This window comes from Primulina eburnea, chromosome 8, assembly GCF_022965805.1.
Source record: "Primulina eburnea isolate SZY01 chromosome 8, ASM2296580v1, whole genome shotgun sequence".
Taxonomy (NCBI): Eukaryota; Viridiplantae; Streptophyta; class Magnoliopsida; order Lamiales; family Gesneriaceae; genus Primulina; species Primulina eburnea.
In genome coordinates, this window is record NC_133108.1 from 42,623,093 (window position 1) to 42,740,303 (window position 117,211).

Below are 117,211 nucleotides of genomic sequence, written 5' to 3' on the forward strand. Positions count from 1 at the left end.
GTATACGAAACATTTCGTACCGCATTTTTTCGTAACCGACTTAATTTAAAAAATCATAAAAAAATTATTCGGTATTTCGTATCGAATACCGAAAAAAAAAATCACTACCGATACGATACGATATTCGTATGGTATCGTACCTACCGAAATTTTGGATACGTTTTTCGGTATTCGTATTTTTACGTACGGTTTTCGTATCGTATCAAATAACCTAAATTAAGTGTCAATCAATAAATTGATAATATATATTATATATATTATATATATATATATATATATATATATATATATAATATACTATTCAGGTTCTTAATTTATCTTTTTAACTCAAAATGAAATCTACAAACTATTATTTAATAAAATTAACAATCTTATTTACTTTTTCTTCTTCCTCGAAAAAACAGAAAAGCGAATTTAAATTTAAAGCAAACAAAGAGAAGAGTGGGGATAGTCTATGTGGGGGGTTCTTTGCTGTCTTCCTTTGTCCCCTCCACTTCTCACAGCTCTCTCTCTCTCTCTCTCTCTCTCACACGCACACACAGAGTCTTAAGTCCAAAAAGGGGCACCACCACGTTGGCTTCTTTTGCCTCTTGTTTCTGTGCTTCCTAAGCAATTGTCTATGTCTGCAGACACTGCTCCCTCCTCGCAGAACTGCAAATGGGGGGCGAGGGAGGAATCATACTTTGAATTTCTTGTTATTATTTGATACCCTTTTCTTCTTTTATTCTCAACTTTTATACGCGACTAATCTTCGTGCGTTACCTTCCAACATGCCTGTTATTTTCTGTTAAATTTCTTATCTTTGCTCTTCTTGCTTTAAAGGCGCCACCTTTATATTGCCCATGAGCACAATTTGACTTCTTTTTCGAACATCCCATCTTGATGTTTTGTGGGAACACCATTAGAACAGCTTGATTGTTCCACCCCATCTTCAATGTTTCTAGCCTCTTTCTTTAGTGGGTTTGTTGAGTTTTGGTTTGTTTCTTGTGTTAAATTATGCTGTGTGAGTGAATGATTTTGCGAGAGAAAGAAAGTAGTTAAATACAAATACCAAGGATAAACAAACTTCTTCTGGGTAATTTTATGGAGATTGATCTGAACCTTTCTTATTTGAGTGAGGTAGAAAATAATGCATGTGGCAAAGGAGGTGAACGTCATAAGGGTTGTGCTAATTGCTATTTGTCCACTTCTACCTCATCTTGCTCTTCAAATGCAGCCTCAAATTCCTCTTCTCCTTGTTCAGTATTTGCCCCATTATCAATCTACATGGAGCTCTGGCATGCGTGTGCAGGCCCTCTTAGCAGTTTACCCAAGAAAGGGGATGTGGTGGTGTATTTTGCTCAAGGACATATAGAACAGGCTGCTTCTGCCTCACCTTTTCCTCCCATGGAATCACCTGCTTTTGAACTTCCTCCACTGATCTTTTGTAGGGTTATGGATGTTCAGCTACTAGTGAGTAACTTTGACCAAGTTTTCCTGTCATTGGATAAGCCCTTTTCTTTTTTCATTAGATTGATATCTTGAGGGTGCATTATATTTTTTTAAACAGGCTAACAAGGAAAATGATGAGGTTTACTCGCAGCTAACTCTACTTCCTCTACCTGAGGTATTATTGGTGATTTTAACGCTTTAGCCTCTGCTCCCCTTCCCTCTTATCGCTATCTTGACCATACTTATGTGTAGTCAATGGAATTATGCGTTGATTAGTGAAAGGATTGAATATTTAACCTGTAGAGAAAGTTTCATCTTGGAGGCTTCATTTTTTTCTTGATTTTTGACTTCTACTATGTGACCTGGGGACCGGGGAAGAATTGGAGAGAATTTATGTTCCTTGTTATGTTTTTTTCTTCCCTCCTTTCAGTTCCTAGCATTTCAGATTCTCTATGCTGCTAATTATGTTTTAAAAGTTATTCATATAGTTTTTGATCTACTTTGATTTTGAACATAGTTCTTGATAATGTATTTAAACTCATGTAGCTGGTAGGCCTCGAATTAGAAGGGACAGAGAATGGAAACGAAGGAGTTGATGAGGATGGGAATGTAGCTGGGGCTGTAAAGTCTACTTCCCACATGTTCTGCAAAACTCTTACTGCTTCTGACACGAGTACTCATGGTGGATTTTCGGTCCCTCGTAGGGCGGCTGAAGATTGCTTTCCCCCTCTGGTTTGGCGCTATTTTGGCCTTGTGCTGTTGTACTCTGTCAATTTTTTTTTTATATCTCCACGGTAGAATTTCAACCGAATTTGTGTTCTGCTTTGTAGGATTATAAAGAACAAAGGCCATCTCAAGAACTCATAGCCAAGGATCTTCATGGAGTGGAATGGAAATTCAGGCACATTTACAGAGGTATAAGTTTGAACCCTACATATTGTGTTAGAACTCTTGACAGTGGAATTCTTACCTCGCAGGCCAACCTAGACGACATTTGCTCACTACAGGGTGGAGTATCTTTGTCAGCCAAAAAAATCTTGCATCAGGTGATGCAGTATTATTTCTGAGGTACATTTCATTTAACATTGGGATTCCAGAGCTAATAACTTCACAAGTTGAGCAGGAAATTATTTGATATCCTGGGTTCTATGTGGATCTTGAAGTTCACCAAGTATCATGACCGGTAAAATAAATCAAAGAAAACTGAATTGCAGCTCTGTTTCATTTGCCGTATATTCTCATTCTTTTGAATAGTCGATAGGCGCACGAAACAGAAGAAGATAATCATTAAATGCCTTGAGATGTAAAGAAGGTCCAGTTTATGAAGCACAAATTTTCAATATTAGTCTATGACCAATAGAAACGAAACATCATTTCTTTTGCCATATCTGTTTTGCTAGTGTTGCTTTCATATGTCAGTTAGCATTCTTAGTACATCTTGTGAGCCATTGTAGGGGAGAATCTGGAGACCTACGTTTGGGGATTAAAAGAGCAGCTCGACCAAGAACTGGATTGCCTGATTCAATCATTAAAAGCCAGAATTCTTATACCAATGTCCTCTCCCCTGTCGCGTACGCCTTAGCAACCAACACCACATTCAATGTCTTTTATAGCCCAAGGTACTTTAAAACACACTTACTTGAGAAGTATAATTTCACTGTTGAGCCAGTGACTTACATCAACTAACTTGTATCTTACACCAAATGATTTTCAGCTATGATAGTCTGAAACCTTTGGAGATAACTTGATACTTCTTTGTGTGGATTGTTTCTATTTATTTTTTTTAATTATATGTATTTGATATTACCCGATGACCCTACGAGTTGAAATATCATGTAAAATAACTTGGAATGAAAGAAAATAGGATTTGGGGCAACTATCCCAGATCGAAGAATGATATAAACTAGTCGACAACCTTAGAAGTCAATTCAAAATGCAGTTAGCCGTACAACTGAACCCATTGAGCCTCAAACATCTCTTGGCACAACCTTTGTATTTCATGTATAATATGTTGGAAACATGAGTGGTGAGTCTCACCTCTCAATTTGTGCATTGCATTTAGAGTTTATACTGTAGATTCTGTCTATCCCTTAGTGAATATGGATTCCTTCAGTAATAATATTTTTAACAATGTTATATGTGATGATCATCATATGAACTTTGTCCTTGCTGCACAAGAATTTTTTTTGGTTTTGCTCAAATGAAGTTCAAGAAATTATCATTAGAGAGGATGCACATAATTATTTACCCAAGCCGCAAAGTATCTGAGTTAATGATCTTGAGAAAAGCAACAGTGTTTACCAGATCAAATGAAAGGAAATTGTGATATAGATCCTTAAATGGTTACAAGAATACATGTCATGATCGCCATAAAATTTAACACCTCAAGTATTGTTTTCTCCAGATTTAGTTGATCAATGGTCATAGATGGCAAATTAATCCATAAAACCTGTGAAACTATTAGATATTTTTAACTATGATTCTAAAATGTAATTGCAGATGACTGTGCTCAATAGTCATGTTTTAGTGATCTTTTTACCAATTTTATTCATGACAAAGTGGCATATGTTTTTTTACCCTCTTCTTCTGTTCTGAAATCATACCAGCTCGTCTATATATCCATAATGTTCTCATACTTTTACACAAATGCAGGGCGAGTCACGCTGATTTTATTGTCCCATACCAAAAATACGTGAAATGTACTAGTAACCAAATACATGTTGGAACAAGATTCAAAATGAAATTTGACTTGGATGATTCTCCAGAAAGAAGGTCCAGTGGAATTTAAGTAAATACCATTGATATGTTTCTTAGCTCTTTGATGCTAAAGATTAAACAAATATCTTTAATCAGGTTTAGTGGAGTCGTGATTGGAGTTGGTGATATGGATCCTTATAGGTGGCCAAACTCGAAATGGAGAAGCTTGATGGTATGTTATTCAACGCTTAATTATCCACAAGCTTGATGGTATGTTGAAGTTTTACTAAATAATTCAACGCTTATAATTAATCCACCATGACCAAGTTAGTAATAAACAGTTTCATGATTGCATTTACAGAATCATTTTCCTCCAATATTCCTCAGCCATTTCATTTATATGATTTCTGCTGCCACATCTTTTATAGGTTCGCTGGGATGATGATATCGTAAGTAATCACCAAGATCGAGTTTCTCCATGGGACATTGATTTCTCGGGTAGTTTTGCACCCCTGAGCATCCAGTCCTCCCCAAGAATAAAGAAACTGAGATCCAGTCTGCAGGCAACTCCCCCGCTTGGCAGCCTAATTTTTGGTATGTGTAGATACTTCTTTCAATGTATTCTCCAATGGCATTATTTACTCGGATAATGATTAGCTTAACTAACGACTTAGGAAATTTCCTGTAATTTTGCTTTTAATCAGGAGGCAGCTCTCGTTTGGACTTTGAGGAGTCTGTAAAATCCTCTAAGGTCTTGCAAGGTCAAGAAAATGTAGCTTTAGTGTCACCTCTTTATAAAAATAGTAGGATTAGCCGCCAGCTTGATTTTGAAACTCGACCCCCAGCATCTAATCCTATACTGGACCAGATGGATAAAATTAATCACACCAATTTTTGGATAAATCCAGCTCCTACCACATTCACAGGCTTTCTGCAGTCCAATTGGCTTCCAGAGGTCTTGCAAGGTCAAGAAATATGCTCGCTGAGATCACTATCTGAGAAAACCGATGTAAATCTCAGTGTTGGATCAAAACCTGAACTTGGTTGCGATGTTCTTGATGCATATCAAAGGCATCAAATCAGCTTTTATCCTCTAGCTTCTGAAGGGGCCCGAAGCTTGTCGTTTTTAGAGAAAGGCAACTACAGAGCCAGACAAGGACCTCTAACGGTTTCCGATTTTTCCAATTTTCAAAGAGGAACTTCTGTTTTAAACCCAAACCCCATTTTAATGAGGAATATAGGAGATGTCGGAAGAATGCCATATCTTGGAAATGATCTGAGAGCCATAGAACAGACATCACCTACTCCAGCTTCTATGATGCATCTGAAAAATCTGAATGATGACAATTACTTGAAGGATAAAGTCCCTACATGTAAACTCTTTGGGTTTTCATTGACTGATGATCATGATGCAGTTAATTCACAGGGTCCAAGTAAGAGGAGCTGCACAAAGGTAAATTTGAAAAACGTGTGTACAACTAATTACTATGCACTTGTTGAGAACGTGTCATTATTTGTGTAAGTAGGTTCACAAGCAAGGCAGCTTGGTGGGCAGGGCAATTGATCTTTCAAAACTACTAGGTTATGAGGACCTGCTGACTGAACTGGAAAGGCTGTTCAGCATGGAAGGCCTTTTGCGTGATCCGAACAATGGATGGCATATATTGTATACTGACAGTGATAATGATATGATGGTCGTTGGTGACGATCCATGGAAGTAAGTCTCCTAAATGATGAGCATTTCTTTATCTTTTATGTTATTTATTTTATCCATAGATACGAATTGTTGAAGATGCTGCTACACATTTCTGGATTTTAGCACATGACCAAGAAATTTTGTGATGGTAACTCTCAGGATAACTGACTTTTCTCTCGTAGTATTGTGCTGGAATGTAGAAATGTGTTTGGTAAAATATAATTGACTAATATGCATATTCGAGTTTAAATCTTAACTCGTGAAAATCAAGTAAATGAATCAGATTCATTCATGTTCCTTTTTCCTTGATTTTCCATTGCAATAGACTTTTTTCCCTGGTATGTAATCCCAGCAAGCTCTCATCATATGTTACCACCTGCATACAACTTGATTCTTTTTTCCAGCTTCAGATGTCCTTGTACTGTCATTATCCCCTTGTATTGCATTGATCCCATACCTTAGTACGCAGTCCAAAAAGTTTCAGCACGCCCGTATTCCTCATATTACCGACACCTTCGTGTTTACCCTGGCCCCTGCTTTTCTACATAGCCTAATTGTCCTTTACTAAACACGCGATCTCAACATATTGCAACACATTTTCTTAATTTTGAATCTAACTCCAGATTGTGAAACAATGGCTCAATCCGAGTCCTTGAGACAAAAGAAACATCAATATAGTATTCTTTTTCGATATTTGAACTTCTTGACTTTTTTATATGAATTCAGTCAGTAACTTTGGTTGGCAGCGAGTTTGTGGAGGTTGTCACTAAGATCCACATATACACACAAGAGGAAGTGGAGAAGCTGTCCATTGGAATCAACAGTGATGACACCCAAAGCTGCTTGGAAGAACCACCGCACGTGACAGCCGTGTCAAAGGCTTCTTCTGCGGCCCGGCTTGATTCATCGCCAACTGTGGTCAGGATGTGAAAAACTCTGGTAATTTCTGTAATATCATGCGCTGCCAAATAAACTTCGGTGATGACTATGCCGAATATGTTCCCTGACTTTTTGAGTGGTGTTATGTTATTGCTGCACAACAATTGACACATTTTGTGTTAATGATTGTTGCTTAAGTGTTCCTGTAATACTATATTGTTGCACAAGTTACTACTACTAAACTTTTGAGTTAAGTATGCTGGAGAAATATTTTCCTTGTCATGAAATATTGTGGAAATTTGATTGTGAAATTTGGCTACCATTCTGTTTGATGAAGCACTTTTTATGCGCATATTATAGGTTGAGACACATCATTTATTTACCATATGAGTTTGTATCATATGAGCCAAATTTATGGGGAGATTGCATCAACACCCTCTGGGAAAATTGAAAGAAAAAAGTAAAACTCGTATATAAAATCAATCAAATCTAAGTGCTTTAAAAAATCGGGGCATAAAACCGGTTACAAATGAGATAAATGTATTTGAGTTTTAAAACAAATGTATTAAATGTGCTCGATTTTTAGTATAACTAATTTTTGATGTCATGGTCTGTGTTCATAATTATATATATTAATAAAGTGTTAAAATTTTAATGTAAGTTACATGTAGTTCAGTGGATATAGTTTATGTTTTTTAAACATCAAATTGTATGTTCAATTCTTACTTGGGTTTTTTTTATTTCTTTTTTTTTTATTATTTATTTTTTAGTTCATATATCCAAAATTGTAGTGTAGTCCTCACTAGTTCTTATAATTATATTTTGATCATCATTTAAATATAAATCAAATAAATTATAAAAAAATATTATAACGTGTGTCGTTGCACTATTTTTGTATAAGATTTTTATGATGTTTCTATTTACCCATTTTATTGAATTCAGGCCATCTCCATGTTAAAGGAACTCAACCCAATACATTTGTTAACATACGTCCATTGTGACTCATGACTGCTATCATTGAAGCGAAAAAGAGAATGAAAGTAATAGGAGCTGAACATGTGAGATAATATTTTTAAATTAATAAAACATTATAATAAATATTATACAAGAAATTTAGGAGTTTCCAAAAATCTATAAAAAAGTTGTAATAACAAAGTATTAATCAAAATTTGAAGAATTGTATCATCAAATGTATTACTTAATTGATTTGTACGAATCTTTTTCCATTTACACATAAATTGTTAGAGATATATCAATCAAAATATCATTGATTATTAGAAACTAATTTATACGCGTTCCGTGTGTAATTTTTTTAGTTAATATTATACATTTATTATGAAATTATAATAAGTTGTAAAAAAAATTTGTTGAATGTAAAACAAAAGAACTCGGTATTCACATGATGAGTATGTCTCTTATGAGACGCTCTCATGAATCATTATCTATGAGACATGTCAGCCCTACCGATATTCACATTTCATGGATGACCCAAATAAGAGATCCGTCTCACAAAATACGATATGTGAGACCGTCTCACACAAGTTTTTGCCTCAAATAATTTGAAAAGCTGAGATATTTGATTGGTAGTGTTTAACGTAGGAACATATGTAGAATGAGTTCATATGATGTTGTATAGAAGGGGTGTATTTGTAGTTTATTGTATGTTTGTGATGCATGTTCGGACTACAATGGATAAGCATATTAGGTTAAGGTATTTCACATAATAATTTGTTTATTAGCTCAAATGGTATGAAACCACTTCCATTCGAAATTCAAGGTTTACGTACACGACTTTTATGTTTGGAGTTTTGCCCAAATTCTTCTTGAAAAAGAGCTCAAATTGCCCCGAAATATGTCGTGCGTCTTGCGCTTTCCTGCACATAACTCATTGGTCCTATCTCCAAATTGATTGAGACCAATTGCAAATGAAAACGAAGACATAGAGCTAGTAACAACTTTCATTTTGCTCACTTTCACAAATTCGGGACTTAAATGTAAGGTTTCAAACAAACATTGGTGTTTGAACTTGGAATACGACCAGACCAGTGTCTCTCAATATGCAAAACACGTTTTTATCAGCTTTATAACCTGGAATACGAACCAATTCATAATTCTATCATTCCAAAATCGAGAATTGAGGGACAAGTGAGAGGAAGAAAAAAGGGTTCTTCGATTTTTTCACTAAAATCCATTTCTACACTTCTCTCTTCATCAAATTGAAGCAAGATTCAGATTTTCTTCAAGAAATCTTGTTCCTATGTATTTAAATGTTTAAGAAATTCATGTATAGAAATCTGTATAACGTGAATATTGTTTATTACCATAGATTTTATTTGTTTTAAATCCCATTGCATCAGGACGTTCATTACTACGATAATTACTACGCATATTGTTATTACGAAACCCCACTTGCTGAGTTTTAAACTCACATAGCTCATGTGTTGCAGGTCCAGATACAAAGAATGATTAGGTTGTCGAGCTTCCAATTGATATTTACAAAGTGTCTGACCTTACAATAACCTGGATATGAAAAGAAGGCTTCCGCTTATATGTATACATGTGCGCTAGTAAAGAATAGAAACATATTATGAAGTGAAATAAAAACGATGGTTTGTATGGTGTGGGATATGAAATATATTATGGCTCGAAGGGATTTGAGGTCAACTACTGATCTAATGTTTGAGCTTGGGGTCTTGTGAGCACCGATGAGGTGTCACTCACCTATTGGATGTGATGAAATATAGAAAAATTGTGCATTCAATGGGTGAGTGACACCTCATTGATGCTCACAAATGTGTACAGGATATCAAAACTGATATATATATATATATATATATATATATTTATATATTTATATATATATATATATATATATATATATATATATATATATATATTTGTGTGTGTGTGTGTGTGATATTCACTTGAAATAATATCGCTATTTAGTCTAACTGTTACTCGAGTTTATTTTTGGATAGATCCTGTTTACAAAGAAGTTATGTCGAAATTTTTGTAAACCGCTTCAAAGATTTTTTGTCACACTTTTCTTTTAGCCTCTGAAAGTATTTCTATGTAAGTCTAAGATCACTTTAAAATGTATAACTTGTTATAAGAAATGCTAAAGTCTAAAGTATGATTATGAGACTAAATACATGTTTGAAATAGTTTTAATTATGAACCATGTGTGCATGAATACGAAGTTACAAGTTCTTTTTACTTAAATTTAAAAAACATTATACGATCGTTTATTTTTTATAAGGGGTTTTATTTTTTTTTTAATAGGTGAGAAAATTTATATTTTCTCAAATTTTGATTTAATAATATTCAAAATATTTTATTTGAACATCTCTATGCCATCATATTTAACATGTTTAGCACTTTATTAAAATGTTAAGCATTTTATATTATTTCAAATTTACTCATTTTGTTATCCAAAATTACTTCATTAGTTCACAAACGATGGATTATATATTGAATACAGATAAACCATTATTCAAACTAGCTTGAAATATTGTTATGATCATAGTTCCTCCACTTTAACCATTCACCTTCTAAGCAACCACACAAAGTTAAAATTTAATTTGGCAATAGCGATTAAACCCACCAAATTATAGGTAGTAGCACTAGCACTGTACGAAACCAATAGACATACATTATATACTTACTAATAAATGAATGTCACTCCTCGTCCGATAAACAAACACCACTATTTGGCAACTCCAGGGCAGAAAGATCGACATTCAAAGTTGGCAAAACAATTTAGTGATCAGGTCTAACTTGAGATACAAGGCTTGCTTGCATCTGCTGCGCCAACGGTAGTGGTGGTTGAGGGTTTATAATTCTTGTGGGCGGAGGATGAGGAATTGGAGGAATGACAAGGGGCCCAGAGGAGGCTGCAGGAGGTCTGAAGAATTGCAGGTGCGGAGCCATTGCACGATTCTCCCCTCCAGTATGTGGATTACCTGAAGGGGTGATGGCACCAATGACGGGAGGTCTAGAGGGGGTACTTGAGGAAAGAGCTGGTGCACTTTGAACAGGTCGAACCATAGAATTTAGATTAGCGATAGGGGAAGGTCCCGTAGATTCCAGCAATGATAGCTGCCGCATGCCTTGCATAAATTGCGTAGCTGGAGTTGCAGAACACGATGTTGGAGCAGATCTAAGGTGCTGCTGAAGACTCTCTTGATTACCTGCAATTAAAATGTGTATCATGCCAAGTGTATGGGTATAAAACCACAGAAATGTAAAAGATCAGTAAGATTGGGTGAAAGTATATCATTTTCTGCAATAATTTCTCAAACTTATATGGTCTGTGAAGCGAAAGACGACTAACTGCAATGCAATCACATCGGTTCAACATTTTAGCCAGAGTTAATTTAACAATAGTGGTTAGTCAGGCCCGCAACGAATGGTAGCCAGTGGACAGAGTATTGGGAATACTTCTATATACGTAATTCACCCATAAGCTTTATTAAAAGAATCCATAAATTTATTTATTGCACAACAATTAGTTGCACAAAAACAAAACAAAAACAGTATTATAATCGAGGCGACAAATGTCAAGAACTTGCACTTCTCAAATGGTTAAAAAAATTTAATATACCTTGTTGAACTTCTAGGAGGCCAGAAGGCCTGTGATCCAGACACTTGGATCTGAAAGCCTCGGCCAACATTTTATTCATGAGAACCAAGGCCTGATTCTTGCCAAGTTCATTCTTTTTCAACATATATTCCGCTTCAGTGTTCTTAAGCTTCGTATCATAATCATTGCGTATTCTAGTAATAAATTCCTGTATCTCAATCTCACATTTAGATTTGAGCTGTGAAATCTGTTTAAACAAAGAAAGTGTAATACCATGAACATTAAACACCATGTGGAATATGAACAAGAAAAAAAATTTGGACACCAACCTCATCTTCGTGGCTTTTCCCCAATTTTTCAGATTCTTCCTGCATCCTTTCTAGTTCAATTTGAAGTGGTTCAGCGGACAAAGCTGGAGTTGAATTACAAGTAGTAACCTGATGAGTGCTATAGGTATGAAGGTGGCTAGGCCCGTTAAGATGGGGTGCATTAATTCCCAGATATAATGCAGCATGATTTGGAAGTTCTTGAACTCTAGCCCCAGGGCATGGATCACGGATATCACCATGTAATTGTGAACTTTCTCGACTTTCAGAAGGTTCATGTAAAAGCAATTCAGCCACCCCAGCCTCAGCAGTGGGAAAGGAGCTAGCTCCTCGGGCATGATTTCGATGTTCAACTTCGAAAGGAGGAACTTGGTTGCCACTGAGAGTTAAGTCAACAGATACGGCATGCAGCTGCTCATGGTTCTCAGTTTCTGGTGCTCCGTGATTGGACAGGAGTGGGTTCACAGCATGAACAAGTTGTGAGGTTGAAACCTCAACCTGCAAACTGCTTTGATTTTCTAGTTGTAGATCAGCAGACATCAAATTTTGAGGAATTTGTTCTCCTGGTACCTGATCACGACTATCCAAGTTATTTTTGCAGCGCAGTTAATTGACTTCTAAAGTATATCCCATGCAAACTTAATGATGAGAATAAACGGGGCATGGACATTGATGTTCAATTCATTTCAAACATTCATCAGTATCATTATAAGGGTGCATTGATTGATTAGCTTCTCAACCACAGCAATGATAATCTATCTAAAGACAATACCATCTTTACACTTGCCATATCAGAATCTGCTAAATCACTTACAGTTTCAATAGGAGCGCTACAGCATACTGCCTCAGATGGTTCACTAATAGATGTCACAGATGGTGCCACCTCATTCCCATCCTTACTTTCTATTCCACTTTCAGCAACTTTATACTCCATTGCCATTTTCTCTTGTATAGGGATCTGACATTCAGCGTGCTCTTCATCAACACGAGATGGTTCCATTCTAACGTCTTCTTCCACTAACAAGTTGCCAGATTCAACAAAGTTCTCAGAACAATGCAAATAGATCCTCTTTAGAGTTCGCAATCTCGAATAAACTGATGTCACTTGTTCTTCAGTACATTGATAATCTAGAAGCTGTTTTGCTGACATGAGAGAATCCTTCTTATCAACTTTTTGTTTCAAAATTGAGGCTGCAATCCAACACTAGCAGCATAAAAGTAGAATCAGATTTGATAGGGTGCGCAAGAGTAGCAGGTGATTGAGCAGCAAAGAAAAGTCTGCAAAACCTTACTTTTCAACATTTGGTTGCTTTCATACCAGCCCATGGCCATGGATTGTTATTTCAAAATTAAAATAATATTTTCTTTTATTAAAAACGACAACCGTGCAAGGTGTGCTTTCATTGATGATAACAAACAGCAATACATGAGAGAGGGGGACTAGGACAAAATTGTTCCAAAATCAGATTACGAGGAAATGAAACCGATGGCAGTCAAAATATGGAGCATTGTCGGTGGCCAGCAGCAACAGCAGGTGGTTGTAGAGAAGAGATATTTGATGGATATTTGAAATTGGGGAAATTGTAGTAAAAAAAATAGGAGAAGAAAAGGAAAGAATGAGAAATGCAAAAGAACAAAGAAAAAGGGGGAAATCGAGGGCAGCTTGAGAGGTGGCGCCTTCTGGCAGCAATGGTGGATGAGAGAAAGGTCAGGCAATTAAAATAGAACGAGACAGATAGAAACGAAAAGGAAAAAGGAAAAGTAAGGAAAACAGAAAAGAAGTGAGACGAGAAGAATTTATGCTAGATTACAAAAATTTTGAATTTTACCATGGGCCAAAGAAACAAGGATGATAATAATCCTGAGTATTATATCTCTCCTTTGAGTTCTAGTTCACTGACTTCTATAAACTAAATTATTTCTGCTTTGACCGATAGAACGCTCATGTCTTGAATGAACTTCAATGTCGAGCAATGACATTTCTTGATTAAATCAGATGTCTATATAAACTTCTCACTGTTCATTAACAGAAAATGTTATCCTAGCCAAGATTAGCGCACGAGAATAATGACATCAGAAGAATCCAACCAAACATGCCAGTAGCAAGAAAAAATCGTTTTTGTATAAATAGCACAAGTAAAAGAAATACATGCAAGGTTGATCGATGTTGTGATGCATGTATTTGTGTATTTAGTCTAAGAATTTGTCATGCGTGGAAAAGAAACTGACCAGAGATATTTGTAAAGCCTGGACATATGCTGGCGAGTCAGTGCTGACTTGATGATTCTTGATTACATATTTAAGAAATCTTCTCACCATATCCATGACAACTTCCTGCATTTGAAACCAAGTGGACTTGTTAGATATTAGGTGATCTCAGAAGCACGAGGTATCACTGAGGTTTGAAGGTTCAGTCAGACAATAGCTATCACTTCAAAATTCTACAATATGAAAAGGATGGATCCTCTTGTCATTTCTAGAATCACAAAACGGAGTCCTCGTGATAAAACTTCCTACGAGTTAAAAATAAAATAAAATGATGCAAACTTTTTTTTTATAAGAAACACTAATTTATTTATTATGTAGGAATAAGGTTTACATCAGTGGACTAGAAGTTCACTGTCCTACTAAAACCTAACTTACTAAGATAATTTAGTGATACACGAAATCCCAATGTCTGTATAAATCAAAAACAGAGACGTTCTTAAATTCTCTGTGAATTCCAATCCACATGGCAATGTTAATCCTTATCTTCTCCCAGCACATTTCAATGTTTGATTCTTTTCCTTCGAAGATTCTTTGGTTTCTCTCCAACCAAACCGTCCAACAAATGCACTGAACCACAACTTGCCAAAATATTCTTCCTCTGCTGCCCGTTGACTGACCCAAGTCCATGCTGAATAAATCGTTTGATGTCTTAGGCATCACCCAAAATAGCCGCAACTCTTGCAATGCTTTAACCCATAAAGAGAACGTGAAAGGGCAGTAGATGAGAAAATGGTCCTGAGTGTCGGCATCGTTTCTGCAAAGAACACAGCAGGTTGGAGACAAAGCAATCCCTGGACATCTTTTTTGAATCATCTCCGAGCTTGGTAGTTTACCCAAAGAGGCTGACCAGGAGAAAAACTGAATCTTACTCGGTACAGGGACTTTCCAAATTGCATTGAAAAGATTGAATTTAGGATAAAGATTTCTTGAGAATAAGCACTCACAGAAAGAGGACACTGAAAATATACCAGACGAATCTCCACTCCAATGAATAAAGTCATCTACCCCCTCAACTAATCTCACTGGTTGTAAAATTTCCAATAGTCCTATCAACTCGTCTATCTCCTCATCTCTCACCCCTCTCCTAAAGTGGAAATCCCAAGATTGGTCGAATGTTGCCGAATCAGATTGAACAAAATATGAAATAGGCAAGTTGTGAAAAGATGACAGTTGAAATAAAGAAGGAAAAGAAAGCTGGAAAGAACAGTTCCCCACCCAAGAATCCTCCCAGAATCTGATTTTGTTCCCTCCTCTCAGCTTAGCTATTGTGTTATTCCTAAAAGTCGGATAAATCCGGGAAATAAACTTCCAAGGACATCTAAATGTTACATTTGTAGCCAATCCCGCATCCCACCCGTTTTCTTGTAACCCATATTTACTAACAATAATTTTTTTCCACAATGTCCCTTCTTCCTTGAAGAATCTCCACCACCACTTCCCAAGCAAAGCTTTATTTTTGAATCTGATTTTTGCAATGCCCAAACCTCCTCTTTCCTTAGATTTGCAAACCTGATCCCATGCTGCCAGATGCATATGATTGTCTCCATCCGCTCCGTCCCATAAGAAATTCCGTGTTATCTTATCCATCGATACCTCAACGCTTTTTGGGACTTTGAATAATGACATGTAATATATCGGGATCGAATTCAATACCGAGAGAATCAATGTTAATCGACCACCTTTGGACAGAAACGCTTTCTTCCATGAAGCCAATTTTGCGGACATTTTTGCGACGACCGGCTGCCAGAATAACGCTTTCAACGGATTACCTCCCAATGGAACACCCAAATATGAAATGGGCCACGACTCTTTGGCACATCCCAATTGGCTTGCCAACATTTCAACTTGTTCAATCTCCCTGTTAATTCCCAACAAAGCACTCTTTTCCCAATTAATTTTCAACCCTGACATGTCACAGAAAGAACTCAACACTTTTGCCAAAAATTTTATATGATCATCATTCTTTGCAAAAAATAGAGTATCATCCGCAAATTGGATATGTGATATCTCGATTCTTTCTCTGCCAACTTCTATTCCCTTTATTAGATTCGAATCCTTTGCTTTGTCTAACAATCTTCCGAGCACATCGACGACCAAGTTGAAGAGGAAAGGAGACAGTGGATCTCCAACATCCTATTTGTGATTCAGTTTTAACTTGCCTCTAGGAACTTCAAAACGGAAGAATGAAGTCTTCCGGCTATATTTTTCAGTCCGTGATTTTTCACCACATCTTCATCTAAAGAAATTTCCTTTCTTATTAAGAAGAGCACAAACAACATCAATTAAAATGCCTGCCTGCCGGCTCAGTTGTCAGCTAAGGTACACTTTATAATCTTCAAACTTGAGATAGAAAAGTTTTAGCCCACAGGTGGTGAGAAAAAAATGTCTCAAACTTTCTCGAGCAGGGGGGCTCTAGAATGACAATCTGACTACCAAAGCTTGTGTAGTGATGGTTTTACAAATCGGACAACAGTCCGCAGTCCATTACTGAACCAATTAGTATCTTGTAAATAATAATAACATGAATTGCATTAAAAAGAAGCATGTCTGCTTAGCTCAGTAAGGGGACTGCAAACATGAGAATAGGGCAAAATAAATGAGATGATTTTGTTTAGTTCCACATGCATCTCTGTTTAGAGTTTCAACTGTATTTATCAGTTGAAACACAAGTTACAGCACTTTGAATCGGACAGTTTAATGCTCTACCAATATTTCTTTTTAAGCATGAAAAGAAAAATAAGGGATTGATACCGAGAGTTTAAGAATTTGGCACAGTTTTATAGTGTCTCCTTCCAGAAAACTATAAAGGTTCTTCTGCTCATCGATTAATACACTTCTGTCTTCTGAGTCGCCCACGTCAACCTCAAGACCATGAGAGCTCTGACCATACTTACAATTTGGATAACTGTCAGAAGCAACACTTTCTGTCCAAAAGGACTTGGATTTGTCACAGGTAAAGATAGTTGACGACCCTGCATCAGAATTGTCTACATATCAAAATTACACCAGAATTTTCCATGAAGACAAGGAATGTATCAAAGTAAAGACAGCTATGATAAACAAAATTCATCAGGCAATAACTGGGAATATATCTGGAGTTTAATACCTCCTCCAGCAGAACAGGTAGCTTGAGTGATTTGATGTTCTCCCAGTTCAGATTGAACTGAGGATGGATTCGAGTTTTCGTTGATAACCCTTTTTTGCCTCTTCGCAACATTATCATTCTCAGCTTCTGGTGATGCGTTTAGGTATTGTACTCTCTTCCGATTTCGTGAACACGAACCCCTGAAATGCCTCCAGGGTGGATTTTTTCTATCCAACAGGTTTTTCCAAAAAATGTATGGCTCCTCTCCATCTTTCAACTGATTTTTTGCCTCACCAAGCAGCGGAATATTCATGCTATAGTTTTCAGCACTCAACCGAACTTCCGAAATCACACTGAGACCAATATTTTTATAACTGTCAGAAAGTATGGCCTGAAACTCCTGGGTGACTTCATTCAAAACTGATTGCCCAGATGAAAGGATAAAATCAAAATTGTTACTGTAAGCATGATAATCATCTAATTGGTTGAACAGATATGAAGCACCCCACATGAGGAGAGAGTCACTAGTGGTACGACTGAAAGTTTGCAAATTATTATCAAGCTTCAGATTTTTCTTTGCAAGGACTAGGGCTCTTTCTTCAACAGTACAAGATGAATATAACCTGAAAACTTTCATCTGTTCAGCTTTTGAATCAATTGATATCTTCTGTAGCGCTCTAATATCATTTGCTGGATTCCAGTCGCTGTCGTACAAGACAATGATATCCACTGCTAAATGTTTGATGGTCGAAGAGCAAGCACGGTTTTCCAACAGAAAAGCAAATTGCCCAGTTTCCTTTTTATTGAATCGATTTACAGCAGCTTGCTTCTTAGGAACGGTAACCCTAGCATCAACACGTTCATAAGTATTTGGACCATATTTTTGGCGCAGAAAATCATCCAATATGTCTCCGATTGATGCCCCTCCAGAGCGACGTATTGACTGTCAAAATAGTAAATGAATTCAAGAAGAGCCATAGATCGCGAAAATAGATACATGAACTTGTTCAACAAAACAACATAGAATGCACAAAGCTAGGAATACAATCGAGTGAACAAGTAACACATGCATATAATCGAAAAGAATCTCTCGCTTGACCTGATAAAGTATCAGTGTTTTTAACCCTTGAGTCATGCTCTCTGTGAGCATTGCGTCAAGAAGTTGTAATTTTCCACTTGCTTTTATGCCGACGTCCAACAACTCTGCAGCAGGGCATTTCTCAGCCAGCATACGTTCTTGTAAAGAGGAGTCCACAAGGTAAGGGTGATCACAACACTGTTAAAAAAAACATGAATCATATTAAAACCAATTAGTTTAGAAGGGAAAATTATTTTCATGGCATATAGATGAGAGTTGATTATGCATTTCATATATACAAAATTTCAATAACTATTACACAGATCCAAAATAGGTATTGGCAGCCACAGCTGGTCAACGACTTCCAACTGACATGAAAATACACTCTCATTCAGGACACAGCATACAACTCATGAAAGATGCACTCGTTACAAAAACAAATATTTACTGTAGTGTAATTGGAGAGAATGTGTGAGCAAACCTTTCGAACATTTAGAAGAATATCTGGGAGGGCCCCAACAGAATCATTCCTCGAACAAGAGCGCAGAAGAATAGAGTTAGAAAGAAGGGTAGAACAATACAGCTCAAGTTGAAGGTTTGATATCTGGGAAGGAACCCAATACTCGAGGAACTTGGATGCTTCATAAGTGCTTTTGTTTGAGACAAAACGTGACAGTCTCTCCTGTAATTCAACAAGATTGTCATTTGTATCAGCTTAAAGCTCAGTTTCTCAAATCACCATGAGGATCAAGCCAAGTATAAGTAGCTTTTAGTATGACTGAATTAATAATAGTAGCCTAGGTATGTTAAATGTCCAAAGTCAAATTTTTTAAAACTGATGAAGTTCCCTAAATTTTGTTTTTCACAGACCATAATTCGATTTAAAGTCCAACCACCCCATGACATCACTGTGTGACATCCTTGTTTAGGTACATAATTGGTGAGTTTCTTATTCCTTCCTAGTTTTTCCCTAAAAAATGAGCCATCAGACTCACTTTCCATCTTATAAACCCTTTCCTATAAACCCAATCTTTCATCAACTCGTATTACCATCATAAAATAAAAGTCTTGAGTCCAAGTCAGTTAGACTCTGCTAAATCCTAAAAGCAAGTCTCGTATACATTGTGTTTTATTTCAAATAAAGCACTCAATTATTACAAAATATTTTTATTCAGGATAAAAATCTCTGTGCCAACTTTATTTTGGCCCTCCTCTTTTCATTTTGAGTAACACTCGAATCCAACCACACTTCCCCGAAGGTACATCAAACTGTCTACATTGAATCTACTAAACCATCTAAAGTTTCCTACTTATCAGTTACGATTTATTATTGAAGACAATCCGACATTTTTCTTTATATGTTCACCTCTAAATCGATCCATTCTTCTGTACTCATTCATCCACCATATCATTCTCTCAGATACCTAATAGAAAATTGGCCAAAGAACCAATCCATAGAACTTATTTTTTAATTTTAGAGGAATTTTACTGTCAAGTACAACTCCCATTGATTTAACAAATTTCCTTAAACTTGTAAACTAAACCATGATATCTAAAGTACGTACATCCAAGTGATTGCCCTCCATCTAAAATCAATCCTCCCCCAACTTTCCTACTGAAACAACTGAATCAAAATTAGCAATTCACATATTCTTCGCCCTACATAGCTCGACACCAATCTCCTGTATGCACCTTCATAAGTCCACCTCCTTATTGACTACACCTATAATATCATCATTTAATACCATGCCATTCTAAATGTTGAACACCATAAAATACAGTCTTGTATACCCTTGGTTAACTCATCTAGTCATCTAAATATTAACTCAATGAGACATGGGCTAAATGCAAAGCCTTGTTGTAGCCTAACATTGATACATGAATAATTTTTTCTGCCTCTAGCAGTCATTACACCATTTCCTACTCCATTTATCACATAAAAGATCGTGAAAATTCATTTCAGATGAGTCAGACAAAAAAATTAAATAAACACAAACACACACACACACACATATATATATATGTGTGTGTATGTAGCAAACAATGTATTCCTTCTCAATTTAACTGCACGGTAACATGTCAGTAACCACCATCAATTCATCCAAAAATTCCTACAACTAAAGATGTATTCAAAAATGATGATTTATTTGCCGTTCACACAGAAATAGTTGAGAAAAAATTCTTGTTACTTTTATGAATTGAAATATAAGTTTTCGGCATTTCTACGATAATGACCAAAATAGTGATTTTGGATAAGTCGACAAAGCATACTATAAAAATAAACTTGCAAAAAAAAAAAACAAAAAAAAAATACTATTACAGTTGAACAGATTAAAGGACTTGATAAATAATAAAATGTACATGTTATATAAATTGTAGCAATTGAAAGACCAACCTCATGAGTAGACAAGCTGCGGCCTATGTCCTCATTTACCACATCACTACAAGAGCACAGTTCCTGCTTTGGTGAATCGCAATTAATCCTGCAGGATAAATCATATAGTGTTCAGTTCAAGAAAGATGGATATTCTTTGCTCTCCTTGCATCATCATTTTTTTTGTTTTGTTTTGTGGTGTGAGGGTTGCATGAAGGAAATGCAATCTTATATACAGTTGTGCATGCAATGTAAGTCGAAAACTAAGCAAGCAAAAAAAACAGTGTCCCTGGAAACTAGAAGTAACAAAAACATGTCAAACAAGATCATAAAATAAGGCCCATCCTCAATGATTGTGTTGCATTAGCAAGTGGAGACATCATTAAAAAACATATAACAGCATCAACAACCGGGATTTTATATTTAAAAAGTATTAAAAAAAACTAATGGTTTATGGTTTTTTGTTTTCCAGTGTGGCCAAGAGAACTACTCCCAGGAAATAATAGATTTGAACTTTCTTTTCCATTTTCAGACAAGAAAATCCTCCATTTGATGACCTAAGGTTATGCATCCCATCCAGAGATCTAGATAAACTGACAATGAACCTAGTTAACATTTAGTTAACCAAGGGCAATCTATTTGCACTTCTTGACCAGAGATAAAACATGGTAAATCTGGCACCACAATGGATTCTTTAACTAGAGAACTTTTAGAGGTCCTCTACAATGTTCAAACATAAAAATGCATGAATGGTCCTTTCGCAAGAGGAATACAACTGTTATCAGCAAACATTTCCATTGGCATCTGTCACAGGTCATAACACCAGTTATAGCATTCCTAATGTTTTGTTGGGCTTCAAACTCTTGAAGAAGGATCCATAAAAGTGCTTAATAAATTACCAATAAGTAATTGGACGTTGCAATTAATAAATCTTCCCATTTAACAGAAACACCAAGAAATGGCACGTCTTAAGCATAAGTAAAACTTAGCAGGTTGCTTTTTGAATTATATTTAGCACAGTTGATATTTGTTATGGGCTCAATTGAAAACAACCCCCACCCCATAAAAAAGAAGAAAAGAAACAGAAAAGGCCTATTTGGACGTAGCATTCAAAAAACGCTAAGCAGCTTTATTGATTTCATGAGTCATAAAGCTGCATGTCAGTTCTCTGTCACTTGTTGTATCCCATTCCCACTCCCATTCCCCTAGGTGTGAGCTTTATGGTCTTTTAATGTCTATGAGCATTAAACATAACAAATTTACAAAGAACAATCTACCTGCTATTGCTAGTTAGATGATGAACAGTCGATGCAGCACATACAAAAGCAAAGATGTAACCACATGCTGGTCGCAACTCAATATTCATAAAACTTCTAAAACACGCGCCAGTAAAATTAGGCTTATCCAGATTGAATATGGAAATATACCTTTTTATTTTGGAGCATAGAAAACAAGTCCCCAGAAGACCTTGATTCTCACATTTCGTTGATGTTGATGGAATACTCACTACAACTGCCAGTATAAAAGTCTTAGTAGCACTGATTACCGTAAAATCCAAATGTATATATGTTGTGCACTTGTGCCCATCATACCTTTTGCGCCCATAAATTTTTCATCAGTTTCTGAATGTATTGCGCCAATTTGTGTTATTTCCAAGGAAGTTGAGCCTTCTGGCTCAGGAACATCTATATTAATAGACAAAAGATTTTCTGGTAGTTTTTCAGAAACCTTATTACTTTTCTCGGAATCTTTTACACCATATCTATCTGGGTCGTCAGCACAAACACGAGATGATATATTGGGTTTGTCCGGTGTCACATCAACATCTAACATAAGATATCATAAAAAATATTTACGACATCATTAAAACTCATTGTGTTAGGATTTAGGAATAATCGCATGCATCAGATCTCCAATCTAACTCCAGTTAGTTACCATAGTTAGAATCAACAAGCACGGTTCGAAGTGGAGCAGGAAAGCATTAACGCATAATTTTACAACTTTTTAATAATAAGAAAAGATAACAAAGATGATAGAACTAACAGGTTAGAAGATTAAATGTGAAAGAATTTTCCATTATTAAAAGGTATCAATGCAAGAGAAAGTGGCTCATTCGTATGGAATAATGTTTACCTACAGCAATTTTCATAACGCGCTGTCTTTTAAATAACCCCTTGAAAGTACGGGCATTCATTTTATTTTCATTCATAAAATGAGAATCCACGTCAAGTTTAGCTTTATTAGATTCCATCATTGCCTGCTCGCAGTTCTCTTTCTCCCTTTGACCCAAGAGTCCGAGTTCTTTTGCAGATTGCTGGGAACCAGAAGAACTTGATGATACATTTTTATTCGTCCTATTAGAAATTCTCATAAGACTCGGTGTACCCTGTTTTCAGATCCTTCAGATTTTCTTTTCACTGGAGGTGTCCAAGGTGGCATCCCCTTATCAAGGCACTAGGACTTCTGCGAACAGTGTAGCGACATATCTTTTCCATTACTTGGTGTTTTCTTCAAATCACTGCCATCCAACTCATCCTTGAAATGTTTGCCCGATCTGAGTTTCACTAATCATCCTCGACTTCAGCTGTAGCCATAAATTCGGAAGCCTAAAATTTTCAGACAACATCGATCTCGAAATAAACTCATTAAAAAAATTGCAAAAAAATACTACCAACTTATGTCTGAACTTGATGCTTTCTCTTGAAATCTTCAATGCCAATAGATAAATTAAAACCTCGTTCAAATCACCCAACCATCACTTTTCATTGTCATGACTCACATATATTTAACATTTCCACTCCAAAAATCCACAGTTACAACACAACACATCACAAAAAAAAAACTCCTAAAATCCAAACATTTTTTAGAAATCCAAACATCTTTTCTATACAAAGTAAAAAACCAGGTATGTACGAATAAATAAGAACATATAAACATTGTTCTAGTAAAACCCACCAGAACAAAACAAACAACAGTCCACAGCAACGCAAGCAGAAACTCAACAAGGAGAAATTAACAAAAAGCTCAAGCAAACAAAGTTCAAAAAATGTACCTTATAAGCGCAAACAAAAAACCCTAGATTGTAGCAAGAAAAGGGTTGTAAGTATAGAATTCCAAAGGTTTCAGAGGAGATAAATCAAGACCGGGAAGGAATTATATCCGTGATTGCACAACGTAAGCACAGTGATTATGAATATATATTATTATTATCTATCCTATTTATTAACCCCTTTCCCGATTAACTTTTCCCTTTCGCACTGTGATGCAATTTATATTTGTATATATTTCATGGATGATATTATTAAAAATAAGAAATTATTTTTTCGTTAATTTTTTCATATTTATCGAGGATAATTTAATGTATATTTGAAACTTTTTGAATATCTCTCTTTTAATTTTATCGGGCTATTTTATTTGAATTTTAAGAAGACAGAGATACAATATACATATGATTTTGAAAGAAATTTATGATTACTAAATGATAATTTAATGTTCATTAGAAAATATTCTTTAAGTTATAATTTTTAATGCTCAACTTCGTCAAAAAAAAAAAAATTTAATGCTCAACTAATTTTTTAAAGAAAAATTAAATAAACTAATTAAAAATTATATTTTCTTTTTTAGTAATTAATTTGGACAGAAAATTTCTTATTTTGTCAATAAATCTATTTATATATATATATATAGATGTAACACTAGGTCCAAAACAGTTTTTTTACATTCCAAAACTTTATAATAGAGTAAATATATATTTTTTATTATTTTAATTTTAAAATTAATAAAAAATTTAAAAATAAAAACAAGTTACTTTTTTTTAAAATTTTTATTTATGATCTCATGTCATATTATATATTCATAGACACACCGTGTATGTCATATTCCTATATTATATTGTATATCATGTGTATAGAAAAACTATCATTTGAAAAAGAATCGCAAAGGTTTCCAACTGGAACAATTAAGACAACCTAATCGTTGGATATGCAAATTACAATATTATATTTATAATCAAATTTCAGAATTAATGACATAATGTTATTTTCTCATCGTGTGTTTTTTTTTATTACGTGAAAATCCGAAGTCGTTGTTTTTTTTATGCGTATTAAATAAATCTCGAACTAACATAATTAGGAATGAGAAAAATCTCGATTAAACCGAAATAACCGATCGAACCGAGACAATTCGAAAATTCGGTTCGGTTATTTCGGAAATTCGGTTTTGAAAGTTTAAAAAAATCGGTTAATTCGGTTCAGTTTCAGTTTTCGTAAAAAAAAAATCGGTTAATCGAATTAACCGAACTAACCGAATAATAAATTAATTTTTAAAAAAATAGATTTATTATATAATTTATAATATTTTTAATGTTTTTATATTTAGTTTTATTTTTTCAAAAAAAAAATCGGTTAATTTCCGATTTTAATTCGATTAATTTATGATCGGTTATTAAAACTAATTCGATCAGTTCGGTTATCAAAATAAAATTCGGTTCGAACCGACCGAATGCACACCCCTAAACATAATGGTTAGTAAACTACGATAGTAAGATAAATTATATTGAACAAGTCGTGTGTGACAAACTCGACCGAAAAGTTATTGATAAGAGAAATCAAAATCATAATAATTTATCAAACTCTCCACAAATTGTTAACTCCACTCTAGTTTGTGTTGTTATATTTAAAATGGACAAATCTAACCTTCAAGATACTTTATTTCATCACAAAAAAATTATTTAAAAAAAATTATATAATTTCAAATCCTTAATAGTATATGTTTAAGGTAAAAACTTGTGTGAGACGGTTTTACAAGTCGTATTTGTGAGACAGATCTCTTGTTTGGGTCATCCATGAAAAAATATTATTTTTTATTGTGAATATGGGTAGGGTTGACCCGTCTCACAGATTAGTATCCGTGAGACGGTCTCACATGAAACTCACTCTATGTTTAAATACCAAATTTTCATATTTTATTTTTTTTTCTTTCTTTCAATGTTATATTATATTTTTTCATCTCTAAGAATCTTGAGATGAAATTTTTTTAGATAATTTTAAAAAATAATAATAATTCAAGCAATACATTATAGAGTGAGTCTCATGTGAGACCGTCTCACGGATCATAATTGTGAGACGCGTCAACTCTACCCATATTCACAATAAAAAGTAATACTCTTAGCATAAAAAGTAATATTTTTTCATGGGTGACCCAAATAAGAGATCCGTCTCACAAATACGACCCGTGAGACCGTCTCACATAAGTTTTTGCCTACATTCTATTAGTGAAAAAACTAAGGCAAAAACTTGTGTGAGACGGTCTCACGGGTCGTATTTTGTGAGACGAATTTTTATTTGAATAATCCATGAAAAAGTAATATTTTTTATGCTAAGAGTATTACTTTTTATTGTGAATATGGGTAAATTTGACCCGTCTCACAGATTGTGATCCGTAAGACGGTCTCACATGAGACCTACTCAAAAACTAATAAATTAAGTCTTTACTTAGCTAATAATATTGTTTAAAAAATGACATATTTGTGATTATTTAATTTTATATTTGAGTTATTAATTTTTATTGAATTAATTTTTTTAGAGAAGATTGAATTATTTGTTTAGTTGTGCATAACCTGTGTAATGTAAGTATCTGAGATACAGATAATAAAAGTATGGCTTTAATTGTTATTATTCTTTAATGATTAACATCAATTTTTTCTTGTCATTTAAAAATTATACTTATTTAGAAATATTACAATAAGATAAGTTTATTTAAATTATTCTAATAAATTATATTACTTTATTGAGATGGAGAAAATGGAAAGAATGGTATTTTAGGATTATTAAACTAAAAAAGGCTATAATGTATAATAGAAGGCTATAAACTATTTTTAAATATTCAGATGATATTAGTTTTACATTGTCATTACGTTATTTTTTAGTTTATTTGTGAAACTTCAATGATTTTACTTTCGGATTGCATAAGGCTTCGATCAGTCGAGACATCTAGTCGATCCTTGTTTGAAAGACGACTACTCTATGGGGGGAGCGTTATGCTTAACACTCTTAGCTAGATCATGTGTTGAAGAAGATCCTATGCTTAGCCATCAATGGATGATGTCCTCAATTCTTGCTAGAATGGTTTGATCAAAGAAATCATAGCAAATTTATTTCTAATATGATGAGCTATGTTCTGCACATGTTCTACATTCCTTGAAGAAAGGGTACTCAAATTTTACTTCATTTATGTGCATTTATGTATTTATCTAGTTGAAACGTAAAGTGATGCATAATTTAATTAGAATGGATTTTTTAATATTGAGTGAACTTGAAATATATTCTTATTAACATGAAATATTATGTAAATATATAAAAATATATTTAAATATTACTGTTTTACTTCTCTAAACAACAAAAATATATTTGAAATCTTTTAATCCAAACTCCATATCCAATTAGATCTTTGAGTAGTTCTTGTTTTATTAGTAGGAAAACAATGTCATTGATTTATCATTCTTAATTGAGTGTAGATATTAATGGACACTAAGAATTTATTTATATGATTTTTTTTTCTGAGAGCAATGTCCAAACAATATATGATAAATATGTTGCCCGACGCTTCCACATCACACGTATTCTGTACAATAGAGAATGTGATGTTATTGACAAGAGATGCCAAAATCGTTGTCCTCATTACTTTGGGACAACATATAATAATATTTATCCAATAGCGAAATATTATGATTCATTAAAAATATGTAGAAATGCGTTGAGAAATAGCTGTTTATATAGAATGTTGGTATAAAATTAGGAAAAAATCTGATCTGATAAGCCATACCAGAATATTTATGTCTCGACCTTAATAATATAAATTTTAGTAAGTATCTTGTGAGACGGTCTAACAAATCTTTATCTGTTCACAATAAAAAGTAATATTCTTAGCATAAAAAGTAATATTTTTTCATGGATGACCCAAATAAGATATATGTCTCACGAAATACGACCCGTAAGACTGTTTCACACTAATTTTTTCCTATCTATATATATATAAAAGCAGAGTTTTTGTCAAAAATAGTAATTTCCCGCCAAAATGTCATTTCTAAAAAAAGAAAATATTGATATACGTGTACTGCAATAAATTAACACTTTAATTATTGTTTGCATTGATTGTATCAATTCACTTAATTCAATTTTAATTTAATTAATTTTTATATTAATTCAAATTTAATTTATGTATTATATGTTTTTATTTTTTTACTCAAATATATATATATATATATATATATATATATATATATATATATATATATATATATATATATATATAAACATAGTTTTTGTCAAAAATAGTAATTTCCCGCAAAAATATCATTTTTAAAAAAGGAAAGATTTATCATGAATATTGACATGTATGTACTGCAATAAATGATCACTCCAATTATTGTTTACATTGATTATATCACTTCATTTAATTCAATTTTAAATTTAAATAATTTTTATATTACTTCAAATGATTTTATGTATGATATGTTTTTTTATTTTTTTACTCAAATTAAAACTAAACTTTATTGAAAATAAACTATATTAAAAATTTTGCATTGATTATATCAATCAGTTTAATTTAAAACTGCATAAATAAATTTAAAACAAATGGTTGCAATGTTCAGTATCACTCATGAGGTAAATCATTCAAAAATAATTTTTTCAATTTTAAGTAATTTTTCTGCCCAAGTTACTTACTGAAAAAGAAATACAATATCTAATTAGTTTATTTATTTTTTCTAAAATAAAATTGTTTGAGTGTTAAAAGTTATCACTACAACAAGGTTTTCCAATTAACATTAATTTATCATTTAGTAATCATAATTTTTTTTTATCCCAAAAACATATTATTTCAAAATTATCTTAATTTGAAAGAATTAATGCGTTGTAGTTTTCTTCCAAAACCATATGTATATTGTATAATTTAAATTCTCTTCCTCAAAATTCAAATAAGATAGCACAAAAAAACTAAAAGAGATAGATTCAAAATAGTTTCAAATTGACATTAAATTACTCTCAATAAATATATATATTACCCTCAATAATCAGAAATGTTTGACACTGAATGCATGCAATTCGAGATTTTCATAATTTAAAAGAGTTATGTATGGTATAATTCTGAGACCAGGGCTGTGGCCCAATGGTTCTCATCTGTATTGCCCATGCAAATGGCATGAGTTCGATCCCCCACCCCTTAGTTTAGGAATTCAAAAAAAAAAAAAATGTATGGTATAATTCTGTCAAGAGCATCCAATGTATAGTTTTTGTCCCTTGGGATGTCTTATTTGGATTTTAAATTATAAATAATGCAATATTTTATATTATATTAGAAATTATTTTTATTCTATTTATCTTACTAAATTTATCTAATCCAAAATTGAGTTGAATCTTTCCAAGATGTAATGTTAATTTAAATTTAGATTTGTTCGTTGTTATGAACTACCTGCATATGGAAACAACGAGAACAACTAGACATTAAGTTTGAAATATACCTTTCATGATCGAGAAGTAAAAAATATTATTCATCTATTTGTATAAAATTTTGATTATTACGTATTACTAATGTGATATTCTTCTATATGACAAAGTTCACAGATACATGATAATATAAAATTCCTGTAATGGAAATTATTAAACCAATTCTAAAGAATGTGAACATCTTATTAAAAAGCACCTCATAAAATATATTGACATTGTTTTGAAATACACATAATAAATTTTAATAAAATAACTTTTCTGTTTTATACATAATTAACTTATGATCACATGTTTCATTTTTCTTTCGAAATAATAGGCTGTTGTGTTTATTATGAAGAGATTTTGTAAATAAAATTGTTAGAATTAAAATTATTGTGGAGTTGCTAAGGAAAAACCAGTAGATGCTGGATTAGTACAAAACCAGTAGAACCAGTAGACGTTATAAAACAGAAGTACCTGTATCGCGCAAAATTGTTAGAATGAAGTTGCTAAGGAAAAACCAGTAGATGTTGGATTAGTACAAAACCAGTAGATATTGTAAAAACCAGAAGTACTGGTATCACACTAAAAACTTGCTCGAATAATTTCTTAGCTAAAACTAGAATTAGAATGATACAAAATTCGAAATATACACTAACAGAATCTTGCGTATCTCAAAATCTCTAAAATATTACCGTTGATTTATTAACATGATAGCAGCATTTATTGCTTCGTTAAATGCCATTAAATGCTATACAAGAACATTTAAGACGGTATACCATTTTTGGTATAAACTGCAACTGATTACTTTTGATGTATTCTGCAGGGTCCATTTTAATTAATAAAGCTGAACCACCAAAAGAAAAGAGCCGTTCAGTTTTTTAAACATTGAATAGAGCCTATATATGGAGATGAAGGATTTAGTGAAAGACTACCGTAGCATTGAGCAACTATCTGAATTGAAAAACATCATTTGAGCAATTGTTAGAACTTTCAGTTATTTAAAAGAGCTCAACACTGAAAAAGGCAGAACACGCTTCATTGCATACTGTTGATCATTGAGATCATATTGTGCTAGCTACTTCAGTCATATCTTCTTAAGCTATTCATTTCATCAATTCATTGATAGAAGAATTTGTAACTGGAAAAGAGTCTTTTCCAGAAGTTAAGATTATTCAAGAAGTTGAGTTGTAAAGCTAAGAGTTTCAATAGGCGAAGGGTAAGTCCTATTGAAGTGGGTGTGTACAATTGTTGTGTTGTATTCACCAAAATCTTTTAGTGATACCTTCTGGAAACAGAAGAAGGGGAGACGTAGAAGATACATCTTCGAACTTCCAGAAATAATCCTTGTGTTATCTACTGCTTTTCGGCTTTATCATTTTTCACCCACTAACCAAAAGATCGTTTTCCGCACATTATTTAGTGATCTGCTGGTTTTTATACTTGAACAAGAATCGTTAAAATCTCTAACAGGATTTTAGCACATCATTCGAAGAATTTAATAAGTTGGCTATTGAGCTTATTCAACCCCCCTTCTAAACTCAACCCGATCCTCAACAAAAATCACAACCCATTTGGATAAAGATATTGATGAAACAATTATTGTTATCATTCAAATGTGTCAAACATGTGTCATGTCACAAAATCGTTGGTGAATGTGGATTTAGACGAAATTACTGAATTTTTAAAAAAGTATTTTTCATTAATTTTAATGAATATGATTTAAAAATATTTTTTTGTCATATGTTAAACAATTATAATATGTAGCTTCTCGGAAATTAAAAAATTAAATTTGTATTAAGGTTGGTGGTCGATATCAATATATTAAACATGATAACAATCATGTCATTGCCTTAGGCTAACACAATCTAAAATTTTGATATATGATAGTGATTATTAGGCACAAAAATTAATCGACATGCGTTGTATTTAAGAAAGTTTTTTAAAATTAGCGAAAAAATAGTTTTATTTTTATTTTTTATAATTATATTATTTTGTTCAATTTAAATATCTAATCATTTTTCACCGATTTTTAAAAATATCAGCCCGTGCATCGCACGGGTTAAATACTAGTACAATTATAAACCAATAATATTATTGGATTTTTTTTTAAAAAAAATTGTCATGAAGCTACCTCTATCTGGGTGCCAATGAGACTGAAATCTCAGTGGGGACCTTAACCCGGTCGGCCCAAATTCTCGATGTCAAATAAAGCTTCGATATCTTACCCGAGACCCATTTCATTTCGGGTCTTTTATCCGGATCCTCTTGCACGCATTGCAACGCCACACGTGTCAGCCTCTCCGCTACCTCCACCGGGAAAGAATCCTTCAGCCTTCTATCTACCCACCGTCTCAATCTCCCCTCCACCCCCTCGTCGCCACCGCCATCCACTACCTCCCTGGCCGTATCGATCACCGATGTCCTACTGTAACTACCGTTTATCAACTTGTACTTCACCGGCTCCTCTCCGGTTAACAGTTCAAGAATCACAACCCCAAATGCGTAAACATCGGACTTCTGGGTCGCCACGCCGGTGGACTGGAACTCCGGCGACATGTACCCTCTAACGCCCTCGAATTTCCTATCCGCCGCGGCCGCATCTGGCCTCCCCTCCCCCATCGTCTCGCCGCAAAGCTCCGCCGCACCGAAATGGCAAATCTTGGCATTGAAAGAAGGCTCGGTAACAATAATTCCGCTGCTCTTTATGTGCTTGTGGATCATAGCAATGTTTAATCCCGCCGTATTATGTATATAATCAAGCCCATGAGCTATATCCGTGGAAATCTGAATACGCGACATCCAGGTCGAAAGAATTGTAAAATCCAGATTCATCTTGTTCCTCAGGCAGACACCCAAGTCCGATCCTTTCACGAATTCATACACGAGGTAAATATACTCGCCGGAAATGGAAACTCCGAGGAGCTTGACTATGCTTGTGAAGTGGCTTCTGCTTATCACCGACAGCTTCTGTTGTACATCCGAACTCGACATGGATTTAAGGAGCTTGCGCCGGAAAACAACGACGTCTTTCCCTTTCAGAACGCAGCGCCAGGACTGGGAAGAAGAGGAGGAGGAGGAGAACCTCTTGCCGAGAAAATTATTCGTGGCGGCGCGGATTTCGGAGAAGTCGTAAATTGTGGTGCTTTCAGGGAGGTTGTCCAGGAGGCTGGACAAGGAGGTGCGGCTGTCGGCAGAGGTAGTGGCAATGGACGTATCAAGCCTGTAGGTGGTGGAGGAAGACAGGGAGGTGGTGGTGTTGAAAGGATTCGACAGGCGACCCGCCGGGAAGCTCGAAGAAGACGTTGATGAGGGTTTGTCCGCATGTAATCTGGACGATGATTTTCTTCGGGCTGCCGGAGATGAACTGGTGCGTCGAGGAGTCGGACTCGGTCCCGGCTCGGATGCTTTGATCGCCATTTTCGTCTTACACATAACAAAGCAAGATCTTGAAATCCGCGATGCGTATCCGAAAAAGTGGGAAGAATTGGTGGGAATTTAGGGTTGATGGATTCATAGAGAGATCGAAGATTCAACCCAAAATTCAGCGTGGAAAGGAAGGATTCAATGAGATTTAAAATAGACTGGTCTAGTATTCCATTGGAAATATAGCTTTAAAAACTTAAAACAAGAGGGATGGCTCCGCGTTGTATTGGTTAGTCAGAGGTGAAAATAAATAAATATGTGATTTAGACAGCACTCGCCAAAAATTATTGTTCACAGCTTAATTATCATTAACATTTTAACTTTACTTGACTCGATTTAAATATTGTCTTAAATTTTCAGATTATTTTAATTTTCAACATATATTCAGAATAAATTTTTTTGTGAGACAATATCATTGATTTATTTACGACGATTTACCTCGATCTATTTCTGAAGAAGCCACGAGCGTTTGCACCAGAGGTAGAGATAGAGGAGGTAGAATTTGATATATGTATATAATATGAAAAGAGAACTTACGGGAATAAGACGAAGGAAAAGGGGGCCGGAACAGAGGACGTGAGTTCGCTGGAGAAATAGCAGGAGACGCCTGAATCTGGGAAGAGGAGAACGACAATGCAAGAATGCAAAAGTGTGAAATGAGGTAAGCCAGCTTTATTTAGTTAAATAGACCTTTTAATTTTTTTTCCACAACTCAAATCACTTATATTTAAATAAAACTGGAATCCAAAAATGTAGAACTTTAATTTTTTTTTTTGCATTATTTTCAAATTTTCTTGATATCAATTATTTCAACAAAAATCATCCGATGATTTTTTGTAAATAACTATAACAACAAGTCCTTAAAAAAAATCACTCAAATCTTGCACCCTAATATTTTGATTTAATGAATCAAATAAATTAACAGGAAATTATTTTATCAAAATTTACAAACCACTGGAAAATATGATAGAAAAAGTATATAATAAGAAAATAGAAGGAAAATTACCCCATATTTATTAAAGTATAAATAAAGTAATTTAAGGCAAAATAGCAGTCTTTGGAAGAGATATATGTCCACACGTGACTTTGGGAAGCTAAAGTAAATAGTTTCACGGACAAGTTGTTAGTTGATATTTAATAAGTTAATTTTGCTATTCTTATCATTCTCTCCGATACAAATTCAACTCAGAAGCTTCTACCAAAATCAATACATTGAATATTTACAATCAATCAAAAAATATTATTGACTTTTGACTTAAAAAGCTAATTATATATCTATAGATACGATTTTACTTATACAAAAGTGATTTTAATAACAAGTTAATGTTACAATCAATTATTTCAAACACTATTCGTTTCCTGAACATTCACTTCTAATTTTTTTTATTTCTTCGGAATCCTATAAATTTAATCACCTCTTCAAATCATAATATATTGCAAACACTCTAAAATAATGGGATGACTATATTTTCCTTTTATGATAATTAAAACTAATTATGTTGTAGACCAAATGCTTTTTTTTTAAAATAATGTAAATACTTTGTCAAACCCATGATATTAGAGTCTTGTTGGCACAAGTATGGTCAGAAGAATAAGATATTGATACAAATTATTGTTTCTAACATTGTTTAACTCAAAGTTGACAATAATTTTAGTTACAAATCACTACGTTAATCATAATTTTCAATTAGTATCCTACTTTTACACGTAATTAAATCGAATCGTGACATAGAGAATAATTATGGTTTGCAAGCGGCAATAAAAATATGGGTTTGGTCGTTTTTTATCTTCTCGGACTTCTTGTTTTTTTGGTTCGTGCAAAGAAGTTTTTTAATACGTTGTCCTTGTAGAGTTAACCATTCATTTGTTACCGGTTTATTTCATCCTACTATGTAGATATTGCCTTCATGATAGGATAGATGACCAAGATTTGCCCATGTATATATAGGATCCATTTTTTTTAGAAATTGTATGTGTAGTAAGATCTTACTTGTTGAAATGAAGCGAGGATAATGCTCACATAAGTAAGATCTCATCTATCATTCTTTACCCAAAAGTATGAACGGATTCTGGGAATGGTGAAGATTATTGTTTCTGATTTAGTCATTTATTGCGAATGATTAATACACGAGAGGAGTTTAATTTCACATGTTAGTTTATTGCTTAGCTTATCCATTATGCCCCAAATATGACAAAATATTCACATAGTGGAACAACTCACGGTGGAAAGTGGAAACAAGGAAAGTTTGGCTTAATGCAAACGTGTGCTTATTGACTAGTGGTTGCTTTTTCTGACTTGTATTTCCACCAAATTTGCAATCTTGAAATTTCCAATACTTATATGCTATCATTGTCCATACTTTTGAATTCATAAAAGCATTATACCTAGTTATAATCATGATTAATGATTATAAGAAAAAATATGAAGATAATTAATCAGGTTGAAATTGTGTAGGTTAGTTGTTGGAGAAGTTGGTGAAAAATCCTCAATGTGGAAACGTGGTACTAAAAAAGTACCCAGAGACTGAACACAAAAAAAAATCGACGGCTGAGAACTGAAGGCCAATTTCCCGTTAGTTTTAATTGGTTTGCCAGTGTTGAAATTAAGTAGCAAAATAAGACGTTAGCTTTAGTCAAACTCGTGCATGTTTTCATTTTCATTAATTATTTAACAAGAAATGTTATAAGTAAAACGAGATTACATATTATTTTTGAGATTATAAAACTATCCCAAATATATTTTTGAAATTAAACTGAATTTGAGATAGTTTGATATATACCGTAACTCTTAGATAAGAATTGTACAGAACATTGATTACGATAATGTAATATTTTCTCCATTTCCTACTGTTCTTAACAACCGGTATATGAAGTGGGAATGGCGGATAGAAATAATTTCGAAAAAATTATTTGATAAATTAATTTGCAGAACTAATTATCCATTTTCCTCAAAATCTGTTGTTGTTGTTATTGCTTCGTGATAAATTATTGGAACATGTTTCATCACAAACGTACAAATTCACTTAATGTCTTCATATAATCGGCAACAAGTATTGAAACTCAAAGTCATTAGGTATCTTCTCAACAATGGCGGATGCTTTGCCAATGCGTGCCATTGATTTCCTCACGGAACCAGAGTGGGCAACTGCTGGCAGATCCACTCCACGAGAGACTCTATGTCCTGCGCAAAATCATGCATGTTTCTTAGCAGAAGCTCCGGGATCGCTATCGCCCCAAGAATCCATCGTCCCCCCTCCACATGATGATTGTGTTCACTTAGTGAAAAATTATTTTCAGAAATATGCTTTAAAATATTATTTTTTTTCATATCGCATGTAAATTATTTTTTGTCATGTATGACAATTTTTTAGAGAAAACATTATGGATTATATTAAATTTTAGAATTTTAAAGATATTTTTCTAATGTATTTTTTATAATTAGTTAGAGATTATATAATAAATTTGTAAACATTTGGTCCAGGAAATCCTCCTATATTCTCATCTGATATTGAGAAAATTATATTTTTCTCATGTAATTTGCATATATTTTTTTATATTTTGGTTTGATTTTATTGTCAATTTACAATTTTTGATCTTCTATATTTCAATTTTTAATAAATATTAATTTATTTTTTTGCCAGAATGCTTACGTGGCTTAGGACATGACAACAATATCTGAATTCAGGCCAACAATATTATATATCGCATCATATTTTTATTGTTTTATATAATATCATTATTATTTTTTATGTCAGATCTGTGATAAATAACGATTAAATTGAAAAAAAAATTAACAGAATAACAAAAAATGAAAAGCGGATTTTTCTTACTGACGGCCCTATTCTGTTAATGTGGGCCTTGTAAACTTTTCACGGCCCATTTAGTTTGCCAATACTCTCTTCGACTTCGTGTTTCTTCTCCTCGCAAAAAAGCTGCTGTCTGCAGGATTTGCGGAAACATGAAAAATGACCATGTCTTCTCTTTTCAATCGCGTATCGAAATCCCAGTTCCGCACCTCTTCATCTGCTAAAATCAGTGAAACTTTTTTAAGCTACTTCGATTCTCATGTCTACCCAAAGCAGCTAACCCAGTTCCAAGGTTTACGCTTGAATACAAGTAAGCATCTTTTTGTGTGTGTACATTTTCGTGTTTGTTTCTCGTGGGTATATGACATATTTTCTTAATTCAATTTCGAGTTCTAGTGCCCGTTTCTGGCTTGTCTATTAAGTGTGTCTGTGGACGTGTTAATTCCAACGGGGATGAATGTGTTCACGATTGCTTTTAGTTTCTTTCCATTGTAGTGTCTATGGTTGTTGATGATATTGTGTTTTGGGGTAGAAAAGGAATGGATAATATGGTGTTGTGAGGTATAAATGTTATGTTTTTGACATTACAGATAGAATCGGTGCTGCCAATGCAATAAATTGATTATTATGGTAATCAATCCAATGCTGCCAATGCAATAAACTGATAATCATGGCAATGTTTTTTATGCTAATTAATTTGTTTCGGTGTTGCTAGAGGGGTGTGGTGCTTGGTATGTCATATCAACCTACCTTTGGTCTGACAAGATGTGGATTTCGAATGAGCCAGCGCCGGATAATTTCATAAATCTAGAGTACATTTTATTTTGCAGCGAGATCTTTTGTGACTACTGCTCTGGAAGAAGTTACTGGATTTGATGAGATGAATTTGGGGTGCAGAGGAAGTATTACATGTTAGGTGGGAAAGGAGGTGTTGGAAAAACAAGTTGTGCAGCGTCTCTGGATGTAAAATTTTCCAACCATGGCCATCCAACTATTGTTATTTCTACCGACCCTGCTCACTCATTAAGTGATTCTTTTGATCAAGTAATGACTTTCATTTCCTGTATTTTCTTGATGTTTTAGTCAGAAATTGTAACTCGTACAGACAGTGTCATATAATCCAATTGTGGTTTGCTCACAGCATTTAACTGGAGGGGTGCTTGTTTGAGGCAAGGCATGGAATCTCCTCTTTATGCCCTTCAGGTATCCATATTTGAATCAAAAAACGTGCTTTAGATCTCATGTTCCATTTACTTGTTTTAGCGGATATGACATGATGTAGTCTCATTACTGTCAAAGGTAAACCCAGTGAGAATGAGGGAAGAATTTCAATCTGCTAGTCAACATGGTGAAAGCATTGTTAAACATTTTATGGATTCTATGGGCCTTGGAGTGCTCGCAGAGCAGTTGAAAGAAAACACTGTTGATTTATCTTTATCTTCATAATCCTTGCACTTAACCCAGTCTTTTTTGTTATTGTTTGAAACCATATGTCTCTAAAGTTTGAGCATTTGTAGGTATCCTGTAAAAATTTTATACTTTATCATGTCCCATCTTTTGTAATTCAAAAAATTGAGGGTATATGTACCCGAAATTAATATTCATGGTGTACATATCCATGCTGGTCAAGTTTCAGGAAACATGTTTTAAAAAATAAACATCCAAGATCATATTTCCAGGGTGTACATATCCATGCTGGTCAAGTTTCAGGAAACATGTTTTAAAAAATAAACATCTAAGATCATATTAATGAATAGAGTTGGCCACTAGGAGTTTTGAACTCTTGACCTTCTGGCTCAGTTCAATGTTAAATATCACTGGTCTCAAAAGTCTGGTTTTGCAAATTGCTGTTGATGATATATTATTATCTTATTTGTGCAGACTCTAGATGTTATGTGTCATTGCTGTTGAAACTATGCAGTGATCTTGCAGGTTATGCAATTTGTGGAGTCACCAGAGTACTGTAGATTTAGTCGAAATGTTTTTTATATGGCTCCCACAGTAAGGAATTGTGTGTTTTCTTCTTTATTCCTTGTCTGGTGGCTGTGGAAGCATGGATAAACTGTTTGCTATAGGATCATACACTTCGATCGCTCTCGTTACCAGATTTCTTTGATGCATCCGTAGGCAAGATGACGAGGGTAAGTATACAGTTGTAGATGTGAAAATGTCAGTGACTCAGTGCATTGTAAGGCTTACTGTTTGATAATGATGTACCTACAAATTCTTGCATATTGGACACTTAGCATAAAAATTCGAGATTTTTCATTTTACTCCAATCAAATCTTCTTTACTTCCTACTAGTTGATAGATAATGAACATATGGTACCAAAACTTGAAATTCTTTTGCTTCTCCTCTGTCATACGCCAAGTTTTCTTTTACCGGTTCACAAAACCCAGGCTTCACGGTTTCTTTCTTCTTTGATTTTTGCCCCACATTTCTTCTAGTGTCAAAGCTACTTGATTACTGATACCATAAGTTTTGCCACTGGATTTTTTAAATATAATTTTGATCGAGGGTATTGAACTTCTTTTCTTCAGTCAGATCATTAGTGTACGTATGCCACTCACTTAGATGCTCATTATCCAAGTCAAAACTGTAACGTCCCAGATTTTACGACTATCCTCACTGTACCAAGCACGCACCCTAGAAAACTTCCCAAAAGGTTATTCATCCCAAAATTGCCCCAAGTCAAGCACGCTTAACTTTGAAGTTCTTATGTGATGAGCTACCGAAAAAAAGATCCACCTTCGTGATATGAGTAGTACAAATCAAATCTTTTAAGCCCTACAGTCCACTACATCGAACATTCTCGGAATCCCTCTCCTTCCGGTGTAAGAACGGTTCATTCATGTTCCCTCCACCTAGAAGCCTGCCAGGAGCCGCTCATTGTCCGTGCCACCTCATGGCACCGGCGATCACCCCCCGCCCTCTTCGGCCCCGGGCCTCACATGCCCACCAGCTTCCGCTTGGTTCGTCCCCGAATCACACCGTACTCGGAGAGGTCGGCTCTGATACCACTTGTAACGTCCCAGATTTGACGACTGTCCTCACTGTACCAAGACGAGTCTTTCCAGCATGCTTATGTCCTCACTCACACGCAACCTAGGAAACTTCTCAGGAGGTCATCCATCCCAAAATTGCCCCAAGTCAAGCACGCTTAACTTTGAAGTTCTTATGTGATGAGCTACCGAAAAGAAGATGCACATAGTCACATACGTGATATGAGTAGTACAAATCAAATCTTTTAAGCCCTCTTCAACTGTACAGTCCATTACATTGAACAGTCTCGGAATCCCTCTCCTTCTGGTGTAAGAACGGTTCATTCATGTTCCCTCCACCTAGAAGCCTGCCAGGAGCTGCTCATTGTCCGTGCCACCTCATGGCTCCGGCGATCACCCTCCGCTCTCTTCGGTCCCGAGCCTCACAAAAACAATTGCTCTCACTGTTACAACCGCCATTCCATCATCTTCTTAGTATTTATTCTGTAGCCTCGCTTCTCTTCTTGTCACAATTGAATGTACATCACAGCATCCTAAATTTATTTAATCTGTTCGAAGTTTTGTATTTCAAGAAATAATTGTTGAGGTTTCAAGCGATTCTGTTTTAAATAATTGAAATCCAATATTTCCTTTCATGTTGTAAGAGCCTCAAGTGGATGTGTTTGTGTTCTTTCTAAGTCGGTGTGTTTTACTTTTTCAAACAAACTGTATGAAAATATTGTGTGCTTCCACATAAGAGTCTTGACATTTTGACGATTAACTTTCCTGCTCTGGTTCAGCTAAAGAAGAAAATCACATCAGCTACTGCAGCCCTTAAATCAGTGCTTGGAAAAGGAGAGCCACAACAGGATGCTGTAAGATCAAGTCATTGTGCTTTTACTTGTTTTAATAAGGTTATTGCAGGTGGTTTTCTCATTAAATATTTGAAACTCATGTTTTTCCCTCAGTTCTGCATACTGACAAGCTAGAGCAACTCAGAGAAAGGATATCAAAAGTGCGAGATCTTTTCCGCAACTCCGAGACCACAGAGTTTGTGATTGTGATGATTCCATCTGTAATAACCTGATGATTTGTATTCTATTGTATTTTTCTCATAAAAGTTTTAAGCAAAATGGATTTTAGTTTCATGGTTTTTGCTCAAGTACGCTAGAACTATCATAAAATATGTATGTTAGTTTGCACCAGAAAGTAACATTTTTTCCTTTAAACGTAGAAGAATTTTAAAAAGGACCATTTTTCATACTGGTTATGACACTCTGTCACGATTGTGTCCATCATTGCTGAAGGAAAAAGTTCCAGTTCGAAGACTTGTTGTCGACGAACTGCTGCCTCAGTCAGCATCTGATTGCAAGTTCCGTGCAATGAAAACCAAGGTAAAATTTGCAGTGACTAATAATATTTTTTATGTTTCTTGGACCTAGAATTGGTGAAGATACGGGTCAATATGAGCATTCGGGAATCAGTGGCTATTGCAGTGAGATTTGGTATTTGTTGCTTTCAGGATCAGAATCCCGTTCTTGATATGATCCCAAAAGATCCTGAGTTAGCAAAGTTGGCACTAATTCGGTCACACCTGATGGATCTAGAAATAAGGAGCATCCCAGCTCTCAAGTTTATGGGCGATATGGTTCAGAGATGAATCCTTGCTTTCAAAAGGTTACTCATTCAAGTCACTTTTGGGATGTCTCTAAATACGTCATATTGGTTCTAAAACAACTGATATTTTCTGACAGATTTGCTTCTTTCACAAGATAGGACAGGGAAAGAAGAGCCGTTGGCATGTCTTTCTCATGTTTCAGGCACAAACACGGTGTGCATTACTAAAATATAAACTATTCTCAGTCCATTTTAGCTTGAGTTTTTAAGAAAACCGGTGACTAACACTTAATCCGGTAAGAAAACAACAGGACAGGTAGTCTTTTCAGTTTAGCTTATTGAGTTCGTGTTTGAGACATGAACAACTTCCCATCGGACCAGAAATTTATGGTGTTGGATACACCGGTCGGTTAACTGTGTCAAGAACTTATGTTTCACGACGGCGCTAAACTATCTTGTGGTCCTTGAAGAGATCCTTTCTGAGTTCAGGTTTCCTTCTTCATATGCTAGGGACGACATTTTGATACATTTTCCCATTTTGTTATCTGCCATCGACTATACATGAAAATGCAATTACATGATTAATTATAAACCATTTAACTAGAACCAAGGCCCAATATGTATAATGTGATCATGTATTGATCCAAAAAAGAAAAATAGTGTGTTATCAAATATTGTATTTAACATTCATAATTTGATATAAAAATATATGTGAACTCTATACGGGCACGCACATCTTATTTGGACATATAAAAGTTCACTGCTATTATGGAAAGAGTGAATCTTATGCGTCTCTCGGATTCTAATATGTGAGGCGGGTCAACTCTACCGATATCCACAATAAAAAATAATAATTTTTCATGGATGATCCAAATAAGAGATCCGGCTCACAAATACGATCCGTTAGATCGTTTCACACAAATTTTTACCTTATGGAAGATTTAAAACTTAAAATTTATCTTAGTAACCGAATAATTATTTTTTTCTTAAGTGAGAGATAATGAGTTTCTTGTCATTTGGATCGTCGCGAGTCGACCGCTCCTTTTTAATGAAACATATTAGTTGAGTTGGTAAGCTTCCGACCAATCGACCCGTTCCGTCTCGTCTCACCTAGTGGTAGGTTGCAGCGAGCCGCCTTGCTCTCGCCTGAAGAAGGGTCGCGGTTCGACTAGCTGGAACATCTCTGCGAATAATTGATTAATTGAATCGTAGACTTTGTTTGAAAAATCGTCAGATGGACACAATCGCAACCAGCTCATCCAGCATCTCCCACCGCCGACAAAACTGTGACACCTCCACTTGGCACTAAATTTACGTAGGCCCCCATCTTAGATTCCTTTGCGCAGTATACTATTTCTTTTTAAAAGTATTATTATTAAATTCTTTTCCGATCATCAAAATCAGTAAAGTAGTCTTTTGTGAGATGGTTTCACGAATATTTATCTGTGAGATGGGTCAATTTTATTGATATTCGCAATAAAATTAATAATCTTAGCATAAAAAATAACATTTTTTCATGAATAACTCAAATAAGATATCCGTCTAACAGAATATGACCTGTGAGACTGTGTCACACAAGTTTTTGCCAAATTAGTAATACTTAGCCCAATACTTTATCTACTGCCAATATATATATTTTTAAAACCAAATCGTCAAAATCAATCTTAATTGTTGTATTTACTAAAAAAAATATAATTTTAATTTCTAAAAATTCACGTAGAGATAATCAACCAAATGAGGTTTTCATGATTAATTCATGTAAAAATAACGAAATAAAATAATTTTATTCTATCAAAATAATTTGCATGTGTGGTACAATTCACGGACTGACCAAAATTATAGATATACGTGAGATCCCCGTACAATAATAGCTTTTAATTAACGAGTTTAAAAACAGTAACACAAAAAAAAAAAAAAAACAAAAGAAGATACGACACCCTCTATTTTCAAATTTATACTTGAGGTCAAATAATTACGAGGAATTTGAAAATTTTATATGAAATCTCAAATATTGATATTATTTTTTAAAATTCAATTTTAATTATACATTTTATTTGTTTTACTCAATAATAATAATAATAATAATAATAATAAGGGACGAGTGAGAGAGGGTAAAAGGACAAAGAAAGGGGAATCGCCGTCAGTTTGATAACAACAGCTTCTGAAAAATGAGAGCAGAGTTTAGATTCCCATTCCATTGTCCGCTTTCTTTGTTTTCTTTTTCCCTTACTCGTCTCCCGATATATACTCTCCCCCCATTCTAAGTCAAAGTCAATTTACTTTAATTCTATTTCAATCCAAATATATTTTTTATTCCAAAAATAATTAAAATACTTTTATGACTCTTTAAATTTGGAGAAAATTAGACTGATAACTTTAATTTCGAGTTAATTTTATGTTTTAGCTTCACTTATCAGTTATCACAAACGATAATCAGAAATAATACAGTTTTATGTATAATTAGATTCATAAATGAAACTTAACTTTTATTAGCTAAAGTTATTAACCAGTTTACATGAAGCAGTGAAAATTTGAGGCCTTAAATAAATATATTTATCAAATTTATTTTAATTTGTTGTTATATTTTATTATTTTTTAGTTTTGAAAGTTTTTAAATTAATAAATTTATCTTAGATTCTCGATTCAAAAAATTAACTGTAGCATGCTCATGTGTGTCCATGCTTTGGATTTTGGAACAAAACTTGAATTAAAGTGTATTTCAATTGCAGGGGCCACCAAAACCGGATTTTATTCTCTACGTAAATTATTATTAAATAACTTCATATCACTACTTAAACACAAATTTTTTTGTCAAACAAATATTTTATTTAAGTAATTTATGAAAAATATTACATTTTGTAAAAAAAAATATTGTTTTTTATTATAAATATGATAGATCAAATAACGCAGATATCTCAAATAACGCAATTCGTCACGAATACGCGATAGTTTCTGCAACAGCCTTTCCTTCTATCACAACCCGGGGAGTTTAGACTAGAGGAAGTGAGAGTCTTGTTCCTCTCTTTCAAATGTTTTACTATTATATTAGTTATTATTTATTTATTATTATTAATTTTAAAAAAAATTAGAATTTTTTTTTTAAAATCATATTCCTTCATGCACTAGTGAGTTTTCGGTCTTTATCACTCCAAAACAGATAGATACGTTCACATGAAAACTCTCACGGAGAATCATTCCCATTACTTCTCCATAAATGAATACCAATTATTATCATCCATTCATCTCCCTTTCGATTCCCACCTTCTCACTCTGTGGAGTCCCGAAGCTGCATAATTTGCGTGCATATAACAAGTGTATCTATGTACAACGAGTGTGGTGAGCAAAAACGGCAATTTCAGATATGGTCTAGAGTTTCCAGAACTCGAGGTTGGTTTTTTTTCTTCTTTTTTTTTTTTTAATTTTCCTACAGTGCATGTTGATCTTGTTCTTTTATGTTTATTTGATTTAATGCTGTATGCACCAGTGATCGGATGAAATAGTTGGTTTCACGTCCGTACGTTGCTGATTGATCCGAGTATAGATCAAATGTGCTACGAAATTTCAAAATTGATCCCTTTTTCCCTTTTGAGATTTTGCTTCAAGTCAGGTAAGTTACTAAATTAAATGTAATCAAAGGAGGAGGGGTTTTGAGATTTAGTTGGGGTGGAAATGTTAAGCTTTTTTTTTTGTACTTCACTGGTTTCTTGGTGGACGTGATTTTACATATAATGAAAGTTATTGGATGATTCTATCATTTCAAGTTCACACTGTTTGGATATTATTGAATGATTCAGAGCAATGGAGTATTTAGGTAGATGGACTTCCGTACAATACTGCTAATAAATGGGTTGCTTTGCAACTCTTAACAATTTAACAGTATGCTTTAAATGCTCGTGTGCTTCTTTTCTTTATGAATTTTGGGGCCTACGGATACCCATGTTTAATGTTTTTGGCTGAGGTTTTTGTATCAGAGGAATAGATCTAGTCAATGCTCATTTTATGGCAATTGTCATGCTGATTTGCAACGTGACCTTTTCCATGTTTTTATATGCATTGATATCTACTTAGGTGGTCAATAAAGGACAGTGGTATATGTTGTCTTATCACTCTTGGGGAGATAAATGGTGTATTTTCCTGATTAAATCAAGGTTGCTGGATGCAGGCTCATTCTCACTACAAATATTTTATTATTCAAAATGATTACCTATGAACAAGATCCTGATGTTGTCCGTTGGGGTCTTCAGCTGTTCGATGGTGATCCATATTCTAATTGTGGATGTTGTGGTTCCCTCATGCAACATGACGCGGACTATTATCCAGGGTATTACTCAAAAGGATATCACGACAATGCTGACTGCAGTAATGCAGGAAATCGGGAGCTTACTGTGAACTGTCTTCATGAAGAATTATCTCAACTTTCAGTAACTGAACCAATCAAGCCTTTCCAAGAAGGAGTACAACTGGCACAAACTTCGTACTGCTCTCAGGATTGGTTTCCTCAATCGTTGGGAAGCTACAACTTCGAAATTGAAGGTACAAGAGATATTCAAACTGTCTACTTTCTTTGTTAATATAGTCGCCCTAATTACCCGATGACTCGTAGAAAAGATTTCATGTCACCCTATATAGTTGCACTAATTTCTTTTACAACTACTAGGAAATGACAATCGCCGTGAAGTAGAAACTGATTTGGGGGTTTCGGCTTCATGTTCTAGCCCGGGAGAAGAAACATATTGCGGGGAGGAGTGGTTATACTCATTAGAACTAATGGATGGGTACTCTTTGGATGGTGAAGTGGAAAAAAGACTGAACCAGATGGTTCCTATACCAGTAAGTGTAGCTCTGTTAAAGTATTCTGTATTTATGTGGGAATTCATATTCCTTTTGAGTTGATGAATGTCCGTTTTTGTTTAATGATAAATCTTGAAAATCATGTGACTTGGCAACTTGTTTGACATGATACATTTTATAACATATGGACGCCTCGAATTAAACAACGAGTATCTTATATGCGGAATGCTTCTTAGGCATGCAGCTTGGTGTTAGTTGCTTCCCCAGTCTTTGACATCTACAGCGATTTGCTTACATCTCGACTGCTCACCTAGGAACTTTATCAGTCAGTCTGAGTTCTTCATATTCTCGTGCACTTTTCTTCAGCTTCGAAGTATTAGAACGTACAACAAATTTTCATTTAGCTTTTCAATTTTGTTATTTATTCTCTATTGGTCGGTGAAGTATGTCAACTTTCTACTGATGGATTACGCATCTAAAGGCAGTGTATAATTTATACAATAAGTCTAAATTAAAAATCTGATCTTAGTAATTAATTTCCTTAGTTTTGTGCCAGGATTTCATTTATGGACCACTCTAAGTCAGATATGCTTGTTCATGCTATGGTTACTTGATTGCAAATATAAAGAACTGGGGACTGATATGTCTCTGTGTTCCCATGGTCTCATCTGTGCAGCATATTCCAAGAATTAATGGTGAAATACCCTCCATTGATGAAGCAACTTTAGATCATCAAAGGCTTCTGGACAGGTATTGAGATTTATCACTTAACATGAGGCTCTCATGCGCAAAAAAGTACTCTAATGCGGCTAATACTGGATGGATGTGTCCCCAATTTGAATGGTGCTAGAGTTTTCTCTTTCATTTGACCACATCACTACCAAACTCGGCATATAAGTGTTCGCAACAACAGCTTTTGTGCAGGCAGTGTCTTTGAAATGTACATCTGTTTCTTCGATTCTATTTTTCCAAAGACAGAAATGGTTGGTGAAGACTAAATTAGAAATGGGCTGTTTATAAATTTTGATAATATAATTGAGACATTCCTCTTAGCTTTGGTAGGAGATCACAAAGATATTCTTGATAACACGAGTCTGGTAGAGAGTCTTTGCAATAGCTTGTTTCTTATTTGCTTGTCAAAGAAAAAAATAGTAAAGTATCTCAGATAACTTATCGGGATGATATTTTTAGGTACAGATTAATGTTATTCAGTTCTTTTTGCAAATGCTGACGGATGCAATGTTATCTCCGCTAGATTACAGGTGTATGAGCTGGTAGAGTTCAAGGTTCAAGGCGATGGTAACTGCCAGGTCAGTTTCTTCATTAGCCAATGTTCAGCTACTTTTCCGAAGTGGCATTTAGATGCCAGACATGAATAGCTGAATGAACTTTTGTCCCCAGTTTCGAGCTCTGTCAGACCAATTTTATCGTACTCCAGAGCATCACAAATTCGTCAGACAGCAAGTTGTAAATCAGGTTGGTGCTTTTTGACTATTTTCTTCCCATTCTTCTTGAAACTCTAGTGTGCTTTTGTTTGAAGTGATATTTCATTTGCTGCAACAATTGGACTTCCAGCTAAGGTCTTGCCCAGAGATATACGAGGGATATGTATCCATGGCTTATGAACCCTATCTGAAAAAGATGTCCAAGTATATCTCCGTACATGATATTAGATAACTATCTTCTGTTCCTATTTGACGGACCCCTGACATTATGCTCATGGATATTAGGAGTGGAGAGTGGGGTGATCACGTCACTCTGCAAGCAGCTGCGGATTCAGTAAGATTTCTTGTTTCTCTTTCCTTGTGTCGTTATTGTCGTCAGGGATGGATTTAGTGTAGGGCGAACAGGGGCCACGGCCCCCCCAAAAAATTTTAAACAAAATTTAGTATATAACGACGGGTTTAACCAAACCGTCGTCGGACGGTTATTGTCAAAACCGTCGCTATATTGCGACGGTTATTGTCAAAACCGTACGTTGTTAAGAAACGTACGGTTGATGTTTTGTTCAATGTAACCCGTAGAATTTTTGTCTTTTCCCTTTTAAATTTTTGTTTGTCTTTTGTAAGCGGCCCCCCAGTGTCGAAATCCTAGATCCGCCCCTGATTGTCGTGATGCTTTATTCTTAGCATGATATAATATAAAATTTGAATCTGCAAAAAAGCTTACAGAAAATAGTGATCTAAACTGGGCAATATGTTTATGGGTTAAGAATGACAATGGAAACTACAATTTAGGCAGATACCTCCCAACATGGTTATTTAAGTTTGATAGTCGAGACTTATGGGTAAAGGCTTCTTTTTTGTTGTGGTAGGTCCACACTTTTAAGTGAGGCTCCCGCTCCCTGTGTTTTCAGAAATCACAGAAAAAACCTCATTTGGGAAAAAAAAGCATAAAACTCCCTGTATTTTTAAAAACGATGTGAAAAAGTTCCATAAATCATTGAAGAATAAGTACCTTTTTTCAAAAACAGGGGACACAATGCAAATTGCCCTGAGGATCTGCAATATCATACAAGAGCTAAAGGGTGGAAGCCATCTCTCAATTTAGTAATTCACTTGTATTGTTTTGCTGCAGTATGGTGTAAAAATATTTGTGATAACATCGTTCAAGGACACATGCTACATTGAGATTCTTCCTAGTATCCAAAAGTCTGAAAGAGGTACATTATTCTCATATGAAGTTACTACATGTGAAATGTATAATTGAGTTTATATTGTTTTGCCCAGGTAGATATCTTCACTATATTGCAGTATCGATCCTGCCATTGTTTATTTCTTTCATTTTTCAATCTTCTTTTCCGGGTTCTGTTTCTTCTGCAGTTATCTTCTTGAGTTTTTGGGCGGAGGTTCACTACAATTCCATATATCCTGAAGGAGGTAAGTTCCGACTTCATATCGATTCCTGGAAACCAATTTGGACAACCATTTATATATCAACACAAGTTCAAAACTGTTATCAATGGACTATATATGTCTAGACAGATATCCCATGCAGAAACGGGACTAGAAGTTTAGTTGAGGATGGTTTAATATACTTTGAAAGATAAAATTTTGTGCATGCTATTTGAAAATCTTTTGTATTTGAGGAAGTCCGACAGCTCTCATAGTCACTGGTCCACCCTTTTTCTTCCAGACTGCCCAATATTTCGGACAAAAAAGAAGAAGAAATGGCAGTCAGATCAACATGAACATTTGGAGTTATCAGATGATTATAGCAATTGATCGAATGGTAATTTCTAGCCACACTCACATTTCATCATCAATTATACTTTTATTTAATTTCCATTCAGATATTGCTCTAGTTCTTGATTTCTATAATATCATTCTAACCTATTCCGTTGAACAGGTCACAAATCCTAAGCCATTGACGACCTGTTAATCTACAATCTGTTGTGTGTCCTGTCTGGAGCAGCAACTTGACCTTATTCTTTTCCGAATAAATTAATTCTTGGAACGTGGAAATTTCCTCCATCTTTTCTGCTTGTATATCAAGCCAATATTTTGCATTGGATATTTTCTTAGAACGTTTTGTTTGTACCAAACTCGCATTCTTTTGATGCATAAAAAGGGGGCAATAATTCAGACGATACGGTTATAAAATTTTGAGGGTCACGACTCAGATATTTTAAGGACGTTTGTTAAAATATATCTTGCCAGTAGCAAGAGGGGTGAATCGAGCACATTCTCAGTTTAGAATTAGAAATGTTGATGATATTTATGGGTTTTGCTTCCACCTGCGAACAAAGCAAGTCTGATGGACATTTGCATGAGTTTAGCATAAACACTATGTTTTGGTTGAGGCGTTGTTGGGAGAGGTCTCCCAAAGTTTGACATAAGTTACGTTTAGCATAATCACCATGTTTTGGGTAAGGAGTTCTTTAAGAAAGAATATATTTGCAGCAGCCACAAATGTTTGAGGCCAGAAATGAAACATGACCACTGGTATTCTTGTTGAACACAAGTCGCTCTATGACCTAAAACAAGCACCAAGACAATGGTACGAACGCTTTGATGATTCATGACAAGTCATAAATTGATCCGAAACAAATATGACTGGTGTGTGTAGGACAAGAAGCTAAAATCTGATAAAACCATGTACCTATTGCTGCTATATGTGGATGAAGGGGCTTTTACTGTCATGTTTTTGATCATGTGGTCGACGATCGACTTATTTTCAACAAGCTGTTGATTAGTTGCTTCTATGTTAATTTATCCCTGGACTGGTGTTTCTAGCCGTACGTGGAAATTATATTATTTAATTTTGTCAAATTATTGTTGCATGTATATATAATTACCAAGTGTTGTTTAGCAACCTTTGCGGAAGTGGTCAAATTTATGTGTGCAAACTTACGTACGGGGCATGAATAGCTAAACAAAATATAGTAAATGGATATTTGTGTTAAATGCAAGTACACATATTTAATATATACTGTCAAATATTATATTTGGGATAACATTACAACTGATCAATTATTTTAAATTAAAAAACAACCCAAGTGTATATGAAATATATCAAGGTTTCATAATGCTATTCAGCATATTTATTTTACAAATGGTATGGTATACCGAAAATTTCGGTACAATATCGATATATACCGTTTTATACCGAAAAAACCTTATATTCTTAAAATTTTATAAATTTATTGATTTAAAAATTATATATTTAAAAATTTATATATTTTTTCGGTATTTCGGTATATATCGAAATTTTCAAATTGCATATCGTTAACTACCGAAAAATTTGGTATTGTTACCGCACCGTACCGAAATATTCGGTATATCGAAAATTCGATATTTTTTCGATACGATAATTTCTATATGTTAAAAATTTGATATTTTTTCTCACCTCTAATTAGATGTTATAACACCGTACTCAACATTTTAACTCTAAAACACACCATCACTTGTGTCATACAACCACCTTTCAAATTTTATTATTATTTATGTCCATTTGAGAGAAAAACAACAGTACCTTGTTCAAACCATCTGTACGTAAGCAACAAGAGTACACACACTCCAAGTAAAAATTAATATTTAATATATAAATGTTTAATAATTAAAAAGTCAACTCATTAAAATTAACAGTAATATTGACACGTAATCGCATAATCTTTCACGAGCACTTAAAGTTCTTAATTTAATTTAAGAATATTATGTTTAAATTATTATCAACATAATTTTCGAGATAAAGGGCTAAAATTATAGTCGAGACTCGTCGACTTCATTTCACGCCTTAAAAAATACACGCGAGTACTATTACGTTCATGATAATTATTAATTATAGAAAATATTACGATTTCATGAAAAACTTGATTATCTGAAATATTTCAATATAGTTTTAATTTAGATAAGCTTGTCTTATTTGATTCCGAGTATCCAATAATAAATATGATTGCCATTTTTATAAGTGTGGGGGAGATGAAAAGATTAAAACATAGTAAGTTTTCTTTTCTCAAAAAAATGAAGATTCAAATATGATATTGGAGAACAAAACTTTTACGATTTACGATTTAAAATATATGAGGAACAAAACCAAATAAAATATGGTGATCAGCCTGATTTATGATTTAAAATATGTGAGTTTCAAGATCATCATCAACTACAGTGTTTGACAAACAACACTATTATTTTTTTGTGTCGGATCGAACACTAGCTATTTTAACATAAAAAATTCTAAATATAACCCTCGTACCAGATTAGCAGTCTAAAATGAAAAACATAGAAAATCATCTCCATAATTGATTTGGGTAGAATGATTCGATTTCCAGAAAGAATTGCATTAATCATCACAGTATGTACAAAAGATTTTTTTAAAAATTAAGTGATCTTTCTATTTGGTTAATTGTTTCGGTTTTGTTCGATATTTTATTTGAATCAAAAGTAAATAAAAATCTTTCTCGATCAAAATGTTTTCTAGTCACCATACTTATCGTGGGGGCAAAATACAGTTTTTCCATTTGTGATTTCTTTAATTTGTATTTATTTTTCATTTTTGTTCATGACACAATGAATTTTCATTTTTAGCTATATAATCTGCATTTTTTTTGTTTTTTTTGGACTGAATTTAAATGACCAAAAATGAAAAACAACGTTAAGCGACAAAAAATGAAAAACAACACATCTGTTACAGGATTAAAACTGAAAATTCACCGTAATAGTATTAAAAACAAAAAAAATTTGTACTTATATAACTAAAAATATAAATTCACCGTTAACAAAATCAAAAATAAAAAATGCAAATTACAAAGACAAAAAATTAGCATACCCTTAATTTTTCTCTTTTTATTATGTCTACAATGACTACACTACACTACATAACTCTTTAAAGTTTTAATTTGTTGTCGATTTGATGTCCAATCAATTGAGCTTAAAAGTTTTAATTTGTTGTCGATTTGATGTCCAATCAATTGAACTTTTTAATATTTTCTTTTAATAATCTAAATATAGTAGTTAGAGTTTATATTTGACTTTTCTTATGTTAGTTTTAATTCACTAAAAAATTATTTTATTGAAAAAAATTCATCTTTTTTTCATAGTTGGTTGGATTAAGAATACATATAGACGATAAAAATTCAAACCAAAATACATTTTGTATTTATTAATTATGCTTGCTTTGTACCTAACTAGTTCAGTTCTTCTATATATACATAACTCATTGTGGGTATCTATGTGAATACTGACTGAAGTGACATTATGTACATTCACTAGGCGAACGTTTATATAGGTGATCACAGTGGATACTCGCAACATCAAATTAAACTCTATTTATAAATATATTTATATATGTCTACACAGAGGCAAGGCTTTGTTGTGTGTTTTAATTAAATAATTAATTATTGTAATGAAACAATGCAATATTGAATATTCCCTTCAACAGAATGAATCATCTCTTAGCTTCATCCAGCTAATTATCTCATCATCAACACTTATCATGACAAGGAGCTTTTATAAATATTAAAAAAAATCCCTCGACTTTTCAATCTTGGAAATAAAATCAAGAAACAAAGACTCCAATAATTCACTAATTTTAATAAAATCCAATTCTAACACGAAGAATAAATTATCATTAATTTTGGAAACAAATCTCTCAAAAAATTTGAAAGGTTGATTTAAGTATTTGATTTATGATTATTTGTCATTATCATTCTCGGTAATGGTGTCCCAAAGTCGTACACATAGCCGACTTTTAACATTTGACCTTGCAATTTGGAGGATTATTTGAAGTTAAATTAGTTCCAATCATAGCTCCCATAGGAGAGGAGAAAGGCCAAATGCCGACTCCAAGCCAACTCACGTAGCTACGCTTCATTGACTTACAAGTTACATCACTCAAGTAATCGGGATTTTCATTATCATAAGGATATAAAATTTGGTGGACAGATTTCAATATTTTTATTTTTTAGCGAAAAATATATTTAGTTGTTTGCGATTTTGATAATTTTTATTTTTTTCATGTAAAAACAATCCAAGTACATATTTTAGACATGTTTTAAATGATCCTCTGGTCCATTTTTGGAGATATAAATGAGTAAAGAAGACTTTGATGTTTTTTTTAGGTAGACATGCATTAAATTGAATTAACACAAAGTAAACTGATCGATATTATCAAATGGTTGCAACAATATATTTTAGGCAAAAACTCGTGAGACAGTATCACGAGTCGTATTTTGTGAGACGAATATCTTATTTGGTTCATCTATGAAAATGTATTATTTTTTATGCTAAGAGTATTATTTTTATTGTAAATATCGGTATGGATGAACTCGTCTCACAGATAAAGATTCGTGAGACTGTCTCACAAGAGACATACTCTAGATTTTATTGTGATTCCTTAATAAAAAAAACGAAGGGAAAAATATATAGTTAAAGATTCCAGGGCCCCGTTGAATTGGTGCATGATCCTTTGGGATATACGATAAGGTTAACAGTACTTCAGATATGCGGAGAATGGATTCTTCTTAATTAAACAAATCACAGTATTACGTCGCGCAACCATTGGGATACTCCACTGGCTCATCAAAAATGTCAACCCCTCTCACTATATAAATCCTAGCTATAAATTCATAAACCTACACCAGCCATAGCCATTAATTAACCCACTTCAAATTTGGTAACATTTCTTGATAAAAAAAATAATGGCAGATATTGAAGGGTCTCCCGGAAGCTCCATGCATGGAGTTACCGGCAGGGAGCCTGTGCTTGCATTCTCAGTGGCGTCCCCGATGGTGCCTACTGATACCACGGCCAAGTTCGATTTGCCGGTTGACTCCGAGCACAAAGCCAAGAAATTCAAGCTCTTTTCCTTTGCCAATCCTCACATGAGGACTTTTCACCTGTCCTGGATTTCTTTCTTCACTTGTTTCGTGTCCACATTCGCAGCTGCTCCCCTGGTGCCCATCATCCGGGACAACCTGAATCTGACGAAAGGAGACATCGGAAATGCCGGGGTCGCCTCGGTTTCAGGAAGTATCTTCTCTAGGCTTGTGATGGGTGCGGTCTGCGATCTTCTCGGACCACGTTACGGCTGCGCTTTTCTAGTAATGCTGACTGCCCCGACTGTATTTTGCATGTCTTTCGTCTCATCGGCTGGTGGGTATGTGGCGGTTCGTTTCATGATCGGGTTTTCCCTGGCCACCTTCGTCTCTTGCCAGTACTGGATGAGTACTATGTTCAATACCAAGATTATCGGACTCGTAAATGGGACAGCAGCAGGATGGGGGAACATGGGAGGCGGTGCGACGCAGCTGCTGATGCCTGTGCTGTATGAGATAATCAAGAAGGCGGGATCCACTCCATTTACAGCATGGAGGATCGCATTCTTCGTTCCAGGGTGGCTTCATGTGATTATGGGTATTTTGGTGATGACTCTGGGCCAAGATTTACCCGATGGAAACCTAAGTACTTTGCAGAAAAGGGGGAAGTTGCGAAAGATCAATTCTGGAAGGTGTTTCGCTACGCTGTCACCAATTACAGGACCTGGATTTTTGTACTCCTCTATGGATACTCCATGGGAGTTGAGCTGTCCACCGATAATGTCATCGCGGAGTACTTCTACGACAGATTTGACCTACAGCTTCATACTGCCGGAATCATAGCAGCCACATTTGGCATGGCTAACCTGGTCGCTCGTCCATTCGGCGGATATGCATCGGATGTTGCAGCACGAAGATTCGGGATGAGAGGCAGGCTCTGGACTCTATGGACCCTACAAACAATGGGAGGAGTGTTCTGTGCACTTCTAGGAGAGGCAGATTCCCTTACTGTCGCCATTACTCATATGATCATATTCTCTGTCGGTGCCCAGGCCGCCTGTGGAGCAACTTTCGGTATAGTCCCCTTCATTTCAAGGAGATCATTAGGCATAATATCTGGCATGACAGGAGCTGGAGGAAACTTTGGCTCTGGCTTAACACAACTGCTGTTTTTTACAAGCCACGACACATCAGTAGGGCTCAGAAATATGGGGTTAATGATAATTGCCTGCACTCTTCCCATCGCATTGGTGCACTTCCCACAATGGGGTAGCATGTTTCTTCCAGCTTCGAAGAACGTCAAGCACACCGAAGAACACTATTATTCGGCGGACTATACCGAGGAGGAGAAGCAGGAAGGGATGCATCAAAACAGTCTGAAATTCGCTGAAAATAGTCGATCTGAAAGGGGGAGACGTGTGGCCTCAGCACCAACACCACCAAACGCTACACCAAACTATGTCTAATGTGTTTTCAACCTGGATTAGTTAACTACGTGCATTAATTGTGAGTGGAATACATATGTTCTCAAGTTATATTTGTTACTTACATGGAATCATGTTTGATTCCATGATTTATTTTTGTGAGAATAATTACACATGTCTGCTGCTGGAAACTGGTTTCCAACTATATATCGTTGGAAGCAAATTCGATCAAAAATTTCGTTGTTTACTAACGATCGAGTACTTGAATCTTTGAATATAAAATATATGTTGCGAGTAAATTTTGGTCCCTATTATGATATTTCGGACCAAGTGGATAAGAAATCGATCCCAAAGTATAACAGTACTAAATGGGAAAATAGTCATTTGAAATTCGCTACACTTCCTAAAAATCGACTGCGGGACGGAATTCTTTGAAACAATATATCGTGGATTTTGCTTATTTTGGTGGATCCCGTGTAGCCCTGTAACTTGAAATTATATTTAAGTTGTTAGATTGATGCCCATTTAGCAAATTTATTAGCTAGATATTAAGTTAATAACTATCTGTTTTTTTTTTTAATGAAAACCCTAGATCACATCAAGCATGAAGAGTATGATCGCACATAAGATGGCGATCACGAAACCTATTTCGAACATCGCGATGATCTAAAAATGTTTCTAATCATATAATTATCAATTTGGACAGATTATGGATGCTTGTCCCTATTCCAACTCTAGTATCAGGAATCACACACGGCATTGGCGTGGAGAGACTACTAATTACTAAATGGTTAATCAAATATCGAATTCGAAATTTCTTTCTTTCAATAGAGCAACATTAGTCCTTCGGCTTTGAGACATAACGGTTACCATGTTTATTTATTTATTTAGTTGGGGATTGGGTCCAGAGCTCGCGATATTTCGTTCCAAACTTGAGACTAGATGTACAAGTCGTCGACGTTACCTAGTTTAAGTTTTCATTACACTTTAGCATCCATCGTTCAAGTCAAGTGCATAAATATTCTCAGTGTTGAATTATTCAAAAAAAAAATGTAATTTAATTAATGTATACACAGAATTTATCACTTATTAGTTAATAAAATGGATATCCTCTATTTTAGTAAATTACACGAAGTAAATCCCTGCTTAAAGTGGCATGGACGTTAAGAAAGCAGTTTCTTGATTTATTTTATAATGCAATTTGATCCCTAAAGTTAGCAAAATCATTATTTTGGATTAATTTTAATTTTCATTGTCTTTCACGGCCTTATGTGAAAGTAACAAAAATACCTTTTTGTAATAGCAAGTAAAATTTGTAAAAGAGGTTATCCATGAGAGAATAAATAGCAGAAATCTGATGTTTATCGAAACTGCACAGTATACATTGCATAAATTTCTGAGTTTTTGAAGAAAAAAATCCAATCTGATCCTCGTCAAAATGTACCATCAAATAAATCTCAGTCGAAAATTGTGGACATGGTTCTTCATTTAAAATGGAAGCACCAGCATCAGAGCGACTCTGAGCCATCATAGGAAGTCTCCTTCTAGGGGCTCAGCTTCCCACTTCCACCGCACTTACTACAGGATCGACGTGAGGAGCACTTCGTGCAATAGCTCCATTTTTTTGGAAGCCTGCCAACACACTAGGACATATGACCAAAACATTGACGATAACTTAATTAAGGGTGTGAGTAACCTGTGTTTGCCTACATGGCACAGTTTACTGCTATGCAATTCGATAAATTTGAGTTGCACCATCACCATTATCTGCACAACAGCAACTCATTCCTACAGAAACCTCAGAAATCTGAACAAAAGAACTTGTACCCTGCTGTGTATCTACTTGCCATATTCTTTGCCATCAACCTTGCTTTCTCAGCACTCTCATCAGACATTTTCTTAAGCATGAATCCTTCACCATTGCATTCTGAGCAAATTCCTGAACCTTCACAGTCCTCGCATGTTTTTGTGGGAGCCTGTTGGTTTCAAGATTTTACGTCTAAGAAACATTTCAGGGACAAAAAAAAAACAAAGAAACGACGGGCAAGAAAATTTGTGTTCACGTACTTCCACTACATCCGAAGTTTTAGTTTTTTGCCCAAGAAATGTAGCAGCAGCAAAGACAATTGTGGCAGCAACTGTAACAGAGACTGCTGTTTCTGGCAGTGCACGCAATGTGCTTACTGATGCTCTTCCTCGTGTTTTTGCATTACTACCATGTCGAGAACCAGCATCTAGCTGGATTTTGAACGCAGGATTTCCTGCTGATAAACAGAGATGATCTGGATTTTCAATGTAGTGTGCGAGCAAACAAATTATATTATTAAATAAATCTTAAGAATTAATGTAAATAAAATTTTAAAAAAATATTGCGAGAATATTCGTTTTAGAGTAAGATTTGAAGTAGATTGAATGTAGATTAAGTTACATTTGGAGTAATGGATTGGAGATTAAATTGTATTTGGTGCAAAATCTGTGCTAATTTAGTGCAGAACAAGTGCTTAAGTAGAGTTATGGGACGGAATGGTCTAAGAATATTCATCTACCATTTTCAAAATCCATTCCATACATGCACGGATAAGCAATTCAATTGGTCTAGATCTTTTTTCGAGATAGTATGAGAATTTCTCAAGGTCTAGCAGATACAAAATATTAGCTTTTTTTCTTTTTGCCACAACTACGCAAATGATACAAATGTTACTCAAACCGAAATAGCTACATATAAATTTAATCTAATGGGTATGGGAAAAAATATCGTGACACAGAAGATATATATACTCGCATGCCAACCACAAATGTCCTTTATCCAATTCTATACTCTTCCCTTATGGCCTTATCAATGACAATGAAATATAAATAGATAGAAGAACTTTTACTTCATGGTGAAATAACTCTCAAGGCCCTTCACGAAATATAAAAGAGTTGGCACATGTTTACGAAGGCGTGAATTTTCAAATTTGTCAAAATGCTTATAATATAATTGGATCAAGCCTTCTTCTAATCAGTAACTAATTCTTTTGCTAATGATTTCAATGAAAATCCATCAAATTAGAACACCAAAAACTAAATCATAATGTTCTCACACAGCCAACAAATCTTGTCATTCATTTTTAACTGGTCTTTACTCCTCTGGCTCTGTCCATTATACTAAGAGCATAGAGCTAAATCCTTATAACAAAATTCTAATAATTAAATATATTTGAATCTGTAACCATCCAAATTTCTCCTTACAATATCCTCCTTATTGATGTTATAGCCACCGAATACCCAAAGTCTCCATCCTCCCATTCACATTAAAACTTCATCCCCGCGTCTGGATTTCTTGCTTAATGCACTTATTTAACAATCATAAATCCATGTCTCAACTTCACACCAGTAAACCTATAAAAGTAGATGAAACCCATTCCTAATAAATTTGCACCACTTTGCCAACTCACATATATGAATTATATAAATAGCAAATATGTATCAAATCAAGAACTTAATGCATAATACCAACCCCATAAATTGTTCTTCACAACCAATTCGGTGCTCCCTTAATTCACCATTAACCTCCAATTTAAGACATGTCCCACAATAAACAAAATGAGATGTTTGAGCTAACTAAACGATTACAAATATTTGTGCTGGGTAAATTAACTCGTTTGAACCAGACCATAAAACAAAATTCAGTGCACTCTTATGATTCAACCTAAAAAAAAAAACGAAATACCCATCAAGAAACCATAGCCATGTGCACTTGAATGTCCATAAATGATGCAAAATAGTCGTAAATATTACCTTTCCTCTCATTCACTGCAATCCGGTCGAAATTTTTACTGAACTAACGAAGGGTTCTCTTATCATTAAACACAGGTGTAAAAAGATTTAATCTTTGAGAAATTTTGCAACCACTAAACCCACCTTCATCATTCACCAGCTTTATGGATAACAGTACGCTTCGCAGATGTCAGAAGCCAAAGGGCCCCTTGAGTAAATGACACGAAAATTTAACAAAATATCAATAAACGTTCGTTAACCCAAACATTTTATTATCCATTCAAATTGGTATACTGTCGTACTGTTGTATGACAACAAAAACTTGTGTGACGATATCTCGGATCGTATTTTGTGATACGGATCTCTTATTTGAGTCATCCATAAAAAACTATTATTTTTTATGCTAAGAGTATTAATTGTGAATATCGGTAAGTTGACCCGTCTCACAGATAAAGATTCGTGAGACTGTCTCACGGATAAAGATTCGTGAGATCGTCTCACAAGAGACCGTCTCACAAAAGACCTACTTCAGTTGTATTTCAACTCTTCACCTTAAAATGCACTATTTCTTGCAAGGTTCACTAACTCGAACCACAAACCAGACCGTCTTTCATGTCAGTTTTGTGTGATATATTACTACTTGATTCGAACCATGAAAAATATTATTTTTTTATATCAAAATTATTACTTTTTACTATAAATATGAACTGAATTAATCTGTTCACGCATAATAACTCATAAGAATGTTTCATTGGAAAATCAACAATACGTAATTGTAAATGCATTTATGGAATTTTAAGGTTGAAATTTGAAATTATACATATAAATGAGTTGACAGAAAACTCACGAGCATCCTCTCCCTCTTGCCAGCAACTCATGCTCACGTAACCATCTCGCCAAATCAAATTCTTGATGAGAATCTCGTAATTAAATTAACTAAAATACAAATAAAAATTTTCTATGGATTAAATATTATTTTTAAGATTTTCTTACTACAAAATAAAACATTATACATATAAAATTATATTGAAGTTACTTAACTCCCTATTTACAAACGGTTATGCTTGAATTAATTGAGAATGATAGTTGTTAATTATTTTTTTGGGAATATGGAAGGGTTCTAACCCGATCCATCATGTTATATTAAAAATTCGACATTTATTAATATATCTAATTATAAAAACGACAATGACCGAGAAAACTTAATAATATATATATCTAAAATAGTAATATAAATAATTTTGCACGATAATCAGAGTACTTGAAGCTTAGGGAATTGTTCTCATAAAAAACAAAAAAGCATTAATATTTATTTAGTTTCTAATGAAACTTTATTTTATAACCTAAATTTGTTGGCATTCATCAAAATTAGGTGTGCTGTCCAAAGCTGCGTCTCACGTGCCTATTTAAGTCTCCTATTCAACTCTTTTTGTTCCCCCCCCTTCAAATAACCAACCAACGCTCACAAATTTTGAAGGCAAAAGATATAATATCATAAATAAAAATGCCTACAAATGTTCTTTACATTACAGTGATTTGTCTCATTTTTCTCCTACAAATCCATGTAGCAATGGCTAGGCACTTCCCAATACTGCCTAGTGCACCATCCACCGCAAGATACTACGTCGTGACGGCATTATTTCCGAGGCGGCACAAGGGACGATCGATATTACCTAGCGCACCCTCGACTGCCACCAAATACATCACGAAGACACCGTTTTCAAGCCGGGGGCAACGATATTTTCACCAGAGAGAAGTGAAAGATTGCATGCCGAAAGGGTCAAGGCGTTCGTCTGCGCCTAGTCGGTTCGTGAATTATCGTACACTTGGGTCATTCAGGTGTTTCGCAGGTAGGGATTCTCCGAAACCTTAGCCAACCATGTTAAGGTAAAGATTTTGGTGATGTTTGTACATTTTGTCGTCGAGGGAGGGGAGGAGATACGAATCGAATGGATAAAAGAGGGATTTGCTAAGTTGGGATTGTTGTTTTGATAGTTGTTTCAATGATATCTTGAATGAAAACTATAGTTTCTCAATTGTTCCAACTGGTCTGCTTCGAGTCGAACTTTTTTATCGCAATTTATTTGAGTCGATTGTAACGAGAATGAGAAGTCACTGACACAAAAACAAAAATAGCAAAAAGTTGATCATGACATTAATTAATAATGTACAGCAAACAGGCTGCATCTCAAACAGAACAGCAGATCAAAGCAAATTAGAAAATAACGCATAGAATGTGTTAAAATGTAAGGTCGATACGAACCTCAGTAAAGATGTAATTTGTTTTCAAAATTAATTTGATGTTTTCCAGATTATGACAAACGAGATATACATGTAATTAAACCTTAATTTTATATCGAGGCAAGCTGGTAGTCGCTTTGCCTCTGCACGAATGCGGTACACCCTCGAAACAGTTTATTTTGTTAAGCTCACCCTCTACGCCCTTTAATTTTCAGTTCATTTAATTTTCATCCATTTGAAAAGTAAAATATGTTCTCATTAATGTGCACACACATATGAGAAACAGACAATAATAAAAGATTAATACATATATCAATAAAAGATCGAGTTATCCCAACTCTGGAATACATTTTTGAATACCAATAATAGCAGTGTAAAACATTCAAAAAAAAAGTAATAATAATAATAGCTTTGAAAAAGACTGTCAATATAGAATCAGAAGCCAGTCACCAAAGGGAAGCCATAAATAAAGACCCTGGTATTCTAACAAAAAGAAAATAGTTCAAAGAGACAGCGTGGAGTTCACATGTATAAATGATTCAAGAAACTGTTAGTTTTGGTGGCACCGGTTTCAGATGACTTGCCTGCAAAAACATAATTTCAAATTCATAGTCACTGCATGGTAAAATCTGAGACCTCAGGAAGTCTAATTATACAAATCATCTTCCTCGGCTCCACCAGCAGAGGCTGCAAATGGGTCGGATCCAGATGTCGTTCCGCCTCCTGATTCAGCGAACCGGAACTCTGTTCCAAATCCTCGAGACTGCTGCAACGTCTGCGCGAATGCTTGGTACTTACGAATATCAGCATCACTCACGCTTCTACGAGCATATTTCATGGACTCCTCGAAATGTGCAGGCTTGATTTCTGAAACTTCATCGAGAACATCCTCATCCATGGTATCTGGGTTTTCTTTTGCCTTCCTCTCCCTTTCTATGTCCTGAGATAGGCAAAGTTGTCTATGAATTTACATCCATAATATCATAACAATTGTGGATCGCTATTCAAAATGGTAACTAGCTCTGCTAGCATAAATGAAGTAATCCAGTAAAAGCAGAAAAGTACATATTGTTTCGAAAAGATCTGAAAGGCAATTAATAGCCTCCAACGAACCTTGTTCCTTTCAGAGTGAACCTTAGCACTTCAGATTTAAGCACAAAGAAATGGTCAAACAGGGAAAAGGAATGTTTGTTCTTCAAAACAGGCAAAGTTCCCCATAGATCGACATGATATGAATAGAATAAATTTCAGAGTTGATAAAAGCGTAAATTATGACCCCAAAAGCCTATTCAGTGCTGTTTCTGATACCCTCTACATATGAATCTAGTTTGTAAGAAAACGAAAAGGATAGTTCTCTCTGACAACCACAACTTGCAAATGCGATGCGTGATTAGTGTCAATACTAGAAAGCATGAGAATATATTTGAAATTTCTGTGTCTAATGGGTAAATTCCTAAAAAGTTTGAATAATAGAGGCAGTTTTCTGCAAAACAAAAATATGCACCTCTATGCCACTATAGTAGCAAAGGACTCCAAAGCTTTCATCGTATGTTTTTTATTTAATTTTTCCAGTTAACAGCGGATAGTTTGACATTCCACTGCAATATTATTGAAGCTAGAAACTAAGGAAGAGAAACTAAGCATAAACGACACCCCACTTCACACAGTGTTTCAATTTCAGTAAAATTAGCACAAGAGGAAAAATAAAACCATCACCCGATATAACCTCAAGAAAGGATTTGAATCCAGCTGGAAGGTGCACGGGAGAGTGGGCCAGTTATATTAACAAACATTGAGTACTACTGACCACTTAGTTGTTAGGGAAATGGATGTCATCTCATATATCAGGAAAATATAAAAGGAAAAATAAATCAAAAGGGTGGTGGGCATAGGAGCATACTTTCTCAATGTTCTCTCTTATGGCATACTTGCACGCACGTTGACATATTTCCGTGATATCTGCACCACTAAATCCTTGTGTAAACTTGGAAAGAGCTCGTAAATCAATATCTTTGGAAAGTGGTGATTTGCGGAGGCAGGCTTTGAAGATCTGATGGCGTGAATCCTCGTCTGGCAGAGGGATATATATTAACTGATCAAGACGACCAGGACGTAAAAGTGCTGGATCAATTATGTCAGGTCTGTTAGTAGCCCCAATAATAAAAACAGTTTTTTTGGCATTCATGCCATCCATCTCTGTTAGAAGTTGGTTGAGGACTCTATCAGCTGCACCTCCAGCATCACCAACACTACCCCCTCGCTGCAACAATACCAGGGCACCGTGCCAGTAAGACAAAAGTTTTTATTTTTTATGCAAAATATAAAATGCAAAGGCATGTAACCAAAGGTAGCAGTTTCTTTTTCTTCTTAGTTCATCTAGATTGAGGCTCGACATGCTTATTGCAGATAAACACTTCCAAACTTTAACTAAATAATTAATCGACAAAAGTTGGAAATAGCCGAAAGGGGAAATCTTACTAACTAAATGTACAACTTAAAAGGGCATATAACCTGGGTGGCGATAGAATCAAGCTCATCAAAGAAAAGGACACATGGAGCTGATTGTCTAGCTTTGTCAAATATTTCACGAACATTAGCTTCACTCTCTCCAAACCACATGGTCAGCAATTCAGGCCCTTTTACGCTAATGAAATTGGCTTGACATTCATTTGCAATCGCCTTCGCCAATAGAGTTTTGCCGCATCCAGGAGGCCCATAGAAAAGAACACCCTTAGATGGTGACATGCCAAATTTCTCAAACTTCTCTGGATGTTCAACAGGATATTGAACAGTCTACAAAATAACAAAGGTGTTAGAAGCAAACAACTTCAATTAACATACCATTAAATATGATACATGAAACATGACTTAGAATTTTATAACCTCCTGAAGCTCCCTCTTGACATTTTCTAGGCCACCGATATCTTCCCAGGATACATTGGGCACCTCAACAACCTTTCATCAATTAAAAACAATTATAATGAGTATATACTATCATCATAAAATTCATTATGGTAACGAGCACCAACAATATAACATCCAAGCCAGAGAGTACTTACTGTTTCCCGTAGAGCAGAAGGATTGCTAGATCCAAGAGCAGAATGAAAGTGCTCATTTGTTACAGCCATGGAGTTAAGTATTTCAGCATCAATCGAATCATCCTCCAGGTCAATGACATCCATTTTCTCTCTGATGCACTGAAGTGCAGCTTCAGTACAGAGAGCTGCAAGGTCAGCGCCAACATAGCCGTGAGTGTCTTTTGCTATTCTCTCCAGGTCAACCTACAACACAACACCATCATTTCAAATAGATAAACTATACTTAGAGTACAAATATATATTGGTTCGAGATGTCCAGCTCTTTACATCATCAGACAGCTTCATGTTCTTGGTATGAATCCTGAGAACTTCAAGTCGACCAACTTCATCTGGAACACCAATGTCTATTTCCCTGTCAAACCTACCAAATCTTCTGAGAGCTGGGTCAATGCTGTTTGGACGATTAGTTGCTCCCATGACAATAACGTGGGACCGGGATTTTAGCCCATCCATAAGAGTCAAGAGCTGAGAAACAATCCTCCTTTCAACTTCACCATTTGTTTTCTCACGCTTAGGTGCTATTGAATCAAGTTCATCAATGAAAATAATAGATGGAGCATTTTTCTCTGCCTCCTCAAATGCCTTTCTCAGATTGCTTTCACTCTCTCCAGCCAATTTGGACATAATTTCTGGCCCATTAATTAAAAAGAAGAAAGCACCGGTTTCATTGGCAACAGCCCTAGCAATTAATGTCTTTCCAGAACCTGGTGGTCCATAAAGTAATATTCCCTTGGGTGGTTTCACACCAATAGATTTGAAAAGCTGGGGATGCCTCAGAGGCAACTCTACCAATTCACGAATCTGACCCATCTGCTTCCTAACACCACCTACATCATCATAACCAACCTCATCCAGCCTATCTTCATCCTCCCGTCTCACAGGCTCTCCTTCGCAGAAGATCTCAGTATCGGGGGCAACAACACAATACTCACCTGGATCAGCCTCAATAACTTTAAATTCCACACTTCTCATCCCCCCTCTCACAAGAAAATGATCACCTTTTCTCAAAGGGCGATAAGCTTCCAGAAAGTAAGCTGCATAGATTATTCTGTCAGTCAACAAGACACTAAGAAAATGCATGCAACGAAAATTTTGTTTCATACACCAAAATGAAACAAGCAGGGGATAGAAAAAGTAAATCGCGTATAAGATTACGTTTTAGGTATGTTTCAAACAGATCTCCAGTGAGACCCTCTACTGTATCATCCAAGGGTAGTACGTGAACACGCTTTCCATATTTAACATCAGGGCACTGGTGCACAGACACGACATCTCCAAGCCGAACCCTCAAATTTGTTCTTACGACCTTGTTCATCCTTATCTTTGGCTCTTCACATGCATCATCAGTAAGGGCAATGCATATTGTATCCTTCCTTTTCTTACCCTGGAAACAATTGGTAAGCGCATATTTATCACTCTAATAACCAAAATCTATCCAAATGATAAATATAACACAGCACATTCACTGATAAACCATAAACTAATGCATGTATATATAAGATTCACAGTCATATTTTTCGTTTTTTCTCTATATTATATTCATTATGCATGTTAGATGCTTCCCGCACATAATTTTGGTTATATCCATCACATCAACACAGAAACATGTGTCATATACCCTCAGAGGCAACAATGGAACTTCTCGTTTGAACCATATCACAATAATTCAAGCTACTGTAGAATCTAACCCAATAAAGCCAAATTCATAACTCGTGAGTAACTCAAAAATCATTTAGCAATCAATATTTCATGCAGATCAATGACAACAACAAATTAACCAAAATACCAGCTCCAACTTCTTCCTCCAGCAATAATAAGATTCAGAATCAAACAACATAAATCTCAATCGAAGGTAAGCCCAACAACGATGCTTACATCAAATCCATAGTGTGTGTGAATTAGTATTGCATATACAAATAATTACTTTTTAAAAAAAAAAAACACTAACCAATCTCCCTCTAAAGAACATCAATTAAAAGATATAGAAAAGCAGAGCCTCAAGAAACTAAGAACCTTAATCAAAATAGTATCCCCACGAAAAATCTGAAGCTTTTCCATGGTGGCGGGGTGGAGGGCTACCACTGAGTTGTCGTCATTGACCGCGTCGTCAACGATCAGCCTATTCACTGCCTTTTTCCTCTCCAAAATCGCCGTTGAGAAGTCCTTCTTCCCACTTTTTCTGTCCAAAAACAGGCGAAAACCAAAATCAACAAAAGAAAAACTCAGATTTCCACCAAAATTCCAACCCCCCCAACAAAAAAAAACTTGGATTCCTCGAAGTAAAGGAACTGCGATGACGAGGAGTCCACGAAAACTCACGAATCAGATGACTCGGGTTGATCACTCATCTTGGAATGTAGAATTGCAGCGTACAAAGAACTTTGTGAATCAGTTGAAATAATATACCAAGAACAAGAAAAACGAAGTATCGAATTCTAAAAAAATTCGTGAAGAGACCTAATTTAAAAAATCCTAACTTATTAAGAAATCGTAAAATGTAGAAGTTGGTCCAACTACCTCGCTTAGGGTATTTATATGAATTTTTGAGTAATTATTAAATTAGTGTATATCTTCACATCTATCTCTAATGTTAAAAACAAATCCCATACTTTTGAATGTCGCAAGTATTCGCTAAGTGTGACAATTTATAAATCTTAATCATTCTTCTAATTTTTAAAAGATTCTAACATTAGCAACTTTGAGTTCTAGACGTTCACTCTCGGAAATAACGTTGGAGTCTATGTTGTGAGTCAACTTTGAACAACTCAAGTAGAATCAATAAGTCGGATCGACTTGATCTATAAATTAAGTAAAAATTAATATTTTTCATATATAAATCGGATCGGATAATAGATATGTCTCACAAAATTGAACAACGAAACAATGTCATATAATTTTTTGTCGTTTTAAAATAGTTTAATTGAAATAATTTATTTTCATGTACTCAAAATTCATTATTTCTCTCATTTTCTCACAATGGGCTCTACCAATATTCACATTTGCTTTCAAAGTGTGACAGTAAAAACAAATACTTAAAATGATAATTTATTTAGATATCATATGATATTCATATATAAAATCATATTTGTAAAGATAAATGCTATTAACCTGTTCTACGAGCATATATGCATTTTATGGTTTTTAAAATATTTCTAAGAATAATATAAATCATATATTTAAGTTATTTTTGTAACAATTTCTTTAGTCATTAAAAATGTTTATGGTAAAAACATAGTATTTCCTTAATTGAGGAGCACCTTCTCTTTAATTTTTACCTAGACTTTGTGAATTGTTAGTAAATCAGTCTTAGAAATTAGTAAATTCTAGAATTAGAAGAGATAGCATACAAAAATTCTAACACTCGATTCACAAAAATATTATTTAAGATTTAAATAAAAGAATTCCACATACATTGTCCTCTTCAAGACTGTCTGTCGTACATTCAATCGATCTGTTCATATGAAGTAAATTTGATCTAACATCCCATGTGTTATTACGTACGTACATGGGTTATGGATGTTGGTCTTCTCCTAGACCACCGTCGAATTTTCCTTTCATTTCTTATTGTGACAATATTAACAATTTCATATATATATATATATATATATATATATATATATATATATATATATATATATATATATATAACAAGATCCAAAGAAACACAAGATATGGCTAAATTATTAGGGCATAAGTATGCAACGCAACATAATATTAACATATGTACATTTTTTTCCTCATTTATTATTATGAATTTGAATCCTTGATGGTGCATCGTTCTAATTGTACATGATTTTGACCTAAGGCGAACCCTAAAAGAAGAAAATAAAAATAATGTTTAGCAATTAATTAAGCTCCATACATACTTATTTATTAGACATTAACAAAATGAGTTTAGGTTTTCAAAAAAAAGATTAAACCCGTAATAGAAATTTAGTTTCAGGGATATATAATCGATCGGTAATGAAGAAATTTGTACCTTCAAGGGGACACACAAAAACAAGGATATATCATCATCGCGCCACCTTAAATCCCACGAACGGTTCATTTTCAATTCTGGAAGATTCCAAGTTTGCATACAGAAGATGCCTCGCCTTCCCAATTATTTTTCATTGAATCACGTTAAAAATAAAATAAGATAAAGATAAATTCTAAAATTACTTTATATGTACACAATACAGAAAAGCAAATTATTGATATTTTTAAATATGTACACAATATATTCTGCCACATTTTAATTATAAAAATTTACAACAGAGATCTTGCTTGAGTTCATTGATCACGAATTTATCAAGAAAATCTCTTATTATATATAGATATATATTTCCAAATTCCTTGACTCAATGCAATCATTATACTTATATAAATTCAATCTCATATGTTGTATACCAATTTTATATCGTGTTGATAAATATTTAAATTCGAATTCTGTAATAAAAGTAGTGTAAAAAATATGATATATATATATATATATAATTAAAATAAAGTAATCTACCGATTAACAAATATATAAAAAAAAACAAAGAAAGTAAATTCGAAATGTTTATCCGGAGTGGCATTTACCTGCATCTGCATCTGCACCTCCTTTGATTCCCCTTTCCTGGCGAATTCTAAGTGTTCGTACGTTTGTGTGTACATATTGTTGTGCTTTCTTGATAAAGATATATACATACATACATACATACATACATATTATATATATATATACACACACACACATATGAAATAGCAGAAAATTATGAGTATGTATATATATACATACATACATATACAGAATCTCATGAGAGTAGGGATCGAGGAAAAGACGAGGAATAAGCTTTCTTGAAATAGATACATACATATATATATACTTTCAAATATGAAATTAGCAGAAACTTGTGAATATACATAAATACATACAAATTATATGCAGGATCGAAGTCGCGACTAAGGATTAAGGAAAAGACGAGGAATAAAAAGGTGCAGGTGCAAATGCTGGTAAAGGCGACATCTTGGCATGCATCCATTGATTCAGCGACAAATTTAGGTTAATTATTTGTAATTCTGGGTTGGGTGCCTTTCTATTGATATTGTCCATTATATTCCAAGGATATATATAGAGGGAGACTTTGTGAGTGAGTGTGTGTGCCCGCAAATCACATTTAAATTAATCATAATGCTCAAGTTGATGGAATCAAGAAACGAGTGTGTGGCTGTGTAGCCTTACTTCACAAAAGTCCAAGATAGTACATACTTTTGGATAAATTTCGAGATCTTTTCAGATATTTAGAACGTGGAAATTTTAAATTCACGAAGTTAAAGTTAATTTTCTGCTAGCTGTCCTTTCTAAACATGGATTTAGAAGTACGAGTGATTGATGTGTTGGATTGGAGTTTAAGAGATTTGATTGTTAAAGTTGAATATCAAATTCGAGATTTCATTTTAAATGAAAGAGAAATTATCTATAAGTCATCGACTGATATACACATTTTCTAAAGAATTATATTATTGATTTTCATGAGCTAGAACCCAAGTTCTATAATTTTCAAGCCACTGAAGCGCTCATCGTCGAATCCCAAGCTCCCATGGAGGAGGTTGAGCAAGAGACATACAACTCTACTCTCCACATCTTTGACATAATCGAATAAGTGTTCATTGTACTCACCAAGCGATTTGTCATGAATGACACTTATTCATCGATATTTCTACCGATGACTTATCTTTGATACAACTCTATCATGTCTTGAACTCAGGTCCGCAGAACTGTATGATGAGTTAAGATAACAATTATTTTGTATTTGTCGTCATGTATTTAATTCAAATTATTATTAACCAATTAAATATTTATTTCCAACTACATACGTGGAATATAGACATCACATTTGTATTGGCCGATAATAATATTTAATGTTGTCTACTAATTTAAAATTTCAATTTAGAATAATTGAGAAGGTTTCTTCCAGAGATTTAGTAATATAAGAATCGATGGACCTACGTACTTCCAAAAAATCTACGCTGATACAAAACTAAATTTTCGTCTTTCGCTTTGACTAAAAATAAAAATATCTTTCATCAAATAAAATAAAAATATATAACTTTATTCATTTTTTGTTTCATGATTAATAACTCTCCGACACATAGATATTTGAACCTAACATTTCTAATGGATACGAATATGATGTGAGATCCATTCTCCACACATCTTCTATCAAAGTATTATTTTTTATGCTAAGAGTATTATTTTTTATTATGAATATAAATATGAATGATCCGTCTCACAGATTATGATCCGTGAAACGGTCTCACATTAAATCCACTCATGTATCATCTACTGAGTGGACGAAAACACTGACAACGTAAATCCACGTAAATAATATCTACGAGCACATCTCCACAGTTTCTTGATAGATAGAGAATGTACCAGTGGCCATAAACTGAAGTACGTGTGGATGGTCCCATCTGGAGTACACGACAAGTCCACGTGAAGCACAACGCCCAATCACATGGGATTTAACTAAATCAACCAATCATAAGATGCCACATAGATCACTGTCCTGACCAATGCTTTTTTTTTTCCCGTGGTTGCGCTCTCCTCTCACAGCTGACATAATTGATCCGAATTAGTTAACACGTGTCCAAATCCGATTTATTTGACTTTGCCGGAATCCAAAATGTTCCATCCAACGGTTATGAATGGGTAACATGTGTTTTATCATATTGTTCTACGCATTATATCATATGATATGATTGCCTAACTATAGTCAAACTCTTGAATTTGCTTAGTTACTATTTTTGGAATGTGGTTAAATTTTAATTTTCTTTTTATCCTAGACTCGCTCACATCTATAGCATATAACTGTTACTCTCGCGCATAACACTGAGTATATCCATGTTTCTAAACATTTTAAGTAATATTAATATGATGGAAGTCGAATCAACTAATTTGTTAATTATCTAGAATTCATATTAAAATTTAGAATTTTCGAACTGATTTTTATAAGATTGTTTATGATCTGGTAGAACGACTTTTGAGTAAGATTATATTAGATGGTATCTTTTTTTTCTAGAGTACTATGACTTATGATCATTGTTGTAGTGGGGATTCTATGTAATAGTTGGAATGATTTGAGCATTCGATGTAAGGTTCTTAAGAGCACTAGAAGCCACTAGATTTATGAAGATGAGAACCATAATTGGTCGTACTTGCCTTGGTAGTTTAGATATTCTTCGTCTCAACCAAATTCTATTAGTTTGTGTTTGATATAATGATTTGATGAATTCGTATCTCAAATCCATTATATCTATTTGGTTCAAAATTAGAATGAAAATTTTAAAATCTTTTATGTTTGTCGATTATATTTTTATTCTATAGTTTCAAATAGATTTCTCAAAGTAATTATTTCACGTTGATGGATTTGAAATTTTCATGTTAAAATAAATAGATTTTAACTAAATTTAGAATTAAGAGGAAAACTGACTTTTACTAGATTATGATCAATTTAGTCAAAACTTTGATAAAATTAATAATAGAATAAAAATTTGATTACTATATTAATTTGAGTTTTATAAATTATTTTAGCAAAACTTCATTTAAAAAAACCTTTTTAAAAAAAAAATAAGTGAAATCATGCGATTATGATAAACTTAATTACGAGTTAATAATTTTATTATTGGGTGAATTATTTTACCCCGCTTTCAGTCAGTTATCTTCAGCTCCGGTTTGTATTCTTGGCAAGAAATGTCGAATCAATCGAGGAATTCTGATGAACCCACTACCCATCAAACGAGGAAAAGGCCGATGGTGAAAAATGAGGGGCCAACAGCGATACTGTGTACTGTGGTGGCTATTGACCACACCAATTTGTGTTACCGAGTGTGCTCGGCGTGTGAAAAAACTCTTCCTGATAGCTCCGCTGCCTGCAGATACTGCAATTTTAGCAACAGTTTCAATCCATGTTCATCTGGATCCAAACGCCTCTTCCGTGTTCTTGTTAGTATTTGCAATGAACTGGGAATGCGAAAGTCCTTAATGTTGCCTACAAACTTGCGTCTTTTATAGGAATTTAAGGGTTCTTGAAAATATATACTGAGACACGATTTTTGGGAGGAGTTTTGGATTTTTGTTTTGACTGTTTCGAACATGTTTGCAGATGTCTATTGCTACGGATACGAGGGTTTTTGTGGTGATAATGTTTGACAGGGCTGCAAGAGTGTTGTTTGGTTGCTCAGCAGACGAATTCTTTGACTTTGCCAAGACTCATCCTTATGCTGGTACATTTGTGAATTCAATGCCAATTCTTGTTTAAGTATCATTATTGAATTGTCAATTTTTTTTTTGTATGCTAGTTAATTGTTCTATGAATTATGTGAGATATAGGAAGCTGTAACACACAGCTTGTGAAGTGACAGACGTTCGAATTAAACTGGAGAAGTTAATTTTTTACTGACTTAGTGATCTATGATATTGTTTGTGTCCGCAAATCAATGTTTATTGAGTCGATTGGACAAATTTTTGCTGTAAATTGTTGGTATATCATACCTCAGTTTAACATGGTACGACGACAATTGAATACAGGCGAGTAATGGTTTTATATTTTAATTTGGTTGGAAAATTTAGAGGTTGTGTCGAATTCATGGAAATGGTCTGAAACTTAAAATTTATAACAGCAAAAAGAGGTTCTTAGAAAAGTTTCTTACCATGAAAACTGAAATAAAACACTAAGTCTGCTGTTATTGATTACTTTTGTGCTGGGGTATAATGCTCGGAGAAGGGTCCATCTCAAACAATCAATCAATTATACGTGAGAGTTTGTCAAGTTTGTTTACTACACACAATTGATTCGGAAATGTCGAGGAACTATAATATATTGTATAGTTTTTATTTGGATTCACTGAAATCTTACTGTATATGTAGATTGACAACCAAATACTAGTAAAGTATTTGATTATTCATTCTCGGTTTCACGAATATGTTTGTTTGTGGACGCTTGCATTTCATGTTTGAGACATAAGTATTCTGTTTTTCCATCTGAATGAACATTTTGTACCGCCTTTTCAGCTTGCCGACTCGTAATATTGACTCATCTTGCTTTTCTCAGCAATGACAGCCGGCCGGGTTTTGGAGGGAGAGATGCTAACTGTAACATTATCTAACCCAAACAATGGAAATGCCCAGCATCAGCGAGTGGTATCAGTTGTGCCCTTAAGGACTGGTTTTCAACCAGCTATTGAGACTTTGAGGGAATTGTACCTTGTAAGACTTGTTTATTGACAAGTTGTATAGCATTGAATTGTAAAAATGTATTCAGTTGGGTAGCATTTTGGATGATCCTCTCACTCTAATCATAGTATTATACATGGCTCACTGCTAGCCTATACAATTCAACGAGAAACTGGTAATCCTATTGTCAATTTAACCTTTATTGGTATATATGATACTTTATTTTTGTTTTCATGGCACAACTGATGGAATTTATTCTTGTAGCATCACCATTCCCTCCGAGTATAAACTTTGTTCTGTTAGACGAGGCCTGTAACAGGTTCTAGTAACAACTGATCACCTCTGCTTGCCTTTTAAATTTTTGCTATTAAAGAAATGGAAGCTGGGTTTTTTTCTCTTGGATTTTTTCCGTAGATTACCTTGAACATTTTTGTATCAATAGAAGATGATGAAAATGAATGGAAGTGTAGAGTGTACATAAGGAACAACTGTTCTTTCAGTGACTACATTGTCATGATAATATGTTCATATTGATTTCAGGAAACAAGTTAAGCTCTCTGATAATGTTTGCTGCTCGAGTCTTGGACACTCTATGGTAGATGATGTGGAAAAGGTTGCGATTGTTTCTGCAAGTATGAAGGAAAACTAGCAGGTAGAGATTAAGCCTGGAGACGAAGAGATTACATTCTTGTAAATTTTTCTAGAGAGGAGACTGCGTTCATCTGTGGATTTGATTGTAGTGTTGATTCTCTATCACCTCAAGGTTGTATGAACATTAAGCTCATATGTATGTATAATACATGTTACAGATATTGTACTGTATTTTTGTTAAAGTTTTTATCCATATATAAATTATTTATACAGACTCATGACTCATGAGCAGTTTATCTGTTGGGATGCTGCGTGTCAAAATAGGATGGATGCTATTCTTTTTATCTATCTCGATAAATGGGTGGCAAATCACAAGAGGCCTGCCTGAATCAAGGGGCATTTGCCTTGCAATCCACCTTGTTAGCATTTCTAAAGAGTTTTTAGGTCTATCCATCGGAACCAAATAACAGGCATCATGCACTTTCAAAAAAGCAAGGGGTCCACATCCTTTCTGCATTCCAGCCACTACACCATCTACTGAAAATGGAATCATGGATGCTCCTAAGTATTTCTTCTGTCCCGACCAGGTCACGGCATCAAGCCATTTCGAATTCCCTGTCCAATTCACAAGGATTCAGTCGAAACATACCGATTCCATGTAATAATCCAACAAAGTTCAGAAGCTAGATGCAAGAATCTTACCAAGCCAATTGCATATCAAATCATATTCCCCAACATATACAAGTAACTTGATCTCATCCTCAAGAAGTGTAGGTATTCCTAATTCAAGATTTCTCATCCAGTCTTGGAGCATAGCCTCGTACACCTTCGACCTACATGACACGAACTCTATGTCACTAACACCGATAGCGGTTTTGACGAATTTCAGATTCAGAAAATGCACCCTGTTAGAGAAGTTGTAGCACACTTCTTTCTCGTATCATAGATCTGCATATGCGACACGAGGTAAAATGCTTCTTCTAGTTAAATAATGTTTCTTATTCTCCATGATACATGATAAGGACATGCAAAAGAACAATATATATTGCAATCTCGATATGCTTCCTCACATTTAATTCCACCATCTGGGCTAAAGAATAACAGAAGAAACCAGATTTATTTCATTATCGCGAATACCTAGAAACACATTGAAGACTGCAATTTAAGGCACCGTGACAAAGTTTAGCTTCCTCTACGCATTGCGAAACTGCTGCTTTCAACTTCTTCGTACTCATCTCGCACAAGTAGTTTCATGTTTAGTGCATAATCAGTGTATGTTTGATATTGGATTTTGCAGTTAGTTAATTCATTTCATATGGCCATTCACTGTGAAATAAGAATTTGATTCCACAAAACAATATTCAGATTAGATGATATTCGATGGCAACAACGAATAACAACAATATAGTAAGATGTACGTAAAAACCTTTAGCTTAATATGAATGTCTTCTTTGTTTTTGTTTCCTTGATTAATTTGAGAAGCCGATGCAGGAACAGTGCGCTGCACAAGATTCTCCGGTTATGACAAAGTGTTGGATCAGACCTCATACGCTGTATAATTTTTTATACAAAGATAATTCATGTTTCAAGTAGATTATCATAGCATTTTAATTTATAGAAACACTGTGGGACATGTTTATGGAAGAATGATGGGAAAAAGATTAAAATTTTCGAGTTTATCTTAACTTCATTAAAATTATATTTGTACACTTTTTCTAAAATTTAGATCACATGATAACAATTTTATTTTGATCAAACGTTAAAATTTGATATTGTTTGTATTACCCACCTGCTGCATTCGAAGCCCCATGTTTTACCACATGATCAGTCCATACGGCAAAACATGGGTCATGGATGTTGGCCCTCCTGCCTCAGATTCTCCAGGTGCCACTACACTAGGAGACAGAGCAACAATATTTTATGTTATAACTTGCTGGGGAAATTTAGAGCTTGCCATTGAACTCATGAAATTGTTTGGAACATGAATTTCATAACGAGGTTCTTAGAAAAGTTTCTCGTCACGAAAACGAAAAGAAAACGTTATTTTTGCTCGTGTTATTGATCACTTCGTGTTGCTGTATGATGATGCCTACAGGAGAATACATCTCAAATGACTAATCTGTCAGCTGAAAGTTAGTCAACTTTATTTCCTATACAAGGATTGATTAGGAAATAATCGAGGGAGCATAATATACTGGATAATTTCTATTTGGATATGCCAAAATCTTACTGTATCTTAAGATTAGCGACAATCGGAATACTGGTTTAGTATTTGGTTTATTCTTGTTTTTCACAAATTTGGATGCTTAAATTTTGATGTCGAGGCCATATTCTGTTTTCCCATCTGAATTATCATATTGGACTGCCTTTTTCTGGCTCATTTTATTGGCTTATCTGGCTTTTTCTAGCAATGATACAATGCAGGTAATCAGATATGATTTATTCATATAGTTTAGTTATACAAATACATAAGCAGGTTATCTGTGGGGGTGCTATTTATCAAAATAGAATGCGGTTCATTTTGTTTATCTCAGTGAATGGGGGCAAATCACAAAGAACCTGCCTGACTCAGGGGGCTTTTGCCTTGCATCCACCTTCTTAGCATTTCCAAAGAATTTTTAGGTTGATCCATCGGAACCAAATGACCAGCATTATGCACTCTCAGAAAAGTAAGTGGTCCGTATCCTTTCTGCAATCCGGCCTCTGCGCCGTCTACTGAAAATGGAACCGTGGATGCTGCTAAGTATTTCTCCTGTCCCGACCATTGCATGGCGTCAAGCCATTTCGAGTTCCCTGTCCAAATCACAAGAGTACATTTTAAAACGTTACTTCCGTGTGTAGTAAGTTCAGAAGCCAGATGCAAGAGTCTTTCTTACCAAGCCAGTTGCATATCAGATCATATTCTCCAACATATACAAGTAACTTGATCCCATCCTCCAGAAGTGCAGGTATTCCTACTTCAAGATTTCTCATTATGTCTTCGTACAAAGCATCATACACATCGTAGCTGCATGAGACGAACTCTACGTCACCAACACCAAGAGCGATTCTGACGGGTTCCAGATTCAGAAACCGCTCCACGTTAGAGAAGTCGTAGCACAGGGAGCCCTCGCACTTCTTTCTTATATCATAGTACTGCACATGCGACACGAGGTAAAATGCTTCTTGTGTTTAAACAATGTATCTTGTTCTCTAGCTAGAGACATCATAAGCACATGTATGTAAAAGAATAACAGGTATTACGTTTATTCCCTCGTTAATTGCCACTATGTTGTTGAAGAGCTCGTTGCAATCTCCAAGAGCTTTCAAACAATTGATTCCGCCATCCGGGCCTAAAGACGAACAGCGAAAGAAGCAGATCTAATTTATTGTCACTGACATAGAAAACACATGGAAGCTGACCTGCAATTTAAGGTACTACCACAAAGTTTAGCTTCCTTTGCGCATTGTGAAACTGCTGGTTTCATCCCATCGTACTGATCTTGGAGTGAGTAGTTTCATTTTTAAAGCAAAATCAGTGTACATTTGATATTGGATTGCTGGGTTAGTTAATCCATTTCCTATGGCCATTCCCTGCGAAAGAAGAATTCGGATGGATCCGTAAAAACGATATTCAAATTTTAGATGATATTCAAAGGCAACAACGTACAGAAATACAGAGCATGAAAACCTTTAGGTTAATATGGATGCCTTCTTTGTTTTTGTTCCCTTGATTAATCCGAGAAGCCAACGCAGGAATATAGTGCCCGGCATAAGATTCTCCAGTTATGTAAAAATCATTCCCCGCAAGCTGAGGATGCCCCTTGAAAAACTCCTGACAGTAGACATTACAAGACTCTTTAGATATAAAGAACTAAGATCAATCTCTCGTTTTCGTGAAATGGCGGATCTCGGTATAGAAAAAGACCTGCAAGAAGTCATATAGATCATTGCTAAGACCCTCCTCATTGTGTCTAAGGTCAGCATCAGTGGAGCTGTGGCTAAAACCGGTCCCCGTTGGTTGGTCCACGTATATAATATTTGATACCTTATCCCATCCAAACTTGTTCCATGTTAAGGAGAGGTTGTTTGTTATGTGAAAGGGACCATTTTCATAAAATAAAGCTAGTTCACTACCGCACCCCGGGCCTCCTGTTAGCCACATGACTACAGGATCCTTGCTGCTCTTTCTTGATTCAAATAAAAAGTAGAACATCCTGCCAATATTTTATCACAAATTAAGTTTAAAAAAATATGTCCTTTTAAATCTATATCGTATCTATTCACTCTTACTAGACATATAATTTCTCTCCTAGATTTTTTCTAGATTTTTCGCTCCCTAAGTCATAATTTCGGCTCCGAAACTGAGTGGAGACCATCTAAATTTCCACGTTATAGAAGTGTCAAGCAACAATATATACCTTGCATCTTTGGAATGCTGTATCCTATAATAGCCAGCATGATGACCCAAGTCAGAGATAGACTCCCCTTTTTCCACAACAAAAGGAAACTTAATCTTCTTTTCGACGATTCTCGATTCGTTATTGAATTTGTACTCGGAAACTTCCCCAACATGAATGTTCATGCCATGCTTTGGGAACAAATTGAATGATCTGATGAGCCTTTCCGCCTCTCGTTTTGGAGATTTCGGATTGGAAAAACTTGTGTCATTAAAGGTTCTTGCTAACGAAAAGGTTGCAGAGATTAAGAAAACAGACACAAATATGACACAATAATAATGGTAAAGAAGTGTTGAAGCCATTAGAGTTCCTTTGTTTATGAGTGCGAGTTCTGATCAGCCATGCAAACGCCAGTTTTATAGAAATTTTTGTGTGTGTGAGAGAGAGAAGATTGAGGTAATATTTTCTTTAAAAAAAATCTAATCATGCCATTTCTAAAATTTCCAAACTTGTAAGATTTAGTACATCATGTATCGATTTTTACAAGTATATAGGTTGGCTATTTTTTCGAAATTACTGCAACGAATAGTATATTTTCGTCCCATATTTTGGAGGGAAATTATTATATAGTCTTATTTTTCAAAATAATATGGGGTATTAAAATCAATTTTTATAGCAATTTTAGTATTTCATTCTGATTAAAGCTATTTAATTTATTTAAGTGGCAACTGTTAATAATAGCCAAAAAAATTCTAGTGATATGTGGTCAGGGTATCTTCTTTAATTTCCATAACATAATATCTATTTATGGATTTTAATTTATGATATGTAAGGTGAAAAAGGAATTATTGAAGTATATAATACATCGATTTTGTAATAACTATTTTGGCCATGATTTATTTTGATAGGTTTTCTCGGAATTTCATTATTATAGTGAAATCAGATTACATAATCTATACTATATATAAAAAAATCTTATAAATTCTAAGAGTAACGATATTCACAATAAAAAGTGGTCAACCCTACCGATATTATCTGGTCAACTCTACCGATATTCACAATAAAAAGTAACACTCTTAGCATAAAAAGTAATATTTTTTCATGAATGACCCAAATAAGATATTTGTCTCACAAAATACGACACGTGAGACCATTTCTCACAAACTTTTGTCAAATTCTAAACATGCAATTATTTTCATTTTCATGTTTCAAGTAATTAATCATAGTATATTTAATTTGACAAATCTTCAGTCTAACCGATAAAAAAGTTGTTACATCATATCTAAAAATATTACTTTTTACTATATGTATGCATGAATTGGAATAAATAAAAATCAGTGGTACCATCTCATACAAGATCTATTTACAAAAAATTTCAAATTCACGGTAACTCTAACTAAAGCATGTTTGTTTACTTTTTCATAATATTTAGATCACATGATAATTTATAAAGATGACGTTAAAATTGCACCAACCTATCCATTTGTGCAATAGGCCGTAACAAAAATGATTGAACACAAAACATTTTTTAACAAAAGAAAGTAATACAAGGCAAGCAACTGGCTAATCTAAGGATTACCAAGAGGCGTGAAATTAATCCTATCCATTGCCAAGAATTGAATGAATCTCTAGAGAGAGATCCCATCAAACTTTTAGCATATATAATTGCCCTATAATAGGTAAGGATATTCACTCGCCTTCTTCTTTTTTTCCTTTCTTTTTCCCCGGTTCGTAAGGCTACATTGTCCTAAATCAATCACAGACTGAACCGAATCGATCTAGTACCAATTATAGAAGAAACTGCATGTGTTAGAGCATCTCCGATCGCCCTCTATTATAGAGGATTTCTCCGAAATAGATGATAGATTTTGCTCTAATCCATCTTCATATCTGATCTCCATTTTGGAGATTTATAGAGTGTTAATGTAGCCACGGAGCAAGTGTTTGGAAGATGACATGAATTACGAAATTGTCATACTCCAAACTTGTATAACGGCCTTTTTTATTTTTTATTTATGTTTTAGTCTATTTCATTTTATTTATTTTTAATCCCATGAATTAATTTCAGTGCTAGTTTTTGTGCTATTTTAAATTTATTTCAAATGTTAATTTTTTTTCCCATTATAAACACTTGTCGAATTAGCTTCGGGTTAACAATATATTATATTTATTTAATTATATATATAATGATTGGGAGTGTAAAAAATATAACAATGGAAAATTTGGTAATGTTTACAAGATGTAGGGTGGAGAAGATTTTTGAAAATAATATTATGGATCTCTATTTCGGAAGATAAATAAGAGATCGATAATGAAAATGTAAAAAATAATCGTCTCACGAGTCGTATTTTGTGAGATATATATCTTATTTGAGTCATCTATAAAAAAATATTATTTTTTATTGTGAATATAAGTAGGATTGATCCGATTCACATATATATATATATATATATATATATATATATATATATATATGTGTGTGTGTGTGTGCGCGCGCGGGGTTTAATTTTTTTAATTGAGAATGAAAAAATAAATTTTTTAAATGTTTTTAATTTTAATATACCTCAAGTTTATTACAAAAAATTTCTCACCATGAAAAAAGTAACAAATTATTAAATCGAAATTTATAATTTGAGTTGGTTTGGTCATTAAAAAAAATTTATGATTTGGTTTGATTTAAAATTTTATAAAACCCACAAAATATAATTTAATTCGAATTGTTATTTTTTTAAGGAAAAAAAAACAACCGAACGACCTGGCTTGGGCAATGTCTCCTATCCCATAAATCATCAAGAATACAACGCTTCACACTGTATTGTTTGTGAATTGGTCAAATCTCCTCAGGAATCATCAACGAATTCCCAGATTGCAACTCACTGACCCTAAATCGAGAGGGAAATGAGTGGAGCGGGGAAGAAGATAGCGGACGTCGCATTCAAAGCGGGCAAGAACATTGATTGGGAAGGCATGGCCAAGCTTATGGTCTCCGACGAAGCTCGCAAGGAGTTCGCAACCCTGCGACGCGCCTTCGAAGAGGTCAACAGCCAGCTCCAGACAAAGTTCAGCCAGGTCGATTATTTTATTCTTGATTCCTTCCTTCTATGCGGAGATTGATTTGGGTGGGTTAGGATTACTGGGTTCGCGTTGTCCTGTTGCCTATTGTCTGAGAGGTAAATTAATTTAAATTAGGCGATACCCTTTTGGTGGATCGTGAAAATGAAATGAAAGAAGATGCTTATCTATAACTGTGTTTGCATCTTAATTTTTAGTGGTTTTTTAGCTATTAGCTTTGAACGATATGAATGTTCTGAGGGGCCGTTGAAATTTTGTCGATTACTCTAATTTTATTCTGCTTCTGAAGTCAAATAGTAGATATACTGATGGTTAGGGGTTTATGATAGGATGGGGCATTGGCTCCTCAGTACTGGACAACCTATATCTTGAGATATTTGTGAGTTTACATCAATTTTGAACTGGAATATGAGGCTGCTGGTAAAGTTGTATTTGCTAAGACAAGCGTGATTAGAATTGTCTTTGTTCTCTTGCAAGGAAAAGCCAGATAACTATTTATCCAGTTTCTCATAAGCCATTCTATGCTAGTCATTTTGTCTAGTCAGTTCAACGCATTAGTATCAACTCCAATGTAAGACCCAATTTTGTTTGAGTATCATCATTTGAATGGAGGACCTTGCTTTGGAATCATTTTCAGACAAAGAAATCAACGCCTTTGACCCACTGTTTTGTCCGACCAACCATACTAGTCCACTGCAGTTCAGCACATCTTTTGACTATCCTTTTTACCAGTTTCCCCTGCCAGTCAAATTATTTGTTGCCTTTTTCCTTTTGAAGGCATGTAGGGTACATACTTTGTGAAATCACACCTTATTTTTTATTGTTTTCTTGAATATGTAGGAACCAGAACCCATAGACTGGGAGTACTACAGGAAAGGCATCGGCTCACGCTTGGTTGATATGTATAAGCAAGCTTATGATGGTATGTGGTTCCTGTTGCTTTTGGTTTTCATTTCATATCGTTACTGGTCTTGTGGTTTTTTTGGCCAATTGTTTTGAGTTTTTGCTAGCATCTGCTGTAAGCAATGTTGCCAACTCTTCTTTGGGGTGTGGCCAGAAATCTAAAAAGCAGTACTAGCTAGTTCTGTAGAATTCGAGGATATTTTGAATTGTTTTGTGTTTCCAGGAAATAAGAAGAGCCTCAGGTTTTGAAACATCTTCCTCATGTTTACATTCTTTCATCAAAAAAGAGAAAAGATAACTTTCCTAAATGAGCTGTTCTATAAATCAATGCTTGTGTTTTGCTTGAAATCTCTGAGCATCAATACAAGAAATGTTTCCGTGCAGAGTATAAGGCCATAAGCATATCCCTTCTGAATGGAAAACTGAAGAGGAAGGAAAGGTTTTTTTATTCGATGACCAGAGTGGAATTACTACTCTTGCATTTGTGGAATGCTGCTTTCAGTTTTTCTCTTTCGCACTTGTTCATTCCCCTAATAACCAATAATTGCCTTTTGCTCTCTCCACCATCCTTGATCATAACTTAGTTAGAAGATGATGCTAAAATTTTCGATTGCATCTTAGATGATCTTAAAGTATTCAGGAACACATACATAGTTTGTTGATTTAGTACTATCATCATAATAAGTTGTTGGGGGCTTACAGATTCTTGGGTTTGCTGAAATTTGATTTTCTTGAGTATTAGCGACCCTGAGAAATTTCTTATATTAATCATGAAGATGCAATTCCTTATAAGCCTTCAGAGCTGTTCATAAAAGTTCCCCTGCAATTTTTGGGGATTTAAACGAACTAATTTTTGTTATTCTTTGTTCAATGTTTAAAATATCTGATTTTTGTTTTCCTTCTGCAGAAATCAAAATTCCACAGTACGTTGACAATGTCACTCCTCAGTACAAACCTAAATTTGATGCTCTGGTGAGAATAATCACAAATTTTATCCTTCTGTTCTCGTTGATTTTGGAAATTTGTATTCATTCTCTACTATTATTTCCTTGTGAACAGAAGAGATTTATATAATGCAACAGTTTTGGCTTATTTTCAAATCCGTGATTTTGAAAATGGGAAAAAATTTTATTGTTCTACTGATCTGTGTGTGTGTGCATGGAAGAATCTTATGATTATGTTCTCTTGGGCTGCAGTTAGTAGAACTGAAAGATGCTGAGCAGAAGTCGCTGAAAGAATCTGAAAGACTAGAAAAAGAAATTGCAGATGTCCAGGAGTTGAAGGTGATGAACATGTGTTTTTGAAATTTTTCGATAATATGTTTTCATCTCACACATAAATCACAATTATATGAGGATTTCTCAAACCTTTGTTTTTGGTGTAACAGAAGAAGCTTAGTACCATGACGGCCGATGAATACTTCGAGAAGCATCCCGAGCTCAAAAAGAAATTTGATGACGAAATTCGAAATGATTATTGGGGTTATTAATTTCGACTTCGCATGACATTTCTAAGAACTATTCACCTGGTGAACTTTTCAAGTTCAACTTCATTTATTCAAAAATAAAGGGAAGGCCATATGTTCTTTGCCTTATTCTATTTCATTTTATGTTTTCAATATTGTGAAAGATGAGATTACGGTACTTAAGAATGCTTTAATTGCAGCTTCAGTTGGGCAATCAGGATGTGTTGAATGTGGAAAGATTAATCTCTTTCTGAGAAACTATAATGGATTTTTGCCTTCTGTCAATGTTCTCGTATTTTTTAACGCTGATTTCTGTAAAACATTTTCAGGCCATGTGAACTTTTCCCAGACCAAAATTAACCTTTCCTTGCCTTATCTTGTTCAAATCTGGTTTTTAAGTTGCAGAAGTTCTTAATCTTGAAGTAATACAATCATCATTTTTTAGGTATTCAAAATGTGTGAAATGTTTTTATGTGAGACCAGATTTAAGACCGAATCTCTGATTATCGGATAAAATATATTTTTACTTTAAAACTTGTTTTCTTGCGGGAAATTGAAGGGTTCTGGGCATTACATGAAAGTAGTTGGCTGTGTCCAATTGGAGAGTCGGTTAATGCACAAGGACAAGAAATAGTTTAAGGTTGTAAAACTCAAAATCCATGTTCTTCCTTTGAATATTCTGTAATTTCAGTGCTATTGTACAGATGAACATGGCTTGTACACGCATGCATTACACCATGAGTGAAATCAAATGGGTAGAAATTAGGCACAACGCATGCATTACACCATGAGTGTCCCGGCTTCCCGCAGCCACTGGTTCATTTCATTAGTGCATTTGAATTTACTAAATCACAAATCTCAGGCCACTTCATACATATTCGACATTATTTCTATTGATACTTAAACGGAATTAAATGCATTTGCCTTTATATAATACTGTAATGTTTAATGGGTGTAAATATATAATTTCTAATTCTTTTAATAGTTATAATCAGTCAGTTGAATTATCACTGCATTAACTAATTTATCGTTACAATGTTGTTTTTTCCCCATGCTTTGCTCGATGATAAATCCCCCATATTTGGAAGAAAACAATTGCAACACACATGGATTGAGGATGGAATTCTTCACCGAGTACCAGATAGTGCCCTTCTATCTATTGAAATTTTTAGATTCAGATTATTTATAACATTATTTAATTTGGATAAGAAAATTAAATTTCCAATTTTCAAATCAATAAATGGATTACCATAATTATTAATTTGCATGCTAGGGTGGACCAGCACATTTCAGTATGACCCTCTTAACGAGCAACAGTCAACAGAAAAAGCTCCTTCAAATGCTAACAGAAGGGTGTTTTATCTAATCTAACTCTATATATTCGTGCTTAAAAAACACTATATATTCGTAAATTTTCAACTCCAAAATGTTCAAGAATGCACCATCACAACAGCGTGAGATAACAAACTTCGAATGGCACCAAACGGTAGCCTTAAATATTTCAATCAGCCTGTTTTGGAATCAGGATAAGGAGCTCGATGATCGAATCCAATCGGTTAAAGTTGACAAGTTCCTATCTATATCATCAACAGAGTCGCTTCTAAGTGGCACCACAATACCTTCAGAATAACTCTCTTTGGCCTCCTCTAACAATATTTGAAAGATCTCGCATTCAATATTGTTTGAGAGCTTTTGACCTGTATATCCCCTGCCAGAGTAGTTCAAGCAAGATTAAGAACATAGAAATAATAATGAGACAAATTCAACTAACAGCAAGAGAAATGAACCGCGTATAAAGAGAAGCGTTACACACCTTTTAGTCAGCCGATCATACAAAACTGAGTTTTCAGTTTGAAGCACCACTACTCGATCGAACCAACGCTCGGGAAAGAAGTCACAGCCGTGGTGATCTACAATGTTTCCACCTTCTTCCATCAAATCCTCAAGCTCATCGCATACCTGTTAACAACAAGAATGATATAATGTGCATATAAAAGTTAAGCTTAAAACCATGAAATACCCTCCTTTGCAATGTCTGTATCAGAAATTTTAAGACCTTCAATCGAAAAATTGCAGAAAGCACCATCCAGTTACAGATTCAATCTGTTTGCTATAAATTTTAGTACATTGCACATCAACTATCTAGTGCCTTAATCAAGACTGGTTTCACTGCCAAGAAAGGCTTTTTTACATGCTTCCCCAGAAGCCCATCACGACTTCATAAATTCCCTATAATTTCAGGGATCTGATTTCTCATCTAAAAATCGAAAAAGTCTCTACAAGTCATAAATTCACTCTTCAACTCAGAATATTTGCTCAAATTTGAACATCACTGGCTAAGAATACAACAAAATCAGCAAAAAGTCAACCTTTATAGAAACAACAAAAGCATCAAAACGAAATCTTACGAGGTCCTCATTGATGATATAGCAGTCGAACTGATCGTCCCAGCCATCGTGTAGGTTCTTCTCCTTGACCAAATCCCCGATGTTGATGTGTCTGAACTTGATCGCCTCCGCCAGAGCCGCAGACGTCGTAGTTTTCCCGGTCCCCGGTGTTCCCGTAATCAATATGTTGGGCTTCTCCCTCTTCTTTCTTCCGCCGTCGTTCTGAGCCATCTACTAGGGCTTTGGGAATTCTTGCTGTGGATTCGGATTTTTAAATTAAATTAAATAAATCATATATATAATAATTTTTTTTTTTTTTATCAATTTTCGAACTTGGTAATAGATTAGCTACAGTCAATGGATTGATTTAGTATAAGTAAGCCGTGCGTCTTCACAAATTAATATTATATAAAATGACAAATAACTCAATAACGCATCGGTTGCATAAATAACTTTTGAGTGACATATATTGGCTTGGACAATCCTCTCCCTTGAGCTAGCTTTTGGGGTTGAGTTAGATCCAAGTTCCAATCTTTACATGGTATCAGAACCCGGGTTTCATCGTTATGTGTTGGACTGCTTATAATTAGGCCACTCGTTCTGCCCATAATTGGGTCATTTGTAAACTCCACGCTCCAGATATTCATTCCTGGGCGTGAGAGGGGTGTGTTAATTGTCCCACATCGATTGGATAAATAACCTTTGAGTGTCATATATTGGCTTGGACAATCCTCCCCCTTTGAGCTAGCTTTTGAGGTTGAGTTAGGTCAAAGTTTCAATCTTTACAATAACAAAATAGTCATCCTAAAGTTATTACTTATTATTAGGGGTGAGCAAAAATTCGGTTAAACCGATTTAACCGACTGAACCGAATTAATTCGGAAATTCGGTTCGGTTAAATCGGTTAATTCGGTTTCGAAATTTTCAAATATCGGTTAATTCGGTTCGGTTTCGGTTTTTGTAAAAAAATATCGGTTTAACCGAATTAACCGAATTATTAAATAAATAATTTTAATTTTATTTTATTATGTTTTAAATATAATTTATAATATTTTTATATTTAATATTGTATATTATAATTAATTTTTTTATGAATAAAGTGTTTTCTTATGATTAAAATAGAATATTAATTATTAATTTTATATATAATTTTTAAAATTTTAATTTTTTTAGAATATTAATTATTAATTATATATATAATTTTTAAAATTTTAATTTTTTTTTTAAAAAATCGGTTAATTCGGTTACCGACCGAAATAACCGATTTTAATTCGGTTCGGTTAATTCGGTTTTTGTGAAAATTCGGTTCGGTTCGGTTAGTCAAAAAATTTTCGGTTAATTCGATTCGGTTTGTAACCGAATTAACCGAATACTCACCCCTACTTATTATCCAAAATCCCTAATGAATTTGTGTCCAAAAAAAAAATTAAAGATACTCAATAACAACTATTGTTACTTTCGAAATAACATAGATTTTGTGGGTTCTGTCTTATGAATGTTAAAATGATAATTACTCCACCAACTAATTAATAAGTTTAACCTTTTAAAAGAATTTACTAGATAGTCTCAGTTTGTCAATTTCGTGAGACAACCTCACAGAAATAAATACGAGAGATCGTCTCATAAATGACATACTCGACTTTCAAAAAAACTCTTATTAAACAGTCACACGGGTTAATTTCGTTAGACTGATCTCATGTCCAACTCGATCCATAAAAGATATTAATTTTTATGTGACCAGTGTTATTTTCACTCCAAATATAGATCGGGTTGACTCGTTTCACATAAATAGATTTGTGAAACTGTTCCTCAAGATACCTACTCCTAAACTTTTATTGTGTTGATTTCATGTGCATATATTTCCAAATTAAAAAAAAAAAATTTAATTGAATATTTCAAGTGATTTTAGTATAATTGAATATGTCATTAAGGTTTTAAAGTATAAGTTAGCCCTAATTTATTTCCATTCACTGCTGAAGTTGGAAGGTCTGCCCAACAACTATGAGATAACATTTTTCTCATTTAAAATGTCATCCAGAAAGTAAAAACTAACTAAAGATAGGTAAAGTTTGTTGTGAAAAATTAAAGATTAATAAAGAGGAATAATGTGAAGTTTGATTAGCAATAATCCTCTTTAAGTTACATAGCTAATTAGGTCAGAAATTGCATCAAGAATTATGATACTCTAGTTTCAATTATTTTACATGCTAGTCTTCTCGAAGCTGCACTGGTTACAGCATTTTTCCTGTGTATTAAATATTATAAACAAGAAAAAAAAATAGTATTTAACACTCATATAAAAGACCCTTTTTTCAATATTTATACATGCAAAAAAATGTATATAATTTATATTTTTTGCTGGCTTTTTTTAAAAAAAATGTTTGATTTTTTCAACAATTTTTTCTACTTACTTAGGATATTTTTTTTGCAAAAATTAAAAACTTGATAATTTTCTCTCATTAAGTTATCATTTGATTTATTTTATATTAAATATCTCATATCGACTGAATTAAAATTTTACTGACATTTTTACAAACTCATCACTACACTTTGCTTGATTATATATGTGGTGCCTTTTGACTCCATTAATTTAATGTACTATCAATATAAATGGCATCGTGACCCTTGCCCAATTTCAAGTTTCAACCAAGTAATTTGGTCGCTTGAAAAGTTTGACAGCCTGTGATTTTTAATTTATTGCCACCATTGACTACATTTTTTCTTTTATATTTTACTAATCCTTTACATTTTAAAAGATAAATTTTTATTTAAATTAGTGAAATTAAAAAGTCAAATAATTAAATGATTTAGGTAATGGAGCATTTGAAAGATTTTCATTGGCTTCCCTTTGCAAAATTATCACATGCCAACATTCAAATACACATTGGTTTTCAAACTAGTGTGGGTGGGATCGATCATATGCCATTATGTATAAAGATATCAAAATGGAATAGTGGGGAGGGCTACCCACAACCCGCGGTAAGACGGGGCCAACCGACTCTTTTTTTTGAAGAAATTATCAATTTAACTCACATATTTTAAGTAACATGACTTGTTTTTCGATTCACACATTCAACTTTAGGTTTACTATAGCGAGTTGGGGTAAGCCGACCTACAACAGATCGCATCCATCATTAGGCAAGGTGGTTCAGCCGTAATTTTGACGAGAGATTTTCTACTCAATACACCTATTTTATACGCGAGACAAGCCGTCCCAACAAACATAACTCATTTTGACATCTACAATTTATGCAAATCTAAGCTCTATCGAAGTTATTGAAACCATGTTATCCATATATCACAATACTGCGTAATCTTTTATGATCAATTTAAGCTTTTTAACGACCAATCAACATTTTTGAAGTAATTTTTATTGTTCTATACTGCTGATTTTGATCCATATTAATTGAGATATTCAATACCAACCATATTTACTGAATGCGTGGAAATTTTTATACAAATTTTGTGGGGTGATACAGTTGAAAGCAACAATTATATATGTTCATAAAATGATCGAAACATGACATTTAAACCTCATACATTAATTTTCATTATTATGCAATTCGTAGATTTGATATTTTATTCAAATTAAGAACTCGGGAATTTAAATTAATTCAATTGCGTCACTTAATTTTCTAATTTAAATTATTTTAGAGGAACAAAAAATAAATGTTTAAAATGTGCTCAAATTTTAATAAACTTGCAAGTTTAAGAAAATAGTGCCTAATATACGAGCCCCGATTTGTCATCTTTTCCCGACTCTAAATTCTTAACCACAGATACAATGGCGTGGTTGGACAAGCAAATCTTGGTCAAAGACTCACATTTCACACACATTTTGAGATTTAAATTAAACTATTTTTATTGTAATTACTTAATTATACACAATCAATTTAGGTACACTTTGGTACATAAGATATGATAAGTAAGAGATATATAATATAAGGATAAATCAAGGATAAATATAATGATAAGATAATATGTATGTTTGGTGTGGGTGATAAGTAAAGGATAGATTATTAAACTCATGTTTGTCTCATTTTTTATGGATCCAATTAATCAAGAAGTTCATGATAAAAAAAAACCTACTTGCTTGAAAAGATATCACATTGTTTTGGAGGGATTGACAATCCAATTGTATATCCTTACCTTGAGTTTTGACATCAATCCAATTAATTATCTTATCCTACACACCAAACATAGCCTGAATGTTTTGTATGATTTTAACAAGAGTGATTAAATTTATATATTGAATTGTAATGACGAAATTAACCCTATCACAAAAACTTATATTCCATTGTTATCAAGATCTTGTAATTGTATATCTCAATTCTTAAATTACGCTATATAATATATATATATAGATATATATATATATATTTATGTATGTATGTATTTGTGTGTGTATATATATGTATGTATCTATATATTTGTATATATGTATGTATTTAATAAACATTTAATATTAACTTAAATGTATTTAAATTGGGGTAATTAAGTCGTGAGTGAGTTTCATGTGAGACCGTCTCACGAATCTTAATCTGTGAGACGGGTCAACCCTACCAATATTCACAATAAAAAGTGATATTTTTTCATGGATGACCCAAATAAGAGATCCGTCTCACAAATACGACCCGTGAAACCGTCTCACACAAGTTTTTGTCTTAAGTCATTTGTAATGTATTTATCATTACATTAAAATTATCACGCCTCTTACAAATGATGTTTTATCCTTCGCAACATTTATTTATCAAGGACACCTGATATTATCATGAGCTTTTTAAAAATGTACCAAACATGAGATAAGTGAGATTATTTATCAATCTCACCCTTATAACATGTACCAAACAAATTTAAATGATAGAAATATGTTAATATAACTATGTTAATCATTAGATACTTTGTATTTTTGAGTTGGTTGACTGAAAAATTAGATAGAGGAGAGAGTTATGGAAATTAGAAAGGGTAAAGTTCAATAATACATTGAAATATTTAATATATAAGTTTTAACTTTAATATAATATAATTTATTTATATTTATATAATATCATTATTTATATATTTATTTATTTCATAATGGAATAATCTTTTCTTTATCGTTAGTTTAAGGTATAGTAATATTTTAATAGATGGATACATAAAAAGATGCATTTATGTGATTTTATTAATTTTTATTGAACAAATCTTATAAAAAAGACAAAGTAGTCAAGCTTACTTTAATGCTCAACAAATTGATTTCATTTCCTTTTTAAAAGAAAAACTCAGATCAAAATTTTTTTTCCTTGAAAAAATTAAATTAAACTAAATGAGTCATGATAACTTAGATAAATATGCTAATCCAATTGCACCATTTCAATTTTTTTCCTAAATGACTCGCCAGCCGAATGTGGTAAAAATGTTTGTCTTTTTAATTAATTAAAGAGTATATTGTTGAAAATATGAGTTGAAATTATTGAACGTTTAAAATAAGAGTTGTAAATATTGAAAATTAGTGTGTGATGACGTATGTAATGATATATTTATTTTCTGATTATTTCCAAATATATTCTATAAATACGTCTCTCAATTTGTTAAGAAAAACATAATTGAGTGGAATTTTTTTTATAAAGTGTGTAATTTAATATATTTTGTGAGTTTGAGATTTTTACTTTTTACCGTAAATTTTTATTTTTAATACACACACACACACACACACACACATATATATATATATATATATATATATATATATATTAATGACAAGGAAGCTCGCAGCTGCTGCTTTTCGTTGCAGAGTGATAAACCACTAGACCACATGATAACCAGTAAATCGCGCTAGTGAGGTAAATGCATTTGAGAAAATTATATGCAACTGGTTTGCCCGAAAAATTGTTGGTGGAAATAATCGAATTCCTAATCATTGATCAAATTCTCGTCAACTCCACTAATTCGAACACTTACTCCAGAGCAAAAGTATATACATTTTATTTTATGAATGGATGAATTTTATGTACACAATAAAATGAATACAACATAAACTAGAGTGTAGATTATGCTCAATATTTTTAAAGGTTTGTATAAATAATTTTTTTAAAAAAATTAATTTTCTTTTTGTCCATATTTAACATGATAATGGGTTGACGTGCCTTGAGAAATCATACTATATACACAAAAAAATTACCGTGAAAATGATTTACGAGTCAATATTGTAAGACGGAACCCTAACCTGACCTAGCTAATGAAAAATATTAATTTTCATGATATATGAATCAAGTTAACTCGTCTAACGAATATAGATCCGTGAGACGGTATCACAAAAAAATCAACTCAAATATATATTAGGTTAGAAAGAAATATGTTGGATTTAACTCTCAAACTCGAGATATCGTCACAAATCTCACATTGATAACAATAGATTACAAGTTTTTTTTGACAATCTATTTTAATTTTATGTGTTAAAAGAAGGGTTTAATAAAGTGAAGTCAAAAGGCCCAGCAGCCACCCACAAGGTAAATGAAACTTCCTCAAATCCCAACAAAATCATTTTATATAAATAGTATATCCCAACACACTTTCCACTTTTGACCTTCCCCACATTGTCTCGTTTCTTACAAATAAATTACACATAAATTTTGGTTTTTGTCAAACGTAAAGCCATTGGTTGCCGTGTTCAAACACTTAGAAACAGAACCCACAAACCGAAGAAAACAAAACACAGAGAATCTTTCTCAGCTCCCCGTTGAGATCCGTTCTCCGAAGAAAATGTTTCCCGCATCAATACCTCCCATGTCTATCAGCACATGCATCTGGATTTTCACCTGAATCGGGGAAATAAATTTTGTGTGTGTAGTTCTTTAAGTCGTGTGAAAATGGTGGGCAGCAAATGGACGAAAGTGAAAGTGGCTCTGGGTTTGAAGATGAATTCTTGTCTCTACGTTTCGAGGATGGCGGAGGATTTACCGGCGTTGGCGTCGCCGCCTCCCTCTGGGAGGTTCTCCGACGCCTCGTCTTTGTCGCCGACCTGTAATTCGGGACATCGTGTGCGAATGCCCACCACGCCGACGCCTTCTTCCTCCGGCCTCCGCTTGCCTAAGCACTCCACCAGCAAGTCTAGCAAGGTTAAAAGTGGAAATTCATTTATTGTTATTTATGAGTTTTATTATTTTTCTTTGGTAGGTTGTTTGCATTTTCATGAAATTAAGCTTTTGTAGCATTTGTAGAAAAAGGGTGTAATATTTTTTGTAATTTTTCTAAAAATATTTTCAAAGAGAAGGTGAAAAGAAAAATGGTTTTCTACTTTTCTTGATAACGAATTCCACTCATTTATTAACTTTCCTGATCCCAAAAAAATGCTTCAATGAATCTGAATGCCATAAATTATCCTATTTCTTTTTCACTTTTTCCGGCCATTGTTTTATTTTCCAGTACAAACTAAAAATATAATATTTGGTTCCAATGAGGTGGTTGAAATGTAAAACCATAGGGTATCATCATGTGGGGTCTAAGCTCTGCCATGGGGCTGTGGACAATAATGGACACAGTGTTATTAATGTTTCAGAATTTTGATCATATAGGTTTTTTTAAAGTAAAAAATGATATTGTTTCCTGATAAATAACATTGCTGTCCGTGTGATGGATGAGATTTGAGCGTGGACTCGAGATTAACGAAACTCAAACATGAGATCAACAAATATTATACCTTCAACCTTAAACATTGAGTCAAAGTCTCGTCATATCTGTTAAACCATAGCTTTACTTACTATTTTTTTAATATAAAAGTATATTTTTTTAATAATAAGGTTTGACTACATATATGTTTGTGCAGCAAATCTGTGTAGTAGGAAATATAACACGAAATCGAGCAGATGATCCCATTCGCCATAGGACATATTGTCATGCTTTCAATTTTTACAGGGTGTCTCTTTGGAAAAATTGATGGGGGGGTCTGTGTTGTTTTGTAGTTTTCAGTAGGCATTTTGGGTCTGTGTTGTTATGTAGTTTTCAATAGGCATTTTCTTGTATCGAGTGAACAGTACAGCTTCTAAACTTTTGGCCATATGAGACCATACCCCTAAATAATTTAGAGTAGGTCTCATATGAGACCGTCTCACGGATCTCAATCTGTGAGACGGGTCAACCCTACTCATATTCACCATAAAAAGTAGTACTCTTAGCATAAAAAGCAATACTTTTTAATGGATTACCCAAATAAAGATCCGTCTCACGAAATTTGACCCGTGAGACCGTCTCACACAAGTTTTTACCAATAATTTAATAATTTAGGGGTATGAAATTAGATTTTATATAAAATCTTGTATATTGTAACTGACAATAGTTGCTAAAAAGGGTGTGCGACACTCTGATCTTTCCTTTGTCAGTGGCCCTTCTCATGTAGAAGGGAAAAAGAAAGTGCTTTTCTTGGTCAGCAACTCAAACTGTTTCACACACATGACAACACACACTTTACCCATTTCCTCACACCCCTTTTTATGTTCAACTTAACCTTGGTTTAGCTTTTAGAATCAAGAAATATATATAGAGATTATAATCATATACTTTTTTTTATATATAATAATACATTAAATTATATAAGGTTACGAGCGAATGGAGCCACGGTTACGACCTTGCATGCATCCGTCTAGCCGTCTAGGTCCGGTCCATCACCATGTATTGCGAGATTTCTTTCATTTTTGTCAAAGCAAAGGCCGAAGGTGTCGTAAAGGGGATGTGTAACTTGTAGTTACTGCTGATCTCCACTTCTTTTCATACATACGCTTTAAATCTCTTTGTTTTTCCACCAAATTTTTAATGCCTCAAAAGTATCATTATTAGTTATGAGATCCTACCTATTTACCTTTACATTTTCAAAGGGCTTTCTTTCTAGAGTCTTACTTTGTTAGGTTTTTGATGCATTGCTTTGTTTCTTACTACTCATCATTGGGAGACCATTTTCTTTGTGTGTTTCGTTTTTGTCTTAATTTATATGATTGTTTTCTATGATATATATGACTTTTACATAAAACTCTTAAGTTAAAATACGTAACGTTCTGACTAGAAATTTTAAATTCTAACTTTACTCAAAGCAAAAAATGTGCATACAAAATTTTTAAACTAAATTCAAATAAATAATGCAATTTCTTGGGGCCATTTTTAAACTAAGCTAATATGTAGAATTGGCTTTAAGTGGAATATGCATTTCTTGCGTCAATCATTTGGATGTTTCAATATATATTTGTGGTACCCTCACCCATTATATTGAAAGTTTATGACATTGTTAAAATGTAAATAGTCATCAGTGGCTAGAAATTATGAAAAATTATCTTGCTTGTAAAAATCTAGATATATGACCTTCTGTGCATATTTTTTTTGCGTTTTAAAAGGGCATATCTGAAGGATTTTGAAAATTTCACGCATTTTGTGGAGTCTCGATTGTATGCATTGTTTTCGTTTATATAGTAAAGTAATTTATGTCAAATGTTATTCTTCTTGGACCTCATATTTTTTGAATTCTTGATTAAATTTGCCTTGGAACCATGAAAAAAGATTGGCAAATCTTGGTTATGCTTGTACATTTGCTTAAATTGTCTATAACAAATCATATGATATGTTTTTTCTCTGACAGAAGATCTGTGCAATATGCTTAGCAACCTTGAAACCTGGCCGTGGCCACGCCATTTTCACTGCAGAATGCTCCCACATGTTTCATTTCCATTGTATCGCATCTAACTCGAAGCATGGACATCAAAGTTGCCCCGTCTGCCGAGCGAAATGGAAAGAAATCCCCTTCCAGTGTCCCGTCTCCGATAAAGCTCATGGAAGATCGAGGACAAGTAATGTGCCTTGGCTCCAAGATGATTCCTGGACGACTGTTATTAGACCATCTCCACGAGTGGCGAGTAATGGGAATGTTGCTCCTTTTCATTCTGCTGAACCCCATCTATTCGATGATGATGATGAAGTTACCATTCAACAACCCAGTGCCAATCAGAATACCGCAACGGTTGATAACTTTGATGATGATGGCCATCTGAATGAAGCAGTTGAAGTGAAAACATACACCGAACTTTCTGCTGTTTCAAAATTTACATCCCATAAAGGCTTTTCGGTCCTAATTCACCTCAAAGCTCCCGCCAAGACTTTATCACCACAAAATTCGACAATTGATGGAGAGGGACTATCATTGATGCACCAAAATCGAGCTCCAGTCGACCTTGTTGCAGTTCTTGATGTCAGTGGCAGCATGGCGGGCACCAAGCTCGCTTTGCTTAAACGGGCAATGGGATTCGTGATCCAAAACTTAGGCCCACATGACAGGCTGTCTGTTATCTCTTTTTCCTCCATAGCTCGGCGAATCTTTTCTCTTCGAAGAATGACAGAAACAGGAAGGAATGAGTCCATACAAGCGGTCAATTCCTTGACTTCAAATGGTGGAACTAATATTGCAGAGGGCCTAAGGAAGGCTGCCAAAGTGATGACTGACCGGAAGTGGAAAAATCCTGTAAGCAGCATGATACTATTGTCCGATGGACAAGATACGTATTCTAATACTAGCCCAAGTGGTGCCAGCTCCTGCTCGGATTACCATTCTTTGCTTCCAGTTTCCATCCATCCAGATAGTGCTTCGAGTGTCCGTATCCCTGTACACACTTTTGGATTTGGTGCGGATCATGATGCTGTCTTAATGCATTTGATCTCGGAAACATCTGGCGGGACTTTTTCTTTTATAGAGGCAGAGAGTGTGATTCAAGATGCCTTTGCACAGTGCATCGGGGGGCTTTTGAGCGTCATTGTCCAAGACTTGAAAGTGGAAGTTGAGTGTATTGATCCTTTGATTCGATTCAACAGGTTACAATCCGGAAGCTACAAAACCATTTTGGATTCTGATAAAAGAAAAGGCAGCATCGACGTGGGAGACTTATATGCCGAAGAAGAACGAGATTTTCTCCTAACAATTGATATCCCCATTGACGAATTTCACGATGAGACCTCACTTTTACAGGTGAGATGTGAATACAGACATCCTGTTACAAATAAAATCGTAATTTTATATGCTGCAAGTGAAGTCAAGATTCTGAGGCCGCTAGAAACGGGACCTTTACTGGTTTCCATGGAAGTGGATAAGCAAAGAAACAGGCTCCGATCAGCAGAAGCAATGGCTGAAGCCAAAGCTGCTGCAGACCAAGGTGATTTAACAACCGCGGTATCTATACTTGAGAAATGCCGAAAAAAACTTTCAGAAACCGTTTCATCACGAGCTGGAGACCGATTATGTCTCGTGTTGGATGCTGAATTACGAGAAATGCAAGAACGTATGGCAAACCGGAAAGTTTATGAAACGTCAGGAAGAGCATATGTTTTGTCAGGATTAAGCTCACACTCTTGGCAGAGGGCGACTGCAAGGGGAGACTCGACTGATAGTACGAGCCTTGTCCAAGCTTATCAGACACCTTCTATGGTTAACATGGTAAACTTGTCACAGACAATGATCTTTCGTAGTTCATCTACTCGACCAGCTCTTCGGTCAGCTCTTTCGTTTCCAGCACGAGCACAGCCAAGGTGAATGGTTAGCTAGTTTGCCTTCAGGACCTCCAAGATTCTACGTCAGTGCCAAAATATTTGGTTTTTCAAAACGGTAATTCGAAATTTTGGGGAGTGGATAAAATGGAAAATAAGGGGTATATTAATTTTAAATGTAAATCGGTGAAATGGGAAATTGGAATTCTATATATTTGATATTGTGGTTTGTGTATATAAAGAGAAGATGCAATTCTCTTTAAGAATGATGGGGTATATTATTTTTTGTTATTCGGGGTTTTGTTAATTCCTTTAATGGGGTATGTGATTTTGAAAAAATTAGTGGACTTCGTGTATGTGTGATTAAATTTGAGTCATTGATTATATAATGGGGTAATGACTCTAGCTCTACATATAGGATGTAATCAACCCCTTTAATGTGCTTCTGTTATTGTATTGCCCATTTCACGATTCTTGAAATTATTCTGATTTTTTTTGGGATGATTCATCTTTGATCTTACATATATTCCTTTAATAAATATATTTCTTACATCTAGGGATGTAAACAAACCAAACCGTTCGCGAGCTATTCGGAGCTCGGTTCGATAAAAAGCTTGTTTGAGTTCGTTTGTTAATCATATCAAACCAAGCTCAAGCTCGATTTTGAGCTTGACAACTTAATCAAACCAAACTCAAGCCTAAGCGTATTCGACTCGTGAGCTCGCAAACATGTTCGTTAATAGGCTTGCGAGCTCGAACTCGGCTCGTTTAAGTGGCTCGTAAGCTCGAGCTTGACTCATTTGTTGAGTTGACAAATAAAAATATTAGTACTGATAAAAGTTAAACTTTTATGTCTAATATAAAATTACTTCATATATATATTTAATTTTAACAAGCTCAAATTCGAGCTCAATTGTATGTTTTAAAAGCTTGAAAATGAGCCGAGCTCAAGTCAGGCTTGTTAAATATGATAAACGAGCTATTAATAAACCAAGCTCGAGCCTGACTTGATTAACATGATAAACGAGCTTTTAACGAGTCGAACTCGAGCTTTTCACAAGCTTAGTAATTTCAAGACAAGTTGAATTCTAGCATGATAATAAAAGCTCGAGCTGGAGCTCGAGCTCGAGCTCTATCAATCTTAAACGATAAGCTCGAGCTAGATGATAAAAGCTCGAATCAAGCTCGAGCTCGAGCTTGAGTTTGAATTAATCTTAAACGACCCAAGCTCAAGCCTGATACTGTTCGACTTGGTTTGGATCATTTACATCCCTAGTTACATCAAATGGGGTTCGTGTAACAAATGATACTTGTCTTTCTTAATGTGACATTGGCGGGCTCTGTTTTATATCGAATTAAACTTAATAATCTAAATAATTGTGCAATATCTCAAATTCAAGTTTTTTGAGTTAAAATCTTTTTAATAATATAAATTTGTACAATTATTAAAAAATAAAAATTAATGATTGATAACAAAATAATAAATAATAATCTCAATGCTGATTATTTTATGAAAAAAAGGGTGAAGTTCACCCTCGAGCATCTCACACAGGGTCGTCCCAAGCTCCGACATAAAGAGAAATAAATCAAGGTCATGCATCGACAGCAGTTAGCCAGAACGCGATTGGTTTCTAATATCACTTCCGGCTTTAGGCCTTTTATTAGTTAGTCTTGATAAAACCCCCAGACGACGTATTATTTTGAAACGAGGTCTCGGTAACGCGACATAAAGACTCTTTATTCTTATTTTTTTTATTTAGAATTTATTTCATTAGTTATATTATTACTATAACTAATCAGACAATCCTCGGCTTTCATTGGTAAAGGGAGAAGTTAAGAAAAAAAAAAAAGAATCGACCGTTCCAGTATGCAAAATTGCATGGGAAAAATGACAGGAAGAGAAAGGTTGAAAGGAGAAATTCTCCATAAAAGAGAGCTGAGACTCAGTCTCCCGCTGACATAAATTCAAGTATCCTTCGCTCAATACCCTTGTTTATTTTATGGTCTTTATTGGAAGTGACGGACAAGTTTCCAGGTTATGAATGGTGCACACTTTGATGAAAACACTGAGACACCGATTTTCGACCACCTCCGCAGCACAATGCGAGTCGCTGCTATACCGTTGTGGCACTGCCACCAAATCCTTGCCTGCCACTCAGAAACTGCACGCGAACTGCATCGCCTCCGGCCTCCTCTCATCTCACAATGCGGGGCACTTTATGTCGTTACTCATATCTGCATATGGTCTCTGTGGGCGCGTGTCGTACGCATGCACACTGTTCGATAAATTGCCAGAAAGGACGTTCGTTTCTTACAAAGCAATGATTAGAATGTACACAGAAAATGGCTGCCCTCGAAGTGCACTAAAGTTGTTCGTGGAAATGCATCAGTCAGGCTGTTTATTGGACGAGTATGTTTTCCCATTCGTGGTCCGAGCTTGTGGAGATCTTGTGTTGCTTGAATTTGGCGTTATGATTCAGGGGTTGATTGTTAGAAGCGGGCTGCTTTTGAGCACTTTCGTGGGGAATTCTTTGCTTGCAATGTATATGAATTGCGGCGACATGGAAGGGGCAAGTAGTGTATTTAATGCAATGGAGGAGAAAACAGTTGTATCTTGGAATACAATGATTAGTGGGTACTTTCGGAATGACAACGCCATGGAGGCTTTGATTGTTTTTAGTAGAATGGTGGAAAGCGCGCTGGTGGTTGATTCTGCCACGGTTCTCTCGGTTTTACCAGCTTGTGGGTATCTGAAGGATTTGAAGGTGGGAAGAGAGGTTCATTCTTTGATCAAAGACAAGGTTTTCGCTAAAAGAATTCCTGTTCAGAATGCTTTGATTGATATGTATGCAAAATGTGGAAGAATGGATGAAGCTCGTGGGGTTTTTGATAAGTTGGCGGAGAAGGATGTAGTGAGTTGGACAACTATGATTCATGGATACATTTTGAATGGTGAAGTTGAAGGTGCCTTGGATATGTTTAGATTGATGCAGTTTGAAGGTGCAAAGCCTAATGAAGTGACATTGGCTTCACTTCTTGCAATGTGTACAGGTTTTCTTGATATCAAGCTAGGAAAATGTTTGCATGGATGGGCGATTCGGCAACACAGTGAATGCGATGTTAATGTTGAAACGGCTTTGATTGATCTCTATGCCAAATGCGGTTCGGTTAAACATAGCTTTCGAGTGTTTTCCAGGACTTCAAGGAAGAGAACCGTGCCTTGGAATGCCATACTTTCTGGATGCATTCATAACGAGCTGGCAAGAGATGCCATAGAACTTTTCAAGAAAATGTTACTAGAAGCGGTGAAACTGAATGATGCAACTTGGAAGAGCCTCCTTCCTGCATATGCCATTGAAGCAGATTTACAGCAAGCATTGAATATACATGGTTACCTGTTTACATCGGGGTTTATCAAGAAACCTGATATTGTAACTGGCTTGGTTGATATATACTCAAAATGTGGAAACTTACAATATGCCCACAAGGTTTTTGATGGTGTATCTACAAGTAATCGGGACATTGTTTTGTGGAGTGTGATAATTGCTGGTTATGGAAAGCATGGGCACGGTGAGGTTGCTGTTTCTCTATTCAACCAGATGGTCCGATTTGGTATTAAGCCTAACGAGGTCACGTTTACTTCGGTATTGCATGCTTGTGGGCATGCGGGAATGGTGGATGATGGCTTAAATTTGTTCAAATTCATGCAAAAGAATCACCAAGAAAGTTTACGGAGTGATCACTATACTTGCATGGTTGATCTTTTGGGTCGCGCCAATCGACTTTTGGAAGCTTATGAATTGATCATGACTATGCCATTTAGACCGAATCATGCCATTTGGGGTGCATTGCTTGGTGCTTGTGTGATACATGAAAATGTTGAACTGGGAGAGGTGGCTGCAAACTGGTTGTTTGAGTTGGAGCCAAAGAACACCGGAAACTATGTGTTAATGGGGAATATTTACTCTGCTGTTGGAAGGTTCGATGATGCTGAGAAAGTAAGATCTAGGATGGATAATATAGGGTTAATCAAAGCTCCTGCTCAGAGTGTGATTGAAGTTAGAAACTTGTGATTCCATTTGATATGCCAAGGCATTGTTTGGTTTGCAGGATAAGGATACGACAGTCTTCAAATCCATTATCATCCATTATTTGTCTAACTTTTGGGGAGATCTTAATTAACAATGAGGCCGTTATAGTTTATTGTTCTGATGCTCCATCTCATCCACTACATTGCCTTTGGTAATTGTATGACATTACTTATTTATCCTTGTCACTGCATTGAAGAAAGCCTTAATCTATAAGACAAGATCTAACCCTGAAGAAATGTCTAAAATTGAAGCTGCTCATTTCATACGGTTGGGGGTAAAGGAAGTTGAGTTATTTTTTTTGCACCTTTTAACTCATAGCTTTTATTTTTTTAGTTCGATTTTCTCAAGACCTCCTTTTGTCACTATTAGTTGAGTTATTCTGTCAACAGTCGGATTGCGAACTCCTAGTAATTGGTTCATCGTATGATGTAGTTTTCGTGTTACTATGTTAAACTACATGGCAAATAATTGAGTCGATGTATAAGTGAGAAAGACTTGAGAAATCAGTGACTTACAGCCTTTTTCAGTCTTGCTCTTTCCTGTATGCTTTCTTTATGAAGCATGCATTTCTTCTATTATAAAAACATTACTTTCATTCTTACTTTGATGTATAAAATTGGCTGATTCATCAGTGAAATTTTAGGTTTTCAAGTTTTTTTTTGTCAGTCATATTTTTTAGGAGTTTATTTGAGCCCTAAGCTTCTTTGTAGGACTGATGCTTCTGGGATAAAAATATTTTGCTACTCTTTGATATTTTAATTGTATTGATTTGATTAAATTTCACAGTTTATCAAAATAACTAGTTTTACTTGTTATCCTTGTTTGATACTGATACTGATACTGAAATGTTGTCACTGTTTTTATGAAAGAGGGTGCTCAAGAACTTTGTTAACCTGAATCAAGTGAACTCTAAAGAAGTCCCTGAAAGTCTGAAGCTCCCGGACTCTTTCAGTCAGCTTGTTTCTGAAATCAAAATCAAGAAGCACAGTTGAAAGGATTATGCTTTGATTTTGGAAGAGCTAACAGGTGTTCTTTGATCAAGGTGGACTGATGAGTATTTTCCAATGCTCATGCCCGCAAATAGTTACCTCCTCCGAGTTGCTTCCATTGCTTTCTGGCAGCTCCTACCATCACTTTGTGTTGTCTGCTGGCAAAATTCTTACTGTTTCAGTTGTCGTCACATCTGCAGTACAGTCATCACTAAATCCCGAAAGAATTGTTTCCTGGTAAAAGGTTTATATCAATTTGATTGCTTAGCATGAGAGAATGTCCCAGGTTTTGAAAGTTTATGAACTTTATACATATTTTATAAATTTTCCTCCTTAAATGATATGTTATTAATATATACAGGGAAAAGTTGCAGATTAGGACGCAGATTGCATGGCAATAAATGGGCGCTTATATCGAGACTTTTACCAGGTAGATCACTGATAATCCTCTAAAGGATCATTGGCATGTAATCATGGCAAGTAAGCAATAATCCTGAAAACATTACCCAGGCATGAACATGATAGATGTCCCATGTGGAGAACCCTCTTTAATTTAAGATATGATTGGATCATCAGCATTCATCTGCAAAAAATAGACAATGCTTTAAAATTTCTTTGCAATTAACCATTTTATGTACCACAGTCGTTCTACAACAGATGCAAATTATATTTGTAGTCACATACATTCATAAATATTAAAGTTTCAAAATTTCTTCTCTTTTTGTCAAAGGCTCATTATGTAGAAAGTTGTGGGTTTTGCTTTACTTCATTTGTTTGGATAATTTTCTATTTCATGCACATGAAATTTCCGTGTTTCTTTTTTTGCTTATTTATGAATCAGCGCGACAGATTTCAATTTATTATCATTGAGTGAAGCAATTCGAAGTTCCTTCCTCAGATCATTTTCTTGTATCCAAATAATCTATATACCTATAAAAGTGTGGATGATGGGCAAAGTTTTTTGATTGTGATTTTACTACATTGCCCAAAAACTATGTATTGTTTGTATTAATTGCATGGGCATTGGTGGAAAAAATATATAAAATTTAGGGACAAATTTGGGATAATGGATTTGTAATGTATTGATTATGTATTTAATTGAGGTATTTATTTTTTTGAACTCATTAAACACATGAGGATCATAGTGTTTTTATTTTTTTAATAGAAAATTGTAAAATAAGAAATTTTAAAATAATATTACATAAAAATTGAATCGATGTTCGATAATAAAAAATATATTAGAAAAATAATATTTTCTTCATACATAATTCTTACAAAAAATGTTAAAAAGAATATATATTTAACTATTATACTTATAAGAGTACAAAAAGAATAACAAAATTTTCCTTGTAAATTTTCTACTATTCTCATAAATTGTGTATTGTTAGATTAATTGCACGAAAATTACACAATCATTAAATACATAAGGATTAAAATAGTGTTTTTATTTTTTAATAAAAAATTGCAACATAAGAATCTTTGAAAATAATGTTACATAAAAATTAAATAAATATTTTATAATAAAAATACATTAGAGAAATAATATTTTCTTGATACATAATTCTTAGAAAAAATATTAAAACAATAGCTTTTTTTAATTTTAAAAAATCATTAAAAATATTAAAAGAATATATATTTAACAATTATACTTATAAAAGTGTAAAAATAATAACAAAGTTTTTCATTGTAAATTTTCTACCATCCCCTTAAATTGTGTGTTGTTAGATTAATTGCATGGAAATTTTCTACATAATTTATGGGAAATTTATGCATTAAAAATGAATATATGTTTGATAATAAAAATATATTTTTTTATCTATAAACCTACGTAAGTGTAGATAATTGACAATTTTTTCAATTGTCAAAAGATAAAAATGACATCCTCATCAATACAAATCCAAAAATTCAATAAAGATATATTTGTAAATTTCTAATTGTTGCAAGTGTAAAAAGAAAATATCAATTTTTTTTATTTATTCCACCTAATATATAATTAATTAGTAGCCTAATTATTCCACATCATATATAATTAATAGTCTAACAATTGCTAATGAATTATCACTACAATATACATTGATTGTAATAATTTATATCACTTCAAGAATAAAATGTAATTCCTAAATTAACTTTCTCAAATAATCCATCTTTATACTAAATTTAAATATTTTATCCTTTTAATTTTCTTTCTACATGTTATTTTATTATTTTAATGCAATTTTGTAATTATATTTTAGTGTAGTTTCTAATTAAGTAATAAATTATAGTATCACATGAAGATATAATAAAAAAATAATTATATATGCAATAGTACAATAACATGATAAGTATATAATAATATAATAATATGAAATTTAATACTAATATATTTTATTATTTTTTAACTAAGAATTGAAAGTAAAGAATTTAATAAATTATTTATTAGAATTTATATCAATAATTATGAATTTTAATATACTAATAATATCATAAAATACGAATCTGATAGAAAAATTAAAATAGTTAGCTATAATAAGAAGTTTAAATATTTTAGTCGCACTTATAAATATATATATATATATATATATATATATATATATATATATATATATATATATATATATATATATATATATATATATATATATATAAGACAAAGTCTTTTAGTGGAATCCTTTTTACAGATGAAGGAGTGACGTGTGAGTGTTTTACATCCATAAAATTCCCGTGTCTTTACTATTCACAAGTTTTTACATTTCAAACTAGGCAAAAACTTGTATGAAACGGTCTCACGGGTCGTATTTGTGAGACGGATCCCTTATTTGGATCATCCATGAAAAAATATTACTTTTTATGCTAAGAATATTACTTTTTATTTGAATATGGGTAGAGTTGACCCGTCTCACGGATTAAGATCCGTGAGACGGTCTCACATGAGACTAACTCTTCAAACTATATCTTGTTGTTTAGATTGTCAACTGGTTGAAAATATCATTAGAAATATTGAACCGTCTTTCACACTTTTCACGTGGTTAATATTTATAACTGTTTGAGAAAATCTTTCAACCGTGTAAAAATGATTGAAAACAAATTTTAAAAGCAAATTTTGAGTATTATAGGTTATATTTTATTATCAATTATTATTATTTCATTAGTTTTGATAATATTTTGACGAGTTAGTCATAAATATTTTAAATTGACAATTATTTGTCCTTAGTGTGCTTCACGTATATAAATTATGATTTATGCATTTATAAAATCCATAATCTGGTTGATTTTTAGGTTATTATACCTTATACGTGGTTCTTAGATATATATATTTTCAAAATTTGTTTCAGTTCAATTCATTCTATATATTATGCTAATTATAATTTATTATATAACATAAAATTAACTACTTGAATTTCAATTTGAGAAACAATTTTGAAAGTAAAGTATATAAGTTCTTAATTAATTTATTCGCCTAATATGACAAAAGACTAAATCAATATAAATAAAAAAATGAATCAAATTATTTTTAAAAAAATCAAATTTTAATTTTTATTAAATAATTAATATTTACGTGCATCGCACGTGCTTCTTGCTAGTTCCATAAACAGTTGTTTTAGTTTTCTATTTATGGATATCAAGAGTCATTTAAATATGCCAAAAAAAAAAATAGCGATAAATATAGATATTGTTTTTAATTGATGAGACAATCCCACATTCGATAAATAACAAAATGTTGGAAGGAAAAGCCAGGCTGGTATCGACGACACTTTTCATAATATAAAAGGTGGTATCGATGGTAACCCTCACATGTTTAAGTTCAGTTCACACTGATCATTAATGCTCTCCCATAACTTATTCAGCTTGAAATTCTCCTCCTTTTTTCCCCGAATTGTCTATTCTGTCACGTTAAGACACGTACTAAATTTTTTAATGAATTGGCATAATTAGTAATATATATTTTTTATGAGAGTGATCATCAATCCCACTACATAGTTCCGAATTAATATTTCGAATTTATTTATTTGGAGGATTTAGTTTAGGTGGATCTTATACTTTTTCGAAGCCTGAATTTTATATTGGGAATTGTATCAGAGTAGGCGTCTCGTGATATTCATGAGACGAGAAGAGTCATGTCCAGTCGGATACGAGATTTGTTTCACAAATTTGACCCATGAGCCAATTTCATAAAATTTTACATAAAAGGTTATGTAATAGATTTCAATTATATTCAAGAGGATATAAATTGAAACTCATGTTTGAATCCAAGTATAATCTAAATGTAAATTGGAACTTCATTCCATATCCACTATCCAGATTCTCCACCCTTAAAGCTTAAATAACTACTCGGTTCACAAATACTGTGGAAGCAAGCTCTTCATTACATATCCACGTTTGGCTAGGCTGGCGGACTGCGTCCGGGATGTAGCACAAATGTTCTACTCGTTCTGCTCATAATTGAGTCATTTGTAAACTCCACGCTCCAGATGTCTATTTCTGGGCGTGAGAGGGTGTATTAATTGTCCTACATCAGTTGGATAAATAACCTGGGAGTTGTATATATGGGCTTGGACAATCCTCCCTCTTTAAGCTAGCTTTTAGGTTGAGTTAGGTCCAAGTTCCAATCTTAACAGTTCGTTAGTATACACGGACGTTAGCTATTTCAAAACTTTGGCAAACTGAGTTTTTAGTTAATGTCTTGAACTTGGTGTTACACGTGAACATTTGGATTGACTAAGATTTCCTATCTATAATAACTATTTGATAGATTTTAAATTTCCCAATTTAAAATTTTAAGTTTTTAAATCCTTGTAATAAATCCAAGGTCAGCAAATCAAAGACAACTCGAGTAAAAAGTTGATCGGCCTCACATCTTTTCATGCTTTTTGGGACTGGTTTTAAGATAGTACAAAATCTCTAGGCCATGGCCATGTTGCAATCAATTCCCCTAACGTGAGGTGTCATTCCACGATCTCATTATTACCAAAATAAAATAATGATAGCAAGACAAATAAGAGAAGTTTCCAGGTCGATTGCCTAAGATCTGCTTGCTTCGGAATATGCAAATTATTCATTGTTTATTTTGAAATCATAAACATATCTATTTCGAATATTTCGTGGGCTGATTTAAAATTTCGTGGGTTGATTTTTTTTTTTTTAATATATGAGATCTTTCTTGTATGCTATATTACATATTTTTATCGTATTAATGTTAATAATCAATCATTCCTATATATTATTTTGCATTTTGTCTTAGAAATTAGAGACTCAGTCTAGATTTATGGATCTTGGCTTTCAATAATTTGCATACAAGACTATTCCTCCCAAAATAAATTAAAATATTTTTTTGTATATTTTATTTAAATTCACTTTACTAGATGTGTTGGCATACAAATAAAAATTTTAAAAAACGGGGGGAAATTAAAAAAAAAAACGGGGGAAAAGGATAACTTGTCTCGACAAAAATTAGAAGAAGACAGAGAGAAAGTTATTCGGCTTAATTAATGTATCGGATATACTATTCTACCACACAAATTAAATTTTTAGTAGAAAATAATTTTTTTGCCCACAGAAATGTGTGATAGGTTTTTTAATCGATAATATAAATAAAATTATATAAGAAAATTATTTTAACACCCTTTTGCTTTATATCTTTATTTGTACATGTAACATGTGTGTTATCTTTACTTGGTATAATGAAGTACATATTATTGGAGTGCAACAATTATTTTCGTTTATAAAGTTATTAAAACAGCGATGTTAGAAATTGGAATTATTAAATGGTTTTATTAAGTTGTAACGTTCATAGACACTAACTATAATTTTTGGTAGCATTGTATCAGACGATATTAATATCATGAGATCATTTGCATGAGTAATAAGTTTATGTAATTATCAAAAAGCGTTGAAAATAAGAATCTTTCATAGAGGGTGATCGAAACTTATCGTTTGAGTTAACACGGTTTATATGATTTGTGATATAATGCTACTGCTAACTATATTAAAAAAATAAGTGTAAAGAGGCAAGTTTGCAGTTCAACAAACATTATATTATAGTTTATAAAAAGTTTAATATAAGTAAGAAATTTTAATAATTTATGTTTCTACCAAACGAATTGATTAAGCATTTGCATATGAGCTCACCTACTAGCTAGGACCACACCCAATGAGGACTGCTTTCCTTATAATATTGAAATTAATTTTAATTTAATTTACTATTTTTAAAAAGTTTTGTATACATCATTGGAGAACTTTCTTGATTTAAAAATGTCGACTGAATCTGGGTCCCAAATATGTGAGCTAGCTGATTCTATATCGTTCAATTTTTTATCAAGTTATATAGAGATTTTTGTCATCAATTTCCAATTGTTTGAAATTTAAAATCACCTTGCACATGCACTTTACAAATTACATAGTTTTATATTAAATAAAAAATATATTTGTTGAACTGCCTAATTTATGTTCAATTTTTCTCATCGAGTAAGTTTTCTGTGAGACGGTCTCACGAATCTTTATCTGTGAGACGGGTCAATCCTACTGATATTTACAATAAAAAGTAATACTCTTAATATAAAAAGTAATACTTTTTCATGAATGACTCAAATAAAATATTCGTCAAAGTAATACTCTTAATATAAAAATTAATACTTTTTCATGAATGAACCAAATAAGATATATGTCTCACAAAATATGACCTGTAAGACCGTCTCACACAAGTTTTTGCATTTCTCATCAAGTGCAACTCAATATATTCTAAAATATATATAGTATCATCTATATTCCATTATAGATTTTTCCCATATTGAGCACATTAATCTTTTTCTTTTTTGTATATGAATTATTGGTTAAAATTTGTGTTATTATGGTGAGACCAAGAATTCCCCAAAGGCCTTAGACTATTATTATTAATGTCATATCATTTAATAAATTATAAACAGTAGATGATGGGTATAGGAAACTCCCCCAAATTGATCTTATATTCTATCTATTTCAAAAGATAGATAGCCATATGTCATCCCATAAAAACAAATTTTAAAACTTAAGAGTTAATGTAATGATAATTATGTAAATTGGAGTCTTTTCGGCTGATACACCACGTAAATCCAAAAGGTGGCTGCCCAGTTCAACCTCTCGAATATTCTTCATTCGTCTCGCAGAACAGTCTCCAAACTACTACGAACAATCAGATGCAAATCGGCCACAAGACGTATCCAGACGGATTATGTTGCTTCGTCGATCATTATTTCACTAAACAATTAAGGATCGAGATTCATTCTCACGCATATATTTTTTGATTCTAAGATATAACGCATAAGTTGGATGACATGGCTTAGATTATTATATTCATCGTTTAAAATGTCTTAATAAATCTTTCCGAATATATGAACATCTGTCTATCTATCTAGATAGCCAAAAGGTTTCGGCGTTTCGTTGAGGAATATACCATTTACATCCATCGATCGTGAGACTCATTCGGAACTACCAACATCAACCTCACCACGTATATAGATATTTATGTATATATAATAATTTGTGTATATATACCAGCAAGACATCTATATATCCAATCACATCAAATAGATCATTTGACGTGGCCTTATCCAGTCGGGTACGTGCCAGTCAATTATTATGTTTTTGGCTTACCCCTTAGCTGTAGCCTGGCTCCACTGCCCAACCCATATTCCACAATTTTAATTTTTTTTAAATTATTAGGCCGCAGATTTCCACTGGGAACCGGATAGACCAGTCGCCCCTAGGCGCTATTTTCCAATATAAGCATGCACCCCAGGCTCGGTTGTCTCACTCACTTCGTCGACTACTCCATTTTCTGATCCTTGCAGAAGCCATGCCGCAGTCCAGCGAGTACTTCAACACTCCCCTCCGCCGCGTCGCGTTCGGTAACCGCAACGAATTCAGCCAGCCCGGCGCTGTGAAGGCGGCGTTGGCAGAGTTCATCAGCACCCTAATCTTCGTTTTCGCTGGAACTGGCTCTGGCTTGGCTTATAACAAGCTTACCGGGTCCGGACCAGCCTCTCCGTCCGGTCTTGTCGCGGCGGCGATTGCTCATGGTTTCGCACTGTTCGTGGCGGTTGCTGTTGCTGCTAACATCTCCGGCGGTCACGTCAACCCTGCGGTCACTTTCGGATTGTTTGTTGGTGGGAATATCAGTCTTATTCGTGGTGTTCTGTATATTATCGCTCAGTTGCTTGGCTCCATCGTCGCCGTCTTACTCCTCACCGTGTCGACTGGTACCTGGGTATGTTTGTTCCTTTTGGTAGTGAATTTTTTTCAAACTCTTTCACGGCTCCGATTTCACCTTTCTTAAGTCTACCTTTTGTTTTGTTCTTATAATAGTCAAAACGTTGGATATTGTTAACGTATCTGGCCGTGAAAGAGTATATTTTCACGTGAAAAGTCATAAGATCGATGATTTTGGTGGATTTTTCTTGATATCGAGAATGATTACATGACAACCGTTCTTACATGTTAAACAGGCAATCCCTACATTCGGCGTCACCGGAGTATCAGTATGGAGTGCGTTCGTTTTCGAAATTGTGATGACTTTCGGGCTTGTGTACACTGTGTACGCCACCGCTGCTGACCCAAAGAAAGGTGAAATCGGAATCATAGCACCCATTGCAATCGGTTTAATCGTTGGAGCCAACATCCTGGCCGGCGGACCTTTCACCGGTGCCGCAATGAATCCCGCTGTGGCGTTCGGCCCTGCTTTGGTGAGCTTCACATGGTCTTACCACTGGATTTACTGGGCCGGACCACTGATCGGCGGCGGGCTCGCCGGAATTGTGTATGAGGTCTTCTTCATCAGCCATTCTCACGAGCAAGTGCCCGGCGATGATTACTGAGTGCCATCGAAAGAGACTTGCATGTTCTCATACTTTGTTTGATATCTCTGTATTTGCTTAATTTGTGAGGTTTTCTTTTGTCCATCCTTTCGCTTGTCTTTGTGCTATGAATTGTACCACGTGAGTTTGATATGTTGTAGGCCTTCCCTTTTAGCCAAATAAAGAATTATATTATTTATTTATGAATAATAATAAAAATAATAATAATAATAACAAAAGGCCATTGAAATAATTTTGAGGAGCTATTAAATTTGAAGTAAATGTTTTATTAGTTGTCAACATATACTTTTTGCAAGGACTGTATATCCCAAAGTAGTAGAAATAATAAACTTTTTCATTTAAAAATGTAACAAAAGAGAAGACCATTCGAGCTAGCACACCGACTCAAATATATTAATGGGGCATTTATTTGGTTTGGTAATTGACATTTTTTATACAGTATATAATACTATATCAAAAACCTATATCGTAGTTGGTTGAGTAGGTGATTTATTATTTGTGGTTAGAAGTTTATTTTTTTATTAACATTTTTTCGAACGAGCCATAGTATGTCGAAGTGTAGCGAGTGTGTATTCCATAGTTGGAAAAAAAAAAAACTAAATTATGTACAATTTGTGTGTGACTTTCTTACCTTAATGGTATAAAGAGGTTGTAAATTGGTTTATGAACTTTTTTCATGTAATCGGTTAGAATATTCCAGGTTTGGTATGATATTGTATAGATCATTTTGTGAATTCTCATCAAATTTTTATTGTTAGATAACCAAAAGTATATCGGGCCACTTTGGTGAACAAATTTTTGAATCGGGTATTTATTTTCATTGAATTTGATCAATTAATGGATTAAGTTTTATAACAAATTTTATCAGTGAGTAAAAGTTATAATAATTTTGTCATTATAGTGATTAGTTTCTAAATCAATCAATAACATTTATCTACATTCAACAGCGATTTATTTATTTAAAGTTGGTCAACAAAATAAAAATAGACACAAGTAATAATTTGCTAAATAGATTGTCGAAATATCTTCTCACATATACCATACTAGCTAGGTTTTTTTTTTTCACCAAAAAAAAACATTTTGAGACGATTTTACGGATTATTTTTACGAGACAGATCTTAGGCAAAAACTTGTGTGAGACGGTATCACGTATCGTATTTTATGAGACAGATGTCTTGTTTGGGTCATCCATGAAAAAATATTACTTTTTATTGTAAAAATTTGTAAAATTGACACGTTACTCAGATAAAGATTAATGAGAACGTTATATCTTGAAGTTGATATGATTCATAAAAAAAAATATATATATACAAACATTTCATCATATACTTTTTTTTTTTTTTTTAACGTTTCAAGAGCCTGAGAAAATGATTGATATTCATGAAATAAAAGATATTCAGGATTACAAAATTATATTTAAAATGATTTGTTTTAGTGGTGGGCACCAGAAGGTGACACCTTTTCCACATCTCGAAGACTCGGCCGCTGGTTTTTCAAAATAAAGGACAAAGAATAGAATTACCTCGCCGTCCCTTTTCTACGGACAAAGCCAACTTATTTGCTACATACGTCACGTTGCAAAGGATAGAGGAAATTATTAATTAAATAATTTAGTGCTAAATATGATTTTATTGAATAGGAATTCGGCTTTGGTTATTGCTATTAATATGGATAGTATTTTTGTCTATTTAATATATGATACATCAATTGAATGATGAATTATGATCATTCATTTATATATTATCATGATTGAATGGATGACCATGATACAAAACTATGAATTTTAGGAAAATTCGGGATTTATTATTTAAGGTCCATAAAAATAAGGGGAAATACACAGAATTAGTAGAAATAAAGTGAAAAATCGAATTAATTGTGGTTATATTTTGGGTAATTTGTAGAAAAATACATCTGTCCAAGATTAATTTAACATTCAGTACCCAACAGTTTTTTTTTGAAATTTAGTACCTGACAAAACACCAACTTAGCTTTTACTACATATTTCATGCATTTTTACATTTTTACCCTTTCAATTAATAAAAAAAGTATATAAATACTTATTTTGGTTGCACATCTTCTCTTTCCACTCATCAATCCCGATTCATTTGGATGACTTGTATATTTAATTTAAATATTTTTTATTAAAAAAAACAAATTCACAACTAATTGAATTTTTTGAAATACTTAGTTTTACTTATGAAATACTTAATTTCAATTTTAAAATACTTGATTTAGTAAATGAAATACTCAGAATGTTTATTAAAAACTGGATATTCGAATATACATTTAAAAAAAAACCGCAACTAATTGAATTTTTTGAAATACTTAGTTTTACTTGTCAAATACTTAATTTCAATTTTAAAATACTTGATTTAGTAAATGAAATACTCAGAATGTGTATTAAAAACCTGGATATTCGAGTATGCATTTTAAAAAAAAACTTTACGCAACTAATTGAATTTTTTGAAATACTTAGTTTTACTTATGAAATACTTAATTTAAATTTTAAAATACTTGATTTAGTAAATGAAATACTCAGAATGTGTATTAAAAAGCTGGATATTTGAATATGCATTTAAAAAAAAAATCGTAACTAACTGAATTTTTTGAAATACTTAGTTTTACTTGTGAAATACTTACTTTTAATTTTAAAACTACTTGATTTAGAAAATGAAATACTCAGAATGTGTATTAAAAACTGGATATTCGAATATGCATTTAAAAAAAAAAACAAATTTGCAACTAATTGAATTTTTGAAATACTTAGTTTTACTTATGAAATACTTAATTTTAATTTTAAAATACTTGATTTATTAAATGAAATACTCAGAATGTGTATTAAAAAGCTGGATATTCGAATATGCATTTAAAAAACAAAAACAAATTCGCAACTAATTGAATTTTTTGAAATACTTAGTTTTATTTGTGAAATACTTAATTTAAATTTTAAAATACTTGATTTAGTAAATGAAATACTCAGAATGTGTATTAAAAAGCTGGATATTCGAATATGCATTTAAAAAAAAAAAATCGTAACTAACTGAATTTTTTGAAATACTTAGTTTTACTTGTGAAATACTTACTTTTAATTTTAAAACTACTTGATTTAGAAAATGAAATACTCAGAATGTGTATTAAAAACTGGATATTCAAATATGCATTTAAAAAAAAACAAATTCGCAAATAATTGAATTTTTGAAATACTTAGTTTTACTTATGAAATACTTAATTTTAATTTTAAAATACTTGATTGTATTAAAAAGCTGGATATTCGAATATGCATTTAAAAAACAAAAATAAATTCGTAACTAATTGAATTTTTTGAAATTCTTAGTTTTATTTGTGAAATACTTAATTGTAATTTTAAAATACTTGATTTAGTAAATGAAATACTCAGAATGTGTATTAAAAAACTGGATATTCGAATATACATTTAAAAAAAAAATCGCAACTAATTGAATTTTTTGAAATACTTAGTTTTACTTGTGAAATACTTAATTTTAATTTTAAAATACTTGATTTAGTAAATGAAATACTCAGAATGTGTATTAAAAAGCTGGATATTCGAATATGCATTTAAAAAAAAAACAAATTCGCAACTAATTGAATTTTTTGAAATACTTAGTTTTACTTGTGAAATAATTAATTTCAATTTTAAAATACTTGATTTTGTAAATGAAATACTCAGAATGTGTATTAAAAAACTGGATATTCGAATATACAACGCAAGTTCACCAAATGCTCGCATTTCCATCCAAGATCCATTTGGATGAAATGTTTATTTCATTTAATTATTTTTTTTTTTTTGTTAAAAATCAAATTCGCAACTAAGCATTGAACTTTTTCAAGTACCTAGTTTTACTTGCGAAATACCTAATTTCAATTTTAAAATACTTGATTTGGTAAATGAGATACTCAGAATGAGTATTAAAATACTGGAAATTCGAATATGCAACGTAAGTTCACCAAATGCTCGCATTCTATCCAAGATGCATTTGGATGACATGTTCATTTTATTTATATATTTTCTTTATTTTTTTTAAAAAAAATTCGCAACTAAGTATTGAACTTTTTCAAGTACTTAGTTTTATCTGCGAAATAATTAATTTCAGTTTTAAAATACTTGATTTGGTAGATGAGATACTCATAATGAGTATTAAAATACTGGATATTCGAATATGTAGCGTAAATTCACCAAGTGCTCACGTTTCCATCCAAGATGCATTTGGATGACATGTTCAAGGACTTTTCAGCAGCCACAAAGCTTTGAAAAAGAAAAAAGGCTTAGAGCGAAGATTTGTAGATTTCCGGACAATGTTCTTCAAGAGAATATCCCGTGATAGGAACAAGTAACTTAATCCGTGTATTTAAAATTTACAGATAAATATGAAGTCGGATATACGTCGATAGTCATAGTTCAGTAGGTCGAAAGCTAGTGGATTTAATAAAACGACATGCAATTCACCCTTGATAAATAATTAAAGAGATTTAATTACTTCATTGAGTTGAATTAGTTTGGCATAGCTTGAGAGGGCGTGTTCAATTGGATATGAAATCTCGTCGAAAGCATAGATCATTGTCGAACGAATTAAGTAGTTTAGCGAGGGGTAAATGAAATACTTAGAATGTTGTATTAAAATACTGGCCAATCATGACTGAATTTACGTTGCATATTCGAATATCCAGTATTCTATCACATATTATGAGTATCTCAATTACCAAATCAATTATTTTAAAATTAAAATTAGGTATTTCGCAAATAAAAGTAAGTACTTCAAAATGTTCCATGTTTAGTGATCGAGCAAAACTTTCATTGTAAAATTCTTAGTGATCGAGCAAAACTTCAAAATGTTCAATGCTTAGTTGCGAATTTTTTTTAAAAAAAAATAAAGAAAATATCTAAATAAAATGAACATGTCATCCAAATGCATCTTGGATAGAATGTGAGCATTTGATGAACTTACGTTGCATATTCGAATTTTCAGTATTTTAATACTCATTCTGAGTATCTCATTTACCAAATCAAGTATTTTAAAATTGAAATTAGGTATTTCGCAAATAAAAGTAAGTACTTGACAAAGTTCAATGCTTAGTTGCGAAATTATTTTTTTAACAATAAAAAAAATAATTAAATGAAATGAACATGTCATCCAAATAGATCTTGGATGGAAATGCGAGCATTTGGTGAACTTGCGTTGTATATTCGAATATCCGGTTTTTTATACACATTCTGAGTATTTCATTTACTAAATCAAGTATTTTAAAAATTAAAATTAAGTATTTCACAACTAAAAGTAATTATTTCAAAAAATTCAATTAGTTGCGACTTTTTTTTAAATGCATATTCGAATATCCAGTTTTTTAATATACATTCTGAGTATTTCATTTACAAAATCAAATATTTTAAAATTGAAATTAATTATTTCACAAGTAAAACTAAGTATTTCAAAAAATTCAATTAGTTGCGAATTTGTTTCTTTTAAATGCATATTTGAATATCCAGTTTTTAATACACAT

The 117,211-nt window shown here is 33.8% G+C and overlaps 13 protein-coding genes and 2 pseudogenes across 37 annotated transcripts; 9 read left to right on the forward strand and 6 right to left on the reverse strand.

The window, feature by feature from the left end:
* The first annotated feature begins 441 nt into the window (after positions 1 to 441).
* Positions 442 to 6,778, forward strand: LOC140839971 (auxin response factor 4-like). Of its 2 annotated transcripts, none has more exons than XM_073207001.1 (12): positions 442 to 1,452; positions 1,550 to 1,606; positions 1,978 to 2,163; positions 2,262 to 2,346; positions 2,409 to 2,499; positions 2,886 to 3,050; positions 4,084 to 4,203; positions 4,285 to 4,360; positions 4,557 to 4,722; positions 4,833 to 5,581; positions 5,655 to 5,845; positions 6,551 to 6,778. In XM_073207001.1, exons 1-12 carry the CDS (start codon positions 1,084 to 1,086, stop codon positions 6,555 to 6,557), a joined length of 2,262 nt encoding a protein of 753 aa, XP_073063102.1. In that variant the 5' UTR covers positions 442 to 1,083; the 3' UTR covers positions 6,558 to 6,778. The 2 variants fall into 2 exon arrangements, with proteins under 2 accessions (XP_073063102.1, XP_073063101.1); XM_073207000.1 differs by having other exon boundaries at positions 444 to 1,452; positions 6,571 to 6,778.
* A 3,561-nt stretch (positions 6,779 to 10,339) lies between these two features.
* Positions 10,340 to 23,613, reverse strand: LOC140839972 (helicase protein MOM1-like). 2 transcript variants are annotated; one of them, XM_073207003.1, is made up of 14 exons: positions 23,469 to 23,613; positions 22,550 to 23,000; positions 22,009 to 22,242; positions 21,844 to 21,922; positions 20,438 to 20,525; positions 18,524 to 18,724; positions 18,064 to 18,240; positions 16,986 to 17,907; positions 16,631 to 16,851; positions 13,841 to 13,945; positions 12,426 to 12,815; positions 11,615 to 12,181; positions 11,307 to 11,532; positions 10,340 to 10,893 (listed from the first exon to the last, which is right to left on the reverse strand). In XM_073207003.1, exons 2-14 carry the CDS (start codon positions 22,785 to 22,787, stop codon positions 10,463 to 10,465), a joined length of 3,879 nt encoding a protein of 1,292 aa, XP_073063104.1. In that variant the 5' UTR covers positions 22,788 to 23,000; positions 23,469 to 23,613; the 3' UTR covers positions 10,340 to 10,462. The 2 variants fall into 2 exon arrangements, with proteins under 2 accessions (XP_073063104.1, XP_073063103.1); XM_073207002.1 differs by having other exon boundaries at positions 21,844 to 21,928.
* A 3,697-nt stretch (positions 23,614 to 27,310) lies between these two features.
* Positions 27,311 to 32,903, reverse strand: LOC140839973 (lysM domain receptor-like kinase 3). Its single transcript, XM_073207004.1, has 2 exons — positions 30,970 to 32,903; positions 27,311 to 27,433 (listed from the first exon to the last, which is right to left on the reverse strand). The coding sequence occupies exon 1, from the start codon at positions 32,332 to 32,334 to the stop codon at positions 31,036 to 31,038; it is 1,299 nt and encodes a 432-aa protein (XP_073063105.1). The 5' UTR covers positions 32,335 to 32,903; the 3' UTR covers positions 27,311 to 27,433; positions 30,970 to 31,035.
* Positions 32,904 to 36,076: 3,173 nt separating this feature from the next.
* LOC140839974 (ATPase GET3C-like) lies at positions 36,077 to 41,357 on the forward strand. Of its 15 annotated transcripts, XR_012119816.1 has the most exons (11): positions 36,080 to 36,441; positions 36,722 to 36,761; positions 36,847 to 37,175; positions 37,273 to 37,334; positions 38,064 to 38,132; positions 38,207 to 38,272; positions 39,914 to 39,988; positions 40,082 to 40,188; positions 40,421 to 40,507; positions 40,636 to 40,790; positions 40,868 to 41,357. XR_012119816.1 is itself a non-coding variant. In XM_073207009.1 (9 exons), the coding sequence occupies exons 6-8, from the start codon at positions 40,177 to 40,179 to the stop codon at positions 40,771 to 40,773; spliced, it is 237 nt and encodes a 78-aa protein (XP_073063110.1). In that variant the 5' UTR covers positions 36,123 to 36,441; positions 36,722 to 36,761; positions 36,847 to 37,175; positions 37,273 to 37,334; positions 38,064 to 38,272; positions 40,082 to 40,176; the 3' UTR covers positions 40,774 to 40,790; positions 40,868 to 41,354. The 15 variants fall into 15 exon arrangements, 7 of the variants coding, with proteins under 7 accessions (XP_073063108.1, XP_073063107.1, XP_073063109.1 ...); XR_012119817.1 differs by lacking the exons at positions 40,421 to 40,507; positions 40,868 to 41,357 and having other exon boundaries at positions 40,556 to 40,648; XR_012119823.1 differs by lacking the exon at positions 39,914 to 39,988 and having other exon boundaries at positions 36,095 to 36,441; positions 40,082 to 40,507; positions 40,868 to 41,356.
* A 2,533-nt stretch (positions 41,358 to 43,890) lies between these two features.
* LOC140839975 (OVARIAN TUMOR DOMAIN-containing deubiquitinating enzyme 12-like) lies at positions 43,891 to 49,132 on the forward strand. 4 transcript variants are annotated; one of them, XM_073207015.1, is made up of 13 exons: positions 43,891 to 44,117; positions 44,215 to 44,337; positions 44,893 to 45,263; positions 45,388 to 45,560; positions 46,198 to 46,271; positions 46,777 to 46,831; positions 46,923 to 46,997; positions 47,097 to 47,170; positions 47,252 to 47,300; positions 48,099 to 48,183; positions 48,344 to 48,400; positions 48,657 to 48,752; positions 48,870 to 49,132. In XM_073207015.1, exons 3-12 carry the CDS (start codon positions 44,927 to 44,929, stop codon positions 48,743 to 48,745), a joined length of 1,068 nt encoding a protein of 355 aa, XP_073063116.1. In that variant the 5' UTR covers positions 43,891 to 44,117; positions 44,215 to 44,337; positions 44,893 to 44,926; the 3' UTR covers positions 48,746 to 48,752; positions 48,870 to 49,132. The 4 variants fall into 4 exon arrangements, with proteins under 4 accessions (XP_073063116.1, XP_073063117.1, XP_073063115.1 ...); XM_073207014.1 differs by lacking the exon at positions 44,215 to 44,337 and having other exon boundaries at positions 43,892 to 44,117; positions 48,870 to 49,131; XM_073207017.1 differs by lacking the exon at positions 44,215 to 44,337 and having other exon boundaries at positions 43,892 to 44,117; positions 44,975 to 45,263; positions 48,870 to 49,131.
* Positions 49,133 to 53,609: 4,477 nt separating this feature from the next.
* On the forward strand, positions 53,610 to 55,460 carry LOC140838037 (high-affinity nitrate transporter 2.1-like; annotated as a pseudogene).
* A 1,064-nt stretch (positions 55,461 to 56,524) lies between these two features.
* LOC140839301 (uncharacterized) lies at positions 56,525 to 59,108 on the reverse strand. The gene is made up of 5 exons (XM_073205938.1): positions 59,103 to 59,108; positions 58,980 to 59,022; positions 57,267 to 57,481; positions 57,027 to 57,175; positions 56,525 to 56,831 (listed from the first exon to the last, which is right to left on the reverse strand). Exons 1-5 carry the CDS (start codon positions 59,106 to 59,108, stop codon positions 56,744 to 56,746), a joined length of 501 nt encoding a protein of 166 aa, XP_073062039.1. The 3' UTR covers positions 56,525 to 56,743.
* A 2,554-nt stretch (positions 59,109 to 61,662) lies between these two features.
* Positions 61,663 to 66,790, reverse strand: LOC140839976 (cell division cycle protein 48 homolog). Its single transcript, XM_073207018.1, has 9 exons — positions 66,617 to 66,790; positions 66,311 to 66,476; positions 65,453 to 65,681; positions 64,565 to 65,331; positions 64,259 to 64,480; positions 64,083 to 64,154; positions 63,711 to 63,992; positions 63,100 to 63,459; positions 61,663 to 62,139 (listed from the first exon to the last, which is right to left on the reverse strand). The coding sequence occupies exons 1-9, from the start codon at positions 66,643 to 66,645 to the stop codon at positions 61,846 to 61,848; spliced, it is 2,421 nt and encodes an 806-aa protein (XP_073063119.1). The 5' UTR covers positions 66,646 to 66,790; the 3' UTR covers positions 61,663 to 61,845.
* Positions 66,791 to 71,959: 5,169 nt separating this feature from the next.
* On the forward strand, positions 71,960 to 74,390 carry LOC140839977 (uncharacterized). The gene is made up of 4 exons (XM_073207019.1): positions 71,960 to 72,266; positions 72,427 to 72,547; positions 73,375 to 73,529; positions 74,037 to 74,390. The coding sequence occupies exons 1-4, from the start codon at positions 72,015 to 72,017 to the stop codon at positions 74,046 to 74,048; spliced, it is 540 nt and encodes a 179-aa protein (XP_073063120.1). The 5' UTR covers positions 71,960 to 72,014; the 3' UTR covers positions 74,049 to 74,390.
* A 2,116-nt stretch (positions 74,391 to 76,506) lies between these two features.
* Positions 76,507 to 78,867, reverse strand: LOC140839979 (serine carboxypeptidase-like; annotated as a pseudogene).
* Positions 78,868 to 81,215: 2,348 nt separating this feature from the next.
* On the forward strand, positions 81,216 to 84,191 carry LOC140839978 (ATP synthase subunit d, mitochondrial-like). The gene is made up of 5 exons (XM_073207020.1): positions 81,216 to 81,535; positions 82,379 to 82,460; positions 83,349 to 83,413; positions 83,638 to 83,724; positions 83,829 to 84,191. The coding sequence occupies exons 1-5, from the start codon at positions 81,365 to 81,367 to the stop codon at positions 83,928 to 83,930; spliced, it is 507 nt and encodes a 168-aa protein (XP_073063121.1). The 5' UTR covers positions 81,216 to 81,364; the 3' UTR covers positions 83,931 to 84,191.
* Positions 84,192 to 85,293: 1,102 nt separating this feature from the next.
* On the reverse strand, positions 85,294 to 86,569 carry LOC140839980 (adenylate kinase isoenzyme 6 homolog). The gene is made up of 3 exons (XM_073207022.1): positions 86,315 to 86,569; positions 85,720 to 85,865; positions 85,294 to 85,614 (listed from the first exon to the last, which is right to left on the reverse strand). Exons 1-3 carry the CDS (start codon positions 86,522 to 86,524, stop codon positions 85,428 to 85,430), a joined length of 543 nt encoding a protein of 180 aa, XP_073063123.1. The 5' UTR covers positions 86,525 to 86,569; the 3' UTR covers positions 85,294 to 85,427.
* Positions 86,570 to 92,885: 6,316 nt separating this feature from the next.
* On the forward strand, positions 92,886 to 98,292 carry LOC140839981 (E3 ubiquitin-protein ligase WAV3-like). 3 transcript variants are annotated; one of them, XR_012119824.1, is made up of 3 exons: positions 92,887 to 93,390; positions 95,895 to 98,083; positions 98,205 to 98,292. XR_012119824.1 is itself a non-coding variant. In XM_073207024.1 (2 exons), exons 1-2 carry the CDS (start codon positions 93,073 to 93,075, stop codon positions 97,830 to 97,832), a joined length of 2,253 nt encoding a protein of 750 aa, XP_073063125.1. In that variant the 5' UTR covers positions 92,886 to 93,072; the 3' UTR covers positions 97,833 to 98,171. The 3 variants fall into 3 exon arrangements, 2 of the variants coding, with proteins under 2 accessions (XP_073063125.1, XP_073063124.1); XM_073207024.1 differs by lacking the exon at positions 98,205 to 98,292 and having other exon boundaries at positions 92,886 to 93,390; positions 95,898 to 98,171; XM_073207023.1 differs by lacking the exon at positions 98,205 to 98,292 and having other exon boundaries at positions 95,895 to 98,171.
* A 1,367-nt stretch (positions 98,293 to 99,659) lies between these two features.
* Positions 99,660 to 103,588, forward strand: LOC140839982 (pentatricopeptide repeat-containing protein At5g39350). 4 transcript variants are annotated; one of them, XM_073207025.1, is made up of 2 exons: positions 99,660 to 103,103; positions 103,228 to 103,588. In XM_073207025.1, the coding sequence occupies exon 1, from the start codon at positions 99,829 to 99,831 to the stop codon at positions 101,857 to 101,859; it is 2,031 nt and encodes a 676-aa protein (XP_073063126.1). In that variant the 5' UTR covers positions 99,660 to 99,828; the 3' UTR covers positions 101,860 to 103,103; positions 103,228 to 103,588. The 4 variants fall into 4 exon arrangements, with proteins under 4 accessions (XP_073063126.1, XP_073063127.1, XP_073063128.1 ...); XM_073207026.1 differs by having other exon boundaries at positions 99,660 to 102,160; positions 102,747 to 103,588; XM_073207027.1 differs by having other exon boundaries at positions 99,660 to 102,151; positions 102,747 to 103,588.
* Positions 103,589 to 110,620: 7,032 nt separating this feature from the next.
* On the forward strand, positions 110,621 to 111,872 carry LOC140839983 (aquaporin TIP1-1-like). Its single transcript, XM_073207030.1, has 2 exons — positions 110,621 to 111,087; positions 111,326 to 111,872. The coding sequence occupies exons 1-2, from the start codon at positions 110,677 to 110,679 to the stop codon at positions 111,692 to 111,694; spliced, it is 780 nt and encodes a 259-aa protein (XP_073063131.1). The 5' UTR covers positions 110,621 to 110,676; the 3' UTR covers positions 111,695 to 111,872.
* The last annotated feature ends 5,339 nt before the right edge of the window (positions 111,873 to 117,211 follow it).

Bases quoted from the DNA above. Each gene is read 5' to 3' on its own strand.
- LOC140839971 (XM_073207000.1), top strand. From the start codon at position 1,084: ATGGAGATTGATCTGAACCTTTCTTATTTGAGTGAGGTAGAAAATAAT. The intron at 1,607-1,977 runs GTATTATTGGTG...AAACTCATGTAG, and splicing joins CTCTACTTCCTCTACCTGAG to CTGGTAGGCCTCGAATTAGA. The intron at 2,164-2,261 runs GTTTGGCGCTAT...TCTGCTTTGTAG, and splicing joins AAGATTGCTTTCCCCCTCTG to GATTATAAAGAACAAAGGCC.
- LOC140839972 (XM_073207002.1), bottom strand. From the start codon at position 22,787: ATGAGAATTTCTAATAGGACGAATAAAAATGTATCATCAAGTTCTTCT. The intron at 20,526-21,843 runs GTATATTTCCAT...TTTATCCTGCAG, and splicing joins CTATGCTCCAAAATAAAAAG to GATTAATTGCGATTCACCAA. The intron at 18,725-20,437 runs GTTGGTCTTTCA...GTTGAATTACAG, and splicing joins GCAGCTTGTCTACTCATGAG to GAGAGACTGTCACGTTTTGT.
- LOC140839973 (XM_073207004.1), bottom strand. From the start codon at position 32,334: ATGTGTAAGACGAAAATGGCGATCAAAGCATCCGAGCCGGGACCGAGT.
- LOC140839974 (XM_073207007.1), top strand. From the start codon at position 37,308: ATGGAATCTCCTCTTTATGCCCTTCAG. The intron at 37,335-38,063 runs GTATCCATATTT...GTGATCTTGCAG, and splicing joins CTCCTCTTTATGCCCTTCAG to GTTATGCAATTTGTGGAGTC. The intron at 39,989-40,081 runs GTAAGATCAAGT...TTTTTCCCTCAG, and splicing joins GAGAGCCACAACAGGATGCT to TTCTGCATACTGACAAGCTA.
- LOC140839975 (XM_073207015.1), top strand. From the start codon at position 44,927: ATGATTACCTATGAACAAGATCCTGATGTTGTCCGTTGGGGTCTTCAG. The intron at 46,998-47,096 runs GTTGGTGCTTTT...TTGGACTTCCAG, and splicing joins GACAGCAAGTTGTAAATCAG to CTAAGGTCTTGCCCAGAGAT. The intron at 48,401-48,656 runs GTAAGTTCCGAC...TTTTTCTTCCAG, and splicing joins TTCCATATATCCTGAAGGAG to ACTGCCCAATATTTCGGACA.
- LOC140839301 (XM_073205938.1), bottom strand. The intron at 57,482-58,979 runs GTAATATTTACG...TTGAAAATCCAG, and splicing joins TGCAGTGAATGAGAGGAAAG to ATCATCTCTGTTTATCAGCA. The intron at 56,832-57,026 runs GTACAAGTTCTT...GTGTGTTGGCAG, and splicing joins GCAAGTAGATACACAGCAGG to GCTTCCAAAAAAATGGAGCT.
- LOC140839976 (XM_073207018.1), bottom strand. From the start codon at position 66,645: ATGAGTGATCAACCCGAGTCATCTGATTC. The intron at 66,477-66,616 runs GTGAGTTTTCGT...GTTTTTGGACAG, and splicing joins CAACCCGAGTCATCTGATTC to AAAAAGTGGGAAGAAGGACT. The intron at 63,993-64,082 runs GTTATAAAATTC...GTTATTTTGTAG, and splicing joins TCAAGAGGGAGCTTCAGGAG to ACTGTTCAATATCCTGTTGA.
- LOC140839977 (XM_073207019.1), top strand. From the start codon at position 72,015: ATGTCGAATCAATCGAGGAATTCTGATGAACCCACTACCCATCAAACG. The intron at 72,267-72,426 runs GTTAGTATTTGC...ACATGTTTGCAG, and splicing joins AACGCCTCTTCCGTGTTCTT to ATGTCTATTGCTACGGATAC. The intron at 72,548-73,374 runs GTACATTTGTGA...TGCTTTTCTCAG, and splicing joins CAAGACTCATCCTTATGCTG to CAATGACAGCCGGCCGGGTT.
- LOC140839978 (XM_073207020.1), top strand. From the start codon at position 81,365: ATGAGTGGAGCGGGGAAGAAGATAGCGGACGTCGCATTCAAAGCGGGC. The intron at 82,461-83,348 runs GTATGTGGTTCC...TTCCTTCTGCAG, and splicing joins GTATAAGCAAGCTTATGATG to AAATCAAAATTCCACAGTAC. The intron at 83,414-83,637 runs GTGAGAATAATC...CTTGGGCTGCAG, and splicing joins AACCTAAATTTGATGCTCTG to TTAGTAGAACTGAAAGATGC.
- LOC140839980 (XM_073207022.1), bottom strand. From the start codon at position 86,524: ATGGCTCAGAACGACGGCGGAAGAAAGAAGAGGGAGAAGCCCAACATA. The intron at 85,866-86,314 runs GTAAGATTTCGT...TGTTGTTAACAG, and splicing joins ATATCATCAATGAGGACCTC to GTATGCGATGAGCTTGAGGA. The intron at 85,615-85,719 runs GTGTGTAACGCT...CTACTCTGGCAG, and splicing joins TATGATCGGCTGACTAAAAG to GGGATATACAGGTCAAAAGC.
- LOC140839981 (XM_073207023.1), top strand. From the start codon at position 93,073: ATGCATCTGGATTTTCACCTGAATCGGGGAAATAAATTTTGTGTGTGT. The intron at 93,391-95,894 runs GTTAAAAGTGGA...TTTCTCTGACAG, and splicing joins CCACCAGCAAGTCTAGCAAG to AAGATCTGTGCAATATGCTT.
- LOC140839982 (XM_073207025.1), top strand. From the start codon at position 99,829: ATGGTGCACACTTTGATGAAAACACTGAGACACCGATTTTCGACCACC.
- LOC140839983 (XM_073207030.1), top strand. From the start codon at position 110,677: ATGCCGCAGTCCAGCGAGTACTTCAACACTCCCCTCCGCCGCGTCGCG. The intron at 111,088-111,325 runs GTATGTTTGTTC...CATGTTAAACAG, and splicing joins CCGTGTCGACTGGTACCTGG to GCAATCCCTACATTCGGCGT.